This window comes from Vanessa tameamea, chromosome 7 (assembly GCF_037043105.1).
Source record: "Vanessa tameamea isolate UH-Manoa-2023 chromosome 7, ilVanTame1 primary haplotype, whole genome shotgun sequence".
Taxonomy (NCBI): Eukaryota; Metazoa; Arthropoda; class Insecta; order Lepidoptera; family Nymphalidae; genus Vanessa; species Vanessa tameamea.
In genome coordinates, this window is record NC_087315.1 from 4,842,817 (window position 1) to 4,964,712 (window position 121,896).

Below are 121,896 nucleotides of genomic sequence, written 5' to 3' on the forward strand. Positions count from 1 at the left end.
TTTCCCCAATAAAGTAAAAATAAAAAAAAAAATAAAATAAAATTTTAGGTATGAAATATAATGTTACTTTTGTTTCTCCTATAAACATGTATAGACATTCCCGTTAATAATTTTGATTATTACTCTCCTTCTAGAATTACTTACACCATTCTTTAAATTCTATTATGTAAATATATTATTTAAATTCCTGTATTTATTATTTAAATAGTAACTAAACAGAAATGACTGTAAAAGGATGAAAGTTTTATTATATTTTCAATTTTATCAAAGTACGATTTGAATTTGCGTCATAATATGCTTACAATGATATTATGTAAGTATGTCGGAGGAAGCTATGATGATTTTATATATTTGATTGATGTTTGCATGTATAACACATATTATTTGTTTACATTTTAATATATTTTAAAATTATTGATTAATTTTCTTTGATTTGTTACATTTTTTTTAAAGTTACATCCTTACTAATTTAATAAAAGTTATGAATATTGTATTTCTCTTAACGACCAATCAGCGCGAAGCATTTGCCTCGAACGGGGTCGAAGCGCCATCTTGACTTTAGAGGCAGACAGTTTTTGAAGATAAATTTTGAGTAAAAGCATAAGCAACTGGTCGAGTTGGAAAATTGAAGTGTATTCGTCTGTTAAAGTCAGATCGGTAAACTCTAAACCCACTGCTCGGTGTTGTTAACTCGTTAAAATGTCAATTAATTATTTTTTTGATTTTTAAAATTAAAATACTGTGAAACTGATAGCTGTGTCTTGTGCTTGTACTTTACCCTGATGACGCTTACAAGCCTGTAACCACAAATGACGATGTCAAAGATAACGATGTTTCTCCGACATGTATATTTACAATATACAATTATATAGATTCTTTAGATAGATTCAGCGACAAATATTGTATAAAGACGAAAAGTATGGATAAACTTATATAACCGAGTTTCCACCTTCACAAAGTCAATACATCATTGCTGGGGCAAGGTATTCGTTTCTTAATAATACGCCGCATGACTTTTGAACTTTGTCAATTAAGAAATTTAAATCGTATGTTAAAAAACATTAATAAATGAGGTTTATTATTCAGTTAAATAAGTGATTTTAAAATAAAATGTACTCACGTAAATAAAGTTTAAAGTGACTATATATTATTACTCGACGTATACAAAACATATTTTTGAAAGTAATACAATGTTCAAATAAAAACTTACAACGTGAGTATTCTCACAAAATTAATTTAATACATATAAGGTTCACACATTGTTCTGAAATAAACAATTAATCATATCAATTTAAAAAACAGAGAGCACCTCAAAATAAATCGAACTATTTTATATAATACTATTTGTATCGGGAAATTATCAAATTAATAATTAATTAAGTAAATTAATAATTCTGTTAATCGAATTCTATATGTATGACGAGAATCATTCGGTCTAGACAAATATAGAACTGTCTACAACAGGTAATGTGTGAATGACAGATGCAAGTAGAGAATTAGTTTGTCTGTTTAGTAATAGCTCTAATAGTCAAATTCATATAACGTTAGTGTCACGTGAGTTGGTGTAGACAATGATAACCTAATAAATAAGGTTTTGTTCTATTTACGTGTGTATTATTGTAATATGGTACTCAATATTAGAGTAAAAATATCGCATTTAATTTGTACCAACGATTCAAGGCCTTTTCGTACAGACATTTGTATAGAAACCTTACTTTACTAATCATATTATTGACAATGAAACCCTAAACTTCATGTCCATAGATTTTTTTCCGACTAAATTAGAAGAGCAGAGGAGGTAGTATCAACGTGAGAATAATACAACAAAGCTTCTTCGCAAATATATGAAAATAATTTTATCTTTTATACATAAATATAATAAAATTTGAGTGTCTGTTTGTAATATTAAGATAACCGCTTTTTACTAAACGCATGTGTATATTATATTAATAGATTTAGATTCCATGTTCTGATCAAAATGAGTTTATTTCATAATAATGTTTTTATTGATATTACTGATAGAGTTAATTATTGAGATCAATTGAAAATTTTGATTAAATTGAAATTACACAAAATATATATCTTTCAGAAATAACTTACTTATAAACCGTATAAGATTACTCTTATCGTTGGTTCGTAATGTGAATTCCTCCTTTCAGGAGTCACAAGGAACTTAACTGGTTTGATCATTATTTAATTTTTTAAGAAATAATTAGGTGGACAGAGAAATAGGTCACTTGATGGTAAGAGGTCACCACTGCTCATATATATTAATACCGTTAGAAATTTTAATCATTCCTTATGTCTCCAATGTACCACAAACCTTGGGAACTAAGTGATTATGTCCCTTGTGCCTGTAGTTACACTGGCTCAATCACCCTTCACACTGGAACACAACATTACAAAGCATTGCTGTAGAATATATAATAAGTGGGTGGTATTTAATTTAATTTTATAATATCAAGGGGCGAAGGTAGTCTCGCCACTCGTGAATATCCCGCTGGTGCGTACGGTGTGTGTGGCAAAGTCACCCCGACTTCTCCAGGCCGCCACCAACCTTTGGAACTAAGATGTTATGTCCCTTGTGCCTGTAGTTAAACTGGCTTACCCTTCAAACCGGAACACAACAATACCGAGTACCGTTGTTTAGCGGTAGAATATCCGATGAGTGGGTGGGTAATCTATCCAGATTTGCACAAAACCCTTCCACCAAGTAAATCATAAATAATAAAAAAAAATGACATGTTGTCAATGTAAGGTTTTTTTTTATGTTATATGTGGCAAACGAGTAAGAAGTTATCAAAAAAAAAAAAATGTAGTCAGTCTTAAAAGGCTAATAATCCCTGTGTATAACATGACAGATTGTAAACATTACATTCCCTTTATGACAGACGATTATAATCGATCAATCTTCAGATCAACAACCAGATTTACATGTCCACATCATCACTGATTCCTTATTCTTTTATATTTGTATGTATAAACGATAACAATAATCGAAACTCAATTACTCCTAAGGCATGATAATCATTTAGCGTGCAGAATTACGGATATATTTATACAAATATATATATATATATATATTGGGTATCCCTATCGCATGTAATCTTTATTGATATAAGGTTTTAAGATAAAGTTAATTTCCAAACGGTGCAGACGACAACTGATAGACATCAATTTTGTATTATGATAGGTAAGTGCATTGATAATAATGTAATTTATATATGCAGCTTAATATATTGTTTCTTATATTCAAGTTGTTGATTATATTCGCGCCGAGCTGACGACTTTGAGGACCTATAAGTTTGTAATATTGAATTAAATTTGGATTAAGGACGAAAGACTCAATAACTCTTTAATTAATTAGTGTATAATTTTTAAATATGTATTTAGTTTCTATTATATATCAATAGATGTCGTGGTTCATTTTATTCGTGTTTCTGAATCACGCTATCCTTTGTCAAAGGAAATTATATAAGACTAGGAATACAAATTAATAAACTGTTTTTTGTCTTGGAAACGAGTGGTGTTTTATTCAATTAGATATAAGTAAGATGTCATTCATTGTAAAAATATATATTTATTTAAGTTACATATAATCGAACTTTGTTTAATGAAATAATAGATTAAAAATGAGTAACTTACAAATTATAATCTTTAGTAATGTTGGCGCAATTACCAGTAGAATTTTCCCTTTGAACTGTAATTGTGATTCTATGGGCGAAAAATGAACCAAGTCGTTACTGAAGACAGTAGGATAGATAAGGAAATTATAATCTTAGTAACTCAGTACAGAATTCCAATTCTAATATATTCATTTCTATAAATCAAATTCATAGAGAGATTTTTATGAGCAAGCTAATATTCGTATATTTTTCGTCATTACAAAGTTAAATGTATAAAATATTTATCAGGTAATATCATTTTAGATATTATAATGTCCCAATTTTATTTTATTATAATTTATTACGTTTTAAATGTTTATTCGGCATATATATAGGATAGAAATGATAGGCAATTTTTTTTTGTTCTATATTCAAAATTATTGTACGCCGCGCCCTAAATCTTTAATATCTTATAATTACGTTCTGCCAATGTTTTCCAACAGCAAGGCATCAATCGAAAACAAGATCAATCATTTATTGACATAAGATCCAATTGCTAAAAAACATGGATGCCGCGTTACTTAAATTATAGGTATATAGGTATAGCACTGCTTCATGTTTGTGAGTATTTATTGTTACATCATTGAATTCCTTTAAGGTTCTACTAATAAAAATATTCTAAAACCAATTCATTAATTAACTTGTGTCAAGAATGTTCTATTTAATATGGAACTGAATCGAATGAAGACATCGAACTATCTTATAATGAAATAAATGTTATATTATTTTAAACATAATATAATGTCAGAAAATAGTTAATATCGGGGACAATTATGCGACACGAGGCGTTCGCTATCTGTTTTACGTCGATAATACTATATCGGAAGCCTTTGTGCGCACATCAACATACAGAACTTTCAACGCAATCGAATGAATGGTATAGGAACGCATACGGGACAAACAAAGATACATTAATTATTATATATACAGATCATTTGGGCACAATTCAATAGCTTGTATGTACAAAACGTTGTTTGTATCCTAAACTATTATATTTCATTAATACATAAACATAATAAACATAATCAGCCTGTAAATTTCCCACTGCTGGGTTAAGGCCTCCTCTCCCGTTGAGGAGAAGGTATGGAGCATATTCCACCACGCTGCTCCAATGCGGGTTGGTGGAATACACATGTGGCAGAATTTCGTTGAAATTAGACACATGCAGGTTTCCTCACGATGTTTTCCTTCACCGCCGAGCACGAGATGAATTATAAACAAATTAAGCACATGTAAATTCAGTGGTGCCTGCCTGGGTTTGAACCCGAAATCATCGGTTAAGATGCACGCGTTGTAACCACTGGGCTATCTCGGCTATATATTTCATTAATACCGAATAAAAATGTCAAATTTATAAAATATTATGAGATTTAAATGTGTTATCAAAACAAAGTTATAAATCTAAACTGCAACAATTTTCAGTTATCATTAATATATTTCACGTGCGGAGAGTAACATTCATTTTAGCACTGAAAGTTTTTGATTGATGAACATATACATCTATTCTGATATTTATCCACGATGGTACGCTATATACAACCAAACGAACTTGTCTTGTTATAGTATAATAGTCTTACAAATTATGCGAAAATAATTAAAAAAATATATAGCCGAGATGGCCCAGTGGTTACAACGCGTGCATCTTAACCGATGATTTCGGGTTCAAACCCAGGCAGGCACCACTGAATTTACATGTGCTTAATTTGTTTATAATACATCTCGTGCTCGGCGGTGAAGGAAAACATCATGAGGAAACCTGCATGTGTCTAATTTCAACGAAATTCTGCCACATGTGTATTCCACCAACCCGCATTGGAGCAGCGTGGTGGAATATGCTCCATACCTTCTCCTCAACGGGAGAGGAGGCCTTAACCCAGCAGTGGGAAATTTACAGGCTGATTATGTTTTAATTAAAAAAAAAATAATAAAGTTTTATCGCAGATATCCTTTTTTAAATATCTGTGTCCCTATTCTGTATTTTGTGTATTTAAGTACAGTATTTCTCCTTAACATTAATTTATTAAAATTTCTTAAAATTCAAAATTGAAATTTTTGTTATATTTTTTTTTCATGTATATCTTGTGTAAGTACAAAGACTTATTTAAGCCCATCATAGACTGCATTTAGCAGCAATCGGTATATAAAGTGTTTATAGTGATCAAAGAAAAAGGTTATCATCTTATGTGAGTACATATAATAAACAATTATAATAGGATAGCTAACCTGCTTGGAGTACCTCAGGAATTTTACTTTGTTCCTTTATACTAACCGTCAAGGAATCCAGAATACCATGAAGATAAATAACAACACTTCGAGTACACATTCCGAGTCAATGAAGATCTAGTCTGGAATATATGTCTTTTAATAAAGACTCATATTTATATTTAATACATAAATAAATACAATAAACAAAAAAATACTAAAATTTTAATTGTGGTGCTGTCTGATAATATAAACATACAGGAACGCTAAAATAACAAATTTAATTAAAGATGTTGTGCCATTGGTGTATTTTGTATAATAAGGTTAGATCCTTTGTTATTCTATTGTTTTATTAAATATATCGTTGTTCAAATCAATTAATCCATAATTTCCGTCAACGAGATTGTCTAGCTTTATCTAGAAACGATATTTTCGTATTTTCAAAAATAGAATTTCATAGTGCTATATTTTGTAAACACGAAAATAAGTTATTATCAACACAAAACTTATATTAAGATAGATTATATTTATTCATGAATATTACTTGTTTTTGATTAGTATGTTTAATAAATTAAAATAGCAATTTCTTTTCACACAGAATAACCTCATAGTCTTGATAGCACACATACTATTAACTTAAAGAGTAATTCTATTTCGAATACATCGTAGAGCATGGTTAATTAGGCAAATATATCTCCAACTTCAGTTTATAATAAAGCTAGCGAGATTGTGTTAAAATTAAACTCAGCATACAATTTACAATGAAGCACGTAAATAGGGTTCACTATAATTTAACTAAAATTGACCCATCTATAAAATTAAATACGGTCGACAAAATTCTTGGCTTTGACAATAATCACATCACAAATGAAATTTATAATACATACATAGATCCATATTGTTTTTTAATAATAATAGTTAATAATTTAATAACTGATAATACTAATAATAAAAACAATCAAAATATGTTTCGATGATGACGTCTTGACAGATTCCGGCCATTGGGGCCAATCTCAAGAAGACCAGCCTATTACGCAGGACAAATAATACTGCACTAGAGTGTGCGCAAAAACTGGTGTATTCTCTATTTTCTCACTCTCATAATTCGATGGGACGAAAAATCCGACACAACCAAAAAAGAGTTTAGGTAAAGGAACAATGGTTTTACGTGCTTTCGGAGGCAAGGGAATATATACACCTAGTTGCAGAATCCCGACCTTACTGATAGTTTTTCAATAAAAAACCCAATAACTTTTCATCGTACCCAAAATTGAGATCTGCGGCATTATATCCAGCCACTAGATCAACGCGGTATATATGAGACGAACACATAGATAAGACAAAACAACTTTTAGCGAAGCCTTTACTTAACTTACTATTCAAGAGAAGGTTTAAAGATGCAGCTTCTTTTGAAGTTCATTGTAGTATTAAGACTTGTTACATCATAAAGTTCTTAGAAAATGTCGCCCAAAAATTGATGGTTATGATTTTACGAGCAAATAAAATAGATTGAAAATATTTTGATAGGATTAAATTATCTTAAAGTTTTTGCCTCAATACGTTTATCTTTAGTTGCCATAACATCATTAAATATCAAAGTGAAGTTTATGAAGCGCACTTAAAATTCCGACCGCCTTCATCACACCTGGAACAGAAATTTACCTCTCCCAATAAATTATTCAGATGGTATCACAAGTTATAATTTAGTTTGAAACATCCAAATCTTTAAAGGCGAACTAGTAACAATGAATTTTAGTTGTTCCGTACGAGATGAGGGTAGTTACGTCTGAGATATCATTCCCAGAAGGGACTGAGTCAAAGCACATTTTCCGGTCACTCGCTCAGTCACGTACCATACGAAACATCCTAAAATGATATACGAATATTTGCAATGAAATGTAGAAATGTTTTGTCTTCTTTGACGTCGAGATTCTAGTTAAAAATAAATATAAAAGACGGAAGGAAAGAGGAAGCCATATAATCAAAGTCAAATGAAGACGTTCGAGTTATTTTTTTAATTGCGTCATTGTCATACAAGGAAGATTGAAAGAATCCAACATATCAAAGCATTCTTATATGTGTATACAATTAATGCTAGTATGGATACATTCATTGTCGTTGCATGTTATAAACAGGAAGGATATTGTTAGTTCAAGTGCGAACATGCACACTTGACATTTCATTTGCTCTATTTATATTAATAATCCATCTTGTGTAAGGTGGTCAAAAACATCGTAGAGAAAATTGCATATGTCAAATCAAATCAAATCAAATCAAATCAAGTTTATTCAAGTAAACTTCACAACGAAGCGTTTTTGAATCGTCAATATTAAAATACTACCACCGTTTCGGAAAACAGCCTCCAGCGAGAAGAAACGGCAAGAAACTCGCATAGTTGCTCTTTTCAAATAAACAGATTAACAATGCTGTTTTTTTACAATAATTAGTGTCCTCTGATGGAGCCCGAGCCTAAATCCAGGCGTTTTTTTTCTAAAAAGTACTCTTTTAATGAATAATAAGACTTATTTATTAGTTTAGTTTTAATAAACTTATTAAATTTCGTAAATGGTAAATTGGTTACATTTCCCGGTATCTTATTATATATGCGTATACCATTGCCCAAAAACGTTCTCTTTACCGTATGCAAACGGTAAGTAGGGGTTACAAGTTTATTCTTATTTCTTGTGTTAATAGTATGTACATCAGCTTTTATGGAATATTTTGTATATGCTTCTGTATAAACATTATATTATCATAAATATATTGTGAAGCAGCCGTTAATACACCTATTTCTTTAAATTTTTCGCGTAATGATGTCCTAGAGCTAATATTGTAAATAGTTCGGATATTTTTTTTCTGCAGAATTAATACTATTTCAATATCTGCTGCATTACCCCATAACAATATTCCATATGACATAAGACTGTGAAAATTACTAAAATAAATTAGTCTAGCAGTACTTATGTCCGTGAGTTTTCTTATTGTTTTTATTGCATAAATGGCACTACTTAGTTTTCCTGCTAGGGCATACAAATGGGACCCCATTGAAGTTTGGAGTCAAGGGTTATCCCTAAAAAGGCCGGCGACTCAACAAACTCAAGCCTTTCATTATTCAAAATGACGGCACAAGAATTTGATTTGACATTTGGCAGAGAAAACAAAATATTTCATTTAGTCTTTTTTGCATTTAAGTTGTTAATAATTGTAACTGATAGATCCCATAGATCACTGGTTTTTTTATGATTTAATGTTTTAAATTTTTTTAATACATCGTACGCAGTTATACTCTCAAAAGAAAATTCTAACTCATTCTGGGGAACGTAACACTTAAGTAAGTCTAAAGTCATTGGGTGACGCATTAAGTCCTTTAGTAGTATTCAAAGGAATATTAGAGAAATATTCTTCGAATTGGTTGGCCACATCTAAATCTTCACTTACAATATTCCCTATTATATTAAGGGTTAATTGCCCTGCATCAAACTTCATTCTGCCTGTCTCTGAACTTATAATATCCCAAGTAGGTTTCATTTTATTTTTAGATTTTAAAATTCTATTTTTAATATGCAACGAAGGAGCTGTTTGACAAACTTGTTTAAATAACTTGGAATATTTTTTAACAAAATTGAGAAGTTTATAATTACGATTATATTTCTTAAGTTCATATAGCTCATATAATTTATTTCGACTTATATAGATACCGGTAGTGGCCCAGTCTGAGAACTGTAATTGATCGTTTAGATAAAAAGATTTTAACTGAAATATTTTATTAAATTCGTTTTCAATTAATTTTAAAAGTGAATTATATAAAAAAGTTGGGACCGTTTGAGCTAAAATTCAAATTTCGAAGGTTACATTGTATAGCGTTATTGAACGTAATTAAGCCTTTTAAAGTAATTGGCCTACAAGTGAGTTGTCGGTTGAAAAATCTGCCACATTGAAATTCAGTAAACCGTATTGAAGACCGTGGTCGAATAAGCTCCAAGCTGATTCCTCAAAATAAGCAGGCCTTAAGTCTTCTCGTAGTACTTGTACAGGAAGTTACTTTATAAATCTAAAAGCTGATGATAATTATTAATAATGGTAATTGTGTGTAATCTTGAACTGTATGAAAATTTGACAATTAGTTTAAATATAAATACGAACTTAATTAAATAAATAGTTATTATTATTATTCTATCAGCAAAGCATTAAATATGTATATATATAAATAAATGTTTATACAATATTAAACACGGACGAGAATGTTTCGAGTGTGTGAACATCCGTTGCTTGTATTGGCTATATATTGTATTACAGTCACATTCGCGAGGCTTTTTCTAAATCTAAAAAGAACGATCTCTAAGCGGCGAGTTTATTGGATGACAATATAAATCTCCTCTCTTTCTCCGTCCGAATTATAAATATAACGTAATATACGTACAAGTATCTTATGGTCCGATTTCGTAAATCATATTTCGGGAAGCCATGTTGCGGCAAATAATACGTCAAACTTACAAAGACTACACAGACAATGGACAACTTGGAAATTGTGGCGTAGAATTAATGAAAATACTTGTTATTGATAGAAATCTGTAATATTTCAGAACTGACGTAAGTTTTTATAAGTAGAAACTATTATATCTAAAATACTACTTGTCGCTCGAATTTTAGGGGTTTGGAGTAGTTGGTTCATAAAAAAAGTAGCCTATCTACTTTCTTGGAGTTAAGCTTGCTTCATAATAAATTTCAACAAATTCGGTTTAGTGGATTGGCTATGAAAGAACAACAGAGACACATACAGAGTTACTTTCGCATTTATAATATTGGTATAGATATAGCAGGTATAACTTTTGGGAAGTAGTCACGTGACTCGTGGTACTCATTTTCACTGTGTGAACTTAGCTTTATTTATTAACTTTTATATTGAGACTGACTTACTACTTTTTGCGAAACAACATTGTTTTGATCAGTGATAAATTATATTGTTGAATGCTTTGTAACTAGATTTAACATTATAGTAGGACTTTGTACAGGGCTTCCTGGGTAGGTACCCAGTTGTCACAAATTATATCAGTAAATTATATCGGCAATAGTTAGTAACGCTGTGTTCGAGTTTGAAGGGTGACCGAGTCAATGTATATACAGACATAAATAACATCTTAGTTCCCATGGTTAAGGGCGTATTAGTAAGAGGTGGTTAATATTTTATACAGTGTCCATGTTTTTAGTGTCAAATTAATAAAAAAAAAAACAAAGAATAAATGTATAAATAATTATTTTAATATGTCAATTAAAGAGGTAACAAATGGATTTTAGTATTAGTTTTACTCTAATTTTATTTATACAAATATTTGAATTACATTTAGTTGTTTGTTTAATGTCTTCCAGTTATGCCTAATGAGCATTGATTATTTATTCATTCGATATCGTGTAAGATGGAGAATACATGAAGGAGATTGATCTGTGCGGTTGAGATTTAATTAAATTTTGAAAATGTTCAACATAATGAGGGCGTTTTTCATGTTAATGATGACCTTATCATTAACATACAATTTGAAGTGAGATGTTTATTATTATCATAATTAGTCTTTAGTCCCGTAATAATCACCGTAAGGGTACCCTACTCATACCCAGTTCTGGCGTTGTAATAATATATTACTGCACCTGCAAGCCCTCCGGTGTTGCAGATGTCCATGGGCGGTGGTAGTCACTTTCCATCATGTGAGCCTCCTGCTCGTTTGCCACCTCTAACATAATATATATATAATCAAAGACAAAGAAAATAAGTTTATACAATAGATAATTGAAACTTTTCAAATTCTTAAAAAATGTGTATTATTTTACATAGGGTTAATTTTTTTTATTACGATCACTGATAACCGAATCAATCATAAGATATGTGCCTAATTTGTTATTTATATAAGTGAAAAATTGTTTTGATTGTTTATTCGCGTTAATCTCGGTTTCCTCCAAAGCGAATGGAAATTTATCTTTTACCTTGTTTAGCAAATTTATTGAGAAAGATTTTATAAACATACTATGACCCGCGGGACCAAATCAGTTTGTAATATAATGAATACGCACGAAACAACTAGTTTATATTATAAAACTGAAGAGTTAGTACGGTTCAACGCGCTAATCTTAAGCAATAATAATCCGATTAGAATAATACATTTTGCGTTCGACAATTCGTTTGTTAAGATTAGATGTGACATTTAAGTTTACGCTATTTCTAGCGAAACTGTATCTAACTATCACGTGTTATCCAGATTTAACACGAGTTAAACCAAAGCTAAGTCATTTTGGATTACATAACTGGGGATATTCTATAATAATATATCAAAATTTCTTGTCCTTGGATCTACAAGTTCGATTTAAAAAATTAATCATTTACGGAAACAGTAAAATTCTAAAAAAAAGTATTTAAATGGATATATTATAATATCATATAGATATATGCCTACTGTCCCTTGTAGGTATCTGATTAACAACCTATTTTCAACTTGTCATTGAAACTTATCAATTGTACAAAACCATAGAGCACGAGCGCGACGTTAACATGACCTGTTTCTTACTCTGTTATTTTATCGTATCAAAATTGATTAGTTTTTAATACTCAAAAATTAGATTACATATATATAAAGTTTAATACATTGTTTTTTTTTACTAGACAGATTTTAAAAAGAAGGAGGTTATCAATTTGACTGATTGGTCATATATGTGTAGCGATATATTTTCCGATTGTGAAACGAATGTTTTGTATCCTGGATATGTTATAATATCGAGGGTCTTTTCATTTTTATTTGAAGGAAAACAGACTTATCTATCCATGTTTGATATGGAAACTAATTATTTTATTACCTTTTAACGAAAACGACTTAACAAAACCTGCACGTAGACTAAAAGACTAAATTGTAAAACCTATGCATAAATATTATTTTTAATTGCGTTGAAATTTTGTTTTATAAGGAAATGTAAAAGTTATTTTTGTTTAAATATTCACGTAAGTCAACCAATTTTCTTTTATAGCTTGAGGTCCAAAGCAGACTGTAGAAGTATTTCTGATTCAAAAATCATCTTTATCAGTATTCAATACAATAACGTCTGTGAGAGCAATGAGAATTAGGAACTGAGCCGAGAGCATTGTGGATAAAGTTCCATTAACTGGGTGCAGGTCAACACAGCTGTGCTGTAACGGATTTTGCTCTAAATGGAAATGTCGTTTATCTTTGTCCGTTCTCAATGCTATTCTGTTAACATAGGTTGATGCCGTTTTGATTATTTTGATCAAACTCTAGTACAAGCCTTTTGGAGATTTATCATTCGCATAAATCGGCTAAATCGGTTTGTGTATCTACTTAGTTAGGTTTCTTTGAATGCATTTGATTCATTAAAGTTGTTGCTCGAAGTAATATCGTGCGATATGATATTAACTTTATAAAAACTTAGAGTTGTTAATAGAGAATACGAACTCCTATGAAAATAATTAAGTTCGGGTGTTGAATCAGGACATCGAGATTAGCAGCGTATAAGTTGGGCATTAGACCAAAGAGGCCGGTTATAAAAATATCAGTACAAACATAAAATATGAGCATACAGATGGATTGCCGTAAAGAAATAACTTTAAGCATATATTTGAATATATATCAGTGTAATATTACACAAAAATGAAATAATAATATTCATAGATCTAAATGTTAGACTAATTGTAATATTTGTAATATAATTGCTAATTGCATATTTTTTTATATATTTAAACGTGTGATCACGGTTTCGTAGGTTTTTAGGAATCAATCTAACCTTCTCTTCTAATAGTACTGATACGCTGCATACCTTCAGTTCGCGGGTGAATAAGTTACCCGGGGACGTACCACTCACTAAAAATCGGCGTAAAATGGTAGGTTGCTGCATTTTGTACGTTAGGTGAGAGTTGCCCCTTTTACCCCCATAAACATGATCGTTGTGCGTATTTTCTTTTCTTTACACTCCCCTGCCACAACCAGAATCTGAATATTCATAGCGTGAAACTAGTCCTACATGGAGAGTACTCCTAAGCAGAGCTCTTAAAAGCAGTAGCTCTTATCTGTGTTCGGGAACACCCCAGTACCAGCTTCTTCTATTTGAATGCATTCAATGTAGAGTGGCACTAGTTGTTGACGATCAAGCCCCTTCCGATCAGCTGGATCCTTTGGCTCTGCACAGGGATGTTGGATCACTTGAATCTTTTACAGCATTTTTCATAATTTTTGGGGATATTCCGAGGAATTGTTTGAATTAATCCCGGTAGCTGCATTTCACCTTCGGACATTGTGTTAGAATTCTTAATTTCATCCAAACCACATCCACAACATTTTTAGGCATTTTCTTCCTCACATATACACTGTGGAACCAACTTTCATCGGCGGTTTTTCCAAATCTATATGACTTGGTAATCTTCTAAAAAAGAAAATACTCGATTCTTAAAGGCCGGCAACGTATCTACAAGCCGTTGTTATAGATGTACCGGTGGTGGTGGTCACTTTCCAACAGGTGAGTCTCCTACCCATTTGCTAACATATAAAAAAACCTTTGTCCGCAGTCATACATATAAGTTGCACATAGTAGTTGTTTACTTCTGGTTGCCGTTATTGTAGCTGATAAAATACATATCAGTTTTGTTAGTCAAATTTAAGAACTTCAAAGCAATTTAAGGTTCATTTTTGTTTGATGTTCGAACAAACAAATATTTACATTTTATATTATATTCAGTAATAATCTCGTGTTTCCTTTTTAATTATGAATTTCTTATGTAATAACTATATTTAAAAATATAATACTTGTACAGTACAATAGAACAAATCAAAATATCATTATGAACATAATGAATATGATTTCTTGACGTAGGTACGTATTTCTAAGATATTATTAACAAGAACAATATTGCAAACAACAGCCAAGTCTCAGGGTCGCGAGTGGGTCGAAACAATTATCTTCAAGGCTGCTGAAAGAGCTCTTGACAATCATAGTAGATTGTTCCGAATGTAACTATGTAACTTCAACTCGACAGTCAGTTATTATCTCAACAAGCATCTATTATTACTCCATACGGTAAACATTTTTGGTTCTAAGTTTAAAATTTTAATATAAAAGTAACAACTTGGTATTTAAATTGTAAGCTTAAGACTTAAGACTAAATCCATCGTATAAAAAAATTCGCTACTGCAGTCATTTGGACGCATAGCTTAATTAGCATCTTGGGCGCTATCCCCCGTAGGTATTTTATTTCTTTAGTGTCGCAATTTAAAATTTCCAAATGTTAATATTTTTAATTATTTATGTAGTTTTATTTTTACTTTGGGAATATGAACGTTCCACCTGTTTCTTTGACTAAAAAAATATTGGGACTCATTTCACCTCGATTTTCGAAAATCGAGATCTCATTGCATTTCCACGTTTTGAAGTTCTACGAAGCCACTATGGCTTGATATCTGGCCATGTGTGTGATTTTGTGTGTGTATAAAATAAATTCATTACAAATATAACAATTTTATAAAGGATATGCTAAAAAATATTTATATGAACACGAAATTATTTAAATTAATCGTGGTCTAATAAAAAATGTATGTTTTTCTAAATTCAGTATAGTAAATCTGTACTAAAATTTGCTTCATTTTTATGATATTCGAAAACAAAGCACGGATTCCGTGGCTTTACATGAATAAGTGGTCACATTCCCGGAGGCAGGTGGAAGATGCAACGGCAAGTCTCGTTATCGCCTCTTGTATTTGTTCACACCTACTTTTGGACTTATTCCTTTGCTACAAATGCTGCTCGAAATTATAACATAGCGAACAGCTTGAGGTTTACATTATGAATTATTCATTTTCAATTTTATTAGACACTAGCGACCCGCCCCGGCTTCGCACTATGTCTTTATATACGAGTACAACGTTCACAACTTTTTTATCATTAGACAATACAAACCGCTATGTCCCTGCATTTTAAATCTGTTATCTTCGAAATTATTCATTTAAATTACATGCTGTATAGAGCCATATTAATCTATATTAAATGCGCAACGTATTTAGGGTACTTAATTCGATAAGGATTAATGCCGTATTGCTTAAAATTGCTTTGTAAATAAACCATTATTTCTCGTAAAAAGTAATGGATAAAAAATGTTTATTGTAGGTTATCTCTAAGAGATAGACAAATACCATGGCATAATTTTTGTAGAAGATTTTAAGGTGTACAATACTGTAGTACATCCTTTTGGATCTATCTCGTAGGGTCAGCCAGCGTTTGTAATGTAAGTGCAAAAAAATCTTTCGATTTACGACATCACATTAGAAACCTCTAAAATTATCAGTGTTCCTCAACTATATTATACATATAAACTTTCTTCTTAAATCTTTATATCTATTAAAAAAACGCAATAAAATCCATTGTGTTGTTTTAAAGATCTTAGCATACACAGGGACAACAGACAGACAGCAGGAAGCGACTTTGTTTTATACTATGTAGTATGCACAATTGCACATATGTTAAAATTCGATTGGATTTGTTGTTTTTCATAAAATTAATTTTGTTACGGTATGTTTTTTCACTGATTACCAAAGCATGAAAATCTATGTAACACGTAAAACAAATATACTGGTATAAGTTTTATGTATTGCTTAATTAAATCAAAATTTTGAAAGCTGAGATAACCTTGGTCCATAATAATATTCAATGATACTGGAAAATAAAATTCACTTTAAATGAATTTTTATTTCATAATAAAAAAGAACGATATTCCAACCTCTCAGATAAAACTACTAACAAACAAATTGTCTGCAGTAGAACAGCTGTCAAGATCATATATAAAGGAAAAACAAGTAAAAATTGCAATTAAAAAAAAAGTTAACGTCGAGTAACAAGAATACACCGTATTAACCGCATTCTGAATGTATGCATGAAGTGAGCCACTGCAATGCTTTGCACGCCTCACACCTGTCCTTCTGCTGTCAATTGCAACGCAATTCGTCTTTGACGTGACGATCCAACAAATAGATGTACCACGTGCCAATATTCAGTGTGTGAAAAACATAAGCTATGAAAGCTTTAGAACCCATGTGGCCCAGTGGCTAGAATACGTCAATCTTAACTGATGATTTCTGGTTGGAAACCCCAGTAAGCACTTTTCATCATTACAATTATTATTTCAGATAAACATCGTGAGGAAACTTGGATTTGTCGGATGAAAATCCCCCATACGAGTATCCAAAGACTTTATGTTTTAAAGAGGAGGTGTTAGCCCAGCTGTGGGATATATACAGATTGTTTATACTTTTTGAATAATCTTATTTAACCTGACCTATCTATCATGGTCAAAGTTACCTAAAAATTAAGATTTTCCTGTTTATGGACATAGCAGAAATCTCTGTCTCGATGTGATGCATATTGATGTAAAAAACGAAGGACGTACTATATCGCTACTTGTACTAGCGTAGTTTTTACATAACACATATATATGGTTGTTTGTACGGTTCTCGAGGTGTAGAGGTTTACTCGCACCCTGACAGTACTTAAAAAACAGATGCATATCTACAGTTCAAAAAATAAACTTTTTAAAACATGGTTAGCGAATGGAAAGGGATTTACGAATACATTAGAAGTTTTCTTAATATCCATATGTAGTTGATTGCCAAAATAATTAGGTAAACGACACTTTATTGAAAAGGTAACAATCTAGCTAATTATTATCTGTGAATTCTTCTTTTGACACGTATTTATTAATATAATTACTTTGTTTTGCAATAAGAAATATTTCCATTTTGTTTTAAAAATATATATTTTTTGAAAATGGACAATGTACAGTTATTTCAAAAAAGCGGAGAGATAAATCAAATTAACTGTAAATATCTGACTTTATATTCCTTATGGACGAAAAAGAATAATTTTTAATAGTATCAAATTTGATAAATAACACGATACACGCCATATACAGGTACAACATGTTCGTATACATATATATATATATATATACTGAATTCTAAAATATTACAATAATAAAACAGAACACAGTTTTAATAGAGCATTAGTTGGGACTCAGAGTTCTGTGGTCAAGCGTATGATGAAAAATGAGGGTAGTTGTTGGTAACCCTACCCTCCTTTTCACGAGTCATTTAAGACCTGGCAATGTTTTAATCATAGATCGCAGCTGTCTTGGTTCGATTACATTTGGCCGAATCTTTTACTTAAAATGCGAGTTTGTTTATTTGTATGATTGTTATAAGTTTTGTTTCCACGTCTTAACTATAAAATACTAATAAAAATGTATTCTCAAGATGTGATGAATATGTAATACACGTTGTCAGGAGTGGTGAAAATAACAAAGGGTACCTAACCGTTAAATGCACACAAAGGCGCGGGCGTAGGCTTGTTATATATAAACCCCATTAATTCCAAAAGTCCAAACAGAACCGTGCACCGTACAAGCGAACAAGTCAAGATAAATATGTAAAGTTACGTTACTTTATGTAGTTATTTTGGAAGTGGTCACAGGGAGGGGACGGGATGTAAGTATATTATGAGAGGATAGAATTACTGCACAATACTGCAGCCACGTTTGCGGGAACATACATACAGCTGGTTGTTCTGGACACGTGATGATAATGGTCTGGTATTTTGGATGGATTCTGATAAAACAATAAAATGGAATTCTTATAAGAGATAAAATTAATAATGTATTGTAATAAAATCTTATAAATTTATAAAATTATTATATTGTAATACAATTTAATAAAATTTCTACACAAACATTTTTTGTTTAATTAACTCTGCATACATACATACATACATGACAAGGCAAAGAGATATTAATTAATTTAGATATATTTTTATTGTTATATACAGGTAGGCGGATTAGCAAATAGATCCTATGGAAATTATAATTAAACCTTTAAGAAATATGAGTCATCTTCATATCATCAATGCGCTATCCACCTTGCGGACTCAGATTTTATGTATCTGTTATACTGACTCACTCACCGATCAGGTTGTCCATTTGATGTTATAAAATATATCCAGTATTAAAGCCCTAGAAAGAAACCGATAAATATAAAAATATTTCATAAGTTGCTGTTAGATGTGTTACCACAGGTTCAACATTCGAAATATACTTTACATTTAAAATCGGTGATTGCATTAAATTTAGTAAAACTTTTAAAATGCTGAAGTATTCTAACATACGACATCTTTTCTTGATAGAGCGGCATATTTTGTTAAAAAAGACGAGCAGAGTGTTTTAATTGTAGTTAGCTATAGTTTATGACGTGACTTTAAAAAAAGTAGGTATATACTTTATTTGGTACGGCTGGCCAAACAATACTTTAATGCTATGTTGAGATTTATGTGAAAATTATAGTTAAATGCGGTGCCTCAAAATTGTAATACCAGATATGTTGCGGCTTAAAGTACTTTTTAAATTACTCGCAACAAATTTAGATATCGTTAAAAGCGAAAGCGCGTTCTCGGTTTTTGATTCCAAGGTATATCGCAAAAACATAAACAACATTATTAACAGCTGTGAAGTTTTGTATTAGTTTTTGAACACCCCTGGCTGTATCCTCATGGACGTGACCCGTACAATAGTTTAGTAAAATTTCGTAAAGTTTTTAGGATCAGTATATAATCACAATTATTTTGTGGTATTGATGTTCACATAAAGTTACACGCATATGACAAAACAGATCTTATCTACATAATATCAAACAACCCTAGCATTTCATAGCTTAATACACACTTATGATCCTTCTCTCACACATTCATACACAAGCACATACGCACCTACCTTACTTTGTGTCTGTCCATATCTATAAAATTAATCTTACTTAGTCACTTTTATACATTTTTTTATTATTTCGTAATAATAAGTTAAGCGAATGTAATGTAAACTTAAAAGAGCGGAATCTTCTGGCAGAGACAGTTCATGCTTAAAATAATTGCTATAATCAACTCTGTAAACTGTAAACTTCTGAAATACATTTGTTATGTGATTATTGGAAGAAGTTCAAAAGCAGTTCATGTAGCTCATTTAAACATTGACTGCCTAACATGAAGAGGAAATTTGCATTTGTTACGGTACTTTTTCATATTCGTGTAAAATATACATGATCATGTCCGCCTGAGAGATTTCGGACACGGCGGCTATTCTCAAGAGAGCCTAGCCAACAGTATGGGATATATTATAACACACTATTTCCTCACTCAATTCGATGGGGTGGGAGGGAATATGAATAATAACAGATTGCTTACTATAATACAGGTTCACTGGGCTATCTTGGCTTATATTTAAGTACAATTTTCAGTAAAGTTCTTTAGAAAATAGGACAACAGACACTTCAATTGCATATAATAATAAATAACTTTACAACATACGGAGAGAAATTGGGTACAAGACCAACAGCTATGTGTGCTTTTCATGACATGAAAAAATATATTGAGAAAATACCGATAAGACCACAAGACTATATAAAGTCGGAATTTAAGAAAGTCGATTCAAACTGACATATATTTTCATTCATATTCTTGTTAAATTTATAATATTCAAACGTCGCAAACACAACGGAGGACCTATTTACGCTTGTTTGATTATATTCGTAACATTTAGTTTAGTATGGTTAGTTAAATGAAGATTCAAAAGTGCTTGTAAAAGCCTACTTGAATAAAGTATATTTTGATTTAGATTTGTTAAGTGTTTTGAAAAAATATGACATTCTTGTTTGTTGCATCCTTGTCGAACTTACTTAACCTCTTACTCGGAGCGAGAAAATTACTTTCAAAATTCGAATTCTCGCAAAATATTGCGCGACGCCAAAAATAATTTAGGATACACTTAGATAGTCCAATGCAACACCCGTGCCAAATTTCATGAAAAAAATCAGTTCCCAATTTCCAGAAGTTCACCCAAATAATTTATAAAATATAAATATTTTTTAATAATTAACTTCAAAACTCAATACAATTCTGAAACATGTGTCTGTGAATTTAAAAATTTAGGATTCATAAACCTCAAGCTGTTCGCTATGTTAGAATTTCGAGCAGCGTTTGTAGGAAAGGAATAAGCCCAAAAGTACGTGTGAACAAATACAAGAGGCGATAACGAGGCTTACCGTGCATCTTCCACCTGCCTCCGGGGATGTGACCACTTAAGCGTGTAAAGCCACGGAATCTGTGCTTTGTTTTCGAATATCATTGAAATGAGTATTATATTTTGTTATTGATTTCTGGTAATAAAAGTTACAATACAGTGATTTTTTATTTAATTATTACTCAATATGACACATTGTTTATAATTTAAAACGTAATATTATCGTTGTGGATATTTCTTTGTAGTATTATAAAAATTGATATTGTTTTTTTTTAGGATTTACTCGGACATAAATACAAAATTAATAATTTCAATATGATATAATTGAATAAATATGTATGATACTAGTTGGCACTTGCGGCGTCGCTCGCGTTTTAGCGGTTGGCCGTCAGGTGTTATATATTTTGTTAAATTCGGTTCAGTGGCTTGACCGTGAAAGCGTTTTAGACAGGCACACAGACAGATATACATTCGTATTTATAACATTAATATAGATAACAAATAAAATATAATAATTATATTATTATTATTTGCTAATATTAGATTTTTATATACATTTTGTTTATTTGATTATAATGCATATCACATTAAATTATTAAGCACTTCAATTTGAACCCAATTTCAATATAAATTTATCCATCAATATTAGAGTCCTGTATCTAAATGTATATCATATTGGTACATTAAATGCGGAGCGACAGAATTTCCTTAGCGGAAGCGAACCGCGCTCTAGGCACGTCCTCGACTTCCGCCAGCGACCTCTAAAACAGACTAGCATTTCAGCCTAACTAAATAGATTAGGCAAACTAGGCGAACCTAGTTCAAAACGGGAAGTGGTGAACCGCAGATCGGAATATATTTCTAAGCATTTTACGCCTTATGGAAATAATTTAAGGATTACTTTTTTTTTTTATTTAGTTAATTATTTGTTTCTTGCGTTTTTCATAAACATGACGTATACGTAATAAATAAAAACAAGTATATCAATTATTTCGAACGGAAAACAATGTATTCTCATCTGACCGATCTTACCAACAGTGCGCTGCTGTAAGAATTTATTTCATATACATCACTCGTCAGTGATACGACAGTCAGTCTTTCAGTGATACGACATTTTAATACGTGTATATATACGTGTATCCTATATACTTTATAATTAATATAGTCGATGTTATATATCACATTCCTGTTCTGCGATGAGATTCGAGTTTCATTACAGAATAGGCCAGTTGTACAAATACTCTGTATTTTTTTCTCTGTGGGTCAAATACTTCAAATCTTCTGAAGGTTTGGTATGAGACAAATCGACGCGGAACCGACGCATCGCTGATGGTTGTATGCTATTAATATTATTTATTAATATTGATTATTCCCTCTTTTTTATTTAATATCCAGCGGTGCGGGCAGGTAACATCTAGTAAATAGTCTTATGAGTGAGAAATTTAGTGCTATTTAAATTGGGTCTTAGTAAAATTGAGAATTTTCACTGCGTAAAAAAATATCAGTTTCAAATATTTGGTGAACTTAGTTTAGTTACATAGGATATAAATTTTCTAATGAATTATTTTAAGGACTGGACAACTGTCAATTATAATATATTTTTTTATCCCAATTACTTTCTTTTTCTTCACCCATACGTCATGTCTCTCTGGCAGATTTTACTCAGATAATTAAAGTAATTCTAATATTTTGTTTCATGTAGTCCCTTATACTTTACGAGAGTATTAAAAAATAATATTATATTAAAAAAAAAAATTATGACATCATTTTTAAGAAGTATTTACCTTTATCTGGAATCTGGTCCATTATAACGAATTCACTAGAATTTTAAATTAACGTTAAATGTAGAAGAGTTTCTACGAAACAATTAATAATTTGATGAGGCTTACAATGATGATGAGGTATTACAATTTTAGTTATTTTATAATTGTTTCTATAGCTTAATAAAAAAAAATACAAAATATTCACACATTTTACTTGATGGTTAGAGCTTTGTGCAAGCCGTTATAGGTAGTACCCCCTACTCATCAGATATTCTACCGCCAAACTGCAATACTTATTATTGTTGTATTTGGAGGGTGAGTGAGTCAGTGTAACAAGTACAGGTACAATGGACATAAAATCTTAGTTTTCAAGGCGGTGATCACATATCAACAGATAGCCCATTTACCAGTCCACACGTATAAAACAAAAATAACAACACATAAATAATTGTTTAAATAATCAACGCTTGAAGCGCAAACTCAATCAAAATTAAAGGAAAGGTTTCTTCGCTTGCTGATAAATCAGTTGTTTTAATTAAATTCTAATTTTGCGCTTCATTTCTTTGTTCATTGAACGAAGTTTCAGATTCTCAGAACCTCTTGATGGGTGAGAATTAAAATCAATACAGCCTTTCAGATCGTTTTCACTTACTTAAGTAATTATATTATTAACATGAACACAGAACAAGACGTTATTTAAATGAGCCAATCTTTTATACGTTCCGTTACGGTATCCAAGAAACAAATCGTTTTGCGTACTGAATCCTTTCGTATGGTCCTAAGTTGCATGACGCATTTGACGCAAAAACTTAAAGGATTGACTTCAATGGCTCGGTACTTACTCGTAACTCAAAAAGATCGGTTTATGATGTACATAATAACGAATATTTAAATATAGCAACCGGGATTAGTAGCCTTTTGAAAACATTTTAAAATTTATTCACACATCGTAAATGATTATTTATGTATGGAAGAAAATGTTTGATATGTTCATGAATAATAGATCATTAATGCGGCCTGGGACTGCCAGACGCCGAGACATCACAAAGGAAATAAAATGGGTTACTTACAATAGAGGCAAAAATGGACCTCCTTTTATTACATATATTTCAATAATCAGTCTTTTATCATAATAATTATTTTGACTACGAGATAAATTCACGAACATGAACTACAAAATTTTCGTATAATTCGCAAGATGGTTTTGTTTTAAAAGTGGCTTTTGTATACATTTTTGTTACCTATTCTTATATATAAAAATAAGTGGCATTTTTCGTTGTCACTTTATAAATCAAGAACGGACTCATCTATCCAAACCAAATTTTCAGGGTTTGTTCGGACTATTTAGTAGATGGTTTATGTGAAGTTTGCACAAAATCGGTCGAGTGGTTCTTCATTTATCACATTTTTTGTAACAAATAATTTCAATAAATGGCGGGTCATTTTGTTAATGGAGATTTTTTAGACGGGGAATTGTCTGTCAAGTTAAAAGTAAATATCAATTAAAAATGAGTACACTCATCCACCAATTGCAATAGGTAATACGTCTTAATTCAATTTATTATTTCCAAATAACCCATGGCATAGCATTAAATACTGGCATGTAACACAATTTTTTATTTTAAAAATGATTGAGCTGTCATTAGAAATAATACAAAAATCAGTTAGAACATCGATTCATTTCTTAAAAAAATATATTACTTAATTGCTAGCTATTCAAAAACTAAAATCATATAAATATTTATTTACGTTTGTCGATTTAAAAATAGCGTGTACTTTCAATTTTTAAATTTTACTCAGTTTTTTAGTGCGCTGTCGGTGTTTCATGTAGGTAGCAGGCTTTATTTGAATTAAATTGTCAAAGGCATTTACACAAACGGTAAGTTTTGAACTGTTGAAGTGATTACATGTATGTGTGTTTCTTAATTTGAAAAAAAACATATTGCTGTGTATTTTTATACATTGACAACGAATGCAGTTATATAGGTACAGGGTGAAATTTTGTTGGTTGTTTTCCCGTAAAGAATTGATTTAGTAGTCAATACGTACTCCTTTTGTATTTTTATTTTTACGCGAAACTGAATCGATATCTTGCGGGAAAATAACCACCAATGTTTCATCCCGTATATTTCCAGACACACATGTATAAATACTGATACACCACTATTAGAGCCCCCGCAGACCACCGACTTCTTATCGGCCGATAGTTTGGTCAGGCGCTTAATCAGTACGCAAATGTAAGCAAGTGCGCACACTACGACGATTTGGTATCGGCCGATAAACAAGTTTGATGGGCTTTCCGTTCCATTTCAAACTAAACTATCGGCAAACTATCGGCCGACTGTATAATCAGTATTGGCTCCCTACCACAAGCGCACACCGACGATTTTTCAGTCGGCCCACTAAGCCGATAGTTCACTTCGCTCCGAGCTTTCACAGCGAATGGTCGACCGTGGCGACTGTTTTGCAAAATGGCGTCGCCCAATTCTCAATCACTTATTGCGGAATCTTCGATATTAACTTTGATCGAGGAAGTCGAAAAACGCCCTGCAATTTATAAAATAAACCTCAACGAGTACTCTGACATAAATGTAAAGAAAAAACTGTGGGAGGAAGTTTGTGAAGCTGTTGTTCCTGATTGGAATGAGCTTAGTGCCCAAGATAAAATAAATCAAGGTACGATACATTTTTAGTACTTTATTGACGTGGCCAAGAAATATGCAAATGATGGTAGAATTGGTAGAGTATTGGTTTGAATTCAATAATATCTCCATAGTTCTTTTCTCAAAAAATGCATCGAAATAATATTTACTTACGGTAAATAGATACGACAGCAGAATTTTCAGTTCTGGCGCCATTCGCGCGTTCCTTTTCATGGTGATACCCAATCTCGTGATGGTCATTTTCATTGAGAATGTGTAATGTTTTTGTAATAATAAGTAAAAAAAGTAAATACTGATATCCAATAGTTTTAAGTCATTTTATTACTAAAAAAATATGGATGTAAATTTTTAATCCGAAATATATGATTTTTATTTTATGCAGTTATTTATTTCATGCGTGAAATGGAACGCGCGATTCCCGTGTTTGTTCTGATATCAGGTGATATTCGTTCGTTCTCGTGATAGTCATTTTATTTCATGTAATATTTTCGTAATAATAAACAAATAATTTATATACTAACAATATAGTTATGTAATTTTATTACTAACAAAATATTATGGGTATAAATTTTTGATCTGAAGTAAACGATTTGTATTTTATATAATTTTATTTCATCTAAGAAATGAAACGTGTGAACGCGGAACATTTAAGGCGTTCCTTGAATATGAGACTTCACGGCGTTTTTTGTTAAATAGTGACAATATTTTGGTGCATGTTTGAGAAGATTTATTTACATTACACTTTATTATATTGACATGGAATTGAGCCTGCAGGAGATATAAAGTAGACGCCATGTATTGCCGCACATTATTCATATTATTTCTTCCTCGGTTATTTCCATTTGTATTGAAGTTATTCATGGTACAACTGTAGAGAGTGTCTCTAAAATGTATTCCATCTTTGATTCGTACATAATTGTGTAGGACACAGTAAGCTTTAATAATTTTAACACAGAAATTAATATTTACGTCAATTGGACGGTGAAAAATACGCCATTTGTTAGCTAGAATCCCAAAAGTACATTCAACCATGCGTCGAGCTCTTGTATGTCTATAGTTGAAAATTCGCTTGGTGTAGTTTAAATTTCTTTTTGCATAAGGGCGTAATATATGATTTCCAAGTCCAAACGCTTCATCGCCTACGACAGAGAATGGAATAACATCTCCGATATCATCATTAGGCAATTGCCTTCCAGAAGGAATATTTAGTCGATTCTCGGAAAGCCGTTTATCCATATCTAATGTTTTAAATATCTCCGAATCACTAGCTGTTCCATAAGAACCAACATCAATGTACACAAATTTATAATCGGCATCTGTCCAAGCCATCAAAACGCACGAGAAGAACTTTTTGTAGTTAAAATATGATTCACGTTTGTGGTGTGAATTTGGAAGAATCATGTTATTCACACGGCCAACTTTATGTTGCCTGTGCCAGAGTCGGTACCCCCAGCCGTTTGTTTATTCACACTCAAAATGTAAAACCAAAAATATTGTTTATCCAAATGTTTTGAATTATTTTTTTAAATAGCTAGCAATTAAGTAAATATATTTTTTAAAGAAATGAATCGATGTTCGAACTCATTTTTGTATTATATCACTTTATACGTAGCGAAGCACGTACCGGACCGCTAGTTTTGTTATAATATTGACATTATATATTTTTATATAAGCTCCAGTTCGCCTGTCTTAGAATAGGGGATTTAGGTAACCCATGTTTTAAGTTTGAGTATAACGGTCTCGTGACGTCTTAAAAGTCGGAGTGGGCATTGCTGGTTTTTAAGTGGGTATTCCGGCGCAGTAGGTGCCGGTATCTATAAACAGTTAAAAACAAGTCTCATTCACCCTCTGTCTGTATCTCCGCTACTTCTTCTAAGCCTCTCAATGGATTTTTATACTAATAGATTTCACTAATAAAAAAGGCTAAACTACGATAGTGTTTAATCGAAAAAACTGATTCACTCCTTACATGGCTAACGTTGATTACACCTTAGCAGATACATCAAAACCATGTACTAGAAAATCGTATGTCTAAAAAAGACTCACAGAAAAGTCCGTGACAGCATGTATCAAAATTCCGAAGTACGCACCAAATATCTATATTTATCATTCGCAGATTAGTAAAAAACTATGATAGGTTTTTTGTGTAGTCATTTCCTTTAACTCATTAGATACTGTTAATCCTTATTCAGATAAATTTCTTAGTTATCTTAAGCATTTAATTTGGTTTAAAATTGTATTTGACAATATATCATTCGCGTGAAAACTTTTGAAGATATCACCGATTCCAAATTTCATGAAAACAAAAATGTATTAGCTGCGAAACTGACTTAAACCATAAAACAGGGTCGCCTGGCAGTTAAAATTACCCAAATTTTAATATAAGCTGTGGCTATTTTTTATTAATTTCAATTACAATACTGACTATTCTGTTATGCATATCACATGTTATAAAATAAATACACTTAAAATTTTCTTGCTAAGCGCTCTTCATAAACTAAAGAAAAAAACTACTAACTAATAAATATTATCAAAAGATGAAATATATTTAGTATTGAAACCACGACGCAGATTGTTTTTAGGATACCTAATAATATTATATTTTCTGAAACGATACGATTCTGATCCATAAAATATTTTTAGCCTCATAAATCTACCTATGGAACTTTATTTTAGGAATTCACGCTCAAATTTTGAAATTCGGAATTCTGAATGGGATACAAATGAATCAATTTTTTATACGAATCTCTTTAGTTCATTACGAATGTATTCGTTCGCAGTGTTAAAAAAACGCCAGGAAACAAAGGTATCATTCATCGTTTACATTTTTTTACATACTAGATATATTGTAGTTATTTACCAAGGATTTCATTTATAGGAAAATATTGACTTTTTTTCTGAAGAAAAATTATAAGATATATATATATAATTTATGTAAAAAAAGTAAAGTTACTTAACCGATGACTTATTATCGTATATCAAACAAAATAATTATTTTTACTTTGACAAAAAATAAGATACAATATTGATAAAGGTAACCCTTTTATAAGAAATATAAAATGAAGATTATTAAAGAGGCATAAGTAACATCTTACATATCATACAGAGAGAAAACATCATTTTATTTATATTTTCGTCCACCTTTATCCGTCTTTCGATACTTATAATGTAAATAAAATACTATACACATACATATTTGCATACAGGCAAAGTCCGTGCAAGTACCGGCAATCATTGATCGTATTAAAAAAAAAACCTATTTTTAATTGATCAAAATTGCAATACATTTTAGAAATGTGTGCAGTCATATAAAAATTATTTTTGAACCCTAAAACACATACCGATATCCATTCGGTCAATTTCAAAACAGGAAAAATGTATGAGTAATTGAATATTTCACGTATCAGTTACTAAAAATCCCTCTTCGGCTGTAAAAATGAATATGCAAAATGCTACCTTTATTTGTCGCTGTGACACCCATTGTTCGGACCATTAATTAAATACTGTGAAAATATTGCCGCCGTAGAGATAAAACGACACGGCTCGGACATTCTAAAAGTTGTAACAAAAAACAATGTTTTCATGAAAATTCATTAATTATAATCTGTAGTTCTTATTATATTACATCTTATTTGGAATCAGTTTTATTCATATATTACTTTATATTTTTAAAAACAAAATCAATTTCCAAGAAGAATCCTATAATGTTCTCATTATAATATTCATACGAATTACGTAGTGGTAGCGTACTGGGATGAGATTGCATTTATGAAATTATTTTATTATTTATTTTTAAATATAACCATTAGTGAGTAAAGCCGATTATTTTATTTACACAAATAATTCTGCACAGCTGTGTTGTACCGTACCGTACCTTTGCTATATCTTTCTATTATTTGATTGATTTCAGTGGTTTGATGAGCTTGCTTTTTATTTCCCAGCAGCATCACAATATAAATTACAGAAATACATTTTTCAAAACAATATATAAAATACGCGCTAGTTCATTGTTATTAGATTTACATTTATTTAAAGAGGTAGCAATCTAAATTAATTTAAATATTTTTTCCTACGTTTGATTAAGTAGTAATTCATTTTTGACACTCTCGTTTGGGTAAATTTAATTTTAACCTCGTTTTAAAATGGTATTAGACAATCATAGATAGCAAAGAATATGTGCAACCGGTCCATACGAACTTGGTCTTGTAGTACATACAAAAAACAACTTATATATTATGATGGTAGTGTTCCTTTGTCCTGTTTTTTTCATGCATTTAACAATAGTTTCAATACTTTATAAGAATTACAATACAGTTGTACCAGTTACAGTTACTATTTCATAGACTGGTAAAATTCTTTCGAATGTCGAAGTCGAGATTGAATTGAATAATCTTTTATTTTAAAATATTCATTTCCATGTTTTGAAAAAAAAAATGTTTTATTTTTTTAAATATAATATGTTTAATTTTTAATATTTTTAAACTTTTGTCCATTACGGACAGAAATTTTCACCTCTCATTACGTGTCATCATGATCATATCGATTCCCAATTGTGTTTGGACACTATTCGGTGTCAGTGCAGTGACGTGAGCTGCATGAAAAATAATTTGGCAGAATTTCACAGCTAGCCGCCTGTCTGACGTTAAACCTCTTTGGGAAAGCTTTTGCTAGTGGGTTGGTCCCCTCTACCATATGGTTCGTTGAGGCGCTTAACTGCATGATTGACAGATGTTTTCAACCAAAATTCTCTTAGTCGCTTCTTAAGACACCCACGGGTTGAGATGGGGTTTAGTCTACTTTATGAAAAAACTCAATAAAAAACAATTTTGTTATAACAGAATATTTATTAACTGTATACCTTTTTCCTTGTTACGTAAATAGGTATGATAATCAATTTTCAAGTTAGATGTTGAGCAAAACAATCGAATAGGAAGTGTACGACATTGAAGTAAGTGAAATATAAAATTCTGCGATGCGTTTTATGAGTGATACAAGTTCATTAATTTGTATCAGAATCATAATGACTAATTGGTTCAACAGTAATCACGGGTTTTACGCTAATGTTTGTAGATTCGACTCACGACGGATATTGCCGTGAGTCGCTGGACTTTTGTGTTCATTTTCCAGATGCATAGTTAGTGGTCGTTCTATGTGAATTGTTTTAGTTGATTTTTATTATTATATAAATAATGTTCCTTATAATTAATATATGTGTTAATGTACGTCAGACCGATTTGCGGTTTAATACATTTCCGACACAAATTGTGGATGTTGGTCTGTTTATGCTTGCGGCTTTGTTAGTTTGAAAATTGCATTTAGATAGAAATTCATTTTAAAAGCTTAACATACATTTTTTAATATTCATATTCAATGTATGTTTTACAAATCATATGTCTATTTGAATATTTTATTAGGAAACAAAGCAGTACGTTTTGTTGAAATCGTTTGTGTAAAGAGTATTGATTTCAACAGATAACCGACGTTGTAAAGGAAACCTAAAAAAATCGCTAATGCAAACAATATAAAATCTCATTTTATTTTTAAAAATTTTTCGTTATGTTTGTTTCATATCATGTCATTGTTTTCTGACAACAAAAATAAATATTAAAAAAATATAATCCTTATTAAGGCGCGATATTATTCATCGTCATGCTTACTGCAAAATTTCCTAACGATGAAACATAGCTTTTCACGTTGTCGCTAGATACAAATTCAAACAGACAAGAGGTGATAAATTGCTATCTATTTAGAATAGATCTTCAATTCATTACGATCCTCGATCAGCCGGAAGTGTTTCCATCACTGGCGCTGAGATAAATTGATTCAGTGGAAACTTTTATTTCCTTTGACAAAGGATCGCTTGAACGGCAACGATTTATTTTGCAAAACTTGTTATAGATTTAAAGTTATCGTTTTGATTAACCATTTTTAAAATTATATTTCTTTTGGCTCGTTAAGAGAAAATATGTGTGTCATAACACATATATGTGTGTGCAAACGGTGACATAAAAACTACATGATGAAGTAAACCGCGAATTAAGTGTCAAGTCTATTTTGAGCGACTTTTTCAATGTTTATTTTGTAAATTGTGAATTTATGAGTAGGTGTTATAATAGTTAATTACCTATTATTAATAGGTTAATTATTATTATTTTAATGTGATCGTTATTTATTATTTTTTTTGCATGAAATTTAAACTGTTTTTAACTACGGCAAAGATGTAAAACTTCTCATGCATATATAAGTAAACGCACCTTTTTATACTGTGACCTTACTGAAGGATTAAACGAATTAATCAAACGTGTAAACATCATTGTCACATTCGTCCACAATTCAAAATTCGTGACATCGCATTTAACATAAAGCTTACGTTTTGGTCGGACAATTAATATTTGTAATACGATAACATCATATATATGATAGAAGAGTGTTATTTCTAAAGCATTTTTTTTATATTTAAATGCATATATTTAAATATCAATTTAAAAATGAAAGTACTGGGTAGTTATTGAGGAACTTTTGAGTCCAGTATATATCAATAAAATAATATATTCGTTATTTTTTTTCATTAATTCATTAATTATTTAAGATGCATATTAGATATGATGCTATTATTTCTCTCTTTTTAAATAAAATTTAAATTTTGATCGCCAGCAATAATAATAATCGATGTGGACTTTTTGATGAGATGGCAGATTATTCTTTAGGCGGACATCAAGTGCATTGTTATTATAGGCAAAAAGAACATAATATATTAGATCCCATAGTGGGGATGGGATTGGGGACTTTCTACCATGAGGTGGCCAATTAAACCGTTTTTAGCCTTTGTCCAGCTGTACGAGATTTACAGTTTGTCATGGGTGGATTCGTTTTCTAGTGATATGTGCTGAAGTAATTATAACAAAACAAAAATACAAGTACATAATTGAAACATGTATTTATCGAAATCCGTTGATTTTAATGTAGATTCAAAAAAGTACATTTAATGTTTTAATTTATCTAAAAAGCTCCTAATAACGAATTATTCGCTTCATTTCACAAAAGCTTTAACAATTCACACTTGCCTACGGACATTAATGTTAGACGAATATTCATGAAGCTCCGTTTAGAGTCTATGTTTCTATTTGTATCAATCTAATTCTTATAATAAATTAGTAATACTATAAAGAATATAAAAAAAAATCTAAATTCAAACACGATATTTGAGAGATTTATATATATATATAAAAAAAAAAACTGACATGGGAAAAATAAATTAAGGTAATTATCATCTTTAGCTTTTAGATGAATTAAAACATTGATTACCTAGTATGTTTCTTTGACTTTTTAAAGTGTTAGCTTTTTTACATAATTATTTTTAAATAAACTATTTCATTATTAACATAATAATTATTTCCATTATGGCCTCAAGTATATACCAATCAAAATTAAAAATAGCTATAATAAATCAGAACAGCTTGTTATAGTGGCAAGGATATTAGCTGTACCCGTTGAATCACAATTCAAATCCTCTGGGTGAAAATGAATCACCCCTCGACTCAGTCTTATTTATAAATCATATTTCATCACATAACATAAAACTAAATATATCGTGTTCTGATGTTAATTTCACATAAAATGTTAATACATAAATAAAACTTACCAATATTTTACGTAAAGTCTTTATTCAGAAAACACTTACATACATTGTTTATCTTTAATTGATACACCCGAGATAACATCAATAATAATTTTACCGAACTTCAATGCGTTTAACCAAATATTTGGCTATATATTTGGTCGAAACATATTATATTGTCTTGGGCCAATTCGTCCCGAATAAATCTAAGGTTATTTTAATAATGTCAATAGAACTCCTATATAATTATAATTGAATATTATATGTACTACATTGAATGTATCCTTATTATTGTGTTTACATAGTTATGATTATGGAATAAGCTTTGGTTTACGAGGCTTTGATAAATGAAATTTCATATTTCTTACACTAAAAGCTAAAAATAAACTAAGTAAATATATTACAATTACATGATTTATTTGACTGAAATGTAAAAAGTAGTGCTGTCGTACGATAATGTGTAAAATGTTTTAAAAAAATCAGTCATATTGTTTGAAGTTAGCTCATTAACCATATAAAATAGTGTAATCGAAAATTCATGTCTACGTGTGAGTTATATCGTAGGACAGCACTTCTATTTTTAATACTGATTTATTGCGTTAAGTATTTCGATATGGTAATTTTCAGTCGCATCTAGATTTTTCATATTAAATCATTTTATCATTAACTTATAATAACTTATAACAAAATATTTACATTTAATAATGATTCGGGCGATTTACACATTGCACGATCTAATAACGCTTTTGGTTTTTGTTTAGCCTTTATAATTAGATAACCTAATTAGTATTTTTTATATTTTGAAAATAATTTAGGTACGAACTAATGCCGACATTCTAAGTCGTCTGCGACGTGATTTTGTAATGTCTGCTCGAAGACGATGGGGCTCGAGGTCTTCCCAAAATATGACAAAAATTCTACGTTAGATAGCGTAACTAAAAATTAAGTATATAATAATAATATTTGGAACACTAGCGGTTCATATAGTACTAATATTCAAAATCATTTTCAATTTATTTTAATAGATTTTATACGCAATATAAATGAAGTTTGATAATAATAAAAACTGCAGGATAACTTTTTACACCGTTGCGTTTAATGGTGCCATGTGTTCATCGCCTAATACAAATGCACCATAATTTATAAGCACTCCCATTCCTATATACAAATAAAACCATTATTATTACATAATTTATATTTAAAATGGTACACACTGCAAAGTTACAACGAATTTTAAAATTTAAATAATATCTCGATAGAATTTTATTTTGATAAAAAATAAAAAAAATATTTTGTTATATGTAATTTAGTAGACTTCTGAGAAATGTAACGTGCATAGAAATTTTGCTAAGGCAGTATATAAATAGATCTGATGTTAATATAATTGGAATGTAAAATTATTTTATAGAAGAGCATTTTTTTTCTTTTTTACCAAAAAAAGGCACTACTCAGTTTGACATAAAACCTCTTTATTTTCAAATTTATTTGAAATAATCGAGTAAATAATTTTATATTATTTTAAATAATTTGGAATCATAATAAATTTGAAGTTTCTCTGAAATTTGAATATCAATTTTTGTTAATCTAGCTTTATAGCATGTTTTTAATAACAAGATTATTTTTTCTTTCAAGCAAATTTCTTAGTAGAAACTCAGAGTAATTTATTTTTTATGTAATAAAAGTTGATATATTGTAATAAAATTCGTAAAAGTAATTTAAAGTTTAAAACTCTTTAAGTGTTATATTGCTAAATAAAGAAGGAGAAAAATAAATATGAAATCGATGTATTTATAAATACAAAATATCTGATTTATTTCAATGATACGCATTCACAAAGGAGCTTTTTATTCAGAACGGAAAAAGTATTATTATTGACTAGAAGAAGACATGAATCATTCTTCATATAAATAAAGTCCTTATTAATTACACATTCGAATCGCTGAATTCGATATAAATTTAAAAGAAAAAATGCCACAAATAAAGTAATTCGATAAATGAGAATCTTTACCGATTTATTTATTCAAACTTTCCTGGCAGTGTCGCATACTTTGTCTCATTTTCACATTAATAACAAAATTACAACCACCGTTAAAGAAACAAGTTGAAGTATTTTATAGATAGAACTTGTATGAGATTAGCATTTTATAATTATACCTAAATTGGTAACTATCTAAAAATTTACTGTATTGTATATTCCCGTAACTACACATGAACAGCAATAACTAATACTATGCGGTTAGATATTTCGCTTATCAGATGTAATGGACAAAACATACCTTACACAATCCTTAAAGACTTTAAAGTGACACGTTAAATATATTTAATAAATTCGATGAAAACTGGATGATGGATATACATAAAAAAGTTCAATGAACTTAATTTTTTTCTAAATATATGTTTTTTTTTTAAATAAAATTTAAATTTCAGAGATCATACACCGAATCGGTGTAATGAAGTTGCTATTTGAAAATTAAACTTTTCAATTGAGAGATTTAGTTTTCTAAGATTCGAGCGAAGAAGAATGAGATGAAGAGAAGAATGAAAGCGTAAGTAATGCGAGTTTTGTCTGCGCCGCCTGTGGCTCTAATGTCGCTTTCGAGTACAAAAGGTTCGTCTATGACGTGAATTATTCCGTTGGTACATTCTACGTCTGGTCTGAAAACGTGAATCCAATGCCCGTTCCATTCTACGTAGTAATCTGTTTACAAAAAAAAAAAAAATACAAAAACATTTATAAAGTTTATTATTTAAATATAGGCTATATTTCGAGGGTAGTCTGGCAGAACCGAATAAGTGCAAAAAATTAAAAAAAAATTAGCGAGAAACAGGATTTTGTCGTTTTACGTTTTTAAAACTTCGTCAGTTATATGGTTTTGCCAAAACCAATTTTTCTTCTAGGTAAAGAAAATATAATAGTGATATGGACTATTAAGAAACGAAATAAAAAAATAATATAGTGATAGCGGGATAAAACAATTTACTTTAAGAAAATTTTAAAATACTAAACACATATATATATTTAAATAAAACACTTAAATAAAATTGTATTTTATATTAACAGGTACAAAATATCATAACATAAACTTATATAATACGGGACAGAGAACTATTCTTAATGTTCTAAGTAAAGTTCAATATGTGTTTAAGAGATTTACAGCGTATTTTTACGTATCAGGTAAAACGAGATAACTGCAATATGTACTTTTACGCCAACATTTTCCTTTTTTAACTTTTTATGACAATTATTGCATAAATTAATGTATCGAAATAATCTTAGATAATGTATCTGAGTAAAAGTACCAAAAATTTTCTGTAATTATGCTTCATCGTTTACCTACGATCATCCAAAACTTTAATTGCCTTTTTCTCATTATAACAGTCTCGCTACTTATCCTGTTCTCCCAGAATACTCTCGATTTAAATATTAGTTAAATAAAAAAAATATGTCCAAGATGAAAAAAATATGGCATTAAATATATCTGGGAGTTTTGAATTCATAAAATTATTACAAGTTAAAAATAAATACTCACTCTTATCAGACTCCTTGACGCGCAGCCGAAGAGGGTCGCGGGAAGTGGGTAATACAAACGGGTGAGTCTCATTCGCCAACAGCTTAAGATCAGAGACCGTGTACGAGCGATCAGTGCGGATGACATGTCTCTCTAGAATCTGTTTGGTCTGTAAGAAGAAGGTTACGTAACTGAATTTTGTCACTGAAAATGTAATTCAGTAGACGCGAAAGCATTCTTGCAATGCTTCACTTTTTTTAGCACAGACGCCTAAATTTGTTAAGTATAATTAAACTTAATTGAATATAGTATTTTTAAGCTAAATACTAACATAGCATGATAATATTTAAAGTAAAATACGTGTCTGAATTATACAATGTTACTATTATAAAATATATGTTTAGAGGTCAGGATAAACTGGCCGAATGCCATCCAGATCAGCCTAGAGATCCAGAATGTCACTAAGGTCAAGGAAGAAAACTAACACACAACAATAAAGATATTAAATTTCGATTGCTGTGATAATGTAATCTAGCTCAAAATTGTGTAATTCCATAATTTTAATGTATGTTCTGATTGTATTCTGTTTGTGTACCTATGAATAAATAAATAAATAAAAAAAAAAATAATGCTGCATGGAGATAAAACATGCTGGCAGTTCAAGTTATTAAATTAACTTTAAATAAAACTAAAATAATCGAATCATCAAAATTTATCACTTAACCATTAATTAAAATGCATACTCACGTAATAACCGAAATCCTCTTTGAACAGAGCATTGTAAGCGGAAGGATGCTTTAATTGGAATTTTAGCCAGGCATGATCGCGCGGCACGAAGTACGTGTAGCGGTGCTCCATGTCGTTCAGTTGGTGGTTGAACATCTGCCGCTTGCCGAGATTGTATGTGATGCTACAATTCAAGTCGTATTTGGAATGCAAATTCGTACAAATTTCTACAGGAATTAATGGTTGAAATATATTCGAGAACAAACTGCGATGTTCGCGATTTCATAGACGATGCACAGAGGGACACCGTTTTTGCCAAATTATTCAAAGTAACTTTTATTTTAGCCCAGTGTGTATACTATTTCTGTAATTTTCTATCATTATAATCGAAAACTTAATTTTCAAGAATGAAATTAGAAACAGAATGAGAAAATGAGTTATATACATTAATTTAGATATTTTAGTAAATTCGGTTTAGTAGGTAGTCTATGAAAAATCGTTTGTCTTAATAATAAGTTATTCCATCACTTGACTGACATCCACTTTTATGAGATCAATAGCTAACAATACATGTGGTGAATTGCCAATGCCAGTTTTATAAATAAATATACGAAACACACAAGAGAATCCCATAGTCTACATTTTAATATACGCAATAGTATTTTCTTCTTGGTGTCCCAATGTTATTGGACACGAAGTGGCCCAATTGATCATTAACACTAACGCTATAAATAATAAAATGTATACTTACTTGAGCATCGGATCAGTTTTCATTTTTTCGAATACAGTCGTATATGGAACGCCCAATACTCTGTCGATGATGTGTACGAAACCATTGGTCGCTGCGATATTAGTTTGAGTTACAGTTGCGTTCACACCACCCCCTTCCACCGTCAATGTTAAATTATTTTGATGGCTTATTACGTTAAAGTACAAATATTTTCTCGGTAATGCCGTCGGTGCTTGATAAATCTAAAATCATGTACAATATTTAAATCACTCATTTCATCTTAAGTTTAAAGAAGATGTAATTGGCACACAAAATAAAGCACATGGGGAACGAGCTGTTTGTCATAACTTTAGTTTTTGTTTGCACATCGTTTCAAATAACCATGCCAAAATACTGTTCCAAGCCTTACGTGGGTTTGATAAGGGTTACACGGTTAGTCTTTTAAAAATGTAAATCATGCACAGACGATGCTTACGAACGTACATATATCTACATGGTAAAGAAGAATCCGGACGAAATGATAAATGATAATAATAGCATGCCTTTAGTAAGAGGATCTAACACAATAGAACATAATGAGATGAAACGGTAGTAGGTAATGACACAGTAAACCAAATGGACACATTGACTATGGAAATTATATGATTTTATTTTAGTTTCAAATTGACATACTGCGCCAGGGAGCTGTTCCGTTAGCAGCAGGAGTAAAAGTAAATGTAAACAGTTTTTAATATCATATTTATTTTTAACGTCAAAGTATATGTTTTTTTTTATATACGTTTGATGCGTTAAAAATAGCAGTTGATTTGTGTTGCGAATAATATGAATGTTATAAATTAATAGTGTTAAAAATATGAATTGCTGTTATTTTATATTTTGTCATTGAAAGTGTTGTTTATTTTTGTAAGTGAAGTGCAATATATTATTACTCAATAATAACACCTCTATAACTTAATATCGTGCAAAGTTCATAATTTTTCACTGACCTGGTTCATGTTGTTATGAATAATGGCGTCCAATGGTAATCTCTCGCGCACTAAATGCAAATTTAGTATTTCTTTCAGCTTTTGATGATTCCTTTAAATAAAATTTTAAGCATAATAGTTAAATTAGTGCATGTTTAATTGTATGCTATAAACGATTCTACTATAATTCATTAATTATTATACAATAAATTAGATAACAAACTGCAATTTCTGTGGTAAATATATCACAAGCATGTCAGTTTTTAATAAAATATTTCTAGCATTCTTCTATGGGTAAGGTTAGATTAGGTTAGCGAGATCTAGAATTATTTCTTAAACACAGTCTTGAATTATTATTGATTGCGTTACAATTATTTTATAAGACGTAAAACATTTTGCGATAAATTTTAAATTTAATTGTAAAAACGTTGTTTAAATCTAAATATTAATAATGTATGTATTTATATTTGTATGTATTGTTTATTTTCATATTTGTATTGGTAGCAATGTTTCCTTTCCTTTGTACTGTAGAAAGGAAAAATGATTAAAATCGAAGTATTTTCTTTGAAAAGACTTTCATGATTGTTATTTTCGTAAAACATCATAGGAAGCCATTGAATTTGTTTATCTTTGAATGTATAGCTGTCTTTTATTAGTGTCTATATTAATATTATGAAAGTACAAATATTTTATATTATAAAAATATCAATATTCATTAAAATAAAAGAGTGACATTATTTTTAAATTAAACAAAATTATTTTACTTTAATACTGCCAACAAAAAACGAACCCTTATTAAAAAAGGTCCTTTGAAAAAGGTCATTTTAAAACTTTGCTTAAAGTAATTTATACTTACCTAATTTTTAGAAAAGCTAATAAAGCATTGTCAGTAGCTGTAATTTAGTTCAGAATCTAGTCGGGTTACTCCAACAATATTCTGTTTCAACATACCAAAATACGCTGTGCTTAAAACTACATCGTCAGCTCACCTTATAATATTCTGCACACTAATTTCATTCCAAGCTTCGTTGGAGGGCGCGAAGAGCGTTATGTCTTTGGCTAAAGTAAGCTCGTTAAGGAACTGATTGTGCTCGCCTAAGTCCATTATCACCTCGTAGAATTTACACAGGGGACCATCTTCTTTTTCCTGATGAGAAACTATATTTTTAATACAATAACAGAACAAAATTACATGAACTTGGGGTTAAGATACAAAAATATATTGCAAAAACAAAAATGTGTTGCGAATATATCTGCATAACACATACGTCATGCACAATAAAATGTTTTTCTCAGGATATATCAAAAACATATACAGATATATAGTTAGTTTAGTAACTATACGTTGCATACTATCGAGATAAAATATCAAGACTTGCAGGATTTTAAGTTGTAATTAAAAACAATATATTGAACATAAACATTACAAACTTACAATTCTACATTTCATTTATATATATAAGAAAACAATATTATATGTAAACTAAACTGATATTACATTGAAATAATTAATTCATACAACAAGTCACAATTGTTGCTTTACTTCTATACATTACCTTAAGATGTTTGCCTGTGCGCTTTTGAAAGTAATTCAAATATAATATAATTCCAATACCACAATAAATAAAACAAGGGAAAAAATCCTAAGGCGATACTTGATAATTAAAAGTTGGAAGTCGCAATTTCTCAATTTTGGTTGTCTTAAAAGTATCCTTCAAATGTTTTTTTTTTTATTAAAATTAAAACCTATCTTAAAAGCAAAGTGGAGTAATTAACAAACTCTTTAATTAATTTGTGCAGGATTCTACGATTTAAAGTCTACTTTAATGTTGCTGTATTTTGTATTAAGAATAAAGTGTAGGGGGATGCCATTATTACATGTTAACGTTAAACTATCAGTCTTATTCAATAACACCATGCAAATATATACTTACAATCCCCTAAAATTGCAAAATTCATGCAGGTTCCATGACAAGGAGGCGGAAAACATGAAAATAATTAAACATTTTTTATTAACAATTGATATTATTGATGAAATATATTGTATGCAAATTTGTGTGTTAAAAGTGTTCACACTCAAGATATAAAAATGAAGCCAATTTATCGTATAATGCTGGAAAAGCTTAAGTACCACTGTGAAAAAGATACAAAACAACGACACCGATTTGTTAATTAACGCGCCATTTTCGATATATTAATCATTTTTTTAATTGGATTTTTTCTTTCAAATGTATATCATAAAAACTCTTCAGTAGTAATAAGAGTAACATTAGAAAGTTAAATTTGAGTGCATCGTTATAAAAGTAATGTAACTTTTGAGTAAAACATATCCGACGTACTTTAAGTTGAACACGTAACTTTTAAGTTCTTAAACGATTTCATGCGAGGTTTATACAAATCGTGAGTCAATCAATCAATATTATAAAATAATAAATATGAAATACTAAGAATTATATATATATATATATATATCTGGATAATTTTATAATAATTTACAAATACTATCAAACTAGCTAGAAAATATAACTCTCCTAGAAAAAATATAAAATATTAATATATATATCATAAAATCCCAAATTTGGATCTACTAATAAAACCAAATAAGATTAAGTTTTATTGAAAATAATTGAACTTAACAAACCGTGCAATCTTACCTTTAATTGAAAATATATACATACATACATTATTTAAAGAAACCGATGGAAATAATAATATCACATTATATTATCAAGCTCATGAAATATGAATAAGATGTCCGATGTGAAGAACGAATCAAGAGTAGTAATAAAAATTCATATGCACACATGATTATTCTTAAACGTGCTCCAATCATTTATGAAATATAACTTCATTTAAGACACTCACAAGAATAAATATAACGCAAATAATTCACGACTCTTTACCTTTCTCGCCTGGTTCCAGAATTAATGGAGCAAAAATTAATGACACGATTCAAAAATCATTATTTTGTTTCAATATACATATATTGATATTAAAATACAAAAGATTAATGATTGAATTTTTACACGTATGAAATAAATTTACTGTAAAAAAAAACGTTTCAAATCTATAAAGGGAATGGAATCATTCAATCACAGACTAAATAGGTATTAATGCTGGTTTAAATTTCTATTCAGGGTCTTTAACTCACTAATTTATTAAAAAAAAAATACTTACGTAGTATTAATAGATTGAATATAAAGCTATAAACAAAATCTAACTTACCTATTTTTGCCTTATAAGTGATTTATTTAAATATATTAAACACATTTTGATAAATGGGTCTCACCTTAAGAAAGTCGACGACGGTCGTGTCAACTACCATCAAAGGCCTCTGTATGAGATGGACCACACCGTTCTTGACGGGTATATTCGCCCTCACGATGTCTGCTAGTACAACCCCTCTGCTGTGCTTTGCATCACCGGCGACCGTATTCGATTTCACATACGCTGTTTAAATAATAAGAAAATGAACGTAAATTTGTTCTTCAATCATTTTATTTATTTTATTTATAATATATAGCGAACATTCTAATGGGCAACCTTATAGTTTACCACCGTCCGTAAATATTGCCACTGCAATATTACTATTATTTACGTCACAAATGCGCCACTAATCTTGGGAATCATTTCTATCCCTCGTGTCTGTAGGTACACTTTTTTGATACCGGTAGGCGGACGAGCAAATGGGCCACCTGATGGTAAGTGGTCACCACCGCTCATAGACTATGGCGTTGTAAGAAATATTAACCATTCCTTACATCACCAATGCGCCACCAACCTTGGGAACTAAGATGTTACGTCCCTTGTGTCTGTAGTTACACTGGCTCACTCGCACTACAAACCGGAACATAACAATACTAAGTAGTGTTGGAATGATTGATGAGTGGGTGGTTCCTACCCACCCATACCATACCAAAATATGATTGTTTTCGAAGTTTTAATAGTAAAAGCAGCGTTGAACGTCTTAATCTATGATAAAGTTGTAAGAGAGCATACAATCACATTTTTACAAAACATTTCTTGAACATAGCTTTGTGTAAATTATTTCTGATATTTGAACTTATTTTATCGAAGCAACGTTATAAGCGCCTAAGTAGCTTTGCAGCGTATAAAGTTGAAACAATCTTAAACTAACACATAACGTTCCATGTCGCTGCTTAGTATCTTAACTTGGCACCACTCATAAAGTAGAGTGTAAATTTCTTACCCTTTTTGCGAGTACATAAAAATAAACGTTTACATATAAAAGGGTTGAGTCTTTATAATTTAAGCAAGCCAATACTGAGCATTCATATGATTATTTTTTTTTTTTAATTCATCCCTTACTCAGCGTTGAAGGAACATCGTTAGGAACTTGCGTGTGTTGGATGATAAATATGTACCTTCAGTGGAACAGCATGGTGGAATAAACTCAAACTCTATTTCCTTAAGAGTCGGCAATTGCGCAGTGGTGGGATTTGTCTGATTTTCTTTGTTTGAATACGTTTCCAAATTGATAATTTAATTACTCTATATAAGGAATGTAACAGTTAAATGATATTACTTTCCTTTAATCGATCCTTCGTAAATTATTTATCGTTCGATTAAAAAATTGCAAATTTAAATAAAAACGAATCCGTTTTATTATAAAATATGGCTTAGCAAATGTTATTCTTAACATAAATTATATGTAATTTTTTTAGTTAGGACTAGAACATTTACTGGTCAATAGTATTTTTATCCAAACAAAACAACTATTTTTGTCCAATAGGTTAGGTTAGTTTATTTTTTATTGAATGGGTGGATTTATTGAATGGAATGAGGAAAGCAAGGAATGCTTAAAAAATAAATCTATAAAAATAACTCTGCCATCTGGATATACGTATGAATCTCAATAGTATCACACTGACCTATCGGTCATTTTCCAGATAGCAGAAATAAAAAATGTGGCCGTCAAGGGACGCCCGGTAGATGTGAAACATCGCAATCGATGGCCATTAAAATAATTTATAATTCAAGAGACCCAATATTTACGGAGTAAAATAAATAAAAACAAGAGTTTCGTTTATAAAATACATATTATTTCCATAATGTTATAATAATATTTAGCGACGATGTATATATTATAAGTGCCAAGCACACACAGGGAGTTATGCGTCGGTAGAGAGTAGGCGAGAGTACGTCATGCCGTTTGCCGTTACGGTATACGAGTCCGTCTTACCCTTACCCCAAGGTGTTATATTAGATAATTCACTTTAATAAACTTAATCTACTTAACGTATGTAAAGTTCCCGGTCAATGTTGACCGTGAAATACAATAGTTGTGACTCTAACATATGTATATACATACATAAAGTTAGGGAATCTTGTATCGAGTTTCCACGAATGTTTGAATAGGCTTGCTAAATCTCCCACACCTATCTTTTAGTGATAATCCCAATGTCTTGTATAATAATCTATTTAAATGAATTAGAAACAAGTTTAATGCAATATTCATTTCTAAAATAGTTAATACAAAAAACTTGTTAAAATTCAATGATTGGGCTACTATTGGAATTCACAAAAGTAGGCAACGAATGTACGAGCTTTATAATGAAAGGACGTACAGTCACAGTGCCACTTTTGCCAACTATGTAAGTAACTATTCAAAATTATTTAGAAAAGTGTGCTTTTCGGCAAAGTCTTTAACTATAAAAAATAGAATTAACAAAATAAAAATGACTTAGAAAATTATTAATTGTGAAACTGGTAGAGGTGGCAGTCGCAGCTCCTAATTGAACTTAAATTATTATAATAAAGTCATAAATAGTGAACGGGAAGTTGCTTCAGTTTTTGAACAATATTTTGCTGAAATACCAGTTTTTACAACTAAGTTACTTATTTCTTCTCCAGCAGTTGCCGAATCATTGATGAAAGAAAATGTACGAGAATGCAAATCAAAATTTAATTTTACCCCTGTAAACACCAATGACATAATTTGTACATTTAAGTCATTAGACACTAAGAAAACTGCTGATCTATGGGGTATTTCTGTAAAGGTGATTAATTCAATTATTGATGTGATTGCACTTTATCTTGCAATAATATTCAATGATTGTGTTCAACGTGGTGTATTTCCTGACCTGATGAAACATAGTAAAGTTATTCCAATATTTAAATCTGGTAGCTCTTCAGATCCTAACAATTATAGGCCAATCTCAATACTACCAACCCTCAGCAACATATTTGAAAAAAATATTCTAAATCAATTATTAGCATATTTCAATAGATACAATCTGCTTCATAGAAAACAATTTGGATTTACGAGGGGTCGTTCGACTACCGACGCAGGTATCGAACTTATAAGAAATATCTATGAAGCCTGGGAGAGGTCGCAGGATGCCTTAGGGATTTTCTGCGACTTATCCAAAGGCTTTGATTGTGTTCAACATGAAACTCTGGTCCGGAAACTATATCGCTATGGAATTATAGAATGTGCATTCGACTTTCTGACTTCTTATCTAAACAATAGAACTCAGAGGGTTCACGTTAAAGGGACAAGGTCTCCTGGGGTCTCAGTTGGTATGGGGGTCCCGCAAGGATCAATTTTTGGACTTTTTCTATTCCTCATATACATAAATGACTTGCCCTTTCTTGTTGGGAACAAACAGGATATAGTATTGTTTACTGATGATACCTCTTTGGTTTTTAAAATTAATAGGAAACAGGTACAGTATGACGATGTAAACAATGCTATGTCTCATATAGTACACTGGTTTAGCGTAATAATCTTAGGCTGAATAGTAAAAAAACTAAAATTGTAAAATTTAGCACACCAAACGTGCAAAATGTAAAACCCGATGTACTCATCAATGGGGAATCGATGGATCCAGTTGAAACAACTGAATTTCTTGGCCTTACTCTTGATGCCAAGTTACAGTGGCTCCCCCATATAAACGGATTGGCGGGTAGACTGAGTTCTGCGGTATTTGCGGTTAAAAAAAATTAGATTATTTACCGATGTCGATACGGCTCGCCTAGTTTATTTCAGTTACTTTCACAGTATAATGTCCTACGGTATTATACTTTGGGGTAACGCAGCCGCTATCCATACTATATTTGTGCTGCAGAAGAGGGCTATTCGCGCAATCTATAACCTAGGAGCCAAGGAATCATTGAGGTATAAATTCAAAGAAATTAAGATATTAACTGTTGCTTCTCAATATATATTCTGTAATGTTTTGTATGTAAGGAAAAATATTAAAGTTTTTATGTGAAAATGTGATTCTCATAACATTGGTACAAGGAACAAACATAATGTTGTTACTCCTGTTACTCGACTGCATAGAGTCAGTAACTCTTTTGTGGGGCAATGTATACGCTTCTACAACAGGATCCCAGAAAGCGTTCAAAATGCTTCTGTTGCCAAATTAAAAAAAATTGTTAAGGAACGCTTGTATGCGAAAGGTTACTATACAATTAGTGAGTTTATATTTGATAGCACACCTTGGGAATGAAACGATCGCCTCCTGGCTGTTTCTATTCATATACAAATATGTATCTAATTAATTTGACAAAAAAAAGGACCCGCTGAGTTTCTTTCGCCGGTTCTTCTCAGGTCAGGGTGTTTCTTTTTCCGAACCGGTGGTAGTGTTTAATTTGACCATCAATAAGTAAGTGTAATGCTTCTATGTTGAATAAAGGAATTTTGAGTTTGAGTTTGAGTTTATCGACTCAGTCAACAATTTCAATAAGGCCTAAAGCAAACATGTAATCAAGTATTAGTTAAACAATGTTATTAAAGTTTTCAATACATTGTAAGAAGCGGGGGCTAAGAGATATATGCTTAGAAACAAATGTATTTCGTCGAAGATATAAATGAATCGTTGCCAGCCTGTTATAAAAAAAATATTTATTTGAGTTTGTCCATCATTGTCGAAATCTTATATATATATAAATATAAAATCTCTGTAAGTTAACAACAATCATATTAAAAACTTAGTCTCAAGTCCTTGTAACTATATTACGTAACTCGAATTACGCTCGTTAAGTTTACCTTAAATTTTGCAATGGAATAAAGTGTTTTAATATTTTAAAATGAATCCTTTGAAGGAATGTTTTTACAGCTCACTTATAAATTAGTGCACGACGACGTAAGAAAAATATAGCAAGAAATTTAGATTACTTAAAAAAAAAATTATAGCAACTTGTTAACGCTGTTTATATTAATGAAAACATTACATATTTATTATAATAACAAATTATTTGATATTATAAGTTATTTAAAAACAAACAATACTTGTTGCTAAAACAATCAAGCCCATCCGGGTAGCACTCCACACTCATTATATATTTTACCCTCAAGCAGTAATACTTTGTATTGTTGTGTTCTGTTTTAAAGGGAGAGAGCTACATAATCAAGGGACATAACATCTCAGTTTCCAAGGTTGGTGGTGCGATGGCGATATGAGTAATAGTTAAACATTTTTTACGGTGCCAATGTCAATGAGCGATGTTAGCCACTAATCAGTGTCAGGTGATCTATTTGCTCGTCCGCCTAATTATTTCATAAAATTACACATAAAAACTGCTTCTCTTTAAAAAATAAAAAGAACTTAGTCGTATACAAAAAGCATAAATGATATATAAACAATTAGTGACGTAAAAAAGTTAATAGAAAACAAATGACTGTGATAACAGACAATTGCTACGAGATATATTATCATACATTGATGTATATGCTGCCATTAGCCGGCACACAACAATACTTATTATTGTTGTGTTCCGGCTAAAAATATTAGTGAGCCAGTGAAACTACTACTTAGTTTCCAAGGTTGATAGCGCTTTGATGATGTACAGATTTGTAAATAAAATTTATTTTTAAATTAATTTAAAAAGAAAACTTATTTGCGGTTTAGAATTTCAAAAGAAATAAGTTGAACCTTTACCGGCCATCGGAATTTAACAGATATGCACCTAGTTTGTTAGTATTTTATTTCGTGAAAACGGACGCGTTTCAAGTGATACGGGTTTTACTCTTCACATTGTGTATCTGGAATTTTCGAAGCTCTTCATTCTGATTGAGGGATGACACGTGTTTTATTTTCGAGTGGTGGTTTTGAAATATTTTTTTATTGCTCGTTTATTGTCTTTTAATACTAAAAATTGCTTGGACGTAAGCTAATACTTTAATGAAAATATATCAATTTGTCGTGTCAGTCGGACGCAAGTGATACTTTTTTTGCACTTTTTTATGGAAATAAAGCAGAGAATGAAATAAAAAAATTATGACGTAAAATTTATGAGGAAAACGTACAACCTCAAGCTCGATAAAGTTGAGAAATTTATTTTTAAAAATATATTTTTTTATTTAATTTGCATCAAATAGCCAGCGAAATTTTAACTCAATCAGTTAAGAGAAAGCCATCTAGATTCGTTTGCAATATTTGACCCGCAAATACCAGCAGATGATTTAAATATATCATTATTTTATTGTTTAAGTCTTGCAATATTTAAATACATACAAAAATATATTATACATAAGATTTTAACACAATTTGTAGAATAAGTAAGCGACTACCGTAACTGTATGTCCGATCTTAAAATTTCTGGCTGAAGTTAAGTATTTTGTAAACATTTTCACATTACAAATATTTCTTTAAGGCTTATTAATACCTATGTTATTATATTCGTTTTAATAAGCTAATTAATTACATGATGGGTGGGCTGTAAAACAAAGAAAGGGATTTCGTTTATGAATTAGTAATTTAAAATGATTGAAGCTTAGAAATGTTGGACCGTAGTCCGTAATACATATTTACATACATTATGTAGCTACACGTTTAAACGTTACATGGGTTTTATCTTGTGATATAATTTGTTTTTGAATAAAATATATGCCACGAATGCAACTTGTATAGAATATGTGCCACGTGATGAAATTTCTACACTGACATGACACTGACATGACACTGACTGCGTTAACATTACCGAATATAACATATTTTTGAAAGACAACTATACTGACCAGTTCATTGGACTAATGGCTACTTTTTAAGACTGTAGATCTCGTCTTCCGGTGGCTAATAAAAATACACTTTTCTTTTTCGAAAAATTATTAGGAATCTGTAAGTTAGAACTGTCTACACTCCTTAGTCTTGATATTTTGGTAAAGCACCTAAACTCTTTTTAATTGTTGAATTTTTCGTCTCAACGAATTACGAATTACGACTTAGAGTGTGAATATAGAGCTTGCACCTGTGTTTGTGTATAAATTTATTTTGCATATATATAATATGTACTGCGTAAATAGTGCAGCCTTTTAATAAGTACAGGTCAAATTTTCAACTGAATTTTAAATTAATAACCTATAATCAATTTATTGAGCTGAAATTGCACGCTTTTAGTGCTGGTAACTATCAAATCTAAAATAGCTAATTTAACGGTACACTGACGGAACCGACGTAAGAATATTTTATTTATTTACATGGGTAAAGTAAGTCTGTTTTAGAAAGATTGGGGTGTAATACCTTTTTATCAATTATTATAATATATTTGAAACTGCAGTTCTTTTTAAAAATAAATGATTTATCAAAGCTGGCACAATTTAATGAGTTTCTTTCGTCATATCTTCTCAGGCCTTTGGTATTTCTTTCCGAACCGGTGGTGTAATTTCGATAATCAATATTATATAAAGGGTATACTTTTAATATCGAATAATATTTGAATTTGAATTGGTTTAAATTTTAACATGTAAAAAGCAATTAAAACGCTATCATTCTATTTCCTCATTCGCTGTCCGATGGGACGGCTATCTGATACATCTACAGAGAGTTCAGGAATATATTCCACCAGCTATATGTAAATCCCCAAAGAGAATAATGTAACACCGAACAGGATGAAGAATTTTTATACGAGGGACGGTAAGCCAGCCACTAAACCACTAAGACAATAGAACGTTTGTTTGTGTTTGTATATAATATTTTACAGTATGAAAAAAATAATTGTTAAATAATAATAATAAAATTAAAAACAAAACAAACCACAAAAATTAATAACAGAAATATACAAACTATTATTATTAATTATTGAATTAATTCTTTACTTACTAATTTCTTCCTTTCCGTTGGCTGACGTCGTGAAAGATATTATTACTTTGACGTTGTCACTGAATGCCATACTCTTGAATTCCTCGGTTTCTGGAGTCGCTTGAGTGAACAGTACGTGATGAGGTATAACGTGACCGTCGACCACTTTGGCATCGATTAAATCCGATCTCGTGGTTGGCTACGAAAGATACACGGATTATTATTAAACAAAAATTAAACCGTTACAATATATTTATTTTTAGTAATTATATTTTATTTTCTCAATAAAACAATAAAATATATTTAATATACTGTTTATTTAACACTTTTTTTCTTAGTTGTATCGTTTATTTAGCTAGTGTATTTAGAAAAGTGTATCAATATATCGAAGAATATAATTATTTATATCTGTCGGTTAAAATTGATTACAAGATGTTGGTATAAATACTTTTATAGATACACTGTATATAGGATACAATAGTGTAACGTTGTTGTTCTGCAAATGTTCGTTTCGTTTAATTTACGGATATACAGATACATTTATAGCACACGCTCATATAAAATATTGGGTCCTAAACTAATAAACATATCGCCGGTTCGATGCTGATCCCTTAGTTTATTATTGTCCCCACTCCTAGAAGAAGCTAATTAAAATTCATCACATGGTTAATTGAACGGGGGGGGGGGGGAATAGGAATATTAGTAATTCCTTAAAATTTGGCATATATTTATATTATTATTTTACCACTGATACTATTGTTTTATAAAAAAAGTAATGTGTTTATTGATTTATGACAATAACTAAATCTATTAGTTATATAAGGATCTATTTTCCAAAGAGCTTGCCCTTTACAAAGTAAATTTAACTCTTGAGAAATTGCCTTTACGTAAAATACTTAAGTTTTCACTAACTTTACAAACTAGTTTTATTGTTCTGCGAAGTTACCTTAAAGCCTTCGTCGACGGGAATAAAGAATGTGTGTCGTCCATCGGCGTTGAAGACTTCTTTCTTCTGTAATTGGTTTACTTTTTGACGGAACGATCTGAAAAAAAATTGTGATGAATTCCTTTTTAAATACATCAAAGTTGCCTTAAAAGTGGGGCAAATTTATAAATGGCGTATTTTAATACGCGGAAAATCCGTATATTTATTAGTTTTAAAATTTTAAACTTAGTTTTGTTTATGATATTGCAGACTTACAATTTGTAACAGTTTTCAAACATTGTTGTTTTATTTAAAAATAAATACTAAACAGATATAACTTTTCTTTTTTTTTAGCTGTAGACAAGCAAGTTTATAACGACGTCAACTTCAAGTCGATAGCATTTAGAACTAGACTCTTGGCTTGGCTTCTTCGTACTTGACCGTTTGCATATAAGAGAAGAAAGCCAGTTGTATTTTAAAATGTACTATAACTATAGTTTTACGTTCACAGAATAAAAAAATTAAAGAAAACGTATTACAAGTGTATTATGTATGTGTATTTATGTTATATTAACGGAATCGTTTGTAGTAACGAATATTTATTAATACTGTTAGATCGAGGAGATGTTATGTTATAATCGTTCACTAACGATTTCAATAAACAGTATTAAAAATTATAAGTAACATGTGATATTTATTTTATGTAGTATTGATGTAGGTTGATTTAAGTAATACTTCTAGTCTTTAATTTAAATATAAGAAATGTATAAAACTTAACAAGAATTAGAGGGATTTTTGTAGCATTCTTAAAAAAGTAACATTATATTATCTATTAAATTGAATAAATAAAAAATACCTTACAGATAAAGTAGATACATATATAAATCGGTATGTCCCGGAACCAAACATTCTACGGTACTCATTCTAAATTCGTCCGTAACCGGCTTCATATGGGAAAAAATATGATTCAGTCTGTGATACACATCTTTCAAATAATGAGATTTAATTTAAATCAAGTCAAGCGATCTATCCCTCGTAGGCGCCAATTTATTTTATGCGTTTAATCAAATATCTCTTAATATTCTTAGACTACGATCTAAATTGCAAAATATAAACAGCAGTTTTTTTTTTCCTAAAAATACTTAAGTATAATATGTATTTATTTTGATAAGTATTAATACTATTTGACTAATGAATCGATCTTAAATTATCTCTTATTAATAGTCATAGTAATAGTTTTATTATAAAAAAGTTATACAGGACATTTTTAGGTATAACGATTTTGTAGTAAATTATTTTAAGAATATCATATGGTTTGGTTCGAAAACAAAAAAAATATTCAACTATTAATATTTTTTAAAAATATAATGTACTAAGCTTGAAGAAACTCATAAATGATAATGTAAACTGTATCGGAATCCAAGGTGTAGTATCCAAGAAGTTACAAACAAACGAACAGATACAGCAAGTGACTTTAATTTGACAATACTTGGCAGAATTGTTGTAGGCTGAAGCCACGATAAGAATAGCCATAAAATAGAAAAAAGACAATTCCGTCGCTATTTGTATATAATGCATTTAATACGACCAATAGTACAAGAAATCGTTTACATACTATTAAATAAATACAAATTTAAAAATTTATAAAATCTTATTCGGAAAGGAGAAAGTAACAACTGCATAACAACTTTCAAAGCCTTACAATATAAACGATAACGGAGTTTTCGGTCACCTGAATTTTCTCAGTTATTTATAAAAGTATTGTCTTTGAAATAAATATATTTAAATGGTGTACTGAATGAATTAATATAAAGCGATCGATATTTGAATTGAATGAATAGATTCATGATTAGGTTTTTCCAAAAGCTTCCTTTATAAATACGCAAGTATTCATTCTAATATATTGCTAAATGAAAAAGGTTAAATTCTGTCATATGGCAAATATGCCTTAAGTATCGTCTTTTGTAATATTTACAAATGACATAGGTTGTAGAACATTTTATATTTTCAGGCATGTATACATATGTGTCCTTTTAAACAGGTATTTTGATAGAAACTAAATAATTAAATACTAATTAATATTTATACCGTAAAAAAAACCTTAATTCATTTCAAATACATATTTATTATTCTTTCAATTTGGAGTGAATTTCTTTGAAATACATGTTTTATAAGAACGGTTATGTTAAGAAACAATATCTATTAAAATTAAATTTTCTATGTTAATGAGAATCTGATGTGTTCAAAGACTTGACTATTAAATAAAATTTGCGGAATTATACATGCCTATGCTTTGATATACATATATAATTATAATAAGGAGTTATGTAAATTGAAAAGACTTCATAAATAAAAGAAAAACTGTATAACAATATTACATTACAACTACGGCATTTAAATATCAGGGTCAACAGTTATTCTCAAAGTTATCTTAAAAAGTACCTATTCTATTAAATAAAAGAAAATGATAATATGTCAAAGAAAAAAGTACTTGGGATAAATATTCAGAGACGTAAGAAATTAAATTGAAGGACCAAGACCAACCGAATTCCAAAGATGTCTGGTCCGTCTACCGTTAAAGGTGAACTAATAATATTAACATTTTATTTTATGCAATAGGTAGACGAAGGAGCAAATGGGCTAAGTGATGGTATGTGTTCATTAACGCCCATGAACATTCCTTAAATCTTCAATGCGCCACCACAATTGGAAACTAAGTTGTAACATCCCTTGTTCCTGTAGTCACACTGGCTCACTCACCCTTTAAACTAGGAAACAGCAATACTAAGCTGCTTAGTGTTATATATGATTAGTGGGTGGTACCTACCCAGACGGGCTTACACAAAACCCTACCACCAAGATTTACTATTTACGGTATAAATACACCCATAATTTAGATATATTTTTATATTTTTTTGTTGTTCCGTTCAAGTTTGTATAAAAAAAAATCGAAGAATAATGACACTGTAATTGAAAAGTGCTTCTGGCATTATACGGTCACCCTTGATGAACGACAATGAACCATTAGCATATTATTTTACAAAGCCAGTCGATACCTTTCTTGGAACTATCTTGATAATCTTTCTAATAATTATGGTGATGTCCTACTGACCGATTTTGATCACGAAGGCCATTCATAACTGATACTAACTAGCTCCACGTCTATATGCACAAATGTAAGAGTCACTCTAAATTTTCTGATTCTCATATTGAGTTGTGACGGGTTTTTAGAAGAAAAGCCAAGTAGAGTGATTGGTCCGACTTGGGATTCGAATTCAAGAGCTCATAATCATTAAAAGCTGGTCACTAGAAAACGTTATCGAATGGAACGGCAAAAACGACACAACCGGAACAAGATCAGGGGCAGACCTTTAAGGGTTTTCTGAGGCACGGGGGTGCACACACTTCTAGCTTCCAGCCTCTGGGTGACAACTGAGAATTGTACTTCAAAGAAAAAACAAAAAGCGGTCCGATCTGGAATTTGAATCCGGAACCTATGGATCTGCAGTCTCATATATAGTCACTAGAGTACTGTAATAATAATATACCCAAATATCATATCCGTTAACAAAAGTAGTATTAGCATATAAAATATATTATTTTATACTTTAATAATACGGCCTTAGATTAAAAATAATAGTAACACTAAGTGACTTAACAATTAGTTAAGTACATTACAGAAACCTTAAAACGTCTACGTTATATAAAGCCCACATAATACGTCGATACGAGAATACTGTTTTACGTATTACGTTGAACATTAATTATTTTGTTATCGGTATCTATAGTCTCATGAAAAGCATAATATTAATAAATTAAACGTTATACACGATGAGTCTGCGTAATCTCTTCTATCAAAACTGCGTTGTTTTTCGAACAATATTCCTTTATACATAAGATTGTCGTTGTAAAATGTTATAAATTTAATTTTTTAAAATATATTTTCGATAAACCATTTATTTTATTTTGTTACGAAATTATTTCCTTATTAATGAAACCGCACATAAAATATAAAAAAAAAACAGATTATATAACGTACTCGTGGTTGCGCTTGGCTTAACCATTACGTTTCTGGTAAACATGAAGCTCAGCATATTTTGTCGAAATTTAAAAAAGTGTACTCGATTTAGAAAAAAGTGAATAAATCTAACAAATAGAAAGAGGTAAGCGACAAAACGCTCGCGCGCAACTTACGTTCGACTTTATGGCGGAAAATTTTCGTCTTAAAAATTGTAACGAACAGTACTAGCACATAGGAAGTACTACAGATTTCCAAGGAATAAAAGACATTTTTATTCTTTATAATGCTAATAATATTTTATGAAACGTTAATAATATTTAATAAAAGAAAGCACATTTATTAATTTAGTTTTATCTTTTTATAAATTCGTATAAAATGTGTCGAGACGTATATGAATATTTGCGAAAGTAGATGAGATTATTTGTTATATTTGGTACGTTGACTTGTACTTGATATAATTTATTTCATTGCTTTTTTCTAAGTGGAACTCCATTTATTCATATATTCATATTTACCAATTATTTTGTAAAATAAATAAATTTAATTCTATTAAACTACAATGGTTGAAATTTCAAACTTTAATCATAGTTAACAAATAATTATATTTAATATTAAAACTATATTAAAATAATCTTCATTATTAATAAGTAACCAAAAATATTATTTTGAACATAATAATATCAAATTGCAACTGTAGGTCGTCCCTTTTTTATATCATGTTAGTTAAATACATTTAAAAAAATCTTTTGTTTTAAAACTTAGAACTTCCTTTGCTGCATAAAAGCGGGCAAGTGGAAAAATCCGACTTATAAAACTTCGCATCAGAGGCGCAACTTAGTGGCCTGGAATAACTAAACGGTAAAAATCAACTCCACCGTCGGTTTTTAATATTAATATTTTTGTACAAATAAAATATAAAGGACGAGAAACAAAATAGTTCGAGGTACTTTTGTTTTGAACGACTGCAGTTGGCGTGATTAATGGTTGGAAAATTGTATTTATGAATATAAAATTCTTCATATAAACTTCATTCTATTTTTAAATCCGGACGTATATTCGTCTAGAGGGTATTAATCCGCAGAGAACCATTGACATTACAAAATATGGAAAAGCAATAGTGGATATTACATTATTCAAAATACGTTACGAAATTGAATATTTGAAAGCAATCGCTGAAATGCAAAACTGATTGGAACTTTAGTAATGTCCTTTTCACAAAAACGCCTAACGACATGTCTGTCGAAACGCTGATGATAGCGAATTTGTATTGTAATTTGTAAATATTGTGTTCAAATCATAAAACGTACTAGGAGTTGCATAACTAACTGCAATTTGTCGCAGATAAAATTTTTGATGTGTTCATGAGTAATACCATTTTAAATGAAACTTGTTCTGGTTTGGACCAATATTGTTTTACATTTTGAGTTATTAGAAAAATACTAAATTTCAATTGTCTTTTAATTCCCTACTCGTGAATAATTTTAATATGTTATATGCTGATTAGTATTATAAAGAATAAACAAAACACTTCTCTGTTTTAAAGTTTTCTCTGAAATTAAATTCTCTTTCAGTTACAAACTGCTAGTTAATGTATTTTTGCATACTGTTTGCTGAAATACAAGCTGAATACAATTAACTGTTGTATTGTTTTCTATTGTGTGTTCTCGTTTGTGCCTCTCACGTAATTTTATTCAGTTTAGTGAACAAAACAAATAATAATCATATGTTTAGAAAAAGTAATGGCACATTATTTTCCACTATCGTACAACATTCCTACGTACGTTACATTTAAACTATGTACGTAAAGAATGCGTTTCAGAAAGAGGACGAAAAGCTTATCGCCTAAAGGTCAATATATAACTTTGTTTTATATACTCTCATCTTTTATAGAGGATTCTAAATGTCACATAGTTCAAACTGCATTCAAACTTTAAAAGTCAAATATATTTCGCCAATATAGCCGGTTGTCTGCTTTATCCTGAATATTACCTGAGGCGATGTTGTTCAATATTGAATACGTCCGAATGTTCGAGAAACTGGTATGCGTTTGGGTTGTACACCGGTGAGCCGACGGCGCTTTGGCCCAAGGGCAGCAAAGGCTGAAGAACCTGGTCTATCACGTGTAGGACCTAGAACAAAAATGGACTTAAGTATAAGTAGCACTTAATTATAAAGACAAACGTTATCTTTTATCAAATTACTAGAAGTGACATTCATGTGTTAATTGAAATCAAATTATGCTTAGTAACTAAGTATTGGTTTGTTTTGGTTCGAAGTCTGACACAGGATACATAACATCTTAGTTTATGTACTGATTAATATTTATTTTAGTGTCGAAGTCTAAGAACGACTTTATGCCTATTTATAATAAATATTATTTTTTTTCTTTTAGGAAGTCACTCTTCCTAACCAAAATACTTAAATAACACAACAACTAAGTTGTTGAGTGTGATCTTCTAAATTTTAAATGATTTTTGTTATATCTTTATAAAATAATCATCATAAAATTACTATTAATAACTAGTATTGCATATCATGACTATTTAAAATAAATATCGTTATTTTAGAAGTTACACTCATAAAACAGTTTGAAGTCGAAAATTGCACAAACTTGTACTACTTTCTCTATTCTCACAAAAAGACTCAAACTGTCTACGTAATACTATAGTGTTGTAATAAATCCAAACACTTTTGCGGATATTTATAGTTTTCCTAACTTTGGACAGTTCAGTGAACATGTGGTGTGTGCAATATTTTAAAAATAAGGAGACAAGTCTACGCAGGACATATTACAGTGCATATAAGTGTGTGCACAGACAGTCTCTATTGCACTCTTTATTTCCTTACTCTCATCATCCGATGGGAGGGGAAATCCAACACGACTGAAAAAAGTTTAGGTGCAGAATGTGTTACGTGCTTTCCCATGCAAGGGAGTGTACACACTTCCAAATTCCTGACTCCTAATGAGAATTTTTCGACTGAAAAATCAATATTTTTTTATCGGCCCAACCTGGGGTTAGAATCTAGGATTTCGGATCTGTCATATAAGGTAGCCCAATGAAGCAAAAAATATATAAAATTTAGGCAATAAAAAGGCTTAATATATTATTATTATTATCAGTAGTATTCCCGCACATACGTGATTTAAATTTAAAAAAAAATTAAAAATTATTTATATGTTTCAATCCATATATTTATATCTTGGCAGACTTAGGAATTTTTGTATAAAAAAAAACCGAGTCCTTTTTTTAAAAAATGTAGCGCATCTCAGGGGATCTGAGTAACATAGACGCAACATTTTAAAAAGAAAATCCGATTTATTTATTTTTTAAAAGCTTTTATTTAACTTGCAATGTATGTTTGTTCGGGTGGAATCTTGCTACTCAATATTGAAGGAGATAACTTGATCCTATTGAGCTGAAATTTAAGGTTAAGCTTTCACGGCTTAAGTTATTAAACTTCGCTTAAATAATCTTGGGATTTTGAGAAATTACTAACATTTGGTTTCTTTATATAAATTGTTCGGATGAAGTCCTAAAAATGTATGTATACTGAAAAGTACAGCATCATCCCGCGTGCATTATGGTTGTTGAAAACAAGTTTTATACGCCAGGGATGCATAATGTACTTGAGTGTAAATAACTTCAAAGCAAGAAGTACCAAACTAGTTTAATAATCTTTGCTTAATAAATACTGAAGTATGTACTTTGCGTCGTTTGAAAAACTTTACGTAACAATTAGTTTTTCGTTAATATATTTTTCAAGTTAACCAAAATGTAGTGACGTAACATGACGTCACAAGGCCTGAATTAAGTAAAAGAAACCACGCAGATCCCATGACATTCTTATTTTATACAAAACTTAAAATTACGATTGAAATGACACACTTTTGGTAAAAGGAAAAACTTCGAAATTGCATTGAATTTTATTTTTTTATTATTTTAAATATATAGAAATATATTTGAATTGAATGGCATTTTTAATAAAGGATAAAAAAAAATGGTGGTAAAAAGTAACTTTAGTACCATCTAAGTTAAAAATAAGTTCCATCCAAGTAACAAAATATTTTATTGCAATACTTATATTGTAATATTTGAATAAAGTAAAAGCACAATAAAGTTTAATTTATTACTCCAGTCAATTAATGTAGGCGCGCAGTTGATATTATTATAATAAAAGTCTTATAGCTACGCGTGGGGTCCGGTTGGTTTTTATTTATCTCTAGTCATTTTATTTTCAACAAAATATCATGCAAGGGAAATAACGATTAGGGAGCTATATGTTAGTCGTTTCACGGCATGAACTGTTAGTTGCAGAGTCTCTTAAAATCGGCACACCAGAAATTATAATCCTGTTTTCTTGATTAATCAATTAATAGTATATATAAATTGTAGTTGTTTTGGTTCTTCTTCTGCCTGATAATGAAAAAATGTAGAAAAAAATAAATTGGTATTCAATTTGGTAATTGAATTTCTTACAAGATTCCCTATAAAATCGACATTCAAAATTGAAGAAGATGGGAACAATTTATGTTTGATTTATATTCGATTCGATCCGTAAGATTTATAAATTTAAAAGACAGACACAACAAAAAGATTACAAAAATGTTTTAAAAAAATTAAAATTAGATTGTTGTCAAATATTATTTTGAAGAATTGAAAAAAAAAAGTTTATAAAGTTATCTACTGGATATTTACGCTTGAAATATTTCTTATATCGTACACAATCGAATCAATTCGAACATTAAAGTTAGCTCGTTATACTATCTTTCCATTACCTGCAGGAAATTAAAATATGAGGTATTTTCCAACGAAAAATGTCTGCAACAAAGTTAACGCGCCGTGAAATTGCAATATCGGGCGTTTCGAAGTTTATTTTCTGATATATTAAATGTTTTAAAGCGTTACTTTAACATTGTAATATTATATATTAAAAATCTAGATCACTCATAATTGCAACAATTATACTCATAGGTGTCGTAAGAGTTGGCAACACTGCTACATACGTGTAATAGAGCCTAGGAGGAGTCAAAAAGGTGGTTAGCCGCAAAAAATGCCAAATTAATTTAATGCAGCTCACACACAATCCCACACAATGCGAAACTAATGTTGCTAGTGAAATAATTCAAAGTCGATCTAGTAAAATATCCTTCACTCAAATAGTACACAAACTTTTTAATCATTTTACAGCATTAATGTTAATGTAAAACGAACCGAAGAACACTCAAAAAACTCAGTAGCTACTTTTTTGTTATCATGTAAATAACATAGATATTGTATTTTATAAGTAGCATATTATGTACAACATTTATCGCATCGGTAAGAGAAGCCCAGGTGTAAAGGTTCTGCTCTCCTTTGTTAATGCATGGGAGAAAAATGAGATAATGAAAGTCCGGAAGAATCTCAAAGACATATATATCTTTGAGATCACAGAGGATTATACTAAAGAAGTTTTAGAAAAGAGAAAATTGTTACAAACTAGACTGAAAGAAGAAAGAAATAAAGGAGATTTCGCATATATGAAATACGATAAGCTTGTGGTAAAGGAAAATAATGCAACCAAGGAAAAAAGAAAAAGAGAAATATCTTCATCGCCGCGAGACAATACAAAAGTTAAGAAACAAACCTGGATGCCATCACAAGACAATAGGCGTAACGCGTTTGATGTCATGAGAGGCAGATTCAACTCTCTCTCTTCCTATACGGCGGATAATAATAGGCAATAACAATTAGCTATCGGCAACCGGAAAACACAACTACTTAATACAGAAAACCATTCAATTAGAAACCACCAAACTCCCCCAAGCCGACTGGTCCCTCGTGGGGGAAAATGACCAAGACCCTCTAAAGATACAAAATAAAAAGAGAATACGATATAACGATATACATATAGCGACTTTAAACTGTCGATCACTAGGAACCACGGAAAAATTACAAGAACTGAAATTAGCGTTGGACGAAATAAAATGGAACATAATTGGTATTAATGAAGTGAGAAGATTTGGAGAAAAAATAGAGAACCATGGAAAATACATACTGCACCATATTGGGGAAACGCCCGGTTTATACGAAGTCGGATTCCTGGTCAAAAGAAACCTTGCCAAAAACATACAAGAAGTCAAAGGAATCTCCGAACGGATAGCACTTCTCAATATTAAATTACCTGTAGATGGAGAGGAAGAACAGTTATGGTCTTTAATTCAGGCGTATTCGCCTACCGAACCAAACAGAAAAGAAGTTTTAACAATTTAATAATATAAAAACGAGATCGACTATATAATGTCTAACAATGCAAAAGCTTTTAAGGATCTATCTGTCATAAACGATTTTAATTTCAACTCAGATCAACTCCAATCTCAATCTACTCCAACAATTAAAGTTAGAGACTAAAATAAATAAAATATGATTAGTAGAATAGAGATATCATCGAAAAGCAATCAATTATTACAAGAACGGAAAGAACTTATACAACAAGGAAAAAAAAAAAAAAAATTCTCAAAAGATAGCAGAAATAAGTAAGGAAATTAGTAAACAACTCAGGAAAGAACGAAAAGCAAAAAGGTTAACAACATTAGGAAAACATATAGAAAAAACAGGAGGAATAAAGAAGGCAATAAAAGAATTAAACTACAAAAAGGACTCAATGAAATCCTCGAAACGGAAACCATCCGGGAGATTGGACCAAATCAACAATCATACTGCTGCATAAGAAGGGAGACAAGGGCGATACAGGAAACTATAGGCCGATCAGTTTAATATCCAATATTTATAAAATATTTTCAAAAATTATACTAAACAGAATCACCAATACATTGGATGAAAACCAACCTAAGGAACAAGCTGGTTTCTGAAGCAAATTTTCTACTATAAATCACATACACACTCTCAGACAAATTCTACAAAAATATAGTGAATACCATAAAACATATTACATAGGGTTAGTAGACTTCAACAAAGCGTTCGATACATCGAACACAACTATCGAACGCTATGGGACGCTCTGAACAGGCAAGGGTTTCAAGAAAAATACATACGAATAATTAAAAATGTATACACAGCGAGTACAGCAAAAATTTAACTTGAATCTGCGGGTAGTGAATTTCCTATTAAAAGAGGTGTACGCCAAGAAGATCCGATATCACCTAAAATATTTTCAGCGGTGCTGGAAATGATTTTCAGAAATCTGAACTGGACCAAAAATGGCCTCAATATAAATGGCAAAAATCTCAGCCACCTATTTTTATTTTCAGAGGACGCACGAACTCTGGAAATAATGTTACAGCAATTATCCGACGAAAGCGCAAGAGCCGGCCCGACAATGAACCTAACGAAAACCAAAATTATGACGAACTCCCAACAGGCAGTACCCAACGAACTGATTTTAGTGAATAACAAACAAATAGAATATATAAATGAATATATATACTTGGGTCAACTTATATCTATAGATGGCAGCATGAATAAAGAAATAGAACGAAGAATAACTAATACTTGGAAAAAGTTTTGGCCTTTTAAGGAAATATTTAAGGATAAAGATATGCCAATGACAGCAAAAAAGAAAGTATACGAAATATGCATTATGCCATGCTTACTATACGGGTGCCAGACATGGGGATTAACAGATTTACAAGAAAATAAATTAAAAGTCTGCCAAAATTCAATGGAAGCATCTTGGGTATAAAAAGGAGGGATAGAGTAAAACTACAAATAATTAAGAAAAAGACCAAATTTAAAAATGCACACACAGCCTACAGACAGCTCAAATGGCGTTGGCATATGTCGAGAGAAAATATAGAAAAATGGAGTAGGTTAGTAACAGAATAGTATCCAAGGGATGGAAAAAGAAGTAGAGGCAGACAAAATAAAAGATGGGAAGATGACTTGCGGAAAATAGCTGGCCCAATATGAAGCCGATTAGCAAGAGACAGGAATACGTGGAAATCTTTAGAGGAGGTCTTTGTCGACAGACAAGATGTTCAACAAAAGAAACCAGTTGCCGATCACTTTAATACAAATTAGAATTAGAATATATATTTAGTTTTTAGCAAGTAGGCATGTATCAATTTATTTATTTTATTTATTATTATGTATCTTAAAAATGCTCGTCATAATCCGATTTATGAATGATTAATCTACAATTTATTTATTTTTATTTAATAATAAAAAATCTACTTTTTAATGAAGTAGTATATTAACTTAAATGTTGCCAGTTACTAGAAGAGAATGAGGTCGAAATAAACTAATAGAATTACCTGTAGTTTGCCATTTCGATTTATAGCCTGGTATGACCTTGAAATGTCGACCTTCGCGTTATTAACGTAAATGTCATCGTGCATTGCCTCGCGTCGTCTCGTAATCCAAAGCGGTGGGTTGCCATCCAGTTCCGAAGATATAGAGTAGTCCAAATTTGAAAGAGTTGTGGCCAAGTTTGCTGAAAAACATATTTCATTAGACCTTTCTGTAATTTTATAATCGTTTCAAAACTATAATCGCAACATATGATGATATCTGTTTTACATAGTTGAGATACAAATAAGTACATAAAATTAAGATTAATAATAAATGTTTCATTACGAAGCACGCGTTATCTCCAGAAAAAATAAAATATTTGAACTTTGATATAATAAAATATATATTCTGAGATTTGATGCAGATTTTCTTATCACCACTTATTTGAACAACTCTAAGCTAAATTAGTCTACACGTGTTTTTAATTATGATGAGATGAACAATGTATTACTTTATCTAAGTTTTCGTTTAAATAATTATTAAATTGCCAAGATTGTGCAGATTTAAATAAAGAAAAAGGTCTTTGATAAAATAAAGAATGACTGCTATGTCGAGTTTGAGGATTGTAAAGCTAAGGGCGAAATGCTTCACAAAGTGAAATAGTTATAAGTACGAGTAAACTTTGTTTCTGACCACAAACTTTCCTTTAACGAGAGCCCTGTATCGAAGCCGCTTTAGCCGACCTCGAATACCTGCATTGAAACTAAACTTAAGTAATAATTGAATGTGGATTAATTATTATATTGTGGACCTTTGGAATTGGTTGTATAAAACTAGAATTCTATATTACTAAATATTGATTAATCAAACACAACGACTACTTAATGTTATTATTAAAAGAATAAATTCATTTTTTATTAGCAATTTTGTTTTACATCGATATTTTTCTCACAAAAAATATACTAACTCACTAATTAAATATGACTTCAGTATATTAAGAAATTGTTTTTGTTTTTAAAATAATAATCTTTTTCTTTGTTACTTACATATGTGGAAGAGTACTAGTGAATCATCCATTTCACCGTTGTATCTCTGAAAGGCTTGGTTGGTTGGCGCGAATAGCGTCATCTGCCGGTACTGAAGACTCATGTTGGCCACCACATTACGTTCCAGTAGTGCGAAAAACTGTTGATAAAAATAAATTTACATAAAAATTTGTTCACATAAACCATTGTTTGAACGAATCATTTTTATACATTATAAAACAGATGGTACTGATTAAGCATTACTATATGATAATAGAACAATATAAAATACTAGAAATTGCCAAGAGCGAATGCGTGAAACTTCAATTGCGTTCATTATAACTTTCAGTTTGTAACTTATCTCGAAAAGTTATATGAAAGTCAACCTAAATGTATAATAAGTATAAGTAAAGAATGTCTGAGTTAGGAGAAGCACATATTTTTTGTGTTGAAAATAGTTTGCGAGACTTTCAACATTAATCAAAATATCAATACTTTATGCATTCTTCCTGACTGAATTTCGCCTACAGCGGCTTAATATAAAGGCTCAGTCAACTGCGTAACAAAGGTGCACTGTTCTGGTCTGGTCTCTATTTCACCACTCTTTTAAACAGATGGGACGACAATTCGAAATAACTAGAGAAATATGAGCCGCAGTACCAACAGCTTTACGTTTGCTGCCTGTAACGATAAATTATTACTTGGGAAAACACTCAATAACTTTCTACATGGGATTTGAACTTAGAATCTGGAATTTTTTTTTTATGATATAGTCGGAGGACGAGAAAATGGGCCACCTGATGGTAAGTGGTCACCACCACCAATAGGCAATGACTCTACAAGGAATATTAAGCATTCCTTCCATCGCCAATGCGCTACCAACCTTAGAAACTAAGATGTTATGTCCTTTGTTCCTGTATTACACAGTTACACTCATACTTCAAACTTTAACACAACAATAGTGGGTACTGCTGTTTGGCGGTAGAATATCTGATGAGTGGGTGCTACGTACTCAGACGGGCTAGCACGAAGCCCTACCATCAAGTAATGATCTACAGTTATATTTTTTATTAAACAAATAACTTAAATATTTATATATTCCGAATAACTAATTAACCTTATATAAAGTTATACAAACGAAGCTCATTATTATAGCAAGGACTTCTTTAATCCCTTTTTATAAAAAACATTAAAAAGTCGATTGGTTTATAAAAATATACACTAAAACCATTTAATGTATAGGTAATGCTTATATATTATAATAGAAGCACAAGTTGCTCTAATTATTTATTTATTAATATACACTGAATGGTTAATGTATACTGAAAAATTAAAATGTATGCTATACAAAAGCTAAGTACGCTTTCGTATTAAAACAAAATGCAGCTAACATTAAGTAATGTGTTTAAGAGAGTGGAGTGGTTTTTGTACTATTTTTATTTATATTAAACGAGTAATGTATGAACTTGTTTTAAAAAAAGTAATTGTTTATCAGAAATTCCCATGTCATTAATTAAAATAGACGTACTTTAAAATCAATAATGTGCAGTACAGTACAGTACAAAATCTTAAATTTCCCTCTTTGAGAAACATTTCTCGTAATATTTTAGTTTCACTTTAGGTTGAAAAATTTTTATGACATAATTTCAAAAAGTTCTGTTTTCGAATTATTTCATGGATTGCGATGAGGAATTTTATATTCAAAATTAATAAGAAAAATATTAAATAGAAAACTAAGTATTTAATAAACGAGTATAGCTATACAACATATATATAGCTGTTTTTTTGTTGTAGATTCAGGAAATGCAGAAGTCGATGTGTAGAAAACAGGTTCATTGCACCAACAAAGCCAATTGTATCGATGTTCCCTTACTTGGCGGAGCCCTTTAGTGAATACTAATGTTTCACCTCAGAGCTGTGCCGACAGATAATCAGATAAAAGCGGTGCGTATCAATAAACAAACCAAAGACTTACTTTGGCGAACAGATTATTATCAAATAAAATACTTTCGACTAAATTTTTAAACTACATAAAATTTAATTGATTATTATAAACAAATAACGAAGGAATAAGGATAACACTTTTTAGTTCGTCATTTATGTAGACTGTATGTTTTATGTTTTTAGAATTCTATTTCATTAATATATTTAGGAAAGTAAAGTAAATGCCCAATAGGCTATTTGACAATGCGAAAAATAAAGTGTCAATTATTGTAATCAGTATATATTATGAGATTAAAAATGTTTATTTATTAACGAAAGTTGAAAATAATAATTAATTTATTCAAAAATCCATATATAAAAATGCTTTTTTTTTAAACGTTTTGTCACGTGACACAAAACGCTCCTGATTGGTTGGGCTTATGATGACGCCACTTGCTGGTTAACCTCGTTTGCCTACTGTACGTGGATTATATGTGCCACAGATTACAATACAGGAAAGTGACGTCACCGACCCCATTGCAGCGCCATATTGTCAAAGTAGCGTTTTCGCGGGCTACTTAAATATGGAATTTTTAATTTGATATTTTTCAGCAAATATGTACTAGAATTAAAAAAAACAACTTTTACTGGGTTCCTTAACCTCTACTTAATAATATAAAATGGATTTGACTAATTAGTAAAATAGCCTATTGCTCAGCTAAGGCCTCTCCTGCATTTGAATAGTAGGTTTGGAGCTTATTCCAGCACGCTGCTCCAATGCGGGTCGGCGAACACACATGAGGCAGAGTTTCATTGAAATTAGACACATGCAGGTACAAGGTTCAAGGTAAGGTACAGATTTCCTTACAAGGTTTTCCTTCACCGCCAAACACGAGATGAATTATAAACACAAGTTTAGCACCTGTAAATTCCGTGGTGCTTGCCTGAGTTTCAGCCCGCAATCATCGGTTAAGATGATGCACGCGTTCTAACCACTGGGCCATTGTGATAATATCAATGAGCATATATACGTCGCAGGGTTATAGTCAATGCTGGCGAGTAAACATCTAAGTATTCTACCGAAAATGAATCATCTTTTTCTTTTGTTAAAAATATCCGATGCGACAGGCGCACCGTTACGTTGATGGTATGACGTCAAAAACCTTTACACGAGTGTCAATAACAACTGCACAAAGTTTCAACTCAATCGGTCGAAAGGTGACAAAGTATCTAAAACGATATGCCAACATCAATTTACATACATATATATGTATAAACTTTCTTTTACTTTCTTTGGAAAAACTCATTAGGTGTTTTCCCCACTTGAAGTGGGGAGTATGTCGATCTCTTCGGTAGACCAGCGATACCCTATTCGTCTCTTCGGCGGCCACCACCGGATCGCTTTCGCATGCTACTGTGACGAAAATGTATATGTATATAGCCCATTCCAACCATAGGCATGACCATAAAATAAAATCGACCTTGAATTGGCATGTGATCTGCAATAATCTAAATCCTTTATCGTCAATCGAATTAATTATGAATGAATTCGTGAAAAAATGGTAATAAATTGAGAACTGAAGATTCACAACTTCTCTTTATCTTTTCGATTATTAAAGTCGAAATGTATTACAATATTCGTTCTTTTATATACATACCAGACCTTCCTAATACATTATATACCATTCGTATATGTATGTAGTTTTATGTGAAAGGGTTGTCATGATTCAGGTACTTTGAAGTGTAATTATCGTGACAAGGATTTTTTTAAGCTGCAATAAGAGCGAGGGTGGAATATTTCTTTCGGTACAAAAGAGGTCTTTTTTTGTAAATAGTTCTTTTTTTAATAATAAATAAAAATGTCACTTTAATTTGTTTGTCCGCCTGCCTATTGCAAAACATTACAATATTATTGCATATATAAATATCCGTCCGTCCCGATTTTTTCGTAAAAGAAATAAGAATTTATTTACTTCCAGATCGCAGTGGCCCCTACTTAGTACTATTCAAAACATCCAGGAAGCCACTCAAATACACACAAAAAAATCATATCGAAATCGATTCAACAGTTTCGGAAAAGTCCCGATACATACTGAGTGTATGTAGAGATTTATATATATATGTATAAAGATTTATTTTTTATATCTTGTAATATCATCATATAAATTACTAAAACTTTTTTAATAAGGAGGTTATGGCAAAAAAGTTTTATTATAAACACAACCTAAAAATATGAAAACAACTACCGAAAATTTTATTTTAATTGCAGGGTGTGTTTATTAAATCAAAACTTACTTCATTCAAGATGGTACTTAAAACAGTTTAGAAGCTTCAATGTACAAGGCTGTTGTTAAAAGTTAAGCTACCAAAGGTTCGGAACTTTAATTCTGCCGAGACGAAGTGACGAGAAACTCAGTAGTTAGATACTTTGTAGGACTAATTTAAGAGCGTCGGTTTAGTGGCTACCTTATATGGCTATAAATCATGAAGTCCTAGCTTCATATCTTAAGTCAGGCCCGTAAAAAAGTCTAGAGGTTTTCTGCAGAGACATTTTCAGGAGAAATTTTCTGATTTGCAGGAATTTGGATGTTGACAGCGTTAATACATCTGTGCCCCGGAAAATACGTAACACTACAAAACTCACAGTGAACTAAAATATAGTTTTCGAGATTCAAATTATATAAAAAGCTTTTTTCTTTCTTTTGTAACACATGGTTTTGAATTCAACGTTATAACGGTCTGAATTTGTTCATTCAATCAGTCGTGAAGGTTAGGTCGGATGCTCAGAATGCGAGTTGGTACCATGCCAATTTTAGTTTAGGTTAACAAGCAGAAATAGCTCCAAAGTGGCAATATTCAAGAAAATAAAAATGCCTAAATTTGAATTGGAATCTGAACATTGCATATTCAAAGTAACATTCCAAAAACCTTGCATCAAGCTAAGCTTAATAAACAATTTAATAAATTAACGTACCTACACTGGTTACGATTTTAAAATTCTATGACAAATGTTTGTGATATGAACCAATGCAAACTTGGTTACCTAACAGTTTACATAAAACTGGAACTGACGAGGCTTTACTTCAACAAATCAGAAATAATATTTTGATTTGCACACCTGCCGCCAACGCGCGGCGGACGTTAGCTTTCAAACTGATATCGATATAGAAATTTTCCTTTTGCAAACATAACATAGGTATTCGTCATTTTATCTGCAAGTTTTATTATGCATTCAAAGCTTACAACTTTGTTACAAAACGTAAGCGTTGGTAAAATGTAGTTGGTAGAAACTGACAACGAGTTGAAAAAGAATTTGCAGATTTAGTCTAGTTTGTTTTAACAAATACCAGAAATTTCATTTCCAACATTTAAACTATTGCAACTGAAAATACAACCGTCCTTAGTTTAATTTCTGTGTTCTATATAAATAAATAAATTGTCTGACTATAATTACCATATGCATTTTCATGTCGATTTGTTTACTTTTGTATCCAAAGTTTTTGAACCCGCAATCGGATATTCGTTTTGAATAAATCTCGGCTAATCGTTTATAATTATAAAAATTGTTAAAGTTAAAGTTATTAAGACCTGTTTTCAAGCAAAACTATTTTGAAATTACTACACTTAGTGTAGTGTACACAGATCTGTAATAACATCATTAGTATTACATTTATATTTTATATGAATAAACATATATTATCTGTGTATTTATCTATCTGTCATTTGGAGTGACACACATCGCGGAAAGCGCGGGAAAATTAGATATATAAAAATTGAGGCGCGGTGAAGACGGTGTGTGTGCACAGCTACAAGATATTTAAATATATGTAACTCGTCAATCGATCTTACATTACACTTAGTATTAAAAAACCAATAATTATTGATATAAAATGATCGTAACGTGTAGTTTTAAAATAAAAATGCATTACCATCAAAGGTGATCATGTTGTCTTAACCGATTTCGGTAACGACGGTCAATCTCAAGTGAGGCCAGCCAACTATGCCGGACATATTATAATGCACAGGTGCACTCTCTATTCCCTGTCTCTCATATTCCGACGGCAAATCCGACACGACTGGGAAGAGTTCAGACGCAGGACCAAGTACTTTCCGGGGCACGTGATTTTTATTTTTATTTATTTTAAGAAATAGGTTGGCAGACAAGCAAATGGGCTACCCGATGGTAAGTCGTCACCATCGCCCATAGACAATGGCGCTGTAAGAAATATTAATCATTCCTTCCCTCCAACATTGGGAACTAAGAAGTTATATCCCTTGTGCCTGTAGTTACACTGGCTCAAACACAACAATACCCAGTACTGCTGTTTGGCGGTAGAATATCTGATGAGTGTGTGGTACCTACCCAGACAAACTTGAAAAAGCCCTACCACCAAATGAGCCTACACCCTACACTTGCAATATTCAGACTTTGAGCTGTAAATGAGAATTTTTTCGACAAAAACACCCAATTTTTATTGCCCAACCTGGAGTTGAACCTCTGAATCTGTGGCCTTATATGAAGCCACTAGACCAACGAGGTAGTCACCGCCATAGGTATCCGCTATATTATTATATAATGATTTAATATCAAAATTAGTAGAAATCAATTAATAACAGGCTTATTTTATTAATTAATTATCATCCTTAATGACGTTATTGCAATACATTATCGTCATTGCCAATTAGTGTTTTGTACGAATACAAGGTAAACGTATTGGAACTATAGACAGCCGCTTTTACTCGTAACTTCACGGACTACGATAAGATAGTTTAGTTAAACTTGACCCTGATTAACTATACAAAGAACGATATTGAAACTCTAGTATTAATTATATTATTTCAGACTGACTGTTTCGAATGGTCAGAACAATTTAATATTAATAGACCTTTCTTTCAAGAAATTCGCAGTAGCCGCCTGAAGTTTATAATTTGGCAGTGTCCATCATCCTGTGTCTCATAAAAGCAAGTAAAGCAGTTGGTCCTGCGCCTGAATATCCTCGGTCGAGTTGGAATGCCAATATATAGCGATCGAATAGAGTATCTGTGTTTGTGAACACGCTCGTTAATTATATTATATCCTGTTTAGGGGCTGTTTTTCATTGTAATTTATTACTTAAACATTTCAAATAGTAGAAATATACCATAAATGATCGTCTGTGTGTGTAGAAGTATAACCGTTGTGCACAAGTCTGATGGCAGGGTTTTCTAAAATGTGAATCATTGCTTTCCAGTTTCAAGGGTGAGTTAGCCAATGTAATTAGAAAGTAAGGGACGTAACGTCGAGTTGTTAACGTTTTGTGTGTTAAATTTAAGGCGTCAGAATTTTTTTAGTTAAGCAAAATATTTTTACGCGCCTGCTTATTTTTGCTGAATAGATTTTGTTATCTCATAGGAAGTTATTAAAATTATAGGATTATACATATCTGAAGATGTTACATGACAGTGATAGCTGCTGTTACTTTGGGCGCTTCTAAATGTCCAGAGACCAAAATCTGTGTAGCAGTAAAAGTTTTGATAAGCAAGAGTAACATAAAAACAACACAAATAAACTTCGTCCAACAACCATAGATCTTAAGAAAAAACATAAGAACGGGAAAAACCGGCCGACGAATTTAAATCTTAGATCCAGTATTTATGGTCTTTAATAAGAAGTTATGTACATTGAACTTTACCAAGATAATTCTTCTAAAAGTAAGTTTTAAAAACTCGTCTCGTTATCGTGACCTTTCTTTCATCTAAGGGCAAATTCAAGTTCAGAAAAAGAAAAGTTCATAAAATATAGTCTGCGTTCTGAGTTCAACACGCAATGTAGACATTGAAGTCATGATTGTAATTTGATGAATGACATTTTCGTACTTTTTAAAACTCAGTTTCAAAAATAATAACTGATTCTTTATTTATGACATTCCGAACAATTGTATTACAATATCTACTGTTTAATTTTGATTCAGACGTTTGCGGTTTATAATAATAATATAAGAATAAGACATTGATGTGTAGCGCGGACAAGGTCACCTCTCTACACTCAAAGGGTACCCGTAGTGTAACGTGGAACGTGGAGAGGCACATCCACGATGTGCGAGAGATCCACAAGATCATAAAATTTCTTTCATTTATGATCTCTCTTGTGAGCAATCGTTTCGGCGATGCTCCATATAAAACTGGCATAAAGGGTCGTAGTTTCCTTCTCTGAGACCGTCATGTTCCAGAAGGAGACGGTGGTTCATGGAAGTGTCGTCTTGGCCCTCCCATGGCCCCGTATCGCCGGGGCCGTAGATGCGGGAGGTGAAGGTTCGCGTGTCCTCTTTAAGATAATCTACGAAGGAGTTACATGGGAAGAGATCATCTTTGCTCGCTGAGGAGAACTTCGCTGAGCCACATGAGTACATCACGAGAAGGGCTGCGAATAAATTATATCAACCCGATCCTCTTCCTCTACACTCTTCCATCCAGCCTCACGATTCGAATTACCTTGCCTGATTTTACTAGATTATGGAATATTTATAAGCGATATAGTCACAAGAAGAAGAATAAAAAGTCTTGGTAAATCTATAAAGCAACACAATATAAAACATCTATTTCAATGAGATTTAAGAGACCAGTTTTCGTCAATCCAGTGGAAAAATACGACTTTATCAGTATTATTACCACTAACAACGTTAATAAAAATAGGACTGTCCTCCCTCATGCAATATTAGCTCGACCTGAACGAAAGTGAGTATATATCGCGGGATACTCAAATATGCAAACGCAATCACGTTGCTCTGAGCGCGCGCCCGTCATGAACGTAATCATGACCTAGATATTAGCAAATTCCTGACAACAGCGTTTTTTCTATTCTATTCATTGAGTTTAATCCTTAATTCACTTATAAATATGTTATGTTGGTAACATACTAGCAACATAAAAAACAGAACACATCGAATAGAATATGTGTTAGGTGACTTCTAATGAAATTAATTTGTGTCAATGTTTTAATTATCGCGTAAATTGATAAATGAGTAAAATACAATTACAGTTAAAAGTTTTGAACTTTTAACAAGACTAATAATTAGGGTATTATTGCTATTAGAGATTTGTTTAATACTTGATACTGTATAGAAAGCTATTATTTAAACTATAATGGTTTTGTTAGAATGAAACGATAAAGTTATATTTATCACGTATATTTGCTTCAAATAATTTCATTTCAACAAACACCGAGCGGTTTTTAGATCGTTTGAAATGGAATGGAAAATGCTTAATACTCTTCCTAACTAATATTCGAGTCCGTAACATAAAATCATACTCGATTCTCTCTTACTTCTACTTTACTATGCCAGTTCAATTTATTTCACAGAAATTGGAATGACCTACTGAAATAAATTTAACATCATGACGTATTTAAAAAGTACTGGCTGTTTTATTGGAAAATAAAATTCACAATGGCGCTATATGTATGTAGTTCTTTGAAATGTATTTGATTGAATTATTTTTAAAACAGTATTGTTCTGTTGTAATATATTTTGCTTAGTCAATTAAGATCCTTTTGGCAAGAGAAAATAGGACAACGAGGGATAAAATAGTTTGTACTTCGCGGCGCCGACGTGGCGAGCGTCTAACTGTTCGGAGTTTTGGCAACTACAAACGCCCGTATTTCGTGTATCGTGCAACTCTAATGGGCATTTTAAGGACCGGTTCGTTGTAACCATATTTTGGTGCGTCATTTGGCAGCAGCTTAAACATTTTCATCGTGTTATATTACTCTGCTTTCAGACCTTTCAGTCAATATATTTATGTAATACTGCGATGTTAAATCATTCTAAAAATAATTGATGGAGAAATGAAGTTTTACAAACAGAAAAATATATTTTGAAGCTATGATTTATAAAAGTCCTTTATGAGTCCTCTGTGTATCATTGCGATATACGTTGGCAAAGTAATATTTACATTTAAAGTAAATAAAACAATGAAAAATTAATCATAAAATCGTACTATCAATTACGTTTATGATCCTTTGTTTCGAATGCAACCGCAAACACACACGTCCCTAATAATAAACAGGCACAAATTATTCATACGAGCTTTGGGTATGATATACGTGACTCCTTGAATCTAACAATTCCAAGGACTTCAGAAAATTGAGGCTTTTATCACCTTTATTATAAAGGTTAAATTGCTATGTATACGGAAGATACTATATTAAACGTGGAAGGCCCTTTTAATTGCCAGGCGAAAATAACTTTGCAACGTGCGGGCAAAGAGAAACCACAAACGGTTTGTACTAAGTGAACAATAGCTAGCGTCTAATAAGGTAGGTACGCTTGTAACTACTGCGTTCTCCTTACCTACGAGTAGGTTCATTGTTATGCCTAGTTCTCGCAAAAGCTTTTGTTGAAACCTTATTGCTAATTTATCTAATATCATATTTTTTATTGATGTAATTTCTTAGAACTCTATTGTAATGATTTAGATTTTTTTTATCTTATGGAAAAGTATTCATACTTTTCCATAAGATAAAAAAAATATAGACATAAAATGATAGACAGGTCTTTATTGTTATTATAAACTAGTTACCTGTCCCGGTTTCGTTCGTATAGAATAAAGATTTAATGAAACGCATATATATAAATTGATTCGTGTTCTGTTTTGGATAGTTTTAGATCAAAGGATCCTGTTTTTTGATTTTTATAACAATTGGATGAATGATTTAGGAACGAATAGAGGATAAAGATCCATTTATATTTATAAGGAAGAAGAAGATATAATATATACCCTGCACATATACATGTTGAAAAAAATTGTACCGACAACCAGCAATGAACCTTTTCTTAATAGGTATAGAAATTCTATAGTAAGACATAAAATGAATGTTACTACACTTTTATAATTATAGATACTATGTTTTTTAATTGCTCCCGTTATCACTTTGTCTCGAAATGTAATGTATCGTACATTATTTTTCATATTAATATGGACAAATCTCAACACTAATGAAATGGAAATAAGACCATTCTGATGTTCATATAACCCAAGGCGAAAAGAATCGTAGAAATCGGTTCATATAAAGTAATTAAGTATACACAGGATAATACTTTATATAAATGCATAGAGAAACTTTAAAATAAAGGGATATAATTAAAATTAAAATATTACGAAAGTACTTTAATTTTAAAAGTTTCTTTAATTTTTAAACCTAAACAGGTGTCGTTACTGAACCGAGAATTCAAAAGATAATCTGGTAGTTGCGGTATTCGACTCATTTCCTCGTAATAGCACTGAGAACTATCAGGCTTGAGTTCATATTACAAAGCATTAAGATCTTATGAAAGTACGTTTTATACAGAGAGGAAAACCTGTAAGATTTCAAATATATATTATTCTTCTGTACGTGTGTATGTCACCCAACTCCTCTTAAGCGGCTGGACCGATTTTTTATCTTATTTTGAGTGGATCAACAAAACCCTTGATAGGTAAAATTTATTCCGGCAACGCTGTCCTAGGATAGAAGTTTTCTTATCAAAATTACTAAATTAAAAAAATATCTTATTTTACACATATGGAGTTGGGGTGGGTAGCTTGTATAATACAAAATACTACGGTTAAATATTTTAACAACCTTGTAAGTTTTAGTTTATTAAATTATAAGTTTTAATAGACTTTTCATCTAAATAGTATATATTGCAATGAAAAGGAATGAATGTATCTTTGTTTATTCTTCATGGGTTCCTATATCATTTATATGATTGAGTGGAAACTTTGACAGACACTGCTGACACCTAGCGTGTATATTTCTGCAATATCATCAACTTGCAATAAGTTGGCACGCGATTTTAATCACATAACTAATTACAGAGCAACTTCAAATCAAAAGAGTAAACTGAATTAAAAGTTTTATTTAAACATACATTGAGAAATTTCTGCGAGAACCAAATTCACCTTTTTCTTTTTCAACGTCGTTTAAATATGTAGGAAGTTCGCCAGTGTTGTAAAACATTTGGAACACCGACAGTTGCCCATCACATATACAATTCTAGACGTCTGCGTGTGGATATTACGTCTTTTGTATTGCGATTTCTCAACACACTGCCATCTCTGAGTTACTCTTGGTATATATTATTATATTTAATGACATTCTACGTTATATAGAATGACATCGTTAAGCATTGAATTAGCTTTCTCTCTACAAATTAACCGTGAATACAATTATAATATACCTAAAGAAATTGTTTCTATTGCAAGAAATGTTTAGTTAAAGTATTTAATGTTCAACCGTTTTATTAAATCTAATTAGAAATTATTATAATTTAAACAAAAGCCAAAAATACAGCAGTAAATATAAATGATGTAATTACTCATCACGCAAAGACCATTGATTTAATTTTAATGCAGGCAATTTTAATTTAAACCACTATGCCTACATAGGCATGGTTTAAATCAATATTGATTATCCTGGCAAACAAAGAGGTCCCAATAAACTATGTTCCGTATTTGTAAATAAGACACTCAAGATACAATATTCTACTGAATACATACTCAGGATGTACCTTAATTGCCAGCGTAGTCTTAGAATTTGGTTTAATTGCCCACTGCATTAATCTTAGCTCTGAATTAATTTGCTCAATACAACGCACTCGGCATATCGCATGAATTAAGTAGGGTGCGATATACATACATACATATCAATATGAACACAGCCTACGAACCGGTATTCTATCTTGCGAGTCAATATTATGTGTAACAAAACCGAAATTTGTAGTTATCGTCGTCCTCATCATCATTAAAAAGCTTATGAAATGATATCCTTTAAAAATGCTAAAAAAGTATTTAGAAATAACGTCCGTTATCGCATAAAAACACGCTGTTGTGTAACCCTTAGCTCACAACATTACTGATAAAATCGACCGGCTCCCTACTCTTTCAATTCGTATTTCTGATTCCTTTTGTTGACACTGAAAAACACACATTTGAAATTACATTGTTACTCCCCAATCTCGATAACAAGCATGTGACAAAGCGACCCATGCGAGCGAGTAAGTGTTAATCTGATTTAACACATTGTTAAAAATCAGCGGGGATAAGTACGACATTTAATGTTATAAAAGGACCGTTTTATTTATGCCGAAATTAAATACGCACCTTTTAAAATGTTTCACGCTGACCCTTCCCATATACTTGATTTTGGTTGTTGATATTTGGTGACCAAATTTTTAAATAAGAAAAGTTTTAAATCTTATTTTTGTATAATTGCTCTTTATATTTTATTAGTACAGAATGCCTTGATGGTAAAGTGGTTGGAATACGTGAATCTTAACCGAATATTACGAGTTCAATTGGTGCAGGAGTGATGTGCTTAATTCGTGTTAATAATTTATCTCATGCTCGACTCTGATGGAAAACAATGATCTTTACGGTATGACTATTAAATATTTAAATACTTTCCTACGCGTTAAGACCAGTCGATCTGTTTTATGATAAGTATCTTTCACTTTTACATTTTAAGCTTGGTTTGGCTTGGCTATTGGCTTTTACAATAATCGCTAGTGTACGTTGTTATGTAAATTTTGCTAGATACTGGTCAACTCTTCGTATTTTATTACGTTAAAGGAAATATTATTTTGTGGTAAAATAAGTTACTTGTATGTTGGAGGTAGGCTTTTGTGCAAGCCTATCTGGGTAGCACTCGCTACATAATCTATCGCCAAACAAAAAAAAAAAAGCTACAGACATGTCGTAGTTCTATAGGTTAGTCCTAGATTAGGCGATTTTAGGAATGGTTAATATTTCTTACAGAGTCAATACGATGGCTCATGTATCCGACCGACTACGTATTTTATATAAAAAAGAGCATTTTTTTTATATTTATGTTTTAAAAAATTACAATTTGACATTAAATTTGTATACAAAATGTTTTGTTGGCGAGTCACAAACTTATCCTTAAACAAACAAAATGTTAACCGAAAAACAACAAAACAAGAAAATTAACATAACCCAAAATACGAAATATGAATGAGCGTCCTTCTAAATGAGCGCGGATTAGCTTTGTACTGACTGAGTCCGTTAAAATATTTATGGAAGTCTGGCATTTGTAATTGACTAGCCACTTGCGCCGACGTTATACGAAACGACGAAGGCTCTTTTGACGAAATAATATATAAAAAAATATTTACTTTCTAACAAGCGCCTCGTTATTAAACCAGCTGTTATCCCGCTTTAATTAGTAAAGACTAGGTAAGGAATACTGAATAATCATAACTGTGATCGCTCCACTGAGACTGTCTAAAAACACCGTATTTATATTATTAATAAGAAAGTGAGTTAGATTTAGAATATATAGATATTTTTATACACTTTGTCAAGGGTATTAAAAGGACTTTTGGTACATAAGAACTGTCCCCTTAACATCACAAACGAGAGAAACCGCGGACGGAAACAAGTATTTATTAATTCTGAAACTACGAGTTCTGATAATTCATTTTTGATAATGATGATTACATTATAAGTCTGTAATAATGTTCTGAATAACATTCAAAGATAAGTCATGGCAATGTATCGACGCGTATGTTTGTTTATATTTTAACAAATTGACTATTCACACGGAAATAATTTGAAACTAATTCTTATCGTAATAGTTAACAGGTGATTAAGCAAATCGGCTCTGAATCTTTTCCCTCTACTTAAATAACAGTGTCCGATACCGTGCCACCGCTTTCATTCGTATAACTAGCAACAAAGAAAACTTAACAAAAAAAAAGAAATTAAAATAAGAACCTATAATATTAAATAGTGACTCTGCAAAGGTCTCGCAACAAAAGTTACTAAAAACAGATTTTATTCGAACCCCATTTCATTTCCCGTTTTTCGAGTAAATACTGACGTATTCCTTTGTACATTATAAACAAAAGCTATACAGAGAAAGAATCTAAAAATATTTTTTTAAGCATTTAATATATGTTTCGAATGAGTTCATATACTATAACATTAAGAATCATTGTTTGTAATTTTCGTGTTATGTAATGAAACGTACCTAATTAACGGCCTTTAAATTACATATTTAGTCATATTTAAGCGATTACATTTTTCAAAAATGTCAATTATTGCAATAATAATCAATAAATCGATTGCAATACATTAAAGATTACTTAACAAGATGTATGTGTAGTTTCTGTTTGAGTTTTACGTCCAATTTTTTTGTGTTATTATTAAAGTTTGTACGGATTTGTTAATGATGTTGCGGTGTATAAATTGCCAACTGTGCATCAACAGGATGCTAAAATATATATGTATTATTATCGTTGCAATCTACAATGCAACTGTTCTCGCAAAATGTAAAGCTTCGCAACGGGTATGTTACTGACTTATTTACTTTTATAGCCGAACTCTCCTAGCATAAATTTGTATTACAATTTATTTATAACATTACAGACAATATCACATGTTACTGAATGCTATTCAAACTGACATTCTGTAAATGTCAATTATGTTGTTTGATTTACGAGTGAAAAACATCTTATATAAAAATTGGCATGCTTGTAAAATCAATTTTTTGTCGGGGTAATGTTCAATAGGGTTCGTGCATTGTCCTTTGAATTTAAAACAGACAAACACCGATGTTTAAATATGAAAAAAGATTGTGAATTTAAAATTTTTTTTTTTTTTTTTATCCAATATTTAGAATTGTACTCGAATACATATTTATGTATGTATGTATATATAACATATAACATGAAAGAATGACGTACTTATTTTATGCTATATTAAAGTTTTTTTTTAAATATAAATATAAATCTAGATCTCCTAAACGCTTTTCGTCTACATACATCAACGATTCTGAAGAGTACTATATAATAGTAACATTGAAAAATGACTTTATAAAATTCGTTTTATGCAGCCAGATATGGTCACAGCTTTTGGTCATATCATAACCGTACGTATCCTCTTATCTCAAGAGGACACTCGTTCAACTATACCCATTATATTTCCGTCTCTGTTATTTCAAAATGATTAAACTCAATTTTATTATACTTCTTATACAGCTTCACAAGACTATAGTTTAATTATTCAAAGTTTCCGTCCTCATAGAACTTAGATATTTATACAGTAAGGTAACTTACTTAAACATTAGATGATTTAATTAACGTAATGTCTATTTTATTTAATAATTATTTTGACTATAATCATCTTTACGTCACGTCTACCACTCTCTATTTCCTTATTCTCATAAATCACTAATACTTGACCATTGTGCGTTACTAGAAATAAAAAAACACTAATTTTTAATGGTCCGGTCCGATATTCATGCCCAGTCAAAACCTAGGCACTAAAAATGATGCCATTAAAATATACAATGAATACACTATCATCATTCCGATATAATGACAGAGATATCTTCAAATAAACCAATCATTATTTATTGTTCTTCAATTTTTCTTTTATAATATACAAGATAAAGTCGCAAGGTCTCTAAAAAAATTAGAGCAAATTTTTAAGAGTTTTGCACCTCAAATAAAATAATACTTAGCTAAAGAAACGAAATCGTCTCAGAATTTCTTTTGCCAAATATTTTAGGCATGCTTTGATGAAAACTCGTCTTGAATACTCGAAACGTCGAAATATAAACGTAATAATTATTTGAATTTCGCCCTGTTATCTTATAATTAGTTTATATTACGTTGTTTTTATTACATCGTCTAATACATTTGATAATTTTGAACATTTATTCATATACATTATGACGTGTTGAAAAGTAAAATATTTAAACACGGTTATTGTAAACTCAGCTTTATTCAAATAATAGTAAATAAAAATTCAAATAAATTTCTTCCTCATTATCATCGAACTGATAGTTTTAAACGAACGAAAATAGATCTTAACGTAATAATAAATAACAATATTATTTTGATTCGTGGAATATCATAAAAACTATAACTGTTTGTACTCTATATTAGTACTCAATAAGAACATACAATTCAGAAATAATTAAATGTTAATAACATTGTATCTTATGTTTTCCAAATAGCCAGAGGCTGCAAGTATCGTAAATAATATATATTTTATGAGGTATTAAAGATGTATCCCAGTAAAATGAATACGTGGTATCTGTCAAATATTAGTAAAGTACTACTGTGATTATTTTTTATTTCTTATAGGTAGGCAGACTGGCAATCGGACCACCTGATAGACATAGAATAATAATTATCCCTTACGTCTTCAATGCGCTATCATGCTTCGGAATTAACACTGTAGTTTCATTGTCCCTGTTGTACTTATAAGTTATTTCAATAAGTCCTTGTAGTTAGTTACACTGACTAACTCATTCTTCAAACCGAAACAATTCTGTTTTGCAGTTGCCAATATAATAATTGCACAAAGCCCTACCAACACGTAAACTATAATTGCTCTTGTTTAAATATTTTTTTAGCTGAAAATGATATTTACCCAACATTACAACGCTCACGGGCTGTTCGTTTACTTTATTTTCTGACAATGTTTTTAGAGAGTTAATTGCTATCCTGGGATACTTTATAATTAACGTTAATAGTTAATAGTTTCACCAGAAACTGTTATAACTATTGTTCGTCTAGTGACCGAAATACGACCTTTATCATTATCAAAACTCAGAAAAACATGTTTGAATTTCCTTGTTTCGAAAAATTATCTCATATCCGATTGTTTTATGGATAACACTAAAACTCAATAGCTACCAAAAAAAAAAAGAAAAAAATGGTTGCTAAACACAGGAAAAAAGGTATGGCACTGTTTATACTTTGCCTGTTTATATATACATAGATTAAATAAACTTTAGGGTTTTCATAAGTACAAAAAGTAAATCCGCTCATCTATTTTTATTTACAAAGTCAAAGAAACTAGTCTAATTAAGTCTTTTCAAATTAATAATTCAATACGAATATACAAATATCGAGATCAGAAGAGTCATTTATTTATTCATTTATTAGCAATTTTATTTATTTATTAGTTTGATAAGGTTTTTCTTTCAAGTTAAGAAAGTATTTGTTTTAACCTCGCTTTAAAGTCATTAAATGCGTTATCTATTCAAACTTTGAATTCAACCACTTGGATTTTAGGTATCATATTCAGTGTAAATAATTTATTAGCCAGTTTTACTTCCGTTTTTCGAGCATATTATACATTTATGTTTTTATAAGTGTATACAATACGCATAGTACTACTACGTACTAGAATATAATTTGCAAGATCTGCTTCGTTTTTTAGAGCTGTAGTGTGAAGTTACCTATAATCTTCATCAATAAATCGAAGTGTGTGGCTTAAGATTCGACTGAAAGTATTTATGAACGAACTTAGTTTTGAAGAGGTGCGTAAACAATCTAAAACATTTGAATACAAAAAGTATATAGTATAATTAAAAAAGTCTCCTTTAATATACAGCTCCACCGACATTCATATGAGATTAACTCATAAACTCCGTGTAACATCTGTTCCATTCAAATATTTATTCACCCTTGATAGCACGAAGGTAAACCCATAATTCCATAAAAGATACTTTGTAAACAACGTTTTTGTCTGAAAGCTGTTAATCTGATTACAATGCTCTCTATTCACTATAATATAATAGATGCAAAGATGTAGCTTTTGATAATAGTTTATGTCACCTTTGACCTTAGCCGACAATTCCCAAGAAAGCCATTCTATCATACCATAGGGAAATAATATAGCTTAGGTTATCAGGTTTTCATTAGTATGAAGATTTTATTTTAGCACTCAAGTTTTGTGTATAAAGTTATTTATTATTATTATCTACTAATTGTTGATAAATTTTTAACATTACTTCTGTGTATTTGAGTATGTATATATTGCGTCTCGCTCTCTCTGTATACGCTCGTGGATGTTTAGGTGTGTGTCAATAGTGAAGTCTTTTCTTATTGTCTTTTAATATTGATGTATCGATTTGAAAACTGTGCAAGTATATGTATGTGATTCGAATGTCAATACAATAGATAGATTATATAAAGCTGATTCAATGCATATCTGGATAAGGGATCTCTTCAATATCTAAAGAATCGATGTAGTTCTTTTGGATCACTTAATAACCAAATCCATATTTAAAAAAAAAAGTTCTATTTGTTTTAAATTACGAATTCTTTTAAAACTGCCAGGTCTTAATTTATTTCAAGCCAAATTAAATTTATAAAAATAGAAAGTAACATTTATATTTGACAAATAAACAAAACATTCTAAAGCCCTATTAATAAATCGTAATGACCGATAAATAAATGTAGAGGAAAGTCGAAAAGATGTTCCAGTTTGTTAGACTCGTTTGTTTGCGCATAAATTATGGGAAGTTTCGCTATCTCACTTCGACTTTTGTTAATTACAAAATACATATAAAGTTCTTAAATCAGTTCAAGTTCTTGTAATCAGTTTATAAGGTTGCGGATTCTGATATCCCGTATTCGAATACCAATCACATTAATAAATAATAATTGGGTTTATCTGTTATGAAATTCTTAGTCTGCCCTAAAAACACATAAAACCCTTTTGGTCCTACGCCTCACCTCTCTTCGACTTATTTATTTATTATTTTATTAATTAATTATCATCCTTAATGACGTTATTGCAATACATTATCGTCATTGCCAATTAGTGTTTTGTACGAATACAAGATAAACGTATTGGAACTATAGACAGCCGCTTTTACTCGTAACTTCACGGACTACGATAAGACAGTTTAGTTAAACTTGACCCTGATTAACTGTACAAAGAACGATATTGAAACTCTAGTATTAATTATATTATTTCAGACTGACTGTTTTGAATGGTCAGAACAATTTAATATTTTTAGACCTTTCTTTCAAGAAATTCGCAGTAGCCGCCTGAAGTTTATAATTTGGCAGTGTCCATCATCCTGTGTCTCATAAAAGCAAGTAAGATATAAGGCAAGTAAGGTATATAAAGACGATAGTATTTCCGAAGTAGCTGGTTGTGACTGAGATTGAGAAAAGTCATCACGGCCTTAAACATCAGAAGGATATAATCATTATCAAGATTTGTACTCTGTTTCAGAAGAATACCGCTAAAAAAAATTGATGTAATCATACTTAGAAGGATTCACTGTACTGTATAAATATAAATACTATCTTACGACAAGATTTTATATTCTATATAAGATAAGTTTTACATAGATAAAGAGGGCGAGAGTGGAAAAGCGCGTGTTTCTTTACGTAAAAAACATTATATAGATATATGTGTGTACATCTATATTAACATTATAAATGCGAAAGTAACTCGCTCTGTCTATCTGTTACGCTTCCATGACAAAACTAGTGAACTGAATTTGATGAAATTCAATATGAGAAAAAGATTGAATCCTAATAAACGACATAGGCTATTTATTTATAAACTGACGGCCCTTCCCACTCTAAATCGAGGGCAAATGCGCGGACGACAACTAGTATCCTATACTCGATACATCCTTACAGATGAAGAGAAGACTAATCTAACGTTGTCGAGGCGGTTTACGGTAAAACCATAACCGTATCAAGGATTTATTTATAGTCCTATCCGTTACCACTATTTCTCATACCCTCTATCATATTAATTCACAATGACGGTTAAAATTGATAAATGTTTGCCATTCTAAACAATATACAATCCTTTGGCATTTTTTTTATTGTAATTTAGTATTTATTAAGTTCTTAATAAGTATTATAGATACGTTAATATGTTATGCAATATGTATCCAAAAATTTGACTCAATTCAAACAATAAAAGTGACTTTTTTATATTTTTTCAACTTTTAAACGTTATCGGATATTAAACATTCCTAAAAACGAGTGTAATCAATTGCTGTAAAGATAAAACGGCCTTTTCATTCTGGTCTTTTCAATACAAAAACATTGCTCGATTCAGCAAATAAATTACCCAACAGTATGGCGCTCATAAAAATTTCTTTATAAATTTTCTTTATCAAATAGCGCTCTTTTATAATAAAGTATCAAGTATGTTACGAAATTTATAGGCAACATCTGCTTTTTTATGAAACGACTATTGGGGTATTTTTATTGTTTTTATTGGGGTATTAGCATTACGCACCTTGGGGTATGACCGACTTGTATGCCGTGACGGCAAACGGCAAAACGCTCTGTTCGCCGCCGCTCTCTATTCTCGTTTATGCACATCGGGCGTTTACAAATATCGTACTTCGTCACAAATATCTAGTATATAGAAAAATGTATATTTTAAAGGAAACTATATTTTTATTAATTTTACTTTTGGTTTTCGTTATTTATAATATAAATTCCTTCAATAACTCTCAATTTCGATGTTTCATTCAAGCGTCTAAAACATCCGATTTATAACGTTAATAGTTCAATTTATAACTGAGCTGGACATAAAAACTTTTTCGTATATCCTTAATCAGAAAACGCTGGTAATAAATCACATCCCAATAAATATGGTATGCTGTTAAAATATCAATGAGGCATTCAGGAATACGTGCAAATCGCTCATCCTAACATAAATAATGTTCAAATCAAATAATCTTTCCTCTAATGACGTATATGCCGGTTTTATTGCGAACTAGATTATTCATTGATTTTCAATATTTTTACAGAACTCTTTAATAACTGAAATCCTTTTAAAGAGTTATTTTATGTTAATTAAATACTTTTTTGATTGAAGACTACGTAGGTCAACGGATTAAATGCCGGCTGCATAAGTTTATGTTTTTTATGTCATAAGTAGGCAGACTGGAAAATTTCACCCCTCATGGTATGTGGTGATCGCTGCCCGTTGACTGATGTTGGCACTGTAAGAAATATTAATCATTCCTCATATCAGCATTGCGCTACCAAACTTGTAAACTAAGATGTTATGTTCTTTGCACCTCAAGTTACACTGGGTCACTCAAAAAGTCAGATTGCAGTCGTAAAAGGGTATTATTTTAAGAGGAAAATGGTGATTAAAAATAGGTACAAAAATAGGTCCTTTTAGATTATTTTTCTATAAAGTTTTCAATTGTAAATATAATAATATCATTAAATTAAATTTCAATATAATTTTCCTTTCCATACTCACTCTCATTGAGAAAATTTATAAAATAAATCATAACAAAGTTACGTAGAAATATTCAAGTTAACGTTTGTAATATTGTTAACTTCAAATTCATTTGGATTTATTTGATATTAGCGATGCCCTGCAACTTTGCCCTTGCTACGTTTTATATAATGAGTACTTGAATATTTCACAAAAACTAAACAGCAGTACGAACAGTTTGCCAAATTTGGTAACGTTTATTATTACTGCCCACTGCTATCAAACTATTTAACATATAACCTTCGCCAATAAATAGGTTGTCTAACAAAAAATGTTACCGAAATTGTTGGTAGGGCTTTTTCCAAGTCTAGGTAGATATCATCTATTTATCAAATATTCTATCGCCAAACAATTATACTGAATATCAAAATGAGCCAGTGTAACTACAGCCACAAGGAACATAATGTCTTAGTTCCCAAGGTTGGTGGCGCATGGCTGTTGTAAGGAATCGTAATTATTTTTTACGGTGCCAATTTCTATGGGCGATGGTGACCACTTACCGCCAAGTGCATTTACTCGTCAGTTTGCCTACTGTATAATAAATAAAACTGAGGTGGTGGGTTTCTAATTTTTTTAGAGTTACTGCCAACGTCTCCTTTTGAGGATGATGTTTGGAGCTTATTCGACCCCACTGCTTCAATTCGGGCTTATAGCAGATTTTCGTCCAACACTAACAGGTTTCCGACGACGTTTTTGTTCTCCGACGAGAATTTTATCGATTTATTATTTTAGAAATTATTTCAAAAATTTAAAATGAAAATTCAGAGAAGTAAATCATAATCAATCTGGTTATGATACACGTGTTGTGACCACTGGCCTATATCGGTTTCTTATACGAACGATGTTTTATAATACGGACTTGATGTGATACGATTTCGGTATATACCTTCCTAATATCATCTTGTTGTAAACAAGTATTAAAAGTCGAAAAATGTTTATAAACTACTAATATTTTTGATTGTTATAAAACTTCGAAAAATTTACGTAACAGTTTCTATCTTGTTTGGGAAGCATGTGCCAATTTACGAGGTAATTTCACTGGTCTCGCATAAACTTTGGCTACGGCGCCGCACTGTCGCGACTCGTCTGTAGTCTGGTTGGCGCCGGAGCACAGGGGATTGCTAAAATGGGGTCTGTGAACTCCAGCTTTCCCGTGAAACTGCGGAAAAATCTATACCAGAGGTCAAAGGCATATCACACGAGTTTTATTAACATCAAAACTTGTATTATTTTCAAGTTAATTAATGTTCTCAAAGTACAAATGTCTTCAAAGAACGAATAATTATATATTTTTAGACAATTACAATTTAAATGTAAGAATATTTTAGGTTCTATAAAACAATTAATTTGTTATAGATAGAACAATAATAAAAAAAAAATATAATTTTTATTTTAATAATTAGTCTATAATATTACTAAATATGAATTAGTAAAATAACTAAGAAAAAGTTGAATTCAAAAGAAAAACTCTATTTTATCTTATCTATTACATAACAATTTCCGGTAAAGCGAAAAATGGAAAATGCAAAACATGTTTTGGAAAAGACAATTTCGTTCAAAAACAAAAGACGTTCTTATATTTTTTAAGAGATAACGCGTTTGTGTACGTTACCTTGACACAGCGAAGGAAACAACGAGAAAGATGTTGTTATCATTATATTTTTAACATAATTACAATTGCTGAGACATTTTCTTGCTTTTACCGCCGAAATAATAATGGTAAAGAGTACCATTTAACTATAAAATACACGTTTTATGCATTTATTCAACATTCAAAGAGTATTTCATGCCCCTGTTACTATAGATTCAATATCAAATGTCAATGATTACGAAATCTATACTAATATTACAAATTATTTGTTTGTATGCAGGGGATAATCTTCGATAAAATAATCCATTTTTTTTCCAATGCTAGAAATCTACATTATTACTGAGTGCTATCGGGTATAAGTTATATTTATTTCATATAATTTTATTTAATATAAAGTTGCAACCGTGCGAAGCCGGAGCGGGTCGCTATGAATCCTTGCGTGGTGTGGTTCGGCTTGCTTTATCCATCTAACAGTGTATCAGTTTGCAAAAATCTCAACAAGATTTTATAATCTGAATTCATCTCTATAAATCATATAAATAAAATTCTATTATATTTCCATATATATAGGTTCATAGATATTTTCCTTCTGATTATGTTTTCACGAAAGTTTTTGCTAATGTTTCTGATACGAAAATAATGTGTGTATATGTACTCGTAACTAGAAAAAAATTGTAGAGTAATTTATCATGTCTATTAGTGTGCTTTATACGTGACCGAATTCAATTACATAGAAGCGCAGTCATTGAGGGAAAACTCGGAGCTATGCTGACTGGTCTTTATTGATATTAGGAGAAAAAAACTACCAACATACTCGTACTCCGGGAAAAAGGCACAATGAAAAACCTCAGTGTCCGCGCATAATGGCAATATTTCAAAGGTAGTATTTTGCAAACACTGTATCGTAATTTTTTTGTTTTTATTCAATATATGTTTATTTTTTTAATTCTTGATATTATATTTAACAATTTAACTACGATTTGAATTGTAATCATAAAATTTTATTATAGTGTTCATTTTGACGGTAGATTTGGTGTGAATTTTGGACGTGGATACTTATTGGCATTCCACAGGGCGTCTCGTAATTGACACATAACATTTTGTAAAATATGTATGTTTTAACTTTTCTGTCGATATTAATCTCATAAACTAACTTCACAATAGTACACACTATACTATTGTAGTTTTATACGGATTATCTATGATATTCTACATCGTAATTGACTTTGCCATATTAAAACCGCAACACAACCTCGTTACTTAAATCCCTAAACCGATTTAGATGAATTCGAGGAGGTTAAAAGGGTGTGACTATTTGTGTGCTATAGGTAATGTTGAATGAATTTTGTGTGGCGAAGCCGCAGGTTCAGTTAGTTTATTATATTTGATTCGTTTAATTAATATAATTATGCTCGGCAGAACATATTCATGTTAGAAGCATTGGACCAATATATCTTATAGATATCTTCATACAAGAATTGAGACACCGCGTATACAAAGTTCACAAGTTATTTTACCGCCAAGTAATTCAATTGTGTTTAACAATTCAATTCAATGATTTGTGTTTTGTTGTAACTTAGAAGTAAAACGGGACACCGATTTATAAGTTGACGTAATATACATAGTATTTCTACGTACTTATTTTGGTAACACATCGAGTGAACGTCATATACATTTAAATGTTTACATATACATATTTATTCTCTACTCAAAAGGAAGCCATATATAATTTTATTTTGCAATTATATTATAAATCAGTACGAGAGTTTGTGATAATTCAATAAGTATTATTAGTACTAAGATTGTATTACCTAATGATGCTTTGTTACTTCCCTAATTTAAACTCGTTAAACTACCACTTAGAGCTAATTTAGTCTAACATTATCCTGACCAGAGCCATCTGAATTGTTGCCCGGGTAGATTCGGTTTCATGAATTGTAATATGAAAACAGATCCTGGTAAAGATGTCCCGCGTAGAGCCAGAATTACCATGTAAAGAATTCTAGATTAATCACCCAGAATACTATCAAGAAGAAAGCGATAAAGGAGAATAGTTCAAACGTTTTCTGTTACTGCCTATATCGATGTTATTATTATGAATTAAAATTTCGTTACTTGTTCATTTTCGTATCTTTAATTGAAGCGTAATTCAGTATACTTGCGCGGCCCCGTAAACCGTAGATCGTGATCGTGATCAAGAATCGGGCTCTCAAATGCAAAAATATTTTTTCAAATCCTGCTCGAAGTTCCTGAGATTAGCACGTTCGAGCAACAATACAAATCTCTTGAGCTTTGCTAATTTAGTGTTACTTCCTTATTAAAACAAGGTATTTTGTTAAAAAGCATTTAATTTCAAATATAATTAGTGTTGGCGCGTTATGAAAATGATAAGAGTGATTTTTTTAAGACGCGTTAAGTTTAACGTAAAAACTACATGAATGATGATTATAATGAAATTGCTCGTTAAACTGCTGATTATGTGTCAAGTCGCTCAAAACAACTTCACACCGTATTACAAATTGTGTATGTTTATAATTAAAGACAGTGTTATCATAGAGGTGAAAAAAGAAAAAATACGTTTCGAATAAAAATATTTGCTATTTAATTTATTAATATTAAGGTTCAAGACAAAAAAAATTCTAAGAAAACGTCCAAGCTACACAATTTTGAAGCATCATCGACGATCGTTCTTTTATTTATTTATGAATAGCAAATGAATAAGATATTCTATGAGGTATGAAATACTTACTAAAGAATCCTTAGAATACGACAGAGTCTTATTATAAACGGTTTAAGTTGTTACCGTCTTATATAAACCAAAATAGAGAAGCAGTACAAAAGTATTAAATAGTACCTATATTATGTATTTTTATAATTCATTTATTTTCTTCTATAATACTCATCGATATCATATAAAGATTTGTGCTTTTTATTTCTTTAAATTCCTCAATTTATCCAGTTATTGATATCATGAATTCCAAGTGAAACCACTTTGATATAATTTTCCGTTCAGTTTTGATGTCTATATATCCAAATTGCAAAGTATTGATTGATGTGCCAACGGATTAATTCTGATTTTTTTTGCTATCATCCCCAATTATTTTACTATACACAATTTAAATTTGATTTTGTTTTTATAAAACATACAGTTTCAAAAAATGTTCTTTATTTAAGTAGGCTCATAAAAGCACCTTTGAATCGTGATTTTACATTATTGAAATAAATGTAAAGCTATTATCTGTTCGGAATAGAGATTATATCGAGAAGAAACAGCAAGAAATCTTTTAAACTATTCCACCTACTAACATAGCTTTATTAACAACGAAATATTTTTTTTTTTATATAAAAACAAATCTTATAATAATGATCGATTGTAAATTTGTAATCATCTGGATGAAAATAGTTATCATAAGTTCAATACTATTTCAAATAAATATATCGAAATAAATATGTTCTAAAGACTTATGCATATACGACACGACTAGTCGGACAGTCTGGTGCATAATTGTAGTATTTACTATTAATAGAGCGCATTACTGGCAATTGGCTCTCCATATGTTAGCTTAATTACATTTGTAACAATATAAAACAATTATGATGCGAAGCGCTTAGCTGCGATTTATTTGCATCGCTGATCCTCTTTTGTAAATTAGCTTCTGATTATCAGGGTTGCTTCCCAATTACATTAACTCATCTTAACTATAGGAATCGAAAATAAGAATATTTTGTTATTATTCTTACAATTAAAAAAAAAAACTATCTACATTTTTTTTACAAAAGTATATGACAAGATGTTACATTATCAAATCTAGTAAATCAATATTGTAAATCCTTTTTTTTATATATTATATATGTATTAGTTTTATTAGTTGCAACAGTATTATCGTATCATATAAAACACTAAGTGTTTTTTCTACTAAGTTTTTTTTTACAATATTTAGTTTTTTTTTACAGAAAAATCGAAAAATACGCAACCCTATGCGAGCTCCGATTAATTTTGCAAAACCAATCATGCGATGCCATCACGCGCAGGCTTATCCTTACTGTTACACAAATACAAAGGGATATTTCGTGCAATTATGATTTTTGCATCTCTTAAGGGTCTTATGTTTTGGTAGAGAATATTAAATCAAGATAGTGTTACATATATTGTCATTACATTTGCTATAAATAATTAGAAGAGCATATACCTAGGTAATAGTGTATTTAGTTTTTTAGTCTTAATTTAGTTCGATTTCTGTTCAGTTCTGTTCCGTCTTTATCTCAGGAATCGATGCTTTTGGTCGCTGATAACTATTTATTTTAACTTAAAAGATTTTTGTCAAACTATATTCTGATAAAAACCCAAACTGATACAGATAAAAATGAGCCTTTATCTTTAAATTTACTACTAACGTTTTGTGTATATGTGATCACAACAAAAGTATTCACACATCAGAAATTTAGTGAATAGTAATTTAGATGTTAATTCACTTTCAATTAATTCACCTTTCTTTTCTAAGCGAATATAATATATGGGCTCAGTGCCCATATTTTATATTTCTTTATAAAACATAACATGTTGCTTTTAAGATACAGAATCATTTCTTTTAATACTTTTTATTTTGCACTAGATTGCCAAACTGTTTGTCCTGAAGTAGATAATCTAAATGATTATTAAATACATTTAAAATGATAAATTTTTGTTTAAGAAACTAATTAAAGCATGCAAAGCAAATATATATTTAATTGTTTAAATGTAATTTTACTTTTTAATAAAAAAAAAATGTGATTTTTTATGATGTTATGTTCGGTAATTTATACAAAATACGAAGAACAAAAACACGTAAGTTACAAATTTCCTTCCACATTTATGTCCGATATGATGAAACTATACAAGAAAGACGATAATTATCTCAGGATTACGTGAACTCATTCTTCCCTCATCATTTTCCTCTTCCGCAGTTCATTCTCTGACGTTCACATCAATGCTATTGTCATATATTCTAGTGACAAAATTAAACGTCGACGAAGGTTTGTTTTGAATAACATGGAAATAATATATCAAATAATAATACTATATACTTTAGAAATTAAAAAAAACACGCTATTGCCTGTGTGTCTGTAATATATAGAACTCATTGGAACATATCGAATTAGCCCAAACTCTACAATTATACTTGTGAGTATCGACTATTTAAAATAGGTTACAAATAATTTCCTAAATTTGTATTCATTCTGGCATATAAAGTTTGAAGGTTATTAATATTTTAGGAAAGCATATAGGCAATTTTTTTCCTGTGGTAATTATTCCTCTTTACCACTAGACTCTACCATCATATTCTTACACGCGTGTGCGATGCTAACTATAGGATATAAGATGTTATAGCTCTTGCTTCTGTAATTATAATGACTCACTCACCCTTCAAACCGAAACACGTACAATGTTTCAGCGGTAGAATAATTGATGAGTGAGATGAGAGATCCACCCGAAAGCCCGACCACCGGGTCACTGATACAGAATATATAAAGCGTGTAGTATAAAAGAAAAGTGCTGTAGCTCGGCTTAAAAAGTTGTTACAATTGAAAAAACTAACATCATTGCTATTTACTGACGTATTTTTTTTTTTACAGTAATAATAATTCCAAATATAAATTATTTGCTTTGAGCTTACCCTTATTTAAAAAACAAATCAATAAAAGTTTTATTATACGCTCAGTTGAGCGTAGGTACCAGTTACCTCTTACCGTACCTCTTACTTTAAATTATGATGTAAAAATTGTATATATTTATTGAATGCACTGTTTGTTCTTAATTAATATTATTGCTAAAGTTTTTTTTTACATTAATTTTATTATTAATAGTTCAGATTCTCTTACTTTCCGTTAACTTACTTATTTATTGAGGAATGTTTGATTGCTTTGGAAGACTACAAATCCATCACGATGAAGTAGACGCATCAAAATCACGAAACGACGATTAGATAATAAATATAATACCTACGGGTTATTCAAAGATATGTTTAACGGCCTTCATATGCGTTTTATAAGACTCGAAGCAAACTGGTACTCGTAAAAGCGAAATTAAGAAAAAAAAATTACTTTGACATTGACTAGACTTTTTAAAAATAACAATAGAACAGCGCGCGTTTTGACTTCTAATAATTTAAGGCATACCTAATAATCTAGCTATATTGGTTACCTTAAAGGCCAGCGCATCAATAATGACAGTCTGCAGGCAATATAGTTCAATACTTTGAATTTTTATTCAGTCAATAACTAATACATTAAAATGAGTATGACACACTACGTGTCTGTCAAGCAGGACTCTGGTATTGGTGATATTATTATTATTTTTTTTTAATTTCAGTCATCGTTTTCTGAATACCAGAAGATATTATAAGATTCAATAAAATGAATTCCGCTCGATGCGTTCAAAGACAAAGCAGAATATTTTTACTAATAATAAATATTTGACTAACTGACGCGGATCTATTAAAGTTTTTTACAAAACATAACTTTTACTAAATTTTTTTACGTGAACATTTGTTAAAGTATTGTGTTTGACTATTTTGTTTTAACTCTAACTAACTTTAAGGTATCAAGTAGTAACATTTTATTTTTATTTTAAAGGAACGTTAGCAATGCTTTTAGGCGTTCCTAACATTCCACCCTCTTTAAGCGCTGTAGAGCGTTGAGAGTGAGTCAAGCGGGGTGGGACCTAGCCCCCTTTTAGAATTTCAGTGAAGCTTGCAAAAAACGCTCGCCCGCCTACCTGTATTTTTATACATGATCTAAAATTCCAACCAATACTTTGGGTAAATTTTGGTCATGTTCCCAAAATAAATGAATTAAAGATTTCAATATGTTTTAAAGTTTATTTCGTCTCTCGTCTAGCAGTCGACACGCTAGCTCGTGTATTGTTAAAAATGTCATCACAACCACACATACAAAGTAGTGTATGTACAAAAGTTACTCTAACACTGACACTGACATGTGTAGAGTTAAAGGATTCACAAATTCACAAAGGGTTCGTCTCATTATCGTATAAGTGTAGTCCTACCCTAACAGCACAGCCCTTGACGGATTCCATTCAGTGGGGCATTTCTTTTGGAACTAACATGTGAATTATTAAATTTTAATTTTTGGTCTCTTTTACTTAAGCCACGATTTTCAATCAAAACATGATTTCGTATTCGAATAGGAAATTAATTTATTAGCAGAATATCGTTGACATCACAAGGTTTTAACAGTTTGGTCGAAATATTTATAGTATTAAACGTCTTTGATATTCAAATAGTTTATAACATCTATTCCTATGATTATTCTTGTATATTATTCATTACGAGCACAAAAGCGAAAGACGAATAGCATTGGTGTATTTTAATTCTTTATGATTAAGTCAAATTATACTTCTTATGATATAGGTAGGTGGACTGACAAATGAGTCACCTAATGGTATGTGGTCACCATCAACCATAGGGATTGGGGTTGTAAAAAAATATTAACCATTCCTTACATAGCCAATGTGCCACCAACCTATGCTATGTCCTTTGTCATTTTTGACTACTAAACCGGGAATCACGAAATTTAGAACATACGTCCTTTATACGCGATCGAAGTCGCAGGCGGTAACTAGTATAACATCACACATTGCGAGTAATTAATAAATAGAATACATTATATGAATTAAAACAAATCAATATACATATATATCAAGTATATATATATACTACATACTACATAATTATATCAAGTATGTATTAGAATAATCGTACTTATTCCGCTAACGATTGACATATAATAATAGGATAGCAATCCCCAGTAAATACTACAAATAAATGCACGTTACATAATAAGCTTCAAATATTACATTTAAGTATATTTAAGAGGGCTATTCGCGCAATATTACATTTAAGTATATTTAAGAGGGCTATTCGCGCAATCTATAACCTGGGAGCCAAGGAATCATTAAGGTATAAATTTAAAGAAATTAAGATATTAACTGTTGCTTCTCAATATATATTCTGTAATGTTTTGTATGTACGGAAAAATATTAATGTTTTTATGAGAAAATGTGATTCTCGTACCATTGGTACAAGGAACAAACACTATCTTATTACTCCTGTTACTCGACTGCATAGTCAATAACTCTTTTGTGGTCCAATGTATACGCTTCTACAATAGGATCCCAGAAAGCGTTCAAAATGCTTCTGTGGCCAAATTTAAAAAAATTGTTAAGGAACGCTTGTGTGCTAAAGGTTACTATACAATTAGTGAGTTTATGTTTGATAGCACAACTTGGGAATGAAACGACCGCCTCGTGGCTGTTTCTATTCATATACAATTATGTATGTTTCATTCGCCGGTTCTTCTCAGGTCAGGGTGTTCCTTTTTACGAACCGGTGGTAATGTTTAATTTGACCATCAATAAGAAAGTGTAATGCTTCTATGTTGAATAAAGGAATTTGAGTTTGAGTTGAGTTTGAAGTACCTAAAAATAAAATACTACGGTCCACTAACCATGAGGTGGCTCCGATGACATCAACCGTTGTAAATTCTTCCAGTCCCTTAAACAATTTGGAAGCCCTTTTTCAAGATGTCGTGTAAAAAATTAAGCTTTACGCATATTCCCTTAGATTTGCCTAACTATCGATGTTATATATCCTGAACATGAATTTGATATTTTTGTTTAGTGAAAGAAGTGATTTATCCATCTTTTGCTTACTGATTTCTATTAATTTCGTTAAGCCTTAAAATAAAAATATAAATTTTGTTATAGCTAGGATCGTTACCGTCTTTACCATAGGGCACACTGGGCATGTGCCCAGGGCCCCCATCCTGAGAGGGCCCCGAAGAACCAGCTATTTGTTTCACACGTTTATGCTCACGTTGACTGCTATACATTATATTTTCGAAATTGTCATATTTGTAAGAAATAACTAACATATTTATCAAAAGGCTAGTGACGATAGTCGATATTAAAAGTTGAAGGTATAGACTTGCTCTTCATGATAGAAAGTGATATACTTTAGCCATAAGATTGTACAACCAATCAGATTCCTAAGAATTTACGAAAAGTACCTCACTGTTTATTTGAAACTATACTCAAGGCCTGACAATAAGCAAATTATTTGTATTTGGTAGTAAATATCTACCAATAGGGCCCCAAATTCATGAGTGCCCAGGGGCCCCAGCGTAGCTTGAGACGGCTCTGGGTAGGACTGCTGTTCTTTTCTTGACCGATCCTGATTAAGGTGGACATACTCAAAAGGGATAAGAGAGTGCAGGAGATATTATAGCACACTAGTGTGTGCACAAAAACAAGGTTAAATTAGGGTTAAGGTAGGTTTCTCTTTGCTTCCTATCGTTATTCGATGGCGCAACAATCCGATACGAACAAAGAGAGTTTAGGCACCTCAACATCTTAACATGGTTATCGTACATCGAATCGTACTGTTATTTTATATAAATATTCGGATTATAGAGTATTATTGACTACCATTTAATAAGCTTTGTTTTTCAAACAAAAAGTTAAAGCGCCTGACTATTAAAAACGCAAAGTCTCATCCATAGGATAAGTCTCGAAGGTATTAAGTAAAATTACGGAGGCGCTCAGCTTGTTGATCGAGGATTACAAAGGTTTTTATATAACATTACAATTTGTTTAATTTATTAAATTACTTCTTAGTAAAACATAATTTCAGTAGTTAAAACAGTTTGAGTATAATATTAAAGAAAAATTTTGATTATGAACTTTTATAATGTATAAATAATTTACCAGATAAAAATTAAAAAATACCAGATACATGTAAAAAAAACGGTACAACACGCGCCTCACTATGGTACTATGGTACATATTACCGTCACGAAAGTGCTACCAATACATTAAAGTAGGTAGAGTTGGAAACTGAATTGCATTAATTAAATGCATAAATTCGATATACAAGATAAATATATTATTTATATAAAATTTTCTTTATTTTATCTAGAAATCAAATAGACCATTTATGGAACTTCCGTGGGCCTTCTGCATGTAAATAATGTAACAGCTGTCCGTTGAAGGAAGACTGGTTAATTTTTTGCCTAAAGGATCCGAATAGGAAATTCAATTCAACGGGGATTTTTTTCTTCTTGCCACTATTCCACGTGATCATGATATTGTACAGTAACTATTTTAATTTTTTTGTGTATGTAATTTCACGAAATATATTTTTTATATAAATATATAATTTTATCAATGACATAAAAATATTTATATAAAACTATGTATGAAATAATTGAAAATGAATATATTGTCGTTTACAGTTCAATGTCAGACCACCAACCAAGAATTTCCTGCATAAAAGCGATCTTTTGATTCGCCGACGGCTCCGAGTGGCGCGCTCGGTTGCATTCAATATGAGTTGAGAGACAACATGCTCCTTGTAGAGCATCTTTATAAGCTTCAGATCATATCTTGCCCTTTTATAATAAATATACTATTTCGTCGCATATGATGTTACATATATTTTTGTGTCCTAATAAAATTTTATTTATTATTAAACCAAGATGGCTCCGTGGATAAAAGACGTACATCTTAGCTAAAGATATCGGGATCAAATCCGACGTTTATGTAAGTCGGATTAAGTCAAGTTTAAATAATATCGTTAATAATCGATGTAAGTTCACATATATAGGTTTTATAAAGTTGAAAATGATCTATATTAAATATAAGTCTTAAGTCTAAGATTCATGGTAGTGTTGCAACAAAATTAACTGCATTGTGGGTTTATTTCGTGATCATAAGGAAACAGTTTCAGTCCCATGGAAAAGTTATAGGGGTTTTCAGTGCAGTAATACTTAAAAAAATCTAATTGCTACTTCTTATTTTTTTATAAATAGGTAGGTGGGCGGTCAAATATACCACCTAACAAGTAAGTGGTAGTGGTAAGTGGTCATCATTGCCTATAGACATTGGTGCCGTAAGAAATATTTAATCATCCCTTACATAACCAATGCTCCACAAATCTTGGGAATTAAGTTATTATGTCCTTTTGGTAGTTACACAGGCTCACTCATCCTTCATACCGGAACACAACAATACAAAGTATTGCTGCTTAGCGGGAAAGCGAGTAAAGCGCTGAGAGTATCTTCTAAAACATGTAAATATGTCTGAATTCTCCTGTAGTATGGGATTGCCGTCTCTTCATATGAGAGTGAAGGAATAGAGAATAATAGGACAGAGTATGTTTAATTGTGCTTGCGACCACACTTATGTCCTATAACACGAACAGTTCCTGCTCTTTTTTCTATTTTCCACTGAGAATGGATATCGTGACAAAAAGTTAGGAGGACATCGCCATCATTGACGTGGTGAAATAACGTCAAATAATACAGACATAAGGCTTGGCATTTATCATAGTGAGACGTGACTTTATAGTGAATATTAAAAACAACAATAAGCTGACAAAGCCAAATTGATTGGATTAGTCAGTATGTGCGACGAAAGGGGGAAACGGGCGCCAGGCCAAAACTAAATTCTATTCGCGACTTTTAACAAATCGTTAACAATTGACGACCGATTATTGAATCCGATTTGTCGATTTAATTAATTGACGACCGATGAGGGAAAACAAAATTTAATTCGTAGTACTCGTACGTACGACGTCTGCTACATCAATTCGATAAAGTGTACAATAAATGGCAACAATTCAACATCTGCCGTTTGCGGCGCAATCAGTTCACGTTAAATTATTTATAGTAAAGTCAATTACGAATTTTACTACTTTGGACGTGAAACAACATATCCCGCAGTAATTAACATCGGATTCCTATATTATTATTAAAATACCGAAATCTTTCTCTACGTGTTGGAATATATTACATACAAATATTTACATTTAAAATATCCTTTAATTGTGATTTTATCAAATTCTTTTTGAAGCGTTTGTAATTCTATAGATTCATTGTGACGAGTAAGAACATCGTATTTAATGCTAGTGTTAACTTGGCCATTAAAAATTTGCTGACCATAAGTTTGTTGCCACGACGGAAGCCCTAGCAGTGGGCGGCTCCGTTCGAAACCGGAACACGTCCTTGAGGGGCTTCCGTTAAATTTTTTTACCGACTTTAAAAAAAGGTTGATGTAAGCGAAAACAAACTAACGTTTTTGAAATAAAAATATACGGTTAAAACAAAATGTTCTTATTAATTTACATTATAAAATATGCTGTTTGAAATTTTTCCCAAATTGATGACGCTTATCTACTAAACACTACCCTGCTCAGCATAAAATATAATTGAATAAAATTGAACATTATTATTCTACGTACAACAAAGATTCGACCCGCATACTTCTGCTCCTGACTGTAGAGGGATGAGTCTTTTATGTGATGTTAAGCTGGTATTCTTAAGTTAACAATGGCAAGTTATGTAACATTTTTAATGTCGTTTTACCCCATACGTAGAACATCAGGGGATTTCAAATGATCCGAATCATAAAACTTGTTCTAATGTGATACACATTTTTGTGATTTTTTTTCCATTATGTTGATGATTTCACTGAGCTCCATTTTATTCGTAAAAAATAAAATACTCATAATATTTGATTTAAATATTTGAAGAGAATTATTTTTATATTTTCACTTTATACATTTTTCTTTAACATAATCCTAACTAATTATAAATATTATATATAATATGAGATATTTTTAAGATTTAATATAAGTAAACAAACCCAAACCCAAGAAACAATGGATGGATTGTGTGAAAGACGATATGGTTAGAAATAATGTTACTTGTGAGATGACGTCTGTCAGAGAAGTATGGAAGAAGAAGACATGCTGCGCCGACCGCAAGTAAAATTGGGATAAGGGCAGGATGATGATAAGTAAACAAACAGGAAAAAAAATTGTTTATTAAACTTTTTGTATTGAAGTATTATTTTTTTTTAAATTAAAACAAAAGAAAATCGACAATATAATTTAAAAAATAAAACAATTTTAACTCAAAGCGTGCGTTACACGCAAAAAAATTGTACTGAGTATTTGAACATCATTCATTTTTGAAATCGAATAAAAAATAACAACTTAGAACATCCGTTACATAGTTTTTAACTTTAATATTTTTAAGGAAGTTCTTATCCATTAACTTTGTATATTACTTTATAGTTACTCCAAAGCATTACGGTACACCAGTAGACATATATTTAATTACAAATTGAAAGATAAAAGGATTCCATTTTTAACATTAATTTATACAAATTTATGTAAAAAAAATCACTGCATTCCAATTCTATTAGGTAAAATGCTAATAATTGTATATGATGCCAAACACGAGAATGTTCAAGTTTGGCGTCAGAAATTTCCGCAAACAGCGTTTTTCATGATAGATTAAAATATGGTATTTATTTCAATAGCAATTAATAAGTGGTATCACATCATAATCGATTTATCAGTGGGATTTGCTGACTCGTCTAATAATTGAATAAAATTTAATTTTATAATTCTACATAAAACCTATTCACCAGCTATCGAACAGAAAAATGGGCACAAAAAATATAACGTTCGACCATGTGTGTGTAATACGTTGACCTGACAAAGGATGCGGATTTCTTGCAGTTTAAGTGTCTACGGGAGATAGTGACCGCCTACTATCTGGTAGCCCATTTGCTAAGCCTCTATACTATACTATTTAAAATTATAAATGCAAAGGTAATCTGTCTGTTACCTCTTCACCCTTAAACCGCTAAACCGATTTACATGTGATTCAGTATGTAGATAGTTTAAGTCTCTGGAAAGGATATAGCCTACTTCTTTTAATTCACACCTCGAAGGTGTCAAATAGAAGATGACGGTTTGTGTGCTATATGTAGTTTTATAAATTTAGCGGGTAAATCCGCAGGTTCAGCTAGTTCTTAAATAAATAATAATAAATTTAAACTACTTTGCCAATTAGGCCTGTACCATTTATAATCATATATATTTTAATATACACAATACAGTGTCTACTATCAGATTTAAATTATGCATATTTGTCACGACTTATCAGTCCTCATACAAGTTTTGCTGCGATAATATGCATGCATAATGTTTGCAATAAAATTTTAATGAACCATCGCTTAATTTCGAAGTTTGTTGACATAAAACGCGGATGTGTCTGTACTAATATTAAAAATACGAAAGTAATTCTTTGAGCCCTGAAGCCCACAACCATTGAATCAAAATTTGATGAAACTTAGTGCTTGAACCCCAAAGAAGGACACGGGCTACTTGGGCTTTTTATTTTAGACTCATTCGACCAACCCATAAAACGCGAGTAAAGCCGCAAGCGACAAATATTACACTTATATTTCTCCAAAAATTCTTGGTAACATTGGGTTACAGAATTAACCTTTTTGCCTTAAAAACTTAAATGAAACTTAACGGGAGTTTCAGATTAAGCTTTCATTGCTTATTAATAAAATTCAACTGTAAGTGGCTGTTATGTTTTTTCACTGAAATCCGATTATCTTGAAGTTATATCATTAGAATAACGGTGGGAATGAATTATTACAACATTTAGAACCGTTCTGTGTGCAAATTGAGCACCCACCCTCATCCTTACCAATTATAATTTGATGCTCTTGAACTAGAAGCCGAGATGGCCCAGTGGTTAGAACGCGTGCATCTTAACCGATGATTTGGGATTCAAACCCAGGCAGGCGCCACTGGATTTTCATGTGCTTAATTTGTGTTTATAATTCATCTCGTACTCGGCGGTGATGGAAAACATCGTGAGGAAACCTGCATGTGTCTCATTTCAACGAAATTCAACGCAAACGCAGATACCAAGTTCCTAGACTCAAGTCCCAGGTCGGGCAGATAAAAATCTATTCGTTTTTTGTATAAATTTTTTTAGTATCCGTCCGGTGTCTGGATACTAAAAGTGTGCACTCCTATGCCTCTGTGCCTCTGTGTTGTTTCTGTGCCTGAACTCCTCCCGGTCGTGTCGGATTTGCCGTCCCATCGAATTATAAGAGTAAAGGCATAGAAATTTCACCTGTTTTGGCGAACACATTCATGCACAATTTCAAAATATTAACATCGTCCTCGAAATCATTGAATCAAATAAATCAATGAAGATACATTATTTGGTATAATTTCTTATTATATTTTCTTCTGTATATTTAAATAGTATTAAAATAAAGTCACTTTTCGCGTCTGGTTGTTTGTTCCTACTCTTCTTAGCTACAGGGTATAAGTATATATAAATAATATATAAGAATAATTTAGGTGTTTTTCTCTAAGATTTAAACGTAAAAAGTCCATTAAATTTAATTACATACATTACATTAATATTTAATTCAATAAAGTCTAGAGAAAATTATATGCTTGTAATCAAATCGTTAAAAGGTACTTTTATAGCGCTAACTTCGCTTACGCTCACTAAATCATAAATTATACATCAAAGAAATGTACTACTTCACAATATATAATAATTCGGTTTTCAAACCTATAATGCTGAGGCAGATAAAAATACGCAAATATTATTTTCAATTAATTTGTCACGCATTTTAATTCTGGGCAAAGTAAATAAAATATAAACCTTTATTTATAGACAATTTTTATTTATAGAAATTAATAATATTTCTATTGGATTTTTGAATAATCATTTTAGAAATAATACAAAATATTTGATATTTAATAAATACACGGAGCAAGTGTTTTCAGATTGATCACGTATCTGGATTAAGACATTATGGTTTATATTTTATTATTTAAAAAATATCATCAAGTATGTACGTAGTAGGAAATCAACTACCCAGGCTAGTTTTTAATAAGAATATATAGTATTTTTTTATAAAGTACCCAAATAAACAGAGCAAAGGGCGTATTTCATCTATGATTAAAAAAGTAATAGCGTACGTTATATAAAAGTTGGTGCGATATGAAAAAATCATGTATCACGTACATCAAAAACCAATGTGTAGTTCCTAATGATCATATTTCTTTGGGATGATATTCGACCATTTTTTGTACACATTCGTAACATATCATGTTTTGATTGATAAAAGGTTCACTTCAATATTTTTGTACGTTCATGGATCAGAAGTCGCGAAATTTCAGTAAGAATATTTTTGATGTTCGGTAAATCGATATTCGATAATACTTTAAAGTGCATTCCTCGTCTGCATTCATTTGCTTATCCAAATAATATATGCTCAAGTTTAAGACTAGCGGAAGGGTTAGTTGCAGCCCATTTACATTGCAAATGCTTTAATCGGTCTGGCTATTTGCGTCAATGAATAGAAGTCCTACTGTGGACTTAGTCACTGGTATACATACCATTAACCTATAGAATTCCTTCAAATATATACAGTAACGTCTTGAGAGAAATTCATTTATATTCTTTTGAATGAGGAAACTTATCGTTGTTTGATATGGTGATACATACAGTCAGGTCAGGTCGGCTATCGCCATGACTCAATTAATTATAAATTCTCATATATTTTCCACGATACGTGAGCACATAGATATATATTTTTTAAATGATTTTTTTCTTAGCTATTGCTACTAGAAAAAGAGGTAGAGAGTAGCTGGTGGTAGGGGTTTGTACAAGCCCGTCTGGGTAGGTACCACCCACTCATAAGATATTCTACTGCCAAACAACAGTACTCAGTATTGTTATGTTCCGATTTGTAGAGCGAGTGTGCCAGTGTAACTACAGGCACAAGGGACATGTAAATATTTCTTACACCGACTTTGTCTATGGGCGGTGGTGACCACTTACCAGGTGACCCATATGCTCGTCCGCCAACCTATACCATAAAAAAAATGTTTTCTTTGACTGTTGCATTAAAAATATATAGTACACCTAGTCCCAAGAATATCTCATATACATTATGTACAATGCCTTAAGACGTTACAATCGTAGTGAAACTGACGTCTATGTTCATTGTTTTCTATTATGTCTATTATTGAGAACGTCTGTTAAGATTGCCGTTTTATACATAACTAGCGATGCGCCCCGGCTTACACGGTTGCAATTTAATATTTTAAAAAATGCAATAATATGAATATGATTTATATCCTACGCATTCAGAAAAATTAAACTTTATACCAGTGAACTAAATGTTAGGATCATTAGTTACTCCCCATATACAAACAAATAAATTTTACCTCTTTATAATATACTTATATTATCACAGTAAAAATAATTAAGACGACTAAAATCATATTAATACTTTTTAACATCATCTTTGTTCAGAAATGTAAATATATGGAAATTTATTAAAAAAAAAAAAAAACTAAATTTTATTTATAGATATAAAAAAGATTTAGTAGCACCACTTTAATTGAAAAGTATATATTGTGAAAACTGCATTAAAATCATTATGTTATTTATGAGAAAACGAACAAATATATATATATTTTTCTATTGAGTTAGTTTCGAGTGCGCCGTTGGATACATAGTATTTTCTTCGTTATGTATATTATGAGATTTAGCTAATTGTATTAACGTAGGAAAGGGAGAGTGTATCAACTTATTTTCTTACTTTTGCTTCTATTTTTACAGTAGTCTTAAAACAAACCCTTTCAATTACTAATAATTACTTATCGACCTGAATATTTTCTGATATAATGAGGTAACTTTTTAAATCGCTCCTTTCTAATATAGTAACTAGTAATTCATAACTCAAAAAATATTTCTTATTATAAAAAATATAATACACTAGCTGTTACCCGCGGCTTTGCTCGCGTAAAATATGAATATATTTACAAATTAACTTAAAATATTACCTTAATATAAGCCCTCTTTGTATACCACGTTGGTGTGTTGTGTTCAGCCCTTAGGGTAGAATATTCAAAAACGCTTAAATACGTATATACTCATTTTTAATCAGTATCCCAAAAAAGTTTCATGATTTTAATTAAAAAAATAACGGATTTCCATAAAATCTTTCATCAATTATTTCACCCCTTCCGAGGTAGAATATCAAGAAACGCTTAAATACGTATCTACTCATTTTTAATCAGTAGCTCATAAATAAAGTTTCATGCTTTTAACTTCAAAAATGACGGACTTCCAGACTAACCTATATAAGAAATGTCAATCCCTATTAAACCCCTTAGAGGTAGAATATCTAGAAACACTTAAATACGTATTTAATCATTTTTAATCAGCATCTCAAAACTAAAGTTTCAATTTTATACTTAAAAAAATGACAGACTTCCATAAAAACTTTCATCCCTTATTTCACTCCGTTAGAATGTCAAGAAACGCTTAAATACGTATTTACTCATTCTTAATAAGTAACACTAAAATAAAATTTCATGCTTCTAACTTAAAAAATACGGATTTCCATAGAAACGTTCAACCCCTATTTCACCCCTTTACAGCACTTTTTCCTAATAAAAAGTAGCTTATGTCCTTTCTCAGGCTCTAGACTATTGAAATTTTATTGAAATCGGTCCAGTAGTTTTGGCGTGAAAGCGAGACAGACAGACAGAGTTACTTTCGCATTTATAATATTAGTATGGAAGTATGGTTTATAAATTTTGACGACCTCCGTGGTCGAGTAGTGTGTACACTGGTTTTCATGAGCCACTCTGAGGTCCCGGATTCGATTCCCGACCGAGTCGGTGTAGAAAAAGTTCATTAGTTTTCTATGTTGTCTTGGGTCTGGGTGTATGTGGTAGCGTCGTTACTTCTGATTTTCCATAACACAAGTGCTTTAGCTACTTACATTGAGATCAGAGTAACGTATGTGGTGATGTCCAATATTATTTATTTATATATAATTAAACGAAATATCTAGTGGTAGCTGTCACTCGAATTGACTTGAATTGTCACTGAAATCAAAATACTCATTATTCAAGTGGGCTCATACAAGCACTTTTGAGTTGTAATTTTAAAAAATTAACATGAAACAAAGATTACTACGATTACATTTTCTTAATACGCCCATAAGAATAACTTTGCATAATATTTTAATTAATCTTCTATAAATTAATACGTGACGAGAAAACTTTATACGCATTTCTACGTAAACACGCGGGCGTATAAAGCGGTACCATTAAAGTTTAAATGGAGAAGGAGTGCAGAAGTTAATGTTTTTATTTAATGAACATTAGAAATATATCATATGAATTAACAACAAACGCTGTTTGACATTTGAGTCTTTTTCAGCAACCATAACAAGATATCAGTCAACTGAGCAACATTTTTCCTATCCTTCAATTCAATTTATCTTATATTTTTGTTAGCAATAAATGACGGTCGAGATTTTCTCAGTGACTGTATATATATTATAATTGGCATAAGAATTACGGAAATTCCATGGACTATTTGAAAACGTGCTTAATTTAAGGCCACAATTGATATTGTTACTGTATTTTAGGAATCACGTCGCTATATTTGTACGGATTCCGGAATGTGAAATTAATTAAAGGTGATTTTATGAAATGATGTTTTTGTTATTTTACGATTGTTTTTGATTGAAAAAATAATATCTCGATTTACGATTGCATGTAAATTTTATGAGAAAAAAAAAACACTATTTACGTGTGGAATACAAAAAACAATAACTATTTAATCTGTAGTGAAAACCAGTAATTAAAAACTTCTTGTTTGCGTTTATTCTTAAATACTATTCAAAACATTTAAATCTTTTATAAAAAAAGTAGCATATTGGTTTAAAATTTAAAATACTATTTTGCATCCGTGCGAAAACTTAGCGCGAAGTTGATTCGAACGACTAGATAAATGTTAGAAAAGTTTAGAGGAAGGCCGAAACAAAATTACAACGCAAGGCTTTTATTTGCATCGTCTCAATCCACAAACAACAGATTTCGTATATGACGCGCAAAAATATTAGGGACATATGATTAAAAGCAATATATATTTTTTTGTTTTTCGCATTGCGAGCTTGCCTTTTTGTCCATTAAAATTGAAATTGAACAAAATTAAAATTGATGATATAATTAATTATAAACTATAATACAACTCAACAGTTGTATTATAGTTTATAATTAATTATATGTTTTAATACTTATTTAGGTAGAAGGATAGGCAAATGAATCACTTGATGAGAAGTAGCCGCAACACATAGAAAAACAATTGACGCTGTAAGAAATATTAATCATTCCTTGCATTGCCAACGCGCCACCAACTTTGGGAAGTGACATGTGCCTTTAATTACACTGACCCATTCCCCTTCAAAACAGAAACCGATAAACTAAGTAGTGCTGTTCATATACAATATGGGATAAGTGTGGTGTACTTACCCAGGCGAGATTGACTTTTTATCAAAATAAATAAATTATTAGACGTTATTTACAAGTAACGTATAACATTAATCATATAACATAAATAACCTCTTTTCGTGGAAAATTAATTGTTCCGCACTGACAGAAATTGGAAATGATTACAAACAGTCGACCCTAAGCTAGTTAATAATTTGCAAATAGGAAGTTTCCATAGCGAATGTATACTGATCACGCTTCATCTACTTTTGTTGACAAAGGTTAAGGGACAGTAATAAATTAACTGTCATGACGTATTCAATGGGCCGCGAATAAGTTTTAAATTCTTCGGGAAAAAATGGCTGATCATTCATAGTTGATATGTATTACTTTGATACATTTGAAACTGTTAATGTAAAAAGTAATTCTATATGTGGATTGTATATTTTTATCAGATATCGACATTTTATCTTTATCAGATACTACTAGTGCTATTAAGCGGCTTAAACGTTAAACGGAAATGGTTTAATATTTTTTATTAATATGTGAGAAGTTTTTTTAAATTCCGCTTTATGTTTTTTTTATATAACGTCTTTCCTACGATCAATGTATGATTGATTTCATGAAATGGAACGGATGTGTGTAACAAGAAGCGGGGGAAGCGCGCGCTTTTCGATTTGACCAATAAGCGCGCAGCTAAAATTAGCCGTCAAATGGTACCAACCTATATTCAGAGAGAATACAATGTTAATGATGCTTATTACCAAAGTGAGATGTCAGACATTACATATTAAATATAAGACTACTGTTGAGCTTATTTTTTGTTTGAAATGCTCTTCCCCATCGTACCAAATCTGTTTTACTTCAGTTTGTCATTCTACTAACTTGAAAAACGTTTCCGATCATATTCTGAACCTAATTTTATCGAATCCCAACTGGATCGTTGCGTTTGTAGGATATGTACTCGGCTGAACGGCTAAAGATTACGTTTTTATTCTATTGCGATAAACTGTCAATTTTTTATTAGAATTGGGGCTCTAATGTGATAGGTTATATATATTATGGACACTAAATTATAAGTCAAATAAAAAAAACTACTTTTATTTTAAAATTTAATTCTGTCTACCTAACATTACCGACATGCAGATACATATATAAATGCAATATTCTAGCCGCAAAATGTACTCGTAAAAGAGTACTTTTCGCAAGCGCCGCAGCCGTATAAGGGCTACAAGCAGGGTGACGGTCACGATAAACCACCGGATGTAGCAGAACAATAGTACCCACGATCCGCAAGTCACGTTCGGTAGACAAGCTGTCCTCCATCCAATTAATACATACTCAACATAACAAGATTTCGCGCGTCGACTTTTATGCGGTTGATATAACATCACGTAACTGACATTTTTTTAGAAACTTTAGTATAGTTTTCAAACATTTATTTATTTTTGTTTTACATTTTATATAAGATTTACATAATAATGTATCTACTACTAACTATTATTAAAACAGGACTAAACTGAACTTTAAAATAGAAAATTATATGTTTAAATTATTGGTAAAATTCAAATGAATCTGTAGGATAAAGATTTTTTTTTTTACTAAAAAATTCATGCTTGTTTGACCATTTTCAGTGCTCAAAAGCTTTTGTTTATGATAACAATGCAAACGATATGTTGCGAAATAGATTTTTGTTACATCTGAAATATTTAAATCTGATCAACCATTAATCGTTGCGTAAAAATATATTCACTAAATATTTTTACATATATTATAAGAAAGAGGTGAGCAAAATTGCTACAAACAAAATATTTGTTATGGCTTAACTGGTCACTGGATAGTACCTGTATACTGTATACTGCTATTGTCATTGAATTCAAAATCTTATTTTGGTAGCCGCAGCAATTAATGTAATAAAATGTTTAATTTTAATCGGTAAAAATGATATATTTTAACCGAAATGAATTCAAATGTAACCGACATTACTTTAATTATAACTAAATGCAAAAGAATTATTTACGTTGTTATGTATGTTGTCAGAATGTTTTTTTTATTTTTATTTTGCTGAACACTCAACTGTCATCTCGTCTCATCGGTGCCATCGATCTAAATAGTCAGCTACACACCCCTTGCCGTGCTAAAAGGCCTTGAATAAACCTCATATAAATCAACTGTTATTGATTAAATGTTTAACTAGAACCTTTGCTAAAGATTCTTAGGTCTATACACTGAGTTTTCCTCAAGTAAGTAACATCGTCTTACTGCAAAAAATTAAGTACCTGTCTAACTTTATTAAATATTATTTATTGACATAATTCATATTATATAAGCGAATAAGCATATTGTTAGGTAAGTACATAGAGCCGAGATGGACCAATGGTTGAAGCGCATGCGACTTAACCGATCATTATTATAGGTTAAAATCCAGGTAAGCATGAATGTTCAAGTACTTAATTGTCGTTTATAATACACCTCGCGCTCAATGGTGAAGTAGAACATCGTGAGGAAACCTGCATGTGTCTAATTGCAATGAAATTCTGCCACATATGTATTTTTTTGGCCGCCATTTGCATTGGAGCAGTTTGGTGGAATAAGCTTAAAAAAACATCTCCTCAAAGGTAAAGGGACATTTACAGTTATTTACATTTACTTCAAGAATATTTATAATTTTCAAAATAACAATACACCAATTATAATAAAAATAATACGTGCACGTTACAGATCACTATTTTTTAAGGTGAATTAATGCGCTTTGTGATATTATGCAATAAATTATTAATGTGTTATGTTGTACTTAGCTTAGTACATAAGTTAAGTATATTTAATTTGTTCGTAATACGAATTTAGGGAAGCCGAGTAAATAACTTATAATCTTAAACTGTTATCCCGTTTCAAATAACCTTTACAAAGAAACCATACCATCGAGGAAATTACTACTAAGAAAATAATTGACTTTATAAACAACGCTCTGTTTCGTTGAATCGTTTGCAATAAAGCTTAGGGTCTCCGATTTACTCGAGAAATCAATTTGCATAATCAGAATACAAAAACAATATCCCAGACGTTTCTCAGTTTCGGCTTACTCTGAATTGTATGGACTGTTTCACGACACTGGTATACTTTATTGATCCATTTATATCTATAGTATTTCCAGAGAGGTAATTTTTTATGTAATAGGTAGGTGAACATATTGGCTACCCGATGGTACCTAAGTAGTCACAACAGAAAATAAAGATCACTATGTTATTCAATATCGATCACGTTTATATTATATATTATATCGTTTATGTTTTGTATTACAGTGTGTGGCTGTTGTTGCAATGTTGCTATAAAATGTTTGTTACCTATAAAAAAAAAAGTTATATTATTATTATTTTTTTAAATTGTTTAGTAATTAGCTGGTAATTTGTAATTGTCTTGTCTTTTGTTATTTGCATTTTCATGTTGTATTATTATTGTTAGTAATTTTTTTTTTCCCTTTAGTAGAGAAAAAGTTTTGTTAGGTTAATAGATAAAACTGTCCTTTTCCATGCCGTGATAACTTTTAATTGAAACAACACTCAGCTAAAAATGTAATTACCTTTGGCGCTATCAATATATTAACCATTCCTTACATCATCAATGCGTCACCAGCGTTGAGAGCTAAGATGTTATGTCCCTTCCTGTAGTTACACTGGCTCACTCACTCTTCAAACCAGAACAAAACAGTACTAAGTTTTGCTGTTTTAAATATCTGATGAAAGGGTGGTAATTGACTAAACAGATGGTCTTGAATGAAGCCCTAGAAACGAGTAAACTATAATTATACTCATTTAAATATATATTTTTTGCTAATAAGATATTTGCCCAACATTATAACGATCACGGGTTTTTCGTTTACTTTACTCTCTGAAGATGTTTTTAAGAGTTAATTGGTATCCTGGGATACTTTATAATAAAGTTAATTGTTTCACCAGTATGTTGATTCTGATTATAGATATAATTAAGACGTTAGATTTGTTTATATGTATAATAATTGTTCTGTACGTTTAGAGAAAGTGAGACATACACGTACTATACTATATACCACCGACCGATTTTGATGAAAATATTGATTATACCTACTTACGTAGATTGTTTCGAATGGACCAGATAGGTGGCGCTGTGATCGGGACCCAGGAAAAACATAACTCTTATGTCACACATGCGTTATAATTACCTATGCTGAAGTGTATTCAACCTAAAGTATATAAGCAATAGAACTGACATATATTTTAGATTAAGTAGCTTATGCTGATATAAACTACGCTAAATTTATTACACATCACTGAAAACATTTTTTTTTATATCTTAATATTCTAAAATAATATAATCTGCTTCAGCTTACAACTCGCAAACAGCCTCATTAGGCAATAGTAAAAATATTATCATGGCAATTTACTTTTCTGCTAAAAATAAAAAATAATTTATTCTAAAAAGGAACTACCGTGAAAAAACAAAATGTAAAATTTTCCATAGAGTTAATATTTTTTATCGTTTAACATTATGTTTGCGAATAAATAGATATTACAATTTTATTACAATTGAACTTAATGTTTATTAAACAAACATATAAGTTTTGATAAAAAAATCCATTTCAATTTTCACGCTAATATTACAATTGCATGAGAAGAACAATGAAATAGACTTTAATCATTACGTAGAGAGTTCAGAACGTACTTTATTTCAAATTATGGGTTAATTTTAATCGAATTAACGATTTTATTGTTCCTTTACATGTAACGGTTTTTATTACTCATTATGTTATTTGTACCTAACTCGTGTATAAAAATGGGACCTAAATATTTGAGGGTTTTGATATATATAGAATTTGTTTAATTATCTTATAATTTCAAAAAGGCTTAGACGGTAACATCTACCTTTGTACAATATGAACAACTCATCACGCCTATGTAATTTAGGTTATAGTTAAGATTGGACTGATTATAAATTTTTATTTTTTAATAGTCGATTTTTCGTGGACAATTTCTGAACCAAAGGAAGTCATCAAAAATACTCAAAGGCGTCTCCACCGTCTGTTTTATATGGTAACTAAAACTATATTGATAAGTTTATGAAAAATCTCTTTCCTCAGTTCCATCAGGAATCGAACCCATTTAATTTGAGAAAAGAAGATAAAGTATATTAGCCGGTGAAATAATACTGCTGGTGTTATTAACTGAAATTACTGAAAAGTAATGGAAATAATCATATTCCAAATTCAAATTTATATTATGTAAGTATCCATGTAATATACAATTTCTTGAAAACAATTGAAATGAAATAGCGATAATAATTTACTTTTTATTCGACGCCTCGTTGATTTTATCAATGTTCGTACTATTTCGTATCCCCTTGAATATAAAATGCCGACGGTATTGCCACTGTCTTTGATTATACAAATATATTTCAGTGACTTAATATCAATGGACTGTATTAAACAAATAATTACGTTGTTAATATAAAATCACAAAGAGTAATAATATTAAATTTCCCCAACCGCTCGTCGACGAAAAGTTCTACTAAAGCGAAAACAATTTGTTATGTAATTTAGAGTAAATTCAAACTCTTTATACGTAACTATACAATACTGAAAGACCCTAAAATTTAATTATTACATTGGATATACGGTCATACCCTTAGATTAACCTTTTGCTGAAACTGGCGTGTAATCGCAGGTAACATGCAAAGCTATTAAGCAATGAATTTCTTAGCATACGATCACATTATTTCGCAACTTGGACACATGCCGTCATTCTTATTTATTACTTTTAGTTTTACGTTGTAAATTTCTCGATTATTCGTGTCAATGTCATTGCCATTTGCCAGTCTTTATATTGCCAATGCGATGCCAACAGTAATAATTATAATTTGTAATATCCCTGTACCTGTTATTATACTGACTCAATTATTCTTTACAACGGAACCCAGCGATCAAAGCATTGTGCAATAACAGTTGAACGAGTGGTACTTAGTTAAGTCTAGGTAGACAAGCCTGCACTGATCATATACTACTTACTAATTTAAGTCAATTATAATATAATTTATATTATAATTATAATAGTAATATAAACTTTCTAAGGAAATCTAATAAGAAAAACAACATACTGTGTCACCGGTACTAAAGCATTGTTCAGATACACCTGAGTGAGTATTCCACCATTCCATTCATTCATCCGTTCGCTTATTCTATCGCTTAATATCAATGCTATAAAGTAATGTTATTGTAGACACAAGGGACATCTACTCATCTACTCAATAAAATTATAAAATGACGTAGGAAGGCACAGTCGCGACGCGCCTCGTCGATGTCTAGTTGCATACAAATTTGAACAAGACTTTCTTATAAAACAATAAAAATGAGTTTTTTATCGCTCTGTAAATTTGTATATTACACGGACTTTACAACATTCAAGAAAGAAAGAAAGTTCGTTATTTTGATAGAAAGAAACGTGTAAATCGGTCTTTAGGCTTTTTTTATTAGTAAAACGTGGATGTTTGTTCGTAGCTAATAAAAAGACTACATCCTAGACCCCAAGCCATTTGCTCGCCTGCTTTCCGCAATGACGAAAAATCAGTGCTAAGGTCGACGTACGATTTGGATTGGAGATTGAATCTCGATTACAGCCGTTCTGTTTTGTAATCCAGGGTCTGATCTATCCACGTACTCAATTTTCCTCAAATCCATTCAGATCTCAAGTACGGATATACACTGATTTGTTATCATAACGTATCTAACGATCACTTATATGCAAATATAATTTTGCTGCGAACAAAAACCAGCCAGAAGCTAGGGTAACAAGTTACGTCACTAATTGACATCACGAATTTAAATCAAAGTTACGTTGAATTATTTATAATACATATTAGTATACATTACTGTCTCTTAAACCCATTATTGTATTGAATAGTAATTATAGGCAATCAAAAATAAATAATATATTTTTTTTATATTTTTTACTTATTATATTTATATTTAAAACATCGGATACAATATACTTATGATACATTTACAAGGTATCGGTAGTCAGTATTCTCTAGCTAGTTTGTATTCTACCGGGATTTTATTTTGAAATAAATTGATGATCACGCTAGTTTTTTGACATTACACGAATCATTTAAAACGTTAAAATAAAACAGCTCTAGAAAGAACACACACACGTACTTCAAATATACGTTACATAAAACATTTCGGTCGACAACAATGAATTTATTTAAAGCCATATCTAGAATTCCGTTTCGTATAGTGTGTATTATAATAGTACGTGGCAAGCGATAATCTTACGGCAACGGAATATAAAGTAACAAAGATGTGTCACCTCGCCCGCATCCAGAAGCCTATATTGAATTCCATGGCAATTGTTATATGTTACCTCTAGGAATACAGGAAACGTAGACAGGATATATTGTCACACCCATTTGTAATGTAAAATATTCGAAAAATTACTTAACTGGCAATCGCTTATTGTTTTCCTGTATTTTGTTATTTTATAAATAATCATTAATATTTTTATCAAAGTGTATAAATATTTTCTCGATATAATTATCTTAAAAATTATAGATTGTAAAATGTTGATAAATGTTACTTGAATAATTATCGTTTATACCTTGATTTATAATAATCTACATACCTACATTATTTTACAAATTGGTCGTTAACCAAAGATCACTAAACTTGGTCTATTTAAAAAAATACAATACATTAAATGATGTAAATATTGTTTGCATAAATAATAAACATTTTAATTAACAATATTAGAATTACGTTAATATACAATTTGTAATTAGTTCACAGGCGAGTTAAATTATATTGTAAATTTCATTTTCACATAGCCAGCAGGATACTTATTATTACACAACACGGTACAAATAATTCAGTATATTACACTAGAAAATTCTAACATACACGCATTAATTGTGGTCACTATTTGTTAATAAATAATTGCATTTTATTTTTTTTATGTTATTTGATGAACTCCAATATCAATTCCATCAATTAGTTCGATTTATAAATAAAAGTAGATAAGTTTGTTAGTTTTTTAATACTTTTATTAAATAATAGTTTTAAACAAAAAATAATTGTTTAGTGATGTAGTATAAATTCTACGTTACTAAAGTTATTTATCGTCATAATTATGTGAAACTTATTGAATAAATATGTAATAGAATTAATGTAACTTTGCCTTTTAGTGGTGTGGATTAATCTTGCAATTGAGTTTTATTCCAGTTACAGCTGTAACTAGGTTGAGTTAAATCTCCGTGAACACGTACTGATAATAATATAATATTCAATTTTATTTGATTAAATATAGTGATAACATAAAGTTTATCTAAGAATATAAAATTTATTGAATCGCTATAATGTTTATCACATGATTTCTTTAAGCAAAATTATTATTTGAAATCGAGCTTATGAAATAATATTATTTATTAATAATAACTGATATAAATGCGAACTGATATATATATAAAAAAATAGCTTATCAGATTTTGTTATGGTATTTTTTCACTCCAATAGCAATAAAGTCATCGCTATGAAACATAAAATGAAATATATTTCTTATGTTCATTAAATTTGGATTAAACATGGCTAGAGATTCCACTTTGGTAACATAATACCAAAGATAAATCTTAACGTCCACAAAGGAAGCTCAAATAAAATTAATTTGACCGTTAATTGACAAGGGGCCGGTTGTCCACCATAATTGCTTCTTGAAGGAAGTAAGTAACACGAGTCAATATTCTTTCGCACAAAATTTAAATTCATTTCTTATGAATAATAGTTTTATTGCTTACAGTATAAAATATTGAATTAAAGAACATTTTAGAATTTATACCTAAAACTGATCTTACACTAAAGATCTATATGGTGCAGTCATTAAAGATATCAGAGGTCTTTCACGACAATATTTCCAACAATTTTCTAATTTGTTAACCTTTTATACGTCAAAACCTACCCCGTGTCTGACTACATGCCTGTTTCAGACTCACAGCCAAAAAATTAACTAAACTCTGACTAGTTTAAATAAAAACTAATTATTCTGAAAATACTATTAAATAAAATTTAACTTAGTTGTAAATAAGTAATTCATATACATACAACATATTTATACAATATACTCATCATTACGGATTTTTTAATAGATTAAATGCGTCTACAAAACCTAATTTGCGTTTGTATTGAAAAAAAAAATCTTTCTCCAATCACAGTCACGAATGTACTGTCATAGAATCTATTTATATATTTCAAATGACATTAATACCAGAGTCAAGCTCTTAATGAATAAATTCTTATCCTTATTGTTCTAATCAACTGGCGGCATAAGTTTGTATTATGAGAAGCTTATAGACCCTTTGTAATTTGAATTACCCTACGTCTGTACCGGCTGCTACTGGCACCAAGGTATTATCATAATTATTTTGTGATCCAAAGGTACAACCTTGCGTTACGCAACCTTGTATTGCTTGCTTGATCCTTTGACATTCGCCAACTACGAAATTTATGTATCTAATACTATCTCTAACATATTCACAAAATATCTAATATTCAATAAATTCTGATTTCTATGTATTAAACTATAGAAATATGTTGTTATAGCTTATTATGGTTAATAATATTTTTCTGTAGATATTCAAATATAATATTTTATAGTTTTGCAAAAATAACTACCTACCTACAATTTCAAAGAATAAAGTTTTGTATTAAATGTTATATGAACGTAACTCAGCCTTTGGTACAAGTGTTTCTTAAACAATATTGACATAATACATTTAAAATACATTTTTTATATTACCAAAATGAAATAACTGCTAGACAAATATGCATGAAACTTATAACAGAAGATGCAGCGCGTAGAAGGTAGGTGCGTTTCGCAGATTCACCTGTTTAATTTCATGTTCTTGTAATTAAATAACAGACAAATAAATCTTACGTAACATCTTGGCTCATTAAAAAGTTATTAGCGGCGCATGTGTGCACTATAATACTATCTAATCAAATATTGCTCTTGATAATATTGGCAGGATTATATGACCTAGACCCAAAATTTTGAGATATAGAGTATATTATGCTTTATACTACTAGCAGTGTATAGACAACGCAATATTGCCCAAACGGATGTAGCCGTTTGAGACGTCTGCCCAATTAAGCAGCCGAGAGTGTATCAAAACGTAATCGATGTGTGTTTTATTGAACCGCGAAGCTAAGATTGTGTTTGAGAGAACCTTTTTATATAATGCTATCTGAAGAAGTTTCATCGAATTTTAATATCGATTAAATTCATTGTTGCCATCAGAAAATTCAGAAAATTTTGAAAATAATCTATTAAAAAAAAGATCCATAAAAAAATCGAAAGATATCAAAATAATTTCAAGTTTATCATAAACACCGCAACGAATCTCGATTAAATTAAAATAAGCATCTGTGGATCTTCAGTAGATATCTTTAGAGGAGTAAAGAAATGTCAGTCCTCTGAAGAGAATATACACAAAGGCACCTTTCCGTATTTTTAGTGCATCTCAAAATTCTAAGACGTTAATGTAATGAATGGTCCATTCGCTTAATGGCTTTTGCCCTTTTTGTCCTGAGAGAGTCTAAGTTTTCACAATTTTCCGTTTTATTATGAAAAATAAACTTAACAATATTGCTCGTAATTTGTGAGGAAGTAACGGCCATTTTACAAAGATTTTAGTGGATTACTAAGACAGTTTCCAGCTCATTTGAACTTGCTTTAGTTTCATTAACCTTATGTGTCCAATTAGCAATAAAGGCCCGCAGATGGTCGTCTTCCGGGAGAAAGAAAATAACATTTAACGTCCTTCCTCTTGCCAGTACATATTAGGCAAATGTAAATTGAATAATCTCGAATTATTATTATATTCGTGTTTTTAAACGACAACAAAAAACGTATTATTTAATATTAATTAAAATTTTATCATATACATATATTTACTGAAATATTTAAATTTCTTAAAAATTGTCCTTCTTACTTATATTTACTTAAAATTATGTACGAAAGTATGATTTTTTTTAAGGCGTCTTTTTTAAATAAACTCTGTTAATATAATTGTATCCTGTAACAAATATAGAATTCAATTGAATATTAAACGCTAACAAATAACATATGAAAATGAATTAACTATTCAACTATTAAATAGAAATTTCGGCAAACGCTGACAATCTTTCAACGATGAAATCTTGATTAAACGACGAATACAGAGCGATAAAGTTCGAAAGCCTCTGATAATTAACCAAAACTTTCAATCAAAGGTTATTGTAAAGCTTGTTAAGTAAGTAATTATTATTACTAACTTTATCTATAATGCTAGCTTAACTTACGTACTTAATTATACAATATATAAGGAATTTGAAGTAGATTGTTTTGATAGAAATTTGTTCTTCGAAAAGATATCATGTTTTCTTATTTTTAATTTAAGTTCAGGAAAGCAGAAAAAAATAGGTCAATTATTAGTATGTTTTCAACTTCGTTGATAGACATAAGTATTGTAGTAAATATAAGCCACTTTAGAGCATCTGCCAATTACCTTCAGGAGCCCATGACCATTGTTTAATCATAATATAACAATTTAGGTCTCACAGTTAAATGGATAGATAATTCTGATATTGCCAATCACCACTATCAGAGATGAGTACCTAATCAGGCGGACCGTCTATGTTCTAAGTGTGCCTACGTAACGTATAAACTACACACTTTGAAACGTTTACGTTAAAGAAAATTTTAAGTACCTATGTTGAAAACTTTATCTAACGATTCGTCTAGTTTATGAAATGATTTCCTCCATTCAATTTATATTGTTAGGGCAAATGTGATATTTTATGTTTGGAATTCTCTCAATGGATGTGTAACCGTGTTCTTTCTGATGTGTATCTGCTTTCTTACAGTTCATCAATTATTTTACCGTAATTAACTTATTTTTGACTAAATTAAAAAAAGAGGTTAGAAATTCAGTACCTTTTTTTATTATCTGAAATTACTTCATTTAAGATCGATTTGAAAACGTATTTTTACTTCACTTCCCTTACTTTGGTACCATTTCAATTTCAAGAAAAAAATTGAAGTCGGTTATTTTTTTTTTAATGTTATATCTGCGCGCGAGTGCAGTCTCTAAATACTCTTAATAAATAATATATTTAACGAAAACCGATTATTCAAATCGGACTCACGGATCCGTGTGTTTAAACAAATTAATTATTTAGCTTAATATATAAAATTAAATAGTAAGAATAGGTACTGAACATTTGTATCTAAAAGTAATCCTACTGTATTAAAATAATACGCCTATTTTATCAGTCAGCGGTAAGGAATTCTCAATCAGCGCACGGTTTTGTGACTCATAAGTTGACGTGGGTCATAATCGGCCTGATAGCTGCCAATAAAAATCTTGTTAGAAATGATTGTTGGTATTAAGTATATTAATTTAAATAAAATAATTATTATGTGTCATATTAATCTATCAACTATTGGACCAGAATTTTCCTTAACACCATTGCAGCTGTTATTATACTGTATAATATTTAATAAAAGCGGTCAAGAGTTATAAAATGTTTTTGGGTTTATATTGGCCTTATTAATTATAAGGTACATTAATTATAATTATAAATCGTACCAGAGAAGAAATCTAAAATTTATGCGGCCGGAATTTTATACGATCGGAAAAAAGCCTTAAAGCTTTGTTTCCTTAAAGCGTCATAATCATTAATCAATGAATAAGGCCTTGCCCATGTTGCTGCCCTTGTTGTAATAATAATTTAAATATATTAATTTTATTAAAATACTTTAATTAATAATTTTAATTAATAAAAATAAAATAAAAGAATAAATATTTAAGTAACACAAAATGTAGTTTTTGTGTATTTCTATTTTCATAACTTATAATTAATAAACGTAAACGCAATTTTTTTTTCTTGTTTCACACGAACACGTTTAACAAGTTCTTTCCTTCACGTCTCTACTCTAAGTGGTCTAGAAAGGCGTTCGCTACTGCCTCTACAAAACTAGTGCACTCAAAATAAACAAACTAGACTTACTTAACTAAAAAAACCTTTTATTTTATGAATTAAACCTTCATTAATTTTAAAAATACGTGAATACGAACAAGTTAAAAGTCCCTCATAAGTTGCCTCGTACATTGACACGATGTATTATAATTTATAAGTTATTGAATAAAGTTTTGAATTTCGAATACCTGTGACAAGTCCGCATCCTCGGTGAGTTTCTCAGCGATCGTAGGCTTCCTGTCAGCGGTAGAAAAGCTTGCGAATATCACTAAAAACAGCACACAGAGTACACCCATTGTAGTATCCAACTTCACTTGTCACTGTTCGAAACACGCGTAATGCATCAGTAGTAAGTCGCGCGGTAAGATTCAACGCGCGGCGGTAAATGCCGGAGACCGGAGTATACGCGGGACTCGGGAGGCACGACGCGTTACCGCCAATGTCTCTTTCCCGCTCACGCATTTAATGGTCAAACTTTTGCGGCCAGCTATCGCCTAATTCGTGGTCCATTTAAAACGTAACGGCAACGACTGTTAACGGCTTTTAAAGTTAATCTTATGTCACTTTATGACAATTCTGTTACCGACAAAACTAATCGCCGTAATATGATCTCTCTTTTCATTATGTGATAATGTTTCCATTGTTATTTATACAATCATTTACACATATTCGTTTCTAATATTACAAAAAGGTTCTATCTACATGCGTACTTAACAATAGAGCAGAAAACCGAATATATTTTTTTAATTGAATATGTATTTTTGGTCTCTGGTACATGGTAACTAAAGTCTAAATCATTCAATGAATAAATAAAAATACGATTATAAACGACTTATCAAATGGAGTTTAAATTTTGCAATGCCAGTGCCAAAGGCATAATTAAAATACATAATTATGCATTTCAGAAAAGCAATGTTGTACACGTACTT

At 30.7% G+C, this 121,896-nt stretch overlaps 1 protein-coding gene across 2 annotated transcripts; it reads right to left on the minus strand.

The window, feature by feature from the left end:
* Window positions 1–35,136: 35,136 nt before the first annotated feature.
* Fas1 (Fasciclin 1) lies at window positions 35,137–121,370 on the minus strand. Of its 2 annotated transcripts, XM_026641009.2 has the most exons (14): window positions 121,156–121,369; window positions 64,201–64,339; window positions 63,178–63,356; window positions 56,916–57,055; window positions 50,927–51,023; window positions 50,002–50,179; window positions 42,222–42,382; window positions 39,922–40,079; window positions 38,954–39,044; window positions 38,640–38,651; window positions 37,989–38,209; window positions 37,259–37,421; window positions 36,533–36,680; window positions 35,137–35,700 (listed from the first exon to the last, which is right to left on the minus strand). In XM_026641009.2, exons 1-14 carry the CDS (start codon window positions 121,261–121,263, stop codon window positions 35,495–35,497), a joined length of 2,001 nt encoding a protein of 666 aa, XP_026496794.1. In that variant the 5' UTR covers window positions 121,264–121,369; the 3' UTR covers window positions 35,137–35,494. The 2 variants fall into 2 exon arrangements, with proteins under 2 accessions (XP_026496794.1, XP_026496796.1); XM_026641011.2 differs by lacking the exon at window positions 38,640–38,651 and having other exon boundaries at window positions 121,156–121,370.
* Between the last annotated feature and the right edge of the window lie 526 nt (window positions 121,371–121,896).

Coding starts and splice junctions, on each gene's coding strand:
- Fas1 (XM_026641009.2), bottom strand. CDS start 121,263: ATGGGTGTACTCTGTGTGCTGTTTTTAGTGATATTCGCAAGCTTTTCT. Junction 51,024..56,915: donor ATTGAACAACATCGCCTCAG/GTAATATTCAGG, acceptor ATTTTTTTTCAG/ATCGTTCCGTCAAAAAGTAA. Junction 37,422..37,988: donor AAAACTGATCCGATGCTCAA/GTAAGTATACAT, acceptor CTTGAATTGTAG/CATCACATACAATCTCGGCA.